This window comes from Aricia agestis, chromosome 19, assembly GCF_905147365.1.
Source record: "Aricia agestis chromosome 19, ilAriAges1.1, whole genome shotgun sequence".
Classification (NCBI taxonomy): domain Eukaryota; kingdom Metazoa; phylum Arthropoda; class Insecta; order Lepidoptera; family Lycaenidae; genus Aricia; species Aricia agestis.
In genome coordinates this window covers 3,515,514-3,659,692 of record NC_056424.1, presented here as the reverse complement: position 1 = coordinate 3,659,692, position 144,179 = coordinate 3,515,514, and the positions used below count along the sequence as shown (strand labels likewise).

The following is a 144,179-nucleotide window of genomic DNA, read 5'->3' as shown; positions in this document are numbered from 1 at the left end:
AGGAGTGCCGGTTTTGGTCCCTTCAAGCGAAGCTGAACCCGGTTAAACCCGAAGTAGAGCTGAAAATCCCGCTCGGAAAGTAGCTTGACCGCAGATTCGTCGAAGGAAAAGGTAAAAGTTTGACCCTTTCCATCGGCTTTCCTGCTGACCACTTTCCAAAGCCGGATTCCCATACCTCCATTCTGCGAGGTCAGTCACTTGATGATTCCTACCTCGTCCACCTCTAGGTCAGGAACCCACGCCGTAGCGTAACGGGGCTTAGGCAGCTCCGCCTCGTCAACGACGCGGAGGGCTGCTCCATCCCAGGGATGGATCATGTCTATCAGCCGCGCCAGCCACTGCTTGGAGGCAGCGTCGACGCAGGTGAAGACAAGTCCACCCGATCTGTGGACGCATCCTATTAGCTTAGGTCCCTCTCCCTCCGGTTGATCGTCGATGACTCGAAGAATGCCCTCAATTTCTTCAACCCCTCGGCGTTCTCCTGTGAGAGAGGTCCCCCAGCATCGAGGATGCCCACACGAATGGCACTCGCCGCCTCACTGAAACTCGGCTTGGGCGCCTGAGCACTGGTGTGCTTGGCTGCCTTCGTCGGTCTTTCCTGTGAGTTGGCGGTGTCAGAGAGCTGCCGTTTGGGGCTCGAACGCTTCTCCAACTCCTCGGCATACTCAGGAAACTCACTGAGTGGTTTCTGACAAAGGGTCTTCGCCTCTTCGAGGCTCTTACCCCTCGCCATCCACCACTCAATGCGTCTCTTGGCTGCCCCACTGAGTTGTCTTCTTCTTCTCTTAGGGGCGTTAGCGGTAGCGCCAGCCCCAACTTCAGAAGAAGAAGGTGCAGAAGCGCTAGATGGTAGAGGGTCGGAAGGGGTACCAGACACAGAAGTGTCCTCTGCCCCGACAGACCCAGACAATAGGTGGTCCTCGGCTACGCCGATTTCCATCGCCTCCGTGGAGCATAAAGCTTCCAGTTCGGCCACAAGACTTTCCTGGTCCTTTTCGATTTCCATTTAAATCCCACGAGTAGCTAGGGAAATAAAAGGTCCACCCCCACAGAGCCCCGCATGCAAGGGTAAGGCTATTTACTCCTCGAGGTCGCCTGGTATCGAGGGCCCTCCGTTCGCGGCTGACTTCCCCCAGCCATGCATCCTTCGGCACGGGTCGGATAACACCGATTGGATTGGGTTTTTGTTGTCGAGTTGAGTTCTGGTCTGGGTTGGGGTTCCAATGCTGTGAGCACTAGAGCCCCAAACCAGACCAGACCTCAACCCAACCCAGACCGACTGATCCCAAATCTGACAGCAACTTGTCGCAACCGTTCGGGGGTAAAGACGCACTCGTCCGCACGCCGAGACCTGGCTGTTTGCACAGCCAAGCCCCGACAGGCCGAGCCGAGTTCGCTCCCTCCCCCAAACGGCGGCAACGCCGCAGTCAGATCCGGGGTCAGCCGGTCCGCCGGTCGATCGGCCGCCCGCTTGCCACATCCGCAGATGTTTCAAGCGAACGTTGCCCAGGGACACCGTCACGATTACTTCACCAGAACCGAGAGAACCGTCGACATACAGATTTAATCCGTTAGTCGGCGGCACCGAAAGACTGGAGAAGTAATCGTGCACACTTGGAGGTAACCGGAAATCGCCCCCATTTTATTTCATACTTTTTAAACTTGTGTTGATTATAGTGCAGAATAATTCCTATCAACAGAATCATATTCTCATGATTACCATCTATCAATGTCCTTTTCGATGAGGCCGTTAATATGAGCCCAGACATGAAACCTCCACTTTGGGTTCATAGGAAGCTCGGTTCCTATAGAATCCAGGTGATGCTGCAGCAGCAGCGGCATGTAAATATTTACTGTTTATGCTTTATCTACTTCTTACTGGTTGTCGCAATTAAAATGAGCCCAAACACGAAACCTCTGCTCTAAGTTGGCGAGGAATTGGATATCCTATTGATTACCAGGTGATGCAGCAGCACCAGGTCAACTTTCCATTATTATGTGTATACGTATATTGTATATTCACAAATGTCACGAACTAGAATGAAATATAAAACCCATCACACGACTACAAGTTGCTAACGGCCTTTCATGAACCAGATAAACCCTGATTGTCCAGCACTGAGGAGGCTGATGATGATGAATTATAGCTAAGAACACTCTCGATCGTGTCAGCTTTCAAACAAAAAAAAACTATATCAAAATCGGTCCACCCGTTTGTATGCTACGATGCCACGGACAGATACACACACAGACAAACAGACAGACAGACACGTCAAACTTATACCACCCCTCTTTTTTGTCAGGGGTTAAAAAGGGGCAACATCGTAGTGTCATCAATCGTGTTCGTTTCGTTTTTCAATGTACATTGCGCATGCGCAAAGTTAAAAATTAGTGTCAGTGTGAGTGTCATGTTCTTAAATCTGACAGAAATTGTTAGAACATGACACTCTATTATGAAGTTGACAGTCAGCTGCCAAACTGCGAAGAAATTAAACAAACACGGCTCCTTTCAAATCAATATGTGAAAAATAGGATGTTGCCACTTTTTAATTCCTTCACTTTCTTGATAGACTATAATTTAGTCTGCGTTTCCACCAGAGATGTGTTGCGACTTGCGAGGAAAGGAAAAAACGGAACCCTTATAGGATCACTTTGTTGTCCGTCTGTCCGTCTGTCAAGACCCTTTTTCTCAGGAACGCGTGGAGGTATGAAGCTGAAATTTATATCAATTACTCAGGTCTACTGTCCCTTGAAGCTGTGAAAAAATCAAACTTCTAAGCCAACGCAATCAAAAGATACAGCCGTTTATGCCGCAAATTTTCGACACTTGCAAGGGAATCAAAACCTACAGGGTGCTTCCCGTGAACTCAGAATCTTGAAATTTGGTACGAAGCAACGTCTTATAGCATAGATAAAGGAAAAATTACGAAAACCATAAATTTTTAGTTACATCACATAATATATTTTTTTTTAATAATTTTAAACTTACTACCCATTTCCTCATAAACGCGTAGAGGTATTAAATTGAAATTCATACCAAATACTCAGGTCTATAATACCTTTAAGCTGTCGGAACCCTCGGTGCGCGAGTCCGACTCGCACTTGGCCGGTTTTTTTTAAGATCCAATAGCATTGCCGCGCTGAGCGATGTCATGGACTATGGCAAGCTCACGTCAATGAAGGGATTTTATTGGTTCTCAAAAGTCAAAAACATTTCTCGCAACACTCGGAAACGGTGGAAACCTTAGTCAGGTAACAGGTTCCCTTCGTTGAACTTGAACTTTGACTGCGTGACCGCTCTCTGTGTGATCTCTCTCCTTTGAATGAAATGTTATGGTATGTAATGCTTTGGAGGTCCCAAGTTCCAAGAGTTAGGACTTAGGATAGTTTTGATATAATCGAATTTTAGCGTAACGAAATTGCAACATCTTGTTCATTATAAAGCTAAGGGCCTATTTCACCACTTCCTGATAAGGCTATCCGCCAATTAACTTGACAGATCAAGTATGGATAATCTGTCAAAAAATTGTGAATAGCATATTAGGCACTTCATCAGAAAGTGGTGAAACAGGCCCTAAGTATTATTTATAAGTAATAATAAAGTGATTAATTTATACAACGGCCGCTATTTTGTACATGATAAATATTACTTAGGAAGGAACCGTAAATTTGCAATATAAATTATCCTATAAGTACCTACATTTTTGTCTTTGCATACCAGCAGATATTTTGAGAAACAAAAATTTCATCAAAATCGGTCCAGTAGTTTAATCGTGAAGAAGAATCAGACAGTCAAACACATATTCGCATTCAATAGCACAGATAATAGTAAAGAAGGGGTATGAGGACAAAAAAAACTAGGTATACGTTACGGCCGGCCTGGGGAAGGGGAGGCATGACGGTGACGCGAGGTAAGATAAGTCACGCAAGATACAAGAAACTAGACTCTTGCAAACAGAAAGCAATAGGCCAATAGGAAGCCATACTCGATCAACCATCAGCGCGACAGAAACAGTGAGTGGAAGTTCACGCGTTTTTTGTTTACAAACGAAAATCACGTTAAACGTTCAGTTTTATATATATTTTTTGAGAAATTATTTTTTTCTATTGGGGTAAGGCGGGATATTGGGTTTTCTGAAATCATCCGAAGGTACTTTGGTAGGCTGTCAGCTTTGTGGACGTTGGGCTCACAATGGTTGTGCTGGTGTGAATGATGAAAACACCCAAGAAATTCATACTTATTTGTATTTATTGTGATTGGATTAGCCTACCCCATCTTGCCCCATTTTCATTACCCCATCTTACCCCATGGTAAGGGGCAAGATGGTTTTTCGAAAGCTCCTATTAAATCATTTATTTTTAAAATATGCTAGGTATATGTTCATCTCCCAAATACTGAACCAAATTGTAGTCAGATCAATAAGACATTGTGGCAAGCATAATAAACGTAATGATTAATACTGTATTTTTGGTATTTTCCTTAGATACCCCATCATCCCCTATTCACTTTGATTAGTGCGGTGCAGGTGATTAATACAAGTTATTAGTGATTAGGAGAAAAAACTTGAGAGGTGTCAAGGGACCCCCGAATGGAACGAACTTATTTAAGAGAACTAAATCTAACGTAAAAATGACGTTTGAAAGTCGCCATATAGGCAATGATTGCAGTAGTGGGAGTTCTTGGAACTAATACTAGTTTCTCAACCATTAGCGATTAAGCGGCTATTTGCAAGTTACGTCAGATTTATTTCTCTTCCCCCGTATTGCGGACGCTGATACCGCTTCAATAGGCACAAAAAACAGTTGGGTATCATATTAAGTCTAGCGTAGGTACTTGTATAATGGAGGTCAGTGACTTGCACTAATCTGTCGCTGACCGCTGTCCACACGTACTTTATTCCTGATTACTAATCACTTGCACTTACCACATGCACTTATCACTAATCAAAGTGAATACAGCCTGCGGCAGGCCTTTACTGCCGCACTCAGAGACTATTAATTATCTACTTCAATGAAAATATGTTAATTTTGACACGTAATAGGGCTTATGTCAAAATCTTCATATTTTAATTTACTTGAATGAACTTCAAATTAGTTTCTGAGTAGGTACGGCACTAATATATTCTGTGGTACGGCAGTTAGATCTCAAACTTTTCAGCCGCTTTATTCTTGTGGCACAAGGGCGTGGAAAGGCAAGGGCCCCTCCCGGTTCCTCAGCCCCTCCCGTCTAAGCTCCGCCCTTCGTGGGCGTCACTACCATCTCGACGAGAACAAATCACTAATCAGTACACGGCTGGATGCTGCGAAGCGATGCGTCAAAAAACTTTTTTTTAATCTTTTTTTTTACTCCGCAGTAAATAATTGTACACAGTGAAGTGCAGTGCTTGTCGTTTTTTGAATAATGTGGTAGAGCTGTTTGAAAATTGTGATGAAAAATTAAGAAATCGGTGAAGGAAATATAAATTTTAATCTAAAGCACAGAATACTCTAAAGGTAAGTTTACTTGGACCTATAATAGGCATGCGCAATAATTTTGTAAAGTCTGATAATTTTTTTAAAAAGGTCATAATATAGATTCATGGTGGACGATATTCAAACTGTTGAGGATATTCTTATTTATTTCTTTTGTATGAAAAATATAAATGCCTGTGACTAAAACACAAATATGCTGTTCTTTTATTGCTATTATTAAATGATTAAAGTATAATCTTATATATTTAAACGAGTCTTATATATTTAAACAATTGGAATCTCGGAATCAGCTCCAACGATTTTCATGAAATTTAGTATATAGGGGGTTTCGGGGGCGATAAATCGATCTAGCTAGGAATAATTTTTAGAAAATGTAATTTTATCCGTGTGTTCGGTATTGAATACCGAGCAAAGCTCGGTCAAACAGCTAGTAAGTATTAATGAGTGCACAATGAGTGTGAACCACGGAGCTAGCTGTGGTCTGTGACAAAACGCGCCTCCTAGCCCTATAGCTAGTATTTTTGCGTTTTGCCACAGTCACTATATCCAAGGGCGTCGCCAAGGAGATTCTATTACCCCCCCCCTGGAGATTCTAAAAAAGTTGCCAAATATAATGCAAACAACGACCACTATAATATTAAAATCTGGTAATAGATGTAAGGCTCGTAGTACAAGTGAAAAGTTTCATGTGCTGTCGACTTTACCTACAATTCATACCTACTTTTCTCATTTATTAGAGAATGAGAAAAGTATGAATTGTAGTAGGTAAAGTCAACTTGCCCCCCCCCCTCCCCCCTGCGCCATCGGCTGGCGAAGAATAGGAAGGGGTAGGTATATTATTAAATTTTATGAAGTAAATACATAAACTATCAGCCTTGAGATTCCAATTATTATCTAGCTGTATAATAGTTATACAATGAACTTTAATTTCTTAGCTTATTTTTTATTCTTTATAAATACCTAGCTTATAAAAAATCTGATTTGCCCCCCCCTGGGCCAGAAACTGGGTACGCCCATGGCTCTATTAATTATATTATAGATTCGATTTGCAAAATGTTCTAATTTCAAAGTAATGAATTTAACCGGAAGAACAAAGTTATCAGAGTAGACAGAATTATAAAGTTACAGCGGCGTTAGTCTGGGACTATACGAGCCGTATCTAACTTCGTTTCTTCTTACCAAAAGTAAAACCTATAGGTAGTACGGGAGACTAATTGTACCTAACAATAATTATTTATTATAAATTATAATAATTAATGAAATGTTAAGGAAGAAGGAGACGTCATCCCGATTTCCGTCATATCTATAAAGTTTATAGACATGGATCTGGATGGATGGATATCCCAGAAGGATAATACATAACTTACTTTCTAATGGATGAAACTATAGGTTCTTAGTAGTGCCTCGTGTACTAAGAATACCTGCGAATTTGTGTAGCTCTACGTGTGACACCTGGTACCTGTACCAGTTGTACCAAAGTGGACTAAAAATTAGTCTTACTTTATCAGGCTCAGGACCGACTTTTTATATGCCCATCCGACGCATGGATCATCTTCTCAGACACGCTAAGACTAATAGGAGCGAAGAAATAGAGGAAAATGTGGAAAAAACGGAGAAATTTTTTTGAAAGGGCTAACTCGAACGCGCTAATCTCAGGAACTACTGGTCCGATTTAAAAAAATCTTTCAGTGTTAGATAGCCCATTTATTGAGGAAGGCTATAGGCTATATTTTATCACGCTAAGACGAATAGTCCTAAAAGTTAATTCTTTCATGGTATTCGAAGTAAATTAAAGCTGTATTAATGTTGGCTTCTGAATCGGGATATACGAGGCATCACATTATTTCACATGTGGGGTCCACGTTCGGGCGCTACAGACTGTGTTTACAATACAACGCGACGTTACAGTTTTTTACATATTTTGTATCACGTAATGACATCAAAACATTGCACAAGCAGAGTTTATAGGCGTCAAAACTGAAAACTGAAAAGGAAAATAATGCATATGCATTGAAATATACGAATAATAAAAATGCAAATCAGTGCATTCCAAACCATAAAGTTAATATACCTAGCGGAATAGAGCAACAATCTCGAGCTGTCAAACGAAACCGAAATTGGTTTTCATCTGTGTGAAAAATATGTGTACGTATACACATGATTTCTATGAGAATAAATTGTTAACGTGCGGCACGTGCCGACTGGACGTCAAAAAAAGAGTGCTGCTGTCAAGTATCACATGTCTCTTTTTACCACGCAGTGTTACTGATAGTGACATCTCTCTTGCTCAGGCCTTTGTTTCTCTATTCCGCTAGCTATATTAACTTTATGTTCCAAACTCGAGTGCATTCTAGTGCCCGTTTACAATATTCCCATAAAGTCAATATACTTACCTAGATATTGAGAGAGAGTTAATAGACTTTATGATTATTCCAGAATCCAGTAGAAACTAGCAACTCAGCGCTGGATTGGATCACTGGATTGGAATAATGTAAACCGGCCATCTAGGCGAAATACCCAAGTCTGTATAATTTATCTTAACATTTTCGAAATTGGTTATGTTCGGGCCACACTAACGTTTAACGTCAATGCCCAACAACGCGACAATTATTGCGATAATTTTAACGCGTTAAAGTGGGTGGCTACACTTGAACGGTCAACGTTTAATGCCCAACGGCGTTGAAAACGGCGTTGATTTTACTTAACCGACTGCAAAAAAAGGAAGTTATCAATTCGACGCGTATGTATGTAATATTCCAGAACTGCCTAATTTTCGTATATCAGCATCTGAACAAATGTGCCAAAATATTTTAAAAGTGTAGGTATGTATGTATGTATGTAAGTATGTATGTAGGTATGTATGTTTTTATGTTTGTATTCGCATATCTCTGGAACTACCATTGCGATTTCAGTTAATCTTTTTTTGTTGTACTAAAACATCAAGTTGCATCAAAATTATTCGTCGTCAAGTATCACTTTGCATTCCACGGTTCTTGTAACTTTTGAGTTTCAGATCCCAAAAACATGGTTCGATTTGCAAAATCTCAAAAAAAGCAATTACTTTCTCGTTTAACTAGAGTGGAGTGAAGACTCCATAACCAAAGTACGTATTTAAATTAAAAAAACGTGCGATTTAAATGCAAACAAGTCTAAGCCAACACTTGTGATCCCGTCGGGCTCTCAACGCACAGTGACGATACGTAGTGTGGCCGCTTCATCGCATTAATTCTCGCGTTAATCTCTTTGATGTACCGCCACTAGAGCTATCGCCAAACGGAAAACGGCATTGTAAACGCCGTTGAAAATTATCGCGTTAAATTGTGGCTACACCTACGGCTAACGTCCAACAACGCGATAATTGACAACATTTCAAAATTTTAACATGGCTTTTTTATTATTTTATATGAAAGTAGACTTAAAATAAGGCGACACGTGTTTCTTGCTTTTTCAAAATTATGTTTTTATGATACCTAAAAAATAGATTTTAATCCTTCGTATTCTAAAGAGACGTAAGCGCCAAGTGACGTCATACTTACGTCTGAACGGTTAATTCCATTACACTTTAACAAAAGAAAAAATCTGTCAATGTAAGTTTGTTACGTTTATTATGACGTCTGTCAATGTCATCGTCAACCTGGAGGATAGGTAACCAATGAGGTAATGTTATTATTTAGAAATGTCAGTGTTGACAGGTGGTTGACAGTGACGTTTTTATTTTTATGCTTCATGTTGTCTTTTTAAAACTATTTTACACCAGGCAAACAAACTGTATGATATTATGCCGTAAGTATGACGTCACAGCGTATTTTTCAGTTTTTATTTATTTTCTCAGTAAATAAGCAATATAAAAATTTTTTGAATATTTTTTTGATATCAGGAGAAGAAACTAAAGAAACGGTATTTTTTATTTTAAGGCTTAAAAATTTTGAAATGTTGTCAATTAACGGCGTTTGACGTTAGTGTGGCCCGAACATTAGAAATATACATTTTAGGAATTTTATAATACAGTGCTAGACGTTCCGCGCGGCTTCGCCCGCGTAAATTAGATATTTCACAGACAAATTAGTCCACAAAAAATAGCCTATGATCCATAAAGTAGTCCACTTCTTATCTGTGCCAAATAACATAAAAAATGCTCCAGTAGTTCGTGAGATAAGCCCTTTCAAATAATTTCCCCCGTTTTTCAATATTTTCCTCTACTTCTTCGCTCTTATTAGTTTCAGCGTGATAAATATAGCCTATAGCCTTCCTCGATAAATGGGCTATCTAACACTGAAACAATTTTTCAAATCGGACCAGTAGTTCCTGAGATTAGCGCGTTCAAATAAGCCCTTTCAAATAATTTCCCCCCGTTTTTTCCACATTTTCCTCTACTTCTTCGCTCCTATTAGTTTCAGCGTGATAAAATATAGCCTATATCCTTGCTAGATAAATGGGCTATCTAACACTGAAATAATTTTTCAAATCGGACCTATAGTTCCTGAGAATTAGCTCGATCAAACAAACAAACAAACTCTTCCGCTTTATAATATTAAAGTATTATGATAGACTAGTATACTGTATCTAATTGTTCCACCCGTTCGGAAACTAACCCGGCGGCGGCGGCCGGAGAAACTCGCACGGGGTCACCAAAAATTGTTGTTTTTTTTGAAGTGTTGCAAATTGCAATAGGCAAATATTACGCAAAAGTCGGAGCAGATGGTGATAAGGAGCACACTTTGAGAATAGCTGGTATAAATAAACAAGTTTTGAGTCACTGTTACTTGACTCAGAGCACTTGACTGCGGTACCTCCAGTTATTTTTAACTGAACTCTTGAACGCATTAACCATAGATAAACGATAGATACGGATCTTGTAAAAGCTACCTGATTGTCAGACAAGTGCAATAGAAATGTTTAAAACGCTCTAAAAAGCTGCACATTGAAAAGCACAGCTCGATGTTTGAGTTTTGTTTTTTTCTGGTTGACGATTTTTATTAATCGGTTATTGACGAAATGTTAGGCCGCGTACCTAGGTACTCCTCCGAAACGGCTTTACTGATTTTAACCAAATTTTATATGCATATTCAGCGGGTCTGAGAATCGGCTACTGGGTACTTATTATATTGATAAGTGCATTTGTTGAATAAATAATAGTAAATTATTATAACTCGAGACTGACGGCGACCATTGTTAGTCGGACGGGATAGCAATGGACATTGTCATGGCATACTTATTTAGTCACTTCATTAAAATAATATGGGTGAAATCTTGATTTATATTAATATGGCAAAGCAACGTCTGTCGGGACAGCTAATTTAATACAGGGTGCAATTAAACCTTCCTGCCAAATTTTTTCCAGGGCTTAGGTATCACTAGGAGAGTCCATTTAACCAAAAAAAATTGGGTGTTATTTTTTTTATTGATATATTTTATCCCATTTGAAATTGTTGCAGAACGGTCACTCGCGGCGCGGGGGAATGATCGGGGGTAACGCGGGGGGAGGCGCGCGCGCGGGGTCACATCACGCGCGGGCGACGCGTCGTGTCCATTAATTGTAGTGTATTTTAGGATAACCTTCGGAAGCTATTTCTCAACATTTTAGTATGAGTGATTATAAAAGAAAAAATACGTGTATTTTTATTTTTAACAAGGATCAATGTAAAAAATTTGGCAGGAAGGTTTAATTGCACCCTGTTTAAACATTACTGCAATATTTCCACCCTAGATGCAGCACCAGCACAGTCGGTAAAAAAATTTTTTTTGGACGTTTGACCAAAATTTATGTCAATATTCTGATTATGATGTGTGCAAGTTGCAAAACAGTGGCGGGGCAAGACGTAAATTTTATGTGGGCAAGATATTTTGCGAGGCCCCCTGATGCATGACGCAAAAGGACGGATTTGTTGAGAGAGGATTTTTTGATATTCTAAGTATTTATAAAACTAATTATTTATGAATATTTGAGCATCACAACTCGTAAAACCTTAAAAAACCTCGTGTTCTAAGGGGCGCGGGGCCCCTTAGACCGCGAGGCCACGCCGCCTCTGGTGCAACATGTCGGATTTTAACCGACTTCCAAAAAGTCGATACCAGCTCCTAAAATTGCTAAAATTTTCGACATAAAACGAAGGCTGTTTACATACGGCGCCGCAGAACCTGCGGTGGGGACACCGGCGCGGGCGGCTGCGGCGCCCGCGATCATGGGTCCGAACTCCGACTAAGTAGTTTATACACTATACAGCTACGTTTGTTGGAAACTGCGGCACCGCTCGCCGGCGCGTTCCCCGCCGCGTGTGAAAAGGGCCCATAGATATACAAGGATGAGTATGCAGCGGCGCCGCCGCGGCGGCGGTGCCGCTGCCGCTGCGGCGCGTGTGTTAAGAGGATACACCAGGGGCGAGAGAAATTTAAAATAGGTATTTGAAAATGTATTGCTGTCTCACCAATCTCAAGTCTCCCACCGCAGAGCGCGATAGAGACAACACGACAAAAGTTCTAATAAAAGAACAGAAAATCTTCGATTCGTTGTCCGCTGATTCCTTCTCCAAAAGTTAACCGATTTAAGTAATTTTTTCATTAAGAATTAAAGCAAGGCTTGAGCTGTGTTCCTGTGTTTTATTTTTTTTGTATATTCTAGCCAGTTTTTTTTCTGGGTGTTTGAACACAGAGGAAAAACTGGCCATTTTTTTTGGGTTTTTGGACGTTCTCATCTTTTTTAATAATAAAATTATGAAAAAAAAGAAAACATAGGGACATGCTAATAGTGGCCATAGATATTCAGGAAAATCATAACTCTACCGGCATTATCCAGGGAGGAAACAGGGGACAGAGTTTGTATGGAAAAACGGCAGTATGGACTCCTCTTAACACGCTTACGCATAAGTTAGCTTGAAAAGTAAAATTGAGTACAGAATACAGCTTTTCTAGGATTAGCCTTAAAGGATCGACTATATATTCTGTATTCTGTACTTACTCAATTTTATATTTAACACTTTTTTGTTTATTCACAGGAATATTAATATTATATATTGTCTTTACTGTAGAAGTCAATTTCAATTTTTGGTATGAAAATAATTTTTTACTGTATGTGCTACTATCGCCCTCTGCTCCGACCTTTGCGTAGTGTTCCTTAGGGTGGGTTGCACCAACTTACTTTAACTATAACTTTTACCATAACAAAATGTCAAATGAATTGTCAAATCCCTAGTTAAAGTTAATATATCTAGCGGAATAGAGCAACAATCTCGAGCTGTCAAACGAAACCAAAATTGGTTTTCATCTGTGTGAATACGTAATACTTATACTTACACAAGCATGATTGAACATGAATTCGACTATGAGATTAAATTGTCAACGTGCGGCACGTGCCGACTGGACGTCAAAAAAGAGTGCTGCTGTCATGTATCACACGTCTCTTTTTACCAAGCAGTGTTACTGATAGTGACATCTCTCTTGCTCAGGCCTTTGTTTCTCAATTCCGCTAGGTATAATAACTTTATGGGTTAAAGTCAATATTGGACTTTTGGACCACTCTAAGAGAGAAAGTCTTGTACATCGCTTGTTATTTCCAGATGTCGAGCTACGGCAGCACGTCGCCGTCGGACGAGGGGTTCGACCGCTACGAACCGCCCTTCTACTGCCCACCGTCACATCAAGGTCATTATTTAACTCTGTACAGAATAGATGAGACTGTCCATATCAAGTCGGTGAAGAAAACACTCCAAATAATTCATACAATGAACCAGACTATTTTTGATGAAACAGATATAAGTATTATTATATCTATAGAAAAAAAAATGCTATAGCCCACGCGGTGATTCCAGGCGCAAGCGGTCATTGACATTGAGAAAACTTTAGGCATTTCATCATCAAGTTTTCTGGAAAACCTACCTAAGCTAAAATTTTCAACCCGCAGTTGACATTGAAAATGTATTTTTAACCCCCGACAAAAAAGAGGGGTGTTATAAGTTTGACGTGTCTATCTGTCGGTCTGTCTGTCTCGCTTTCACGCCAAAACATACAAAAAAAATATACAGACGAACATATAACCTCCTCCTTTTTGGAAGTCGGTTAAAAATGTGTTTCCTATAGGGACGGCTACTGAAAATAGGCACCAACCGTACGGCTCTGTGTAAATGGGAAAATGGGAAAAAATCCATACCAAACGGCTAAAAATTATATTTAGTTTGTAGTCTTTAGTCTTAAATTATAATATACTTACATAATATGATTTCATTTATAACACTGATTGCATCCATGACTGATTGCACAAAATAATTTCTATAGACTTGTCCCGCGTTCCATATTTTAGCTTTAACAATAATCAATACGCCTCTTATTTTGAGCGTTTTGATCGTTTTAACGCTAAATGGAACGCGGGGTCACAAAACCCTCAAAATTGTGCGACTCACGTGACACGTCACGAAAATCGGCGTCTCGTGACGTCACGACGCGATCGCGCGAAAGCGTCTCTTTTAAAGGCGTTAATAGATGTTCGTACGGATGTGTTGTTTTGTCAGGAAGCCCCATGGACGGCGTGTACTGGTCAGCCAACGGCGAGGGCAACGAGTTCGACGCCCAAGACGTGTACCACGATAACAACTACATTGGCAGAGGATACGGTAACTGTTGCATATAAGTTTGTAGAAAAAAAAAACAGACGAACATCCACACTTCAGCGCACACGTCTTGCTAATGCTCCTTCAAGTCAGCGTAATGCAGTTACGTCAGACCATCGTCAAACACGTGTGGATTATATTTCTGAATGTGCGTCAATCAAAATACGAAGCAGCTGTCAATTAAAATGACGTCACCTTTAATTTTGATTTTGGCCCACATTTTGGGTCACAGAAGGGCGAAGGCCACACTGAAACATAACTTGATTTTTTTGCATCATATCGAACAGAAGAGTCGTGAAAAAGCTATCTTTCAAGAGACTTTTTGCAATATGGCAATGTTACTTCTAAATTCTAATATAATATACGTGCATTATACGTGCAGGATTTTAAAAGCTCACCGGTAGTCGTCATTGAATTTCTGTATAACAACAATAATGTTGCAGGCTACGACGAAATGCAGATCTCGAACAACGAACCTTACGACGCGTATAACAACATGCTACATATCAACTATGCACAGAACAGCGCAGGTAACAAACAGGAAGTGTAAACACTTCCTAATAAAACTAAAGTCAATCGCAGTCATAAAGTTAATATACCTAGCGGAATAGATAATCAAAGGCCTGAGCAAGCGAGATGTCACTATCAGTAACACTGCGTGGTAAAAAGAGACGTGTGATACATGACAGCAGCACTCTTTTTTTGACATCCAGTCGGCACGTGCCGCACGTTGACAATTTAATCTCATAGTCGAATTCATGTTCAATCATGCTTGTGTATGTGTATACGTACACATATTTTCCACACATATGAAAAACAATTTTGGTTTCGTTTGACAGCTCGAGATTGTTGCTCTATTCCGCTAGGTATATTAACTTTATGATCGCAATACAGAGTCGAGATTCGTTCATGACCTTTTTGTCTTTTCCATCTATCGCTTGTACCCGAGTACAGTTATGACATGAGTTATGTAGTCAATATTTTCCGGTTACGAAGCGAACTCTCCAGACCTGCGAACACGCATGTCCAGAAAGTCGGAAAGAAACAGGCTGGTTACTCGTATAGCTGGATGAAATTTTTCTCTGTGCTGCAACTGGACTTTGTTTGCCTAGATGCAATATTTTAACCCTTTTTAAGTTTGATTTAGCCTTCAAACTTTCATCCTTTTAAAACAGGTCTAGACTGTGACATGCAGAACATACCGCGATACGAGCGAACACCGCCTGCATTCGTCAGGGTGGTGAAGAGGAGGACCACGGCCAACAAGAAGGAGAGGAGACGGACGCAGAGCATCAACACCGCCTTCACCGATCTCCGGGAGTGCATACCCAATGTGCCTCCTGATACGAAGCTGTCCAAGGTGAGACAATGTTTTTACGCTAGAAGCAGCTTCAGCATAGACAGAAAACAAAAGTTATGTTCGACGTTTGACAACTTTCCCGTCAATGTTCGGATATGACGGGTGCAATCATTTACTTTACGATGTAGGTACAAATGACATATAGGTACAGTGCATCTATATGGGCTATGGCCTTGCTATCAGGCTGCGTTTACTTAAAACGAACTTTTAATGTGTTATCGTTGGAAGGCAGTAATGAACGCATTTTATATGTATAATTTATAAGTACCTACATTATATTTACATATTCGAGGGGCGTTTACTGTAAAATGACGTCACATGTGATAAATGATGAGGAAAACGAGTCTGTCAGGAAAGATAAGTAATTGAATAACATAATATGATTGGACACATGCGTCGGTAAAGACTTGTATGAATAACCTATAGTTAAATATGTGTGCGTATATTATACGCCTACCAATGATAATATAATTTTTCTTCTTTATGTGCCCATCGTCCTTTTACTCGATATTCAAACGATTTTTTTAAAAACTGGGGGTTAAAGGTAGGAGCAATTTCTTGGGTAGGAACTAGGAGCTTCTAAGATGCCCTTACGATAATGAAATACTAGACAAATTCGTCCATGATAATTTATACTAGTAGTGCAAGTAAAGTAAGTAAGTCCTCCGGCAATTCTAGTCATGGTGTCAAAATAAACATACAGTACATAATCTTAAGTCTTAGCGTGAAGGAAGTTGCTGGTAACAGCTTAAAGGCTCCCATATTCAGGGAAGCCGATCGATCCGGCAGGACTGATTGCAGACCGACTTGACTAAGTGAAGGCAGGTAGGCCTGCGATCAGTTCGACCTGATTCTATGGGCGTCTTCATAATATTATATGGGGGTCTTAACAAATTATATTTTGCGGCCAGATGGCGCGCCGTTCGCAGAGCATCAATACAGCATTCTCTAACCTGCGGGACCGTATTCCCAGCGTGCTGCCCGACACCAAGCTAACCAAGGTGCGTGGCGATTGACATTACTAATTTTTTATTTCACTAATACAATTATTGCAAAAGCCGCCTTAACTTTTTTTAAATTTAATGTCAATGTAAAAAAATAATGCAGACTTTCTTGAAATTTTTATTTTCGTTGCTAGTTGTTACCCCAACTTCCTTCTAATTCTATTTCCTTGGGGATAGGTATATTACATTATAATTTCCAAACTTAACGTTCATTAGCTGCAAAGGCGTAGCTGTCCTTTTATGTAGGGCTCGACCGTGAGAGAGACCTATATCAGGCAACAAATCCATGAACCCCAAAAAAAGGTCCAAATTGATTAGATGTAAGCTGATGCATCATCAACAACACTTCAACTTTTTTTCTTTCAGATCAAAACCCTGCGGCTGGCGACGTCGTATATCTCGTACTTGCTGAAGGTGCTGGAGACGGACGGGGAACCAGCGGGGGGGTTCCGTGCCGAGCTCCAGCACGCACCGCCCCGCCGGAGAACTGCTGACTCACAGGTAACTGAACAGCGTTAGGGGAGGATGACGCTGGGCGACCGCCCAGTGCGCCGCTGGCACCCCTTTTATTAGCACTACCAGCACCGTGAGCGCTGCAGAAATCTCACCCAAGGCGCTGGTAGTGCTAAAACCAGCACTCGTAACGGCGTAACCTGAAAATAGCGGTCAATGACCCTATTTTCAGGTTACGGTTCAGGTTATTAATAAATGAGTGGAAAACGATGAAATATAACTTGTCATATTTCATCGTTTTCCACTCATTTTCAATCTGTTACTTCTATTCATTTTCAATCGCAGTTTGCACTGCGATTGAAAATGAATAGAAGTAACAGATATTTCTAGTCTATAATATAATAAACATAATATCTTATTTTGTATAGTCTGTAAAACCGAGTACCCAGTAAATCGTTTTGAACTCATAAAAAGTTGGAGTCTGTTGAAGATTATCGTTCTAACAGTTATTCTAATTATATTTTGAATCTTCATGAGATTTTTTTTAAATAACTGAATAGAGTGCAAGCATTTTCCACATTAATCTTAGACTAGTAAGGTCAATGACCGTTGATGCCAACTTAATTCATTTTGACTATAGCTGCTTTGCCCAACGAGAAATTATGTCAATTATTCCCTTTTACGTAATATGTGCTTTTCTAGAACTTCTTCAGAGCTCAATGTCGAACTTCTACGATTTGAGCGTGAAAAATCTGTGAGACAGACTTTCGTGTTAATGAAATTATCATTCCTTTAATAACTCTTTCAGCGCTGCTACTTTTGCTACTTTTACTGTGAACTCTAAATAAGAACACATAATATTATTATACACACCTAGAGCCTTTAGGGCCTAAAGTATATCATATAGGGCCGGTAACGTCAGCCGCAGCGTCCTCAGCGTCGGTATCAGATTTCGGCTTTCATACAGGGGCGGCGAAAATAAAATGGCCTATACTTATAAAAAATATAAAATCCGGCACTTTTATTAGTCCGTATGTGGTTTGTAGTTCGTGGAGTATTATCTAAACGGGCAGACCGCAGAGTGCAGTGAGATAACAGCGCACTGCGCAACCACTTGAAACGTTCTCATGGCTCGAGTGCATGTGGCGACGCACAGACGCACTCTTTATAGATGTTTGTTACTACATCTGTAGCTCTACCATGAGTATAAAGCTATAGTATGATACTCAATACCGGCTACGTAAATATTTAGTATGGCGATTTTAGTTCCGCAAGTAACCGCTAGAGGCGCTGTTAAATTTGCCGTAGACCGTACTAAAAATTTACGGTAGTCGGTATCGAGCATCTAAATTATATCTAATATTTTTCTGGATTAAAACGAAAAATTTTTAATCTATAGCTTCAAACTCATGGTAGAGCTACTGATACGTAGGTACTGATATTTTAATCACTTCGGTCCGCTGCTCTACTTAAAAACGGAACATTTTTTCAGGATTTTTTAAAATATTTTTCTGGAGTAATAAAAGTATCTCTCACAATTACAAACCGATAATTCTAGCAACAAAGCTGTCATTACAATAATTATTGTTGTTCCAATTGAAAATACCCAATGATATTCTATGTTACTAACGTAACTAGATTGGAAGTTTACGGTAGCAACGCGTTGCCACTTCGAAGATGCCTGCAGGCATATCTCACATACATAATGACATAACGAATATATGACTTGACATTGTCTTTTGAACAAAAAAGTGGTTACGCATTTCTGAGAATCTTTTGTAAGACATTGCTACTCTAGTATTTTAGAAACTCATTGAAAATACCTATCCAACGACATAATTATCTTCAAATTGCTATTGGAGGGTGGTTTCATATATTTTTGCGCATTATCTTTTCGTCAAATAACCTGGATTACAATAACAAGACAAGTTGTAAGTAATACATAACACTCCAAGTAATAATTAAACAAAATGTCTAAACGCATATTTTAAGTAAGTACCTATAACTCACAAGAAATTATTTAGAAAGCCCCTGTTTTTTAAGGTTAAGTAATTAGTAACAGGTAAGTAATATAATTTTCAATAAAATTACGTACAGGAAACAAAAAACATATTTGGATTCAGATAAGTTCTGATATCTGAAATTCTGTTTAATCATAATATTGTGATTGAACACTTTAATCACAAATTGACTGATACTGATCTTATCAGATTCTAGTTTCTACAGAGTCGATTGCTGATAATCGATGGGGAAATAATTCCGATCGCCTCCACTATAACGGGTCTCTACTAGAGAAGAGTAGAAAATGTATACTCAAAATGAAATAAGATGGCACGTCAGCATTGACTTTTCTACAAAGACTTCTATTTAAATAGAATTCTTTGCTTTTCTAGTCTAGGAGCTATGAGAATAAAATTAAATTAAGAAATTTAAAAAAACCCCCGCCAAACTACTTTAACAAGTAATGAAATAATATATTTTACTGACTTTAAGTTTAAATAATTCCTAAGTGTAAAGTGATATTTTAGTCCATAATTGTTGTCACGGTGTGTCGGGGGACCGCCAACAGTGTCTTTTGCATTTTGTATCGCCATGTCACTGATTGTCTCGATTTGGTTCGCTGTGAAGTGTGAACTGACCCCTAAACTATAACGTTATGTGAAATCAAACATCTACATTAGCGGTACAATTGTTGTCAAGGTGTGTCCCCCGACACACCTTGACAACAATTATGGACTAAAATATCACTTTACACTTAGGAATTATTGAAACTTAAAGTCAGTAAAATATATTATTTCATTACTTTTTAAAGTTGTTTGGCGGGGGTTTTTTTAAATTTCTTAATTTAATTTTATTTCATGCTTTTTAAACTTGTGTTGGTTATAGTGCAGAATAATTCCTATCAACAGGATCATATTATATCCCAATGAATACCATCTACGAATGTCCTTTTGGATGAGGCCGTCAATATGAGTCCAAACATGAAACCTCCACTTTGGGTTCATATGGAGCTCGGCTCCTATAGAATCAAGGTGATGCTGCAGCAGCAGCATGCAAAAATTTATTGGTTATCTACGTCTTACTAGTTGGTGCAATTCAAATGAGCCCAAACACGAAACCGTTGCTCTAAGTTGGTGAGGAGTTGGGTATCCTATTGATTACCAGGTGATGGTGCAGCACCAGGTCAACTTTCCATTAATGTGTAAATATTCATAAATGTCACGAACTAGAATGCAATGAAGCCCACCAAACGACTGCAAGTTGCTAATCGGCCCTTCACGAACCAGATGAACCGCGATTTTTCAGCACGCAGGCACGCAGCAGCAGCAGGCTGATGATGATGAACTATAGCTAAGAACACTCTCAATGAAGTCAGCTTTCAAACAAAAAAAACTAGATCAAAATCAGTCCACCCGTTTGGATGCTACGATGCCACAGACAGACAGACCGACAGACAGACAGACCGACAGACAGACACGTCAAACTTATAACACCCCTCTTTTTTGTCGGGGGTTAAAAATACTCGCACTGTATTCTGTTAAACCTCCTATACCGGATGTAACGAAACTTGTTATATGTAATACTTTAGGGTGTGTATGGGTCATCTACATAAAGTTCTCTGTGAAAGTAGCAGCGCTGAAAGAGCAACTTTTATTTACTTTTGAATGGAAAACGTGAAACAGCGCTTGCGCTGTGTTTCGCCGAGTGAGTGAGTTTACCGGAGGCCCAATCCCCTAACCCCTACCCTATTCCATTCCCTACCCTCAACTATTCCCTTCCCTTCCCTACCCTCCCCTATTACCCTATTCCCTCTTAAAAGGCCGGCAACGCACTTGCAGCTCTTCTGATGCTGCGAGTGTCCATGGGCGACCGAAGTTGCTTTCCATCAGGTGACCCGTTTGCTCGTTTGCCCCCTTATTTCATTAAAAAAAAAAAAACATGACGAGGGCGGAGGGGCGCTTGTCCATACAAATCACAAAAAAATGCTGTTTCAGCGTTGCTACCTTGTTGCTACTTTCACGGTGAACACTACATTTAAGGGACACACCCTAAAGCAGGGGTCACCAAATGGCGGACCGCGGTCCGCTTTCGGACTGCCGACCAATAGGGAATAAGCAAAAAAAATAATTCCATCTCAAATATATTTTTCTGTAATCTTTATCATCCTCACATTATAATCAAAACGTATTTTTTTAAATTAGTTATCATTTAAACCCTTGCATTTTAAACCCATAAAATGTTGTTTAAAAAATGAAAATTAATGGAGGGAAATTCAAACTTACTAAACGCGCCACCATTGGTCGAAACGAAATGTGACGTCAGATGTTACATATCGGCGTCGATACTGTGGTTATAGTATTTGTTAGAAAAATTGTTTAAAACTGGTGATTTCTAGTGAATCTATATTTATAGTGAATCTATGAGTATATTAGGTTTTATAAATGAGTATATTAGGTTTTATCAAAGCACAATCGGACTATCTACCGAAAATAGATGCATTTATGATGTTAGAATATTTTGCATCAAATCTTGATTTTACGATTTTATTTTATTAGACTAGCTGACCCGGCAAACGTTGTTTTGCCATATAAATTATTTCTAGTATTAATTTAAAAAGTGAATAAAAACCTATTCTCAGAAGTCAGACCTAACAAATGTATAAGTACTTATACAATCGGCTTAGCCGTTTTGGAGGAGTTCGCGCACAAACAGTGACACGAGAATTTTTATATATTAGATATTCCATTTATTATGAACAATTATTTACGGTGAGTACCGTACGTAAATAGCTACTTGCTTGTTTCAGATCTTCTATTGCAAAATTTACTTGTGACTAAATCGCATGAAGATGTATAACAGTAACTTAAGTATGCTATATTTTACGTAGCATACTTACGTTGAAATGATCATCACACGATAATGGAGATATATTATCACTTTTCATCATCTTACACCATGGTTCTCGTATTTTTACATCGTTTGGAATACGAAAAATACTTTGTCAGATGTGTTTCTAGTAATGCTTTTGTACTTCAGTATCACACAATACTTGTAAGAAGGTTTTTTAGCCTCTTCCATTATCTCCATAGCTAGTAAACCCGAAAATAAGTACGCAGTAACTCACTAAATCACAAAAATCACTAAAGGAAACAAATACGGGACATAACATCTGACGTCATCAACATGGCGCGCTAAATGCCGGCGTTTGAACGGTACAAATTTAATCAATGTTTTGAATTTCAATTTAAAGAATAATTTGAATATTTTGAAGCCTATTTATGTTTTATTCTCATTTATAAAGATATAAAGGACTAATTAAAGTCATAAAAAAAATCATGCATATTCTCTATTGTGTGCGGACCAAGCATGTTCGAAGATGATCTTCGTTCATCTTAGGACTTCAACATCTCCAGGATTTAATGTCAATATCTATATTAGCTTTGGCCAATATTTCACTCCAAATTTCAGAGAGATAATTGTCTACAAAAAGTTACTTTTCTCATTGCAATATCTAAAAAATACCTTTTTAATTTCCGTAATTAGTAATTACCTATGTTTAATAAAAAAAATATGTAAAATGTGTGGACCGCGAAGGTCATTTCATGTCGTAAAACGGACCCTGAGCGAAACTAATTGGTGACCCCTGCCCTAAAGTATCATTTAGTTTTGATAGTTGATAGAGTCACACAGACTATTAAAGTATATACCTACAGTAGGTTAATCGGAAAACCTCTCAGTAACTCTCCAATTTTTTAAAACTTTTCACTTCAATAACATTAAATTTTAAGACAAATTAAGCAACCAATTAAATGGTAATAATAAAAAGTAAAATTTCCAAATGTAATAATAGAGTACGAGTACGATATTCCCCGCACTTTTCCAGCTTGATCTAATTTGGCGGGGCCATGTGGCGATAGCATTAGCGGCAATAAACGTGGCTATTGCTCATTATACGGAGTGTTCTGGCGCGGAATACAGATATTCCGAGATAATAATGACGTTTGATACCACGGTGTAACTTATAAGGTAGGCCGTAGGACGTGTTTCAGAGCCCCTAATAGCCAACATACCTACAGCCAGTTAATATACCTACCTAGCGCTAGGTAATCTAGGTATATTAACTTTATGAACAAAACGAAGTGATACTAGAGTTCACTGGGAAGTGTGAAAATAGCAGCGCGGGAAGATTTTCCATATATTTTTATTTAAATGTGTATTTTGCAAAGCATTTGTGTATATTTACATACTGTATATACGGTTATATACAGTATGTAAATATACACAAATGCTTTGCAAAATACACAAACGCCAATTTCGTAAGGACCTAATATAATTTAAGAGTAACATTGTCCTACAAATAGAACTTAATCCTGGATATTTTAGGACCATCAAATCAAAGTATGAAATCCTTTCTATCTCTGTTCATGGGCGTACCCAGGTTCTGGGCCAGGGGGGGGCAAATCAGATTTTTCATAAGCTAGGTGTTTAAAAAGAATAAAAAATTAATAATTTTTTGTTGTAAAAATATTGTGTTAGTAGGGACGTCAACATGATCCAGGGGGGGCAGCTGCTACAAATTGTTGTTCGTCTTATCAAAATGAAGCTACTCACAAAAACTTAGCTTGATAGTAAGTAATAAAAAAAAATGTTCAAAACCCGGACCTAAATCAACCGCGTGAACCCATGTTTCACTGCTCATTGAGTTTTGTTTACAAAACTTTTTTTACGACAAAAGTAACAAATCGGTTGTAAAACCAAAAATAAACAGAATATTCGCTTGCCACGTGGACGTGGGGGCGGTTTTTGTTCGCCTCATCTGGTGCTGATCACGCGTAAACGATACTTTACCAAATTACCGCCAAACGTTACAATATCTTATCTGTTTAGCGGCTAATTGTAAATTTGTATTCTGTGTGCGCGTTCGGTGTTATGTTACCTTGTCGGATCAAAAAAGCTATGTAACTTGCATATGTATTATTACATACCTACTGCAGCTATCAGAGACGAACATTTTTAAGAGTTTGACAGATGTATGGGGAATATCAAATATGTCAAAATTTTAATTTAATTACAATTGAGTAATTAATATTCGTCTCTGACACCATAGACATAATCTGTCTACTCTGTCTCTGAGTGCGGCAGATAGTCTACTAACGGCCGTTCCCAATATTTGATCTATCTCTGGTTTTGCCTTACTAGAGATAGGAATAGCTCACATTAGACATTAGAGACATTCTAATGTCAATTGTGAGCTATTCTTATCTCTAGTAGGGCAAAACCAGAGATAGATCAAATATTGGGAACGGCAGTAAACTTACAACAAGAGGTTTTCTTTGTAGGCTAGTTGCAAATTGCAATTTTCTGAAATACGCACATTGCACACCTTTGTAGTGCTTGCATAAATTGCAGGGTATCGGAAATATATTTTACTTTTTTTCTGGGGAGTGGGACCTTTCATTTGTTTGCAAACAATAATAAGTATGTGTGGGATATAAATATAAACAATTATTGTGCCCCCATCACCCTAGTCCCTAACCCTTAATGCTATTTAACGATAAATCTTATTATTTGATTATTAAATAATAATGGTGAGGGGTTGCGGTTGTATTATCTGTTTAAAATAATTACATTATAATGTGTTTATTCTTTCTTTTTTGATGGTCAATTATTATTACACATTCATTAAGCTTAATAGCATAAGACTTATGAGTTATACGCCACACTAATATAAATCGTCCATAATGGATGGAAAAGCCTTTATTTTTTTAAGTGATAACTAATTAGGTATTTAGGAACGTTGTGCACTACGTTGTGCAGTATTTTTTGATAACGTCGGGGATAGTGCAAATCCGCGTAACTAGCATTAATATTATAGAATACAGTGTGTTGGGGTAAACACCGTTATCCTTGAAACCATCAAATGAGCCCGTCAAAATGAACAACTTTTTCCATGAGAACAATGCTGGGAACTCAAAAAATCCGTCTTCATACCCATACAAATTGCCGATCCGGGCATCCGTATCCGGGTATGAAGACGGCATTTTTTTTTTTAATTTAGTTTGTTTTTTTTTAGCAATATTCTATGCGTACACTCACTCATTTACTTAAAGGTGGAAGATGTTTTCGCGGAATATTCCAAAAAAAAAAATAACAAACTAAATTTAAACTATGGATTTCCGCAAAGTAACGCCTGATTCCATTAACTATTTTTTTGAGTTCCCAGCATTGTTCTCATAGAAAAAGTTGTTCATTTTGACGGTCTCATTTGATGGTTTCAAGGATAACGGTGTTTACACAAACACACTGTATAGATAATTCCGCTTATCTGTCAGCTACTGACTACAGTGTTAGTTGGTGAGTTTTATTCGACCTAAAAGAATCCAGGGGTGAGCCCAAAATTAGTTGAATAAGAAAATTAAATTTTATCCTTGATCCTTCCCCTGTAAAACCAAAACTATTGCAGATACGCGGACTTTACGTATGGTGGTGAATTCGCGGATTTGCACAATTTGTAAAATAAGAGAAACTCTTGTCTGGGAATCACGACTTAGAATATTCAATATAGTTCTACTTCTTGCAGAACTTTTAAATTCTTATTTTTTTTAAACTTAATAATCATAATTTATAGCTAGTACTTACTTACTTATGTGAATTATTGACGTCAAAAGAAAATTAAATATTGTAAAAGAAGTAGCATTCCAGAGAGACAAAGGTAACATTGACCTTGTAATAAGCCAATAATGTACCAAAAGCAAACACAGACACCAAACTTTCAGTGAATGTAAAAGGCAGACAATAAGAGCTACAGACCAGTGTATTTATTTTACACAGTTTATTTGATGCAAAGAAGTAGCCCCATAGATTGTATTTAAAATATTAATCTTTGACTACTCGGGAGTCAGGGGTTCCCAAAATATGTGTCGCGACCCCTTGAGGCTATATTTCATCGGTACACTTTAGAGACCATAAAGGTGACTTTCCGCGACCGACAAAAATTCAAATAAAATGCCACTTTATGACTTCATTTTCTACCGGCATTGGTCTAGCGATGGGTAGACCAATGCCGGTAGTACCCATGCCCCACTAGAAAGCAGCGGCGGCATGGGTGCCGCCGCTGCTTTCTAGCGGGGAGAGCAAAATAAAAATAAAAATGAGTATATAGATATTAATATCATATATATATATATTTTTCATTTCAGATGAACTCTGACAAAAAGGCAAAGGGGCGAACTGGCTGGCCACAACACGTTTGGGCGTTAGAGTTAAAAAGTGAACAAAACCTGCAGTCATAGAGTAGATATCAGTGTTTTAGAAATTAGAATTTTTTTTAATTCTTAAAATTATGAAGCCAAAGTTGTGCAATTATAGGTTATTATTAAAACTTTTAAAAAATTGTTGTCGCTTTGTAAAGTGTCTCGTTACACAAAGCTGAGACACTTACACAAAAAACATTGTAGGTCTATATTGTATTATATAATACTTCAATATTATAATTTATAAGGAATAGTATTTACTATTTTGTGATATCTTTTTTCAGCTTTATTTCTACACTCTCTTATAGTCTCTATTTTATTAAGGGGCTCCCATAGACCATAGTGGCAGCATTTACGAACCGTTAATTCTATAATATTTTTAAATATAATATTTTTAAATAAAGCACAATTTACACAGGCGCGGAATGGAACGGAATGGAAGCATCAATATCGCCTCATGAGTCATGGCATGACATGACATACCATTGTTTAGTCCGTATATTTTACTTGACTACATAGTACATAGTGATTAATGATTATAATATATTATCCTTGCTTGACTAGTTCGCACCACTTCGCGCGGATTCCACAAATGGCACCGGAGAATTCTCGAGAATTCCGCGGAAGACGCGCGTCCAATTTTTTGGCGCCATTAAACTGTGTTATAAAGTTCATTATGTACAGTTTCGTTGCAAAAATTCGCTTCCATTCCATTCCGCGGCAGTATACAATAAACCTTAGAAATAACATATATTTTTGACATTTTAAATGTTGATGGAAACTTTCCGTAGGGTACATTTAATAAGTTGCAGAGCCTTTATGAATATTATAGAGATAGAAATAGCATTTTGACTTCAACTCAATTTGAATGTTCTTTTTTGTAAGTACTTAGTTATTTAAATTATTTTATTTACGTATATCTATCTAGTTTTAACGTTATCCATAGACAAAGGAAAAGTATGTCTGGTCTCTGCGTTATCTAATGGTTTTCTTATAAATTGATATAAAATTACATGATATTAATATTATGTAGGATGTATTCCTACAATAGAATAAGTAATCTGAATTCATTTCATATATTTTTATATTTTTCAGGGACTATAACTGCTTGAAGGTAGATTTTTGTCCTATTTAAAATTAAAAGAAAATGTTATGTTAAGTACTTAAAGCGTAGGTTTAATAATTATTAGTATAATAATAAAAGTAAGTACAATCTCAAATCTGTATTAGGTATAGGATCATCGCTAAGATTTATGAAAATACCAAATATTAGGTAAGTATATTACTTATATTTTATTTTGTACTGATGAGATTTTTGTGTTGTAGTCAAATAAGTTGGAGATTTTCTAACAAACTTACTTACCTTGTATTACATACATATATAAATTATTGAAACCAAAGATTTAGTTTCGCCCAAAAAGAAAAATGGAAGATATGAATTTTTTTAAATTCCATTGTTATTCAAATATTTAGAGGCATTCTTAGTATAAACTGGTCGAGAAATAACTTGGCCGATGTTATGTGAGAAGATACAAGATACATAATATTAAATGTAAAAGTCTAGTCTTAAGTGTCTTATTAATGAGTTATGCTCGTTTTCATCAACTGCTTTTCATCGCTAAGTCTTTTGAAACGTATAACGTATAACTCAATAAAAAACTGTTTTAACTCTTTATGCACTTAGGCCTAAGCCCTAAGCGCATGGTGATATTATGTAAACGATGAAAACACAAGCCACACTTATGGTCGCTAAGGGACATTAAGTTTAAGGTAAGGTTGGTGAAAACCAATGATATTCTATGTTACTAACGTAACTAGATTGGAAGTTTACGGTAGCAACGCGTTGCCACTTCGAAGATGCCTGCAGGCATATCTCACATACATAATGACATAACGAATATATGACTTGACATTGTCTTTTGAACAAAAAAGTGGTTACGCATTTCTGAGAATCTTTTGTAAGACATTGCTACTCTAGTATTTTAGAAACTCATTGGTGAAAACGGACAGAGTAATATTATACCTACCTATCTAGTAAGTAATTTATTGTTTTACATTATAAAGTATCGAATAAACATTAAATTTTGTTGAAAACGTTTATTTATTTTATTTGCCTGTAGTTTGACTAGAGCTGGGAATAATATTTATCTTAAAATATACTAGTTTTGAAAGTGTAGAATACAGTCTATAATGCCCGAAAACGGCTGAACTGATTTGACTAATTAATTTTAGCCTTGAAATGTTCGTGGAAGTCCAGGGAAGTTTTATAATAGGAGCAAAGTGATATGAAGCTTACCGGTCATAAATATAAAATAACAATTTCTTTAAAATTTCCATACCCTACGACCTACGTAGTACGTAGCTACGTAGGTACCCTTATCGTTCATAATATTATGATTTATGATCAATAGTTTACTTTTATTAAATAGCGTAATTAGCGTATCTACTGCACATTAAGTAGGTAGTGGTATTCCGAAAAAATGTATTTGTTTTGGGGTTCCAACTTCCAATGTCTCAAAAGTTTGGGAGCGTCTGGACTAGGGAACCAAACTAATTCACTCAACACTTTTCGCTTAATTTCATTAACCGAAATGAAATCATAATAGAATTATTGATACAATAGGGAACTATTGTATCAATAATTCTATTAAAGGTCGGAGAAGGCGTTACTATACATATAATATTATCACACAGACGTAATATCGGTGGCCGTGCTACAAACGCCATGGCTTTGAATTTCATTCTAGATTTTCATTCTTTATTTTTTGCCAATAATTTCAATTGTCGTATCTAAATTGTAAGGACATTTGGCCGAAAATTTGTGACTGAATGTAGCTAATGAATTTCACGTTAACCGAATATACCTGTTGATTAACTACAGAGCACGAAATATTTTGCGTTTTTTGGTCGTGTAAACAAATCTATTCCGAGAGTATCAGGTTGTATATTAAATAAAGTTTATCGCTGGTTTCCGCCAGACACCGGGCCATGTGCTCTCCGTAACGTGTGCTGGCTGGGGTGACCGTGCTCGCCCGAACTCGCGGACGACAGGACTGATCGCAGTCGGGTAAAAGTTGATTGTGTTGTAATCCGGACATTTCTTATTTATTCTCATACTTCTTAAAACAAAGTATTAACAGCAGATAGCTTATTATATGCTTATGACTAAAAAAACAACTTTACAAGTGACAACGTATAACACATAACAATAATACACTAAACTTACACTTAAGCACTTTATTTTTTATCAGGGTTTTTGAAATCTAATTTGCAGCTTGATGGAGAAACCGACTGACAAAGAGCCCCGCTTGGTGGAATCGTGTTTTTAAAAACTGACAGAATTTTCCAACAGTTTTCTACCTACCACCTGCCTGTGCACGTTACACATACATACCACCAGGTGGAGCTATGTGTAACGTGTCTTTCTTTCTTCTTCTTCTTTCTTGCTTCGTTTTTTGTGTCAAACAGCTGTCATATCATATAATGTTACAAGTTACAACTTAAACCACAAAACCCTCATTGCCGAAAGAAGCCGAAATATGCCAGGAAATGACAAAGAAATTGTTTGTATTTTGAGATACACGAATTTATGCTAGAAAGGGAAGTTGAGCACTAATATATTGTAAAGTCCTTAAAAAATTTAAAGTCCCACACGTTACGTTTCACAAAAAGTTTGTTTTCCTATTATCTAAATGCACTAGAAAGTGTCCTACGTAAAAGTGAAGCGTGGTCACCCTACTTTGTGTACAAAAATATCTGGATAATTTGTTTTATAGTAAAAATACAAATGTGATGCTGTACCTTTGATGTTTATATTGATAATCAATTGCTAATTAAAATCGAATGCTACTTGCAAGTGTTTGACGACATTTCTATCTAAGTAAATTCATTTCAGTTTGTACCGAAATCATTTATACTTACCATGTTACTTACTTACCTAATATTTATATTAAGTATCCTAAATAGTTTAAGAAGTAACGACCTACTACAGTACCTACTTACCAATGATATTGTACTTATACAGATATGTTACGTCCATACTATTTTCCGGCTTAAATCTCTTCCGAACAATTTTCAAATTCAAAATTGCAGACATTGACAAATTTGACAGATGAGTGAAACAAAAGATACGAAAAACCATTTACGTAAAAGAGACAGTTCTATTTTTAAACGTCGAATCGTATCGCTGTCTCTTTCTTCGCCTAAGCTATGACGAAAATTCGATTTTTTCCAGATTGTTCGAAAAAATAATTGAAAATGTAAATAATCGAGGTATTTATTGCAATCAAGACATGTGGTAAGAGATTCCATGTGTTTTGTTTACTTTCGAGTCATAATTGGTACATTTTCGATTCACGCACGACGTCATTTTCAATTTATTTAGGTAAGACAAGACGCGGCACATTCGTGACTGCGCTCGATGCAGACTAAACAACAGACGGCCCAATTGGGCCGTATTTGAAGCTTCACAGCGCGCGCTGTAGTAACATATCTGGTTTGAGTATTTCATCATTGCTACTTACTCAAATTGCGTTCCTGTCGCCATTACTTCAAAATTGAATTAAAATTCCCTACCTCAAAAACTTGGTAAGTAACCGATTTTGATGAAACTTTGCGCGCGCTACCCCTCCCGCGCGCGGGGTCCATGCGTTGGGTAAATAATTATTTAACTTTAAGTAAACTGTACCTTTAAAAGCTACATTTGCTCAGTGATCAATTGATATTTAAATATTATTTTTTCTAACTAATATAATAGCCAAATATCACGTCCTCGAGTATTGAACATGTCTCACCAGTCATGCTGTGAGTATAGTTAATAGTACTCCGGCTACGCATGAGTATTTATAAAGAGTACAAAAATGTATACGCAAAACCTACGCGCAAAACACAACCACAGACCACAATCTCTGTTCCTTCCTTTAAGAGGAGTCCACACCGCCCTTTTTTCCATACAAACGTTGTCCCCTGTTTCCTCCCTGGATAATGCTAGTAGAGTTATAATTTTTTTTCTGAATATCTACGGCCACTAATACAATGTTTTCTTTTTTTTGATAATTTAATTATTAAGTAAGATATGAACGTTCAAAAACCCAAAAAAATGGCCAGATTTTCCGCTGTGTTCAAACAAACAGATTTGGCTAGATTTTACAAAAAAAAAAACAAAACATAGGAACACATCTCAAGCCTTTCTTTAATCTTTAATGAAAAAAATTACTTAAATCGGTTAAGTTTTGGAGAAGGAATCAGGGGACAACGAATCGTTGAATTTCCTCAGTTGTCTCTATCGCGTTCTGCGGTATAGGCTTGAGGTAAGAGAGACAGCTATAGATATTACACGTACTTTTTTTTCATTTCTCTAGCCCCTGGTGTAGCCTCTTAAGAGGGCTACTAACCCAAAAACTCAAACATCGTCCTTCTCTCTTCACACTCACGCCCGTCTTTCATATGCCAGAACTATAATGATTATGAAAAAACCTATTTTGAGCTTTAGGTTTTATCAATGCCTTATCTAAATATTAAAAAATATTAAAGAAAAGACAGCAAACTTCGAAGATCCAAGCAAAAATGTGTCTAATACAAGGTTTTTTTTAAAAGAAACTATCGAGCATTTTACAGTAATCGTGTTTTCGTCTTGAGCATTTAATGTTCATGAACTGAAGTTACTTGGGAAAAAAAAACAGTTTTTCTAGTCCTAACAGACTTTAAGATCTAGGTTTAAGTATGTAGTCAAGTTAGGGTCAGGTGCATTCTTAATTAATGTCGTGACTATTGAACCCAACGTGCTTATCCAACACATGGATTGTAGAGCCAAAGTTTTCCAAACACGAGCTGTGGGTAAAAAACTTGGATTAAATAAAAAAAATCGGCCAAGAGCGAGTCGGACTCGCGCACGAAGGGTTCCGTACTGTTATAGTGCAAACATAGACCAAAACTTGTGGTTTTGTATGGGAGCCCCCCCTATTTTTATATGTTGTTATAGCGGCAATAGTTAATACACAATCTGTGAAAATTTCAGAATATTATAATACTAGCTATAGCGGTTCCTGAGACAGACAGACGGACAGACAGACATCGAAGTCTCATGAATAGGGTCCCGTTTTCACCCTTTGGGTACGGAACCCTAAAAATATACGTAGGTATACGCAGGCGCGGTCGCAGCCTGAAGTTTTGGAGGGGGTCACTCACTAGTCACTACACAAAAAAAATATTGCTGTTATAGGATAACTAGAAATTTCCTTTTATTATTTGGCAAGATTTTGAGATTTTTCAATTTGACTTTAGGTTTTGGGGGGGGGGTCATGTCCCCTTGTGACCCCCTCCTTCGGACCGCGCCTGGGTATACGGGGTATTACAAAACTAAGTTGACATATATTTTACGTTATCTATGAATAAGACTTTGATAGATGTTACCATGGTAGCATGGTTGTTATTTCACTCTGTAAATATTATGCAAATAAAACTACATGATTTTACATTGTATATTTTAATTCACAATAACTGGCGACGATGTCGACAGCAGAATTAAAGAAATGGAGAAGAATACGCGCTACTACACGCGCTCAACTTACAAAACTAGAAAATTACGTAAACTCGAACGAAAGTCTAACTCACGCGGAAACAAAAACAAGACTGCAGTCCTTACAAGAATGTCTACAGTCATTCAAAGAAATACAACTCAAAATGGAATCGGAAATTGCAGATGACGAATTTGATAACGAAATGGAAATCAGGTACGAAATTGAAGAAAAATTTACACTATTGAAAACTAAATTGCTAAATATGCCTGATCAAAATGAACAAACCCTTACATCAACACAATCAACGTCAAATCCGAAATTAGCTACCAACAGCCCAGCAGAATCCAAACCGAAAATCAACTTTCAAGCGTTACAAGAAAACGAAACTTTCAAGAATTTCACTCAGCGCCTAGCTGTATACTTTTTGTTAAACAATATCACAGATGCAAAATTCAAAGTGTACACATTACTTTCGGCATTACCTCCGATTCTCCACCAGAAACTCTACGACCTATGCTCTCCAGAAGAACCAATCAATATGAACTTCAAGGAACTAACCGACCTATTAGATGAATACCTAGATCCTAAACCGAGTACGTGGGCATTACAACATCGATTTATCTCACGCCAACAACAAGAAAATGAAACCATTGCCATTTACGCTGCGGAATTGAAGAGACTGTCACTAAATTGTGAATTCAAATGTCAAAGTTGCAAGAAATCAACATTAGAAGGATTTCTATCACTGCAGTTCATCCGTGGCTTCAGAGACAGCGATATCAGAACAAAGATACTTCAAGAAAGAGACACGCCACCCTTTGCCAAGCTGATTCAAATTGCCTCGGCAATAGAAATGGGTAAGAGCGAAAATAAAAAGATGTCACAAGACTTGAACACATCATGGAACACAAACGCTATAACGCCTACAAGTAGACAACCTCGGCCAACTACTTCGTCAAAATTGAATGTCAAACGCAGATCATCAATCACAATAAGAGACTTAAGGTGGAAATGCTACCGTTGCGGAAAGGAAGACCACCATTCAAGGGAGTGTCGTGCCCTAAAAGTAATCTGTTCAAAATGCAATAAAACAGGGCATCTGGCACGCGTCTGCCTTCAAAGGAACCCGCTGACAAACCATGTCGAACACAACACAAGTAGTGATGAGAGCCTGGGTGACGTTAACCTTATTAAAAGCGAAATTACCGAAAAATATATAATTCCTATTAAAATTGATAACACACAGGTTAACATGGAATTTGATACGGGAGCTACTCTGTCTTCTATCTCACTCAAGCTTTACAAGGAATTGAACATTAAAACTAGAATTTTCAAAACTGATATGAGACTCAGAACATACACGGGAGAAATTTTCAAGCCGGTTGGAGTAACCTACGTTAAATGCTCCTACAAGAACCAGCATTTTAATGGGAAACTGTACATTATTAATCAAGACGTAGACCCTATTTTCGGGAGAAGCTGGATGAAGGAGGTTTCTATTAATCTGGCAGATATGCGAGTAATACACACGGCCAAACCTAAATTAGATAAACTACTAGAAGAATTTTCGGATACGGTATTCAAATCTGATTTAGGAATGATACCTAACTACAAAGCCCATTTAAATCTGAAGGAAGATGTCCAATCTATTTTCATAAAGCTACGAAGGATCCCTTATGCCTTAAAGGAGAAGGTTGACAAGGAAATAGATCGACTAAGTAGAGAAGGAGTGATCACAAAAATAGACCATTCAGAGTGGGGCACACCAATCGTTCCTATCGTTTAACCAAACGGCAGTATCCGCCTATGTGCCGATTACAAGGTAACCCTAAACAAGGTAATTAAGGACGAACAATACCCTATACCTATAATTGAGAACATATTTGCTGAAATGAACGGAGGTAAATTATTCTGCACTTTAGATATCACCCAAGCCTACTTGAACATGGTGATGGACGATGAAAGCGCTACCCTGCAAACTCTAAGTACACACAGAGGAACTTACAAGGTAAACCGCCTAATGTTTAGAGTTAAGGTCGCAACAAGCCTCTGGCAAAAATTTATGGACCAGCTACTACAAGGATTGGAAGGAGTCAAGTGCTTCTTCGATGACATTATTATACAGGGATCCTCAGAAGAACAACTACTATCACGACTGAATCAAGTCTTACAAAAACTACAAGAAAGCAACCTACGAGTAAACAGAGATAAATGCAAATTTTTAAAAAATAGTATCAACTACCTAGGACACACGATAGACAAAGATGGCTTACATAAAAATAAAGAAAAGGTAAAGGCTATAATTATTAAATACAAAAAGTCCCGAGAACCGAAACGAACTACGAACCTTCCTCGGTATGGCTAATTACTATAATAAATTCATCCCCAATTTGGCAACACTCGCAAACCCACTGAATAGATTACTAAAAAGAGAAAACAAATTCATATGGTCACCAGAATGCGAGACTAGCTTTAATAATATCAGGAAGGAAATCGCCAGCGACAGAGTTCTTGCACATTTCGATCCAAATAAGCAATTAATAATAGCAACTGACGCCTGACCTGTAGGATTAGGAGCAGTACTCTCACACAGACTCGCAGATGGATCAGAAAGACCAGTGGCATTCGCGTCAAGAACGCTAGCAACAAGTGAAAAGAAATACAGCCAAATAGACAAAGAAGCCACAGCCATATACTGGGGTATTAAATTTTTTTTCCCCTACTGCTATGGACAAAAGTTTACACTGGTGACCGACCACAAGCCGCTTACCTCCATCTTCCATCCGCATCAGACACTCCCAGCCCTAAGCACCATGAGGCTCTTTCACTACGCACATTTTCTATCGGGATTCGACTATGAAGTCGAATACAGAGCCGCCGCCAAACATGGCAACGCCGATTACCTGTCAAGATTCCCAGTGGAAAACGTACGTGAAACTTACGAAGACCAACATTGCATCTACCAACGCGCCCAAATCAACGTTCTGCTAACTTTCGTTCTGCTAACAACGTTCTGCTAACGCCAAATCTACATAAACCCAAATATTATTATTCAAGAAACACAGAAAGATGAGGAATTCAATACGTTACGAGAAACCCTACAAAATGGCAGATCATTACGCGCAATAGGCAAACGACAACGAATTCACCATTCAGGACGGCTGTATCCTCAAGGGAACCCGAGTCGTTATACCGCAAAACTTACGAGGGCAGATGCTAGACGAACTCCATGCCGGGCACAGCGGCATAGTCAAAATGAAGGCTCTAGCTCGCAGTCACGTTTACTGGAGAAATATCGATAGGGACATCGAGCAGAAAGTCAAGTCATGTAGAGCGTGCTGTTTACAACAGAACGAACCCCCTAAGGCCCCGCTACATCATTGGGAACAACCGACGGGACCCTGGCAAAGACTGCATGTCGATTTTGCCGGACCGATCCAAGATCAACAGCTTTTGATAATCGTAGACGCATACACAAAATGGGTCGAAATACTACCAACAAAAAATACCACGAGTTCCTGGTGTATTAAGAAACTCAAAGAATTATTCTCCATCTTTGGAATCCCATGCACGCTCGTTTCAGACAACGGGCGCCAGTTCGTGTCAGTAGAATTTACGAGTTTCTTAAGCAAATGCGAAGTAGTACATAGGACGTCGGCTCCATATCACCCAGCTACAAACGGGCAAGCAGAACTAACGTTCTGCTTGCCCGTCCAGACCATCAAAAAGGCAATACGAGCAATGGAGGGGGAGGAAGGTGACCTACTAAGCAAATTAGTAACAGTCAAGACGCGACTGAGACGCACCCCCAACAACGATGGACAAAGTCCGTACCAATTAATGTTTGGTCGCGACATAAGAACATCGCTTCACGCGATGCTTCGCAAAACACCGCCGTCTACAACAAGGGCCAGCACCGAAACACCGCCCGTTAACATGTTCGCGCCAGGCGACCGAGTCCAAGTTAGGGCCTACGGCTCCCAGAGATGGGTATTTGGAACTATTTTACGTCGCCTGGGCCAACTTCACTATGAGGTCCGAACCGATGCAGGGGCAGTCTGGCGCCGGCATCTAGAGCAGCTCTTGCCTGCACCGGGCATTAATCAGGAATAGCGGCGGAGGACTGACATATATTTTACGTTATCTATGAATAAGACTTTGATAGATGTTACCATGGTAGCATGGTTGTTATTTCACTCTGTAAATATTATGCAAATAAAACTACATGATTTTACATTGTATATTTTAATTCACAATATAAGTCATAATACTTAAGGGGGTGTATGTGTTGATACTTGATATTAGGGTATGTTATTCGAATATTCGAATACTCGTTTTATTCGAATATTCGACGATTTTATTATTCGAATATTCGCCAAATTATTTTTCGAATAATTCGAATAGTAAAAATATTTTTTACTTTTGTTTAAAATGCTATCAAACATAAAATTAACATGGAATAAGAACACAATTAAGTTTATTTCAGAAAAATAATTTTATTTATGAATATTCTACATCTTTAATGTTAATATTATAACATATAAATCTGTTTCAGTAGGGGTCGCAATACCGGGTCATTTAAGCAAAACCGGTATTTTCGGTATTGGCTCCAGACCAATACCGGTATACCGGTATTTTCGATATTTCCGGGATTTAAGCTAAAATTTTTAAGATCTCAGATATTTTAAATAACATGAACTGTTATTATAGGTATCCAATAGGTAAAGCAAAGAACTAGAGTTTAATACTTGTTTATAATGTTATTTTATTTCTACAAATACATAATATTTCGATTTTTTATAGACCTTTATTAGATTAAATTAAGGGGGCAAACGAGCAAACGGGTTACCTGGTAAAGCAACTACCGTCGCCCATGGACACTTGCACCATCAGAAGAGCTGAAGGTGCGTTGCCGACCTTTTAAGAGGGAATACGCTCTCTGCTTGAAGGTTTTCAAATCGTCTTGGCCCGGAAATACTGCTAGTGACCTTTCCCTTCAATAGCTTTGGCCAACGACCAGAATGCACGGGTTCCCGAGGGGAGGCACTCGAGTCTCTTACTAATTCTATTGACGTGCTGTTTCTTTGCCCGAGTGATCTCTCTCTTGAGAGATCTAGAGGCAAGGTTGTAATCCATTTTATATGTACTGGTATTTAAATCCCGAGCAGACACTGCATTGGCCCAGGATTGGTAAACCTCCTGCTCGGGGAGCTTTTTTAGGAGGATGAACCAAACCAGGGACGAAATCTGCCACCGGTTGGCACTACAGAGGACGGAATGAAAAGCTCGTCGGGATCATTGGGATGCAAAAAATGACCGCATCCCATCCCAGTCTGCTAACTTGCACACACGACGGTAATTAACAGTACGCTGTCGCAATACCGCCGTAAGTGGCACAGAACTCCTAATAAGGCAATGATCCGATGAACCAAGTGGTGCGGTCATGGATACTAGCCATCAGGATTTGAAGTCAGCAGAAGGTCCAACAGGGAAGGATTCTGACCGTCTACATCTGGGATTCGCGTAGGCGTAGCAACCAGTTGTGTTAAGTCGTTCGCAAGGGCAAAGTCACAGACAGATCTCCCAGCATGATCAGTTTTCAGGAACTGGATCATTTATGTTTTTGGTCGAATATCATTGCTTTTTCGATAGGCGTTTTGAAAAATTGAATCTTTTAAGATAAGCGTTATAAAAATTTTGGCGCTCCTCATATGTATAATAATTGCAAGCATTTGAATTTTATGAGTTCAAGAGTTGTTAATGAATCCGAAGTTATGAACATAGCTCTTGAGGCTTTCGAGATAGACACGAGAAAATTTCGGCATTTGGGGACGTAAAATATGGTGTTTGAAGTAGTATAAAGCTGTGGCTGATAAAAGATCCACTTAATACGAATATTTTTGAAACGTACTTAAGTATTAAGTGGGTACTTATTTAATAATTATGGTTACCTATCACTAAATCACTTGTTTTTCATTTATTTTACTAAAACCGAAAATACCGAATATCCCGGTTTTCGTAAAATGAATACCGGTAATACCTAAATTTGGCCCGGTATCCCGGTATTTTCGAAATTCGGGATCCCGGTTTGCGACCCCTAGTTTTTAGTCTAACTAATGAGTATACGACCATTCATCGTCGCCGTTGACCATGTTTTAGAAACGTCTAATAAATTAATTTGCATGTTTTAGGCAAAATAACGATTTTGCCTAAAGACATGAAAATGAAGATATTATAAACTCCTTTCAGTCATGGATTTCAGTATCGTCAGTAATAGTCGCTAACGATCTGTATCCATTGACTTCTTTCAAGCATAATCACAAGAGAAAAGTAAAAGGTGCTACGATCGAAAACGGTTTACATTTTACAGCCTTTCTTTTATTGCCCAGCTATAGCCTTAAAATATAATTTTTTAAAGTGTTTAACGATAAAAATTAACTATGTCATTTACAAAGATTTATGTTGATAAAAGTAAAAATTAGAATTGCTTACTTCGTAGTAGTAACAAAAAAGGTTGTACATGGTTGTACGAAGTTTTTTGTTACTTTTGTTCAGAGTTTTCAGCATTTTTCAAAATTTTTGAATTATTCGAATAATATTCGAATTATTCGAAAACTTTTGTAAAATATTCGAATTATTCGAATAGTAAATTTGTCGAATAATAACATTCCCTACTTGATATAGAGTAAAAAAATATGGCAACGCTGAAAAAGTATCTTTTATATCATCTTTGTATGGAAAAATTCATGACGTGCAAGCGCTTGTCCATACAGTTCACAAAAAAAATTTGCTCCTTCAGCGCTGCTACTTTCACAGTAAACTCTTATTATCACTTCGTTTTGTTACACCTTGTATATTTATACAGCAGAACGTATAACCTCCTCCGTGTTGGAGGTCGGTTAAAAAAAGGGATGACCATTGACGGCATTGACTAAGGGCTTATAATGTCTGTCTCTCTATTTCTCTGTACTTTGTCTGTTTCCACTTCTTATACCTTTTTTTTAGGAGGGGAAAATACTTTGCGTATCCCCCACCCCCTCGGGGAAAGGGGCGGGGATATGTGGGACTCCCTACAAGAGGTCTACCCACTAAAACCTCCCCAGCCCTCCGTCATGCGCATACTGCGGGAGGGACGGGAACCGCGGAGCGACTACAACTCCGCCAAAGTTAATATACCTAGCGGAATACTTTATGACCACTTCACGCCCAAACCGATTTTGCTGAAATCTGGTATGGAGATACTTTGAGTCCCGAGACAGGACATGGAATACTTTTTATCCCGGAAAAATGTACGGTTCCCGAGCGATACACGAATTTTGACGGAGACGGAGAACGGAATAATTCATAGAGAAAAATAATACAGAATAATTGCAAGCGTCATCTACTAGGCGTCATCTAGAATCAGAATATTGATAGAAACGTCATCAAACGTCGAACACAACTTTTTGTTTATAGTACGCATAAAGTTTAATATACCTAGCGGAATTATAGAGCAACAATCTCGAGCTGTCAAACGAAACCGAAATTGGTTTTCAGCTGCGTGAAAAATATGTGTACGTATACACAAGCATGATTGAACATGAATTCTATGAGATTAAATTGTCAACGTGCGCCACGTGCCGACTGGACGTCAATAAAAGAGTGCTGCTGTCGTGTATCACAATCATAAAGTTAATATACCTAGCGGAATTATAGAGCAACAATCTCGAGCTGTCAAACGAAACCGAAATTGGTTTTCATCTGTATGAAAAATATGTGTACGTATACACTTACACAAGCATGATTGAACATGAATTCTATGAGATTAAATTGTCAACGTGCGGCACGTGCCGACTTGACGTCAAAAAAAGGTGCTGCTGTCATGTATCACAATCATAAAGTTAATATTAAATATACCTAGCGGAATAGAGAAACAAAGGCCTGAGCAAGAGAGATGTCACTATCAGTAACACTGCGTGGTAAAAAGAGACGTGTGATACATGACAGCAGCACTCTTTTCAACTTCAAGTTCAAGTTCAATCATGCTTGTGTAAGTTAACTTTATGATCACAATTCACACGTCTCTTTTTACCACGCAGTGTTACTGATAGTGACATCTCTCTTGCTCAGGCCTTTGTTTCTCTATTCCGCTAGGTATATTAACTTTATGATAGTACGGGAGCCCTAGAACATTTTTTTTTACTATCAAGCAAATTTTTTGTTAGTAGCTTCATTTTGATATTTTGTATATCTGCGAAAAATCTTGAAAGTGGTAGCTAACAGAGATAGAAAGGATTTCATAATTTGCTTTGACGGTACTAAAATATGGATTGTTCTATTTGTAGAACAATGTGACTCTTAAATTATATAACTAATAACCTATCAATATACAAAAAATCAGCTGGTTAGGGTTCCGTTTTAGGGGTTCTGTAATGAACAAAACTTGATTGACTACAGAGCCCTCTATAACGGAAGTCGGAAGTTGCGGCGGATATCGTGCGGCTTTAGTCACCCGTGTAAATCGGCCATTAAGAATACCGATAAGTTACCGTACCTCAGTGCCTACATAGAGTAGGTAAGAAATATACATACATATTTCCATGAATTTATTGATATTTTAAAATAAGTTGTAACGATTAAAATAATTGTGTATTTTTTGTTTGCGTTTACGGTTATTATAGTAAAAACTGTTTTACTATGATAACCGTAACGGAAGTTAAATAATCAGATTAAGACTGGGTTGCACCAGCTAACTTTAACTTTAACTGTAAATTTAACTTTATCTTTAACTACAGTGCAAAATGTCAAATCTTTAGTTAAAGTTAAATATGGCGTCCTTAGTCCTTACCTCCGCTCATACGTGAATTTCTCCGGTTAAAGTTAAGGTTAAAGTTAAAGCTAAAGGACGCCATATTTAACTATAAAAATAACTTTAGTTAAACTTTAACTTTAACCACGCCTCTGGTGCAACCACAGAAATGGATATAGTTAGAACCGCCATGTCGCTCCAATTTGTATGAACACGAGCGTGTCACTTTTTTCATACCTATTGTGACGTCACAAGAGAAGCGACGTCAGAAGAAGGCGCTTTAATGATGGGAATACCATAATATAGTGATGGGAATAATAATATAATAATATGGATGAAAAGAAACGTATCCACTATTTAGACCAACGTTTCTAGTCGAATTTCCACAGCCCAATACGGCACAATTAGACATTTTTAGAATTCCGATTGACGTCCGATTCCGATAACGGTGGAGCGCAGACTAAAGAACAGACTTTCGAAATTTTGACATTGTACAACGTTTGGGAACGCGATGGCACGCGAAGTACATACACATGGCAGTTCTAACTATATCCATTTCTGTGGGTGCAACCCAGTCTAATGTTTTCAGCTATCTTAAAAATTGACCGATTTTATTAAAGCAAGATTGTAAATAATTCTGTTTTATTTATTATTATATATTATTTATTATTATAAAGCTTATTATAGAATTTATATTATTGTATTTGCAATTAAACACTTCTACCATCTTCTACAGAAGTAAATTCCGTAGAAGTTTCTAGAATCACCGAAAATAAATTATAATATATTTTATTCTCGGAGTTTCTTTTTAACCCCCGACAAAAAAGAGGGGTGTTATAAGTTTGACGTGTCTGTCTGTCGGTCTGTCTGTCTGTCTGTCTGTCTGTGGCATCGTAGCATCCAAACGGGTGGACCGATTTTGATCTAGTTTTTTTTGTTTGAAAGCTGACTTAATTGAAAGTGTTCTTAGCTATAGTTCATCATCATCAGCCTGCTCCGTGCTGAAAAATCGCGGTTCACCTGGTTCGTGAAGGGCCGATTTGCAACTTGCAGTCGTTTGGTGGGCTTTATTGCATTCTAGTTCGTGACATTTATGAATGTTTACACATTAATGGAAAGTTGACCTGGTGCTGCAGCATCACCTGGTAATCAATAGGATACCCAACTCCTCACCAACTTAGAGCAATGGTTTCGTGTTTGGGCTCATTTTAATTGCGAAAACTACCTAGACGTAGATAAGCAATACATTTTTGCTTGCTGCTGCTGCAGCATCACCTGGATTCTATAGGAGCCGAGCTCCATATGAACCCAAAGTGGAGGTTTCATGTTTGGACTCATATTGACGGAATTATCTAAAAGGACATTCCTAGATGGTATTCATTGGGATATATAATATGAATAATGATCCTGTTGATAGGAATTATTCTGCACTATAACCAACACAAGTTTAAAAAGCATGAAATAAAATTAAATTAAGAAATTTAAAAAAACCCCCGCCAAACAAGTTTAAAAAGTAATGAAATAATATATTTTACTGACTTTAAGTTTAAATAATTCCTAAGTGTAAAGTGATATTTTAGTCCATAATTGTTGTCAAGGTGTGTCGGGGGACCGCTAATGTAGATGTTTGATATTTTCACATAACATTATAGTTTAAGGGTCAGTTCACAGCGAAACGAATCGAGACAATCAGTGACATGGCGATACAAAATGCAAAAGACACTGTTGGCGGTTCCCCGACACACCGTGACAACAATTATGGACTAAAATATCACTTTACACTTAGGAATTATTTAAACTTAAAGTCAGTAAAATATATTATTTCATTACTTTTTAAAGTTGTTTGGCGGGGGTTTTTTTAAATTTCTTAATTTAATTTCTTCAATAATTGAAATCAATAGCATATTATGCTATTGATTTGCTGATATTGCTGGCTGTGGATTGCATACTCACTGCGGAATTATCAAAACACGTGATTTTAGTGAACTCAGATGAAAAAAGGGGGTTTTTACCAGCACCAGCGCGAGAGCCAATTTCTTGTGTGTATTCACAATGACACCATGATTAATCTTCCAAACTCATGAAAATCAACCTTCCGCATTTGCCACGTGGTCTGATCTGGTCAATTAACTACATGGTTATCTGAAATGAATTCTGTATTTTGTGACTAGAATAAATAAAGACTTTTTGTCGTTGTCGTTTCGTTGTCGCTTTGAGGAATTTTCCAGTAAGTTAGACGACAGAAAAGTTACCTTAATTTGCAAAGATAATTCGGTCTTAAACATAGTAAGCTAGGAAAAAGCTATTTTAGCTCAAAACTATGGCGCTAAACTTCAATTACAGGGACAAAGTAAGCCAAACATCAATTAGGATTAAATACCTATTAATAATATGGCAATCAGCAATAAAAATGTAAAAGATTAAATAAAGGTTTGTTGGCATACGTTTCATAGTAAAGGTTATTCTTCCATTTACTGTCTTTAAAAATTCCTGATTTATTAATATAATATTATGTAATTTGGAGGTGAAGCTAGTTCTAATACTTAGTATTGGCCCGAAAATCTTAATCCCTACCTTTGATAAGATCCAAAATATAGGAGAGGTAAATAGTCGCTTCGATAAAAGTATGATACGGCCGTGCCCGTTCACTCGAGACTTGGTTGGGCACTGCCGTGACCCCACACTATGGTATTTCAATAGTATTTTACTGGAAAGGTGCTGGCAATCGCTGAAAACCATATTTAAAGTATTTTCGCATCGCTAATCTTCGAATTGTAAGAAAACCCGAAAAAACCCGAAAAACCCGGGTACCCGGGTTTTCATTTCACAAAAACCCGAAAACCCGAGTTTTCAAAATTGGGTCCGGGTTTCGATGCCCTAGTCGGAACCCTAGGCCTACGGCGTAGTAGCAGCGTAGACTCTACGCTGCTACTACGAGAGTAAACAGAATTAACTTATAGGGAGGGTAGATGGAGGAGAACTATCTTATATGGGGGATATTTGAAAAAGTGTCCAGCTGTACGCAGTAAATAACAGTTGAAAAATCCTCCAAGAGTGGCGCTAGCTGCAGCAAAGGGTATGGAATGAATGTAGCCGTTGGTGACAAAATATAAATTGAAGTTAACCGAATAGCCGAGTCACAGAATTACTGGGTTAAAACTTAAAACCAATATATTTTGAGAAATGTAACCTAAAATAGCTGAAATAAAAGCTGCTAAATGATTTAAAATTTACCCTGTCGCTACTGTAGCGCCACCCTAATTTAACGCATTTCAGCGGACACTTTTTACATACAGAGATAGTGGCCTGGTTACAAGGAAACCGGCCACCGTCACCGAAACCAGTGTGGGAATTATTATTATTAACAGTGTCTAGCAACAGAACCTTCATTCGTCAGTCGGTTAAACATTTTATTGATATACTGAAACATTTTTATAGAATTCGCAGATGTTTTTTCAGGTGAAATAAAGCAAACTATTTACTTAATTAACAATAATATAATTGTTTGATTAGCCATGTATGTTGTCTTGGATCGGTATATAAGTTACGGCGACGGCTGAACTTCCATCGAGAGCTCAGCATGAAGACTTTGCTGCTTGTTGTGGGGGTCGTGGTAAGTCATCTTCTTTATATTTAATGTTTGAGACATTTCTGCCCTTACAGTCGCACTTAGGCCGGTATAAATAGTCAGTACTCAAGATGCATCTCAGCCTCAAGACGCGGTAGGGCTCTATGATTGGTCCAAATTTTGACAGCCATGAGCCAACCAATCACGTGTCACGGTGTCTTGAGACCGAGATGCATCTTGAGTACTGACTATTTACACCGGTTTCATGAAGCATAAGCGTGGCTAAATAAGACATACTTATTGTTATTTTGAGCCATTTTGAAAATTTCAGGTGCTTATTTACTAGTTTATGGTACACGGTTCTTTTCAAATGCTTGAGATGTTTCTTTGCTAAGAAGTGGAAGTTCTACTGCTTTTGTTTTTTTTTCATTCTTTCAGAATTTAGGGCATATTATAAAATATCTTTTCATAATATATAGTAGGTACTTGTATCAAAATACTCAAAACAAAATTCTGGGATTATGATCTATAATAATTAATTAATATATTCATTTCTAAGGGTGGGTTGCACCTTGCACCACAGGCTTTGATTATCGTCAAATATGGCGTCCATTATTGACTATAGCCAGAGATTTGACAGTTAATTTGACATTTTGTGATAGATATATAGTTGGTACTACTCATTGAGGTACTATAGACTGGAGAGAGCCTTATATCGGTGTATAAACGTCAAAAGCGTGTAATGTTATGTCCTACTTACTAGGACATAACAAAGGAGTCGGTCTGCATATTTTATGTAATAAAAGTGTTAATAAAGGTTTTTAGTGAATATTAAATTGTTCAGTTTTGTGGTTCCGCTAAACAATAAACCATAAGAATGGCCAAAGAATGCCTCAAACACGTGGATTTAACATTAAATACGTAAGTTTTGAACAACGTTTTTTGGACTTTTCAATCGGTATTTTTGTAAGTTAAAAAGATAAATTATAAGTTTATTAATCCCTTATTCGTGCTATATAAGGCATTAGTGCTAAAAATGTCACATCAATTAAGACTTTGGCTATAAAAATTGCATAGCTTTTTACGTGTGTTTACGGATTCTCATCACTTGAACTATAGTTAATCGATATCATGAACTAATTGACTTTCTTTCCTGTATCATAATGTGCTTCGAAATAATCAACAAATAAAAATATTCAAGAAAATAAACGCACACTACTTGTATGAAAATAAGCACAAAATGGCCACGCGATTACGGGCTAAGACTACATCTATAATATAATACTTTATCTATGGTACTACTAATATATATTCTGTGTTTATAGTTAAAACTTAAAGTTATAGTTGTAACTTAAAGCTGTGGTTAAAGTAAGTTGGTACAAACAACTCACCCTTAACTTTTCAAAGTAAATACAGTCCTTATTATTATAATTTATAATATATTATTATGAATGTTTGGTAAAATTAAGTTATTATTTTAACAGGGTCTCGTTGCCGTAAGGGCCACTCCAGGTGAGTTAAATCAAAATTTGTTATGTATATTTAACAAACGCGGTTCCCGTGGTATTTTTAACCAACTTAGAAAAAAGGAGGAACTATCAATTCGACACGTATGTATGTAATATTCCCAAAACTGCCCAGTTTTCGTATATATGATAATTGTTCGTCTATATCAGCGTCTGAACAAATGTGCCAAATGTTAAAAGTGTATGTACTTATATTTTTATGTTTGTGTTCACATATCTTTGGATCTAGTAGTCCGATTTAAGTAATTCTTTTGTTTTGTAATAGTAATGGTTCAACTTAGGAAATACTGCAAGTTTCATCAAAATCGGTTCAGTAGTTTTTGAGATAGAGAATTTTAACTCTCAATTACATACACTTTTGAAGTCTGTTTTATCTTTTTAAAATACCTACTATTATTTAAATTAGAAAATACCGAGGACCCGTTCACTTTCCCCGCGTTCCACTGATGGCGGCTCTCGACATAGGCGAACGCGTTGGCCAACGCGTCTGCAGACGCGTTGGCCCAATGTGTAGAACGGGCGTTCGCGCGTTGGCCAACGTCTAAATACCTACGGCCAACGCGCGAACGCCCGTTCTACACATTGGGCCAACGCGTCTGCAGACGCGTTGGCCAACGCGTTCGCCTAATGGCGGCTCTCGACATAGGCGAACGCGTTGGCCAACGCGTCTGCAGACGCGTTGGCCCAATGTGTAGAACGGGCGTTCGCGCGTTGGCCGTAGGTATTTAGACGTTGGCCAACGCGCGAACGCCCGTTCTACACATTGGGCCAACGCGTCTGCAGACGCGTTGGCCAACGCGTTCGCCTATGTCGAGAGCCGCCATATGTCGAGAGCCGCCATGAGCGTTTAAAAACGACCAAAACGCTCAAAATGCCTCCTATTTTTTAAAACAGTTAAAATATTTTGTAGTAAATTTACTACTTACCTACTAAATATTTAAACACTAAAAAATATAGTAAGTACAATACTAAATAAAAAACCGGCCAAGTGCGAGTCGGACTCGCGCACCGAGGGTTCCGTACAAACCTGCAAGGTTTACAAAGTAACTACTTAAAATTTTAAGCTTTTCGGAATTTTTCTGTTACCTGTGCTGTAAGCTATTGCTTCTTACCAAATTTCGAGATTCTATGTCAACGGGAAGTGGTCTTTAGGTTTTAATTCCCTTGCGTGTAGTTGCGAGTTTCAAAATATGTGGTATCAATGGTTGTACTTTTGCGTTTTGCGTTTTTGCGTTGACTTAGAATTTTTTTTTTTTCACGGGTTAAAGGCAATTAGATCTAAGTATTTGATATGAATTTCAACTTGATAGCTCTACGCGTTCATGAGGAAAAAAGTAATAAGTTTATATTTATTAAAAAATATATATTTTGTAATGTAACTAAAAATTTAAGGTTTTCGGAATTTTTCCTTTATGTGTGCTATAAAACGTTGCTTCATGCCAAATTTCAAGATTCTAGGTCGACTGGAAGTACCCTTTAGGTTTTGATTCCCTTGCGAGTACTTGCGAGTTTCAAAATATGCAGCTTAAATTGCTGTTTCTTTTGATTGCGTTGACATAGAAGTTTGATTTTGTTACAGCTTAAAGGTATTATAGACCTGAGTATTTGGTATGAATTTCAATTTAATACCTCTACGCGTTTATGAGGAAATGGGTAGTAAGTTTAAAATTATTAAAAAAAAATATATTATGTGATGTAACTAAAAATTTATGGTTTTCGTAATTTTTCCTTTATCTATGCTATAAGACGTTGCTTCGTACCAAATTTCAAGATTCTGAGTTCACGGGAAGCACCCTGTAGGTTTTGATTCCCTTGTAAGTGTCGAAAATTTGCGGCATAAACGGCTGTATCTTTTGATTGCGTTGGCTTAGAAGTTTGATTTTTTCACAGCTTCAAGGGACAGTAGACCTGAGTAATTGATATAAATTTCAGCTTCATACCTCCACGCGTTCCTGAGAAAAAGGGTCTTGACAGACGGACGGACGGACAGACGGACAACAAAGTGATCCTATAAGGGTTCCGTTTTTTCCTTTTGAGGTACGGAACCCTAAAAATATATAAATAAATAGTAAATTTACTACAAAATATTTAAATACTAAAAAATTTTAAGTATTTAGAGTTTAAAATATATTTTGTAGTCAATTTACAACTAAATATTTAAACACTAAAAAATAAAGTAAAATCATGATTATGATAATAATATTATGAGCCTGCAACTTATTTTGTAGACTTTTGTTTTGATCTAAATAAATACTACATTCAAAATAGCTAGTAGATTACAAATCATATTATTAGTCACATTTTAATTATTTAAATCATAATTCATAATAGATAATAATATAAATTTCGTAAGATTTTACGAATTGAGTACCTATAGCTGATATAATATGACTGACATGTCGGTTAATAAAAGGTTTCTTTTTTGTTTCAGTGCCTGAACCATGTAAGTCAATAGGTAAAAATTATATTTTAATAAGTACACGAAATACAATAAATATAAACCGAAAAGTAAATTACTTAAATGTTTTATCAAATCACACACATGACACCAATCATGACACAGACATACAGAGCCGTGAAAATTATAATAAGAAATCTCAACAACATAACAAATATGAGAAAGTTCATTTTGACCACGGTCCCTCTCGGCAATAGGTAGGTATTGATATACCTATATTACGTTAAACACAATAAAAAAAATCAAGAGAATATAATAAAAATTGAATCGTACCTAATCCTTTTTTCACATCGAATTCGAAAATAAATTATGATTATGACACAATTTTTGTTACTTACTGATTTAAGATCCAGAGTTATTTAATCTTTTCACTACCCTATTTTTCGATACTTAAAAAAATACAAGAATTAATTTCGAATTTATTTATCGAAATACCATACAACCATGTACTTAAGTATGTTTATTCTAACTTATTATTTAGGTGGGTGCGCTCCAGGAGGACCAGGCACCGGGACTCCAAACAACGGACCAAAAGGATGGCCTTTGGGACCTCCGAATAAAATAGGATGCAAAGGTCCAGGAGGCCCACATAATAACGGAAACAAAGGAAATAACGTTGTCAGTACAACAAGACCTAATAAAAGTGTATCTACCGCAAATAATATTGTAAATGCTGCTAATAATGGAGCAACCAACAACGGTGTGGCCAATTGGAATAGCATTGTGAATCTTGCTAATTTAGGAGGAGCCAATAACGGTGTGGCGGATTCAAATAGCATTGTTAATCTTGCTAATTTAGGAGGAGCCAATAATGGAGTGGCCAGCTCAAATAGCATTGTTAATCTTGCTAATTTAGGAGGAGCCAATAACGGTGTGGCGGATTCAAATAGCATTGTTAATCTTGCTAATTTAGGAGGAGCCAATAATGGAGTGGCCAGCTCAAATAGCATTGTTAATCTTGCTAATTTAGGAGGAGCCAATAATGGAGTGGCCAGCTCAAATAGCATTGTTAATCTTGCTAATTTAGGAGGAGCCAACAATGGTGTTGCCAACTCAAATAGCCTTTTGAATGCTGGTAATTTAGGAGGAGCCAACAACGGTGTGGCCAACTCGAATAGCATCTTAAATCTTGGTAATGTAGCAGGACCCAACAATGGCATATCTAACGTTAATAGTCATACTAATGTTGCCAGTATAACAGGTGCTAACAATAGAATCATAAATGGCGGATCCAAATCAAACATTGTAAAAGTTGTCAAAAAAAACGTCTTCAATGTGGTGGAAGGATTACTGAACGCATTAAACACAAACAACGGTTTTGGAACAAATCAGGGACATACTAGTTCTAGCTCAAATGTAATAACAACTAACAAACCATGGAACAGCGCATCAGGCACTACAACCGGAAACAATGGAGCCCTACACAATAACCCATGGAGCTATGTCACCGGTTCGACAGCAAATAACAATATTAATTCTGGGTCAATTATCAGCAATGGTCAGAATGTAAATAAGAATATTGCAACTTCCGGAATAACAGGCACCACCGTTCAAAGCGGAAATAACAATAACAATGTTGTTGCTACCACCACCAACCAAGGCATAAATAATAATATTGGCACCTCTGGAACAACTGGAACCAACAATCAGAGCGGGAGCAACGGTAACAATGGTGCTGTTGGATCAACTGCCACCACCGTTCAAAGCGGATATAACAATAACAATGTTGTTGCTACCACCACCAACCAAGGCATAAATAATAATATTGGCACCTCTGGAACAACTGGAACCAACAATCAGAGCGGGAGCAACGGTAACAATGGTGCTGTTGGATCAACTGCCACCACCGTTCAAAGCGGATATAACAATAACAATGTTGTTGCTACCACCACCAACCAAGGCATAAATAATAATATTGGCACCTCTGGAACAACTGGAACCAACAATCAGAGCGGGAGCAACGGTAACAATGGTGCTGTTGGATCAACTGCCACCACCGTTCAAAGCGGATATAACAATAACAATGTTGTTGCTACCACCACCAACCAAGGCATAAATAATAATATTGGCACCTCTGGAACAACTGGAACCAACAATCAGAGCGGGAGCAACGGTAACAATGGTACTGTTGGATCAACTGCCACCACCGTTCAAAGCGGAAATAACAATAACAACGTTGTTGCTACCACCACCAACCAAGGCATAAATAATAACCTTGCCAACCCCGGATCAACAGGCGCCATTATTCAAAGCGGAAATAACAGTAACAATGGTATTTCGGGATTAACTACCACCACAAGTCAAAGCATAAATAATAATATTGGCACCTCTGGAACAACTGGAACCAACAATCAGAGCGGGAGCAACGGTAACAATGGTGCTGTTGGATCAACTGCCACCACCGTTCAAAGCGGATATAACAATAACAATGTTGTTGCTACCACCACCAACCAAGGCATAAATAATAATATTGGCACCTCTGGAACAACTGGAACCAACAATCAGAGCGGGAGCAACGGTAACAATGGTGCTGTTGGATCAACTGCCACCACCGTTCAAAGCGGATATAACAATAACAATGTTGTTGCTACCACCACCAACCAAGGCATAAATAATAATATTGGCACCTCTGGAACAACTGGAACCAACAATCAGAGCGGAAGCAACGGTAACAATGGCGCTGTTGGATCAACTGCCACCACCGTTCAAAGCGGAAATAACAATAACAACGTTGTTGCTACCACCACCAACAAAGGCATAAATAATAATATTGGCACCTCTGGAACAACTGGAACCAACAATCAGAGCGGGAGCAACGGTAACAATGGTGCTGTTGGATCAACTGCCACCACCGTTCAAAGCGGATATAACAATAACAATGTTGTTGCTACCACCACCAACCAAGGCATAAATAATAATATTGGCACCTCTGGAACAACTGGAACCAACAATCAGAGCGGAAGCAACGGTAACAATGGCGCTGTTGGATCAACTGCCACCACCGTTCAAAGCGGAAATAACAATAACAACGTTGTTGCTACCACCACCAACCAAGGCATAAATAATAATATTGGCACCTCTGGAACAACTGGAACCAACAATCAGAGCGGGAGCAACGGTAACAATGGTGCTGTTGGATCAACTGCCACCACCGTTCAAAGCGGATATAACAATAACAATGTTGTTGCTACCACCACCAACCAAGGCATAAATAATAATATTGGCACCCCTGGAACAACTGGAACCAACAATCAGAGCGGGAGCAACGGTAACAATGGTACTGTTGGATCAACTGCCACCACCGTTCAAAGCGGAAATAACAATAACAACGTTGTTGCTACCACCACCAACCAAGGCATAAATAATAATATTGGCACCCCTGTAACAACTGGAACCAACAATCAGAGCGGGAGCAACGGTAACAATGGTGCTGTTGGATCAACTGCCACCACCGTTCAAAGCGGATATAACAATAACAATGTTGTTGCTACCACCACCAACCAAGGCATAAATAATAATATTGGCACCTCTGGAACAACTGGAACCAACAATCAGAGCGGGAGCAACGGTAACAATGGTGCTGTTGGATCAACTGCCACCACCGTTCAAAGCGGATATAACAATAACAATGTTGTTGCCACCACCACCAACCAAGGCATAAATAATAATATTGGCACCTCTGGAACAACTGGAACCAACAATCAGAGCGGGAGCAACGGTAACAATGGTGCTGTTGGATCAACTGCCACCACCGTTCAAAGCGGATATAACAATAACAATGTTGTTGCTACCACCACCAACCAAGGCATAAATAATAATATTGGCACCCCTGTAACAACTGGAACCAACAATCAGAGCGGGAGCAACGGTAATAATGGTGCTGTTGGATCAACTGCCACCACCGTTCAAAGCGGAAATAACAATAACAACGTTGTTGCTACCACCACCAACCAAGGCATAAATAATAATATTGGCACCCCTGGAACAACTGGAACCAACAATCAGAGCGGGAGCAACGGTAACAATGGTGCTGTTGGATCAACTGCCACCACCGTTCAAAGCGGATATAACAATAACAATGTTGTTGCTACCACCACCAACCAAGGCATAAATAATAATATTGGCACCTCTGGAACAACTGGAACCAACAATCAGAGCGGGAGCAACGGTAACAATGGTGCTGTTGGATCAACTGCCACCACCGTTCAAAGCGGATATAACAATAACAATGTTGTTGCTACCACCACCAACCAAGGCATAAATAATAATATTGGCACCCCTGGAACAACTGGAACCAACAATCAGAGCGGGAGCAACGGTAACAATGGTACTGTTGGATCAACTGCCACCACCGTTCAAAGCGGAAATAACAATAACAACGTTGTTGCTACCACCACCAACCAAGGCATAAATAATAATATTGGCACCCCTGGAACAACTGGAACCAACAATCAGAGCGGGAGCAACGGTAACAATGGTACTGTCGGATCAACTGCCACCACCGTTCAAAGCGGAAATAACAATAACAACGTTGTTGCTACCACCACCAACCAAGGCATAAATAATAATATTGGCACCCCTGTAACAACTGGAACCAACAATCAGAGCGGGAGCAACGGTAACAATGGTGCTGTTGGATCAACTGCCACCACCGTTCAAAGCGGATATAACAATAACAATGTTGTTGCTACCACCACCAACCAAGGCATAAATAATAATATTGGCACCTCTGGAACAACTGGAACCAACAATCAGAGCGGGAGCAACGGTAACAATGGTGCTGTTGGATCAACTGCCACCACCGTTCAAAGCGGATATAACAATAACAATGTTGTTGCCACCACCACCAACCAAGGCATAAATAATAATATTGGCACCTCTGGAACAACTGGAACCAACAATCAGAGCGGGAGCAACGGTAACAATGGTGCTGTTGGATCAACTGCCACCACCGTTCAAAGCGGATATAACAATAACAATGTTGTTGCTACCACCACCAACCAAGGCATAAATAATAATATTGGCACCTCTGGAACAACTGGAACCAACAATCAGAGCGGGAGCAACGGTAATAATGGTGCTGTTGGATCAACTGCCACCACCGTTCAAAGCGGAAATAACAATAACAACGTTGTTGCTACCACCACCAACCAAGGCATAAATAATAATATTGGCACCCCTGGAACAACTGGAACCAACAATCAGAGCGGGAGCAACGGTAACAATGGTGCTGTTGGATCAACTGCCACCACCGTTCAAAGCGGATATAACAATAACAATGTTGTTGCTACCACCACCAACCAAGGCATAAATAATAATATTGGCACCTCTGGAACAACTGGAACCAACAATCAGAGCGGGAGCAACGGTAACAATGGTGCTGTTGGATCAACTGCCACCACCGTTCAAAGCGGATATAACAATAACAATGTTGTTGCTACCACCACCAACCAAGGCATAAATAATAATATTGGCACCCCTGGAACAACTGGAACCAACAATCAGAGCGGGAGCAACGGTAACAATGGTACTGTTGGATCAACTGCCACCACCGTTCAAAGCGGAAATAACAATAACAACGTTGTTGCTACCACCACCAACCAAGGCATAAATAATAATATTGGCACCCCTGGAACAACTGGAACCAACAATCAGAGCGGGAGCAACGGTAACAATGGTACTGTTGGATCAACTGCCACCACCGTTCAAAGCGGAAATAACAATAACAACGTTGTTGCTACCACCACCAACCAAGGCATAAATAATAATATTGGCACCCCTGGAACAACTGGAACCAACAATCAGAGCGGGAGCAACGGTAACAATGGTGCTGTTGGATCAACTGCCACCACCGTTCAAAGCGGATATAACAATAACAATGTTGTTGCTACCACCACCAACCAAGGCATAAATAATAATATTGGCACCTCTGGAACAACTGGAACCAACAATCAGAGCGGGAGCAACGGTAATAATGGTGCTGTTGGATCAACTGCCACCACCGTTCAAAGCGGATATAACAATAACAATGTTGTTGCTACCACCACCAACCAAGGCATAAATAATAATATTGGCACCTCTGGAACAACTGGAACCAACAATCAGAGCGGGAGCAACGGTAACAATGGTGCTGTTGGATCAACTGCCACCACCGTTCAAAGCGGATATAACAATAACAATGTTGTTGCTACCACCACCAACCAAGGCATAAATAATAATATTGGCACCTCTGGAACAACTGGAACCAACAATCAGAGCGGGAGCAACGGTAACAATGGTGCTGTTGGATCAACTGCCACCACCGTTCAAAGCGGAAATAACAATAACAACGTTGTTGCTACCACCACCAACCAAGGCATAAATAATAATATTGGCACCCCTGGAACAACTGGAACCAACAATCAGAGCGGGAGCAACGGTAACAATGGTGCTGTTGGATCAACTGCCACCACCGTTCAAAGCGGATATAACAATAACAATGTTGTTGCTACCACCACCAACCAAGGCATAAATAATAATATTGTCACCTCTGGAACAACTGGAACCAACAATCAGAGCGGGAGCAACGGTAACAATGGTGCTGTTGGATCAACTGCCACCACCGTTCAAAGCGGATATAACAATAACAATGTTGTTGCTACCACCACCAACCAAGGCATAAATAAATATATTGGCACCTCTGGAACAACTGGAACCAACAATCAGAGCGGGAGCAACGGTAACAATGGTGCTGTTGGATCAACTGCCACCACCGTTCAAAGCGGATATAACAATAACAATGTTGTTGCTACCACCACCAACCAAGGCATAAATAATAATATTGGCACCTCTGGAACAACTGGAACCAACAATCAGAGCGGGAGCAACGGTAACAATGGTGCTGTTGGATCAACTGCCACCACCGTTCAAAGCGGATATAACAATAACAATGTTGTTGCTACCACCACCAACCAAGGCATAAATAATAATATTGGCACCTCTGGAACAACTGGAACCAACAATCAGAGCGGGAGCAACGGTAACAATGGTGCTGTTGGATCAACTGCCACCACCGTTCAAAGCGGAAATAACAATAACAACGTTGTTGCTACCACCACCAACCAAGGCATAAATAATAATATTGGCACCCCTGGAACAACTGGAACCAACAATCAGAGCGGGAGCAACGGTAACAATGGTGCTGTTGGATCAACTGCCACCACCGTTCAAAGCGGATATAACAATAACAATGTTGTTGCTACCACCACCAACCAAGGCATAAATAATAATATTGTCACCTCTGGAACAACTGGAACCAACAATCAGAGCGGGAGCAACGGTAACAATGGTGCTGTTGGATCAACTGCCACCACCGTTCAAAGCGGATATAACAATAACAATGTTGTTGCTACCACCACCAACCAAGGCATAAATAAATATATTGGCACCTCTGGAACAACTGGAACCAACAATCAGAGCGGGAGCAACGGTAACAATGGTGCTGTTGGATCAACTGCCACCACCGTTCAAAGCGGATATAACAATAACAATGTTGTTGCTACCACCACCAACCAAGGCATAAATAATAATATTGGCACCTCTGGAACAACTGGAACCAACAATCAGAGCGGGAGCAACGGTAACAATGGTGCTGTTGGATCAACTGCCACCACCGTTCAAAGCGGATATAACAATAACAATATTGTTGCTACCACCACCAACCAAGGCATAAATAATAATATTGGCACCTCTGGAACAACTGGAACCAACAATCAGAGCGGGAGCAACGGTAACAATGGTACTGTTGGATCAACTGCCACCACCGTTCAAAGCGGAAATAACAATAACAACGTTGTTGCTACCACCACCAACCAAGGCATAAATAATAACCTTGCCAACCCCGGATCAACAGGCGCCATTATTCAAAGCGGAAATAACAGTAACAATGGTATTTCGGGATTAACTACCACCACAAGTCAAAGCATAAATAATAATATTGGCACCTCTGGAACAACTGGAACCAACAATCAGAGCGGAAGCAACGGTAACAATGGCGCTGTTGGATCAACTGCCACCACCGTTCAAAGCGGAAATAACAATAACAACGTTGTTGCTACCACCACCAACCAAGGCATAAATAATAATATTGGCACCTCTGGAACAACTGGAACCAACAATCAGAGCGGAAGCAACGGTAACAATGGCGCTGTTGGATCAACTGCCACCACGGTTCAAAGCGGAAATAACAATAACAACGTTGTTGCTACCACCACCAACCAAGGCATAAATAATAATATTGGCACCTCTGGAACAACTGGAACCAACAATCAGAGCGGGAGCAACGGTAACAATGGTGCTGTTGGATCAACTGCCACCACCGTTCAAAGCGGAAATAACAATAACAACGTTGTTGCTACCACCACCAACCAAGGCATAAATAATAATATTGGCACCTCTGGAACAACTGGAACCAACAATCAGAGAGGGAGCAACGGTAACAATGGTACTGTTGGATCAACTGCCACCACCGTTCAAAGCGGAAATAACAATAACAACGTTGTTGCTACCACCACCAACCAAGGCATAAATAATAATATTGGCACCTCTGGAGCAACTGGAACCAACAATCAGAGCGGAAGCAACGGTAACAATGGCGCTGTTGGATCAACTGCCACCACCGTTCAAAGCGGAAATAACAATAACAACGTTGTTGCTACCACCACCGACCAAGGCATAAATAATATTGGCACCTCTGGAACAACTGGAACCAACAATCAGAGCGGGAGCAACGGTAACAATGGTGCTGTTGGATCAACTGCCACCACCGTTCAAAGCGGATATAACAATAACAATGTTGTTGCTACCACCACCAACCAAGGCATAAATAATAATATTGGCACCTCTGGAACAACTGGAACCAACAATCAGAGCGGGAGCAACGGTAACAATGGTACTGTTGGATCAACTGCCACCACCGTTCAAAGCGGAAATAACAATAACAACGTTGTTGCTACCACCACCAACCAAGGCATAAATAATATTGGCACCTCTGGAACAACTGGAACCAACAATCAGAGCGGGAGCAACGGTAACAATGGTGCTGTTGGATCAACTGCCACCACCGTTCAAAGCGGATATAACAATAACAATGTTGTTGCTACCACCACCAACCAAGACAAAAATAATAATATTGGCACCTCTGATACAACTGGAACCAACAATCAGAGCGGGAGCAACGGTAACAATGGTGCTGTTGGATCAACTGCCACCACCGTTCAAAGCGGATATAACAATAACAATGTTGTTGCTACCACCACCAACCAAGGCATAAATAATAATATTGGCACCTCTGGAACAACTGGAACCAACAATCAGAGCGGGAGCAACGGTAACAGTGGTGCTGTAGGATCAACTGCCAACACCGTTCAAAGCGGAAATAACAATAACAATGTTGTTGCTACCACCACCAACCAAGGCATAAATAATAATATTGGCACCTCTGGAACAACTGGAACCAACAATCAGAGCGGGAGCAACGGTAACAATGGTGCTGTTGGATCAACTGCCACCACCGTTCAAAGCGGATATAACAATAACAATGTTGTTGCTACCACCACCAACCAAGGCATAAATAATAATATTGGCACCTCTGGAACAACTGGAACCAACAATCAGAGCGGGAGCAACGGTAACAATGGTACTGTTGGATCAACTGCCACCACCGTTCAAAGCGGAAATAACAATAACAACGTTGTTGCTACCACCACCAACCAAGGCATAAATAATAATATTGGCACCTCTGGAACAACTGGAACCAACAATCAGAGCGGAAACAACGGTAACAATGGTGCTGTTGGATCAACTGCCACCACCGTTCAAAGCGGATATAACAATAACAATGTTGTTGCTACCACCACCAACCAAGGCATAAATAATTATATTGGCACCTCTGGAACAACTGGAACCAACAATCAGAGCGGGAGCAACGGTAACAGTGGTGCTGTAGGATCAACTGTCAACACCGTTCAAAGCGGAAATAACAATAACAATGTTGTTGCTACCACCACCAACCAAGGCATAAATAATAATATTGGCACCTCTGGAACAACTGGAACCAACAATCAGAACGGAATCAACAACAACAATATTGCTGCTGGTTTAACCAACAATTATGGTTTGGGTAACAACAGAGGTTCTGGAGGACTCTCTTACCCAAACCCTGCCACAACGTACGGCGGTAATGCTTGGAACAGCAATGGAGTTGGAGTGGGCTCCGGTTATTACGGATCAGGAGCACCAGGTGGCCCCAACTATGGATACAACCCTGTATATAGAAACGATGGTTTTGGCACAATTAGTAACGGAAATAGCGGCTTAACTGGCAGTGGTGCATACTTCAGCAATGCAAACGGATATGGTTCGCCAAGCACTGGTGCTGGAAGCACTTCGACAACTTCGTACGGAATCACCAGTAGCCCCGCAATCGGTTACGGAAACGGATATGGATCTGTAGGCGGACCCAGTCCTCCTAGCTACGGATACAACCCAGGATACGGAAGCGGCGGCAATGGATTTGGTTCCTTTAGTGATGGCAGTAGCAGTTCGAGCGTCTCCAGCGGCTACCCCATTCCCAGCGGTTATCCCGACAGCAGTGTCGGTGCCAGCCAATACCCGGTGAACCCCGTGAGGCCGGCGATCCTGCCTCCTCGTTTCGGAATTCCTCCCAACTACGGCAAACCTGCCACCAGATGCTACTGCACTTCAGGTTAGTACTCGTTTTTAACTTGAACAAAATTGTCTGCCTAAACAATTATTACGCTCAATTTATACTGTACTGTATCACAATTACCTTTTGGTGTGTCCACTGTCCAATATCGAAACCACATCGAAACTCACCGTCTAGACTCTAGAGTCTAGACCAGCTATTCCCAACCCGCGGCCCGCCGGGACTTTATTTGTGGCCCGCGTGAGGTTAAACCATTTTGTTTACGACTACTGGCAAAATAATGTAGTCGTCGTGAAAGTCGTAATTTTTTTTTTCACCTTTAAATCCTTAATTTTTACCACGTTTGTGGCCCGCATGAATAAAAGGTTGGAGACCACTGCTCTAGACCTAGAGGTAATTGCCATTTGATAAGCAGTCTCGTGATTAACAACTGTTGTTAACGATGAAGCTCCGCCTCCATGACAAAATATGACAATGTTCTGTAGATCGTTGTTGGTTTGTATTTCTTATCCGATGGTATTCCTATTAACCTACTGTAACCTGTTTTTAAATGACTTTTTTTTCACAGGATTGGGCTTCTATCAAATCCCGAACCCAAGGCGCTCGTGGTACTGAGGACCCATATTCTGTATTTAGATAATACAGTATGTTAATTGTTAAATTTTTTCGAAGAAAATTCTTATACTTACATTAATATACTTTGATTTTGGCGATTTTAATTAGGTACTAATAGATAATAAAATTATTGCATTCCAAAATACTTTTTCTTATCTACCTCCCCTTACTTTTACCAGAATGTAGTTAATTTCAAAGAAATCACAATGTAATAATTTAATAGTACTATCAGAGCAGTTGATTCCTAGTCAGATGGCGGATCTAGTAATTTGGCCGTGTCATCCGACTGATCACAACTAACATTGCAAATCGACATAAGCCGACTACGTGACGTAGGTCCGTCTCCGTCAACTGCCCAGGAATCAATTTCCTCGATGGTACATTATACAGGTGTCAACAGAACAAAGTGATAGTACTTTAGGGCAGGGGTCAGCAATTGGCGGACCGCGGTCCGCATCCGGACCGCCGACCTATTGTGTGCGGACCAAGCATGTTCGAAGATGATCTTCGTTCATCTTAGGACTTCAAAATCTCCAGGATTTAATGTCAATATCAATAGCTTGCACCAATATTTCACTCCAAACTTGAGAGAGATAATTAGCTACAAAAATTGTTACTTTTCTCATTGATATTTAAAAAAAACCGGCCAAGTGCGAGTTGGACTCGCCCATGAAGGGTTCCGCAGCAACAATAAGGTTTTTTTCTATGAAATAAAAAGGTTTTTGATTTATTTTTATATTTCAGTTGATTTAATGAAAGCTAAATTAAGGTTTATCATAATTTATGACGTATAAAAAAACTACTTGCTAGATCTCGTTCAAACCAATTTTCGTTGGTAGTTTTTATAGTAATGTATATCGTATATTTTTTTTAGAATTATCATGCCCCATCTTTAGAAGTTAGAGGGGGGGGGGGGGGACCACACATTTTACCACTTTGGAAGAGTCTCTCTCGCGAACTATTCAGGTTAGAAAAAATGATATTAGAAACCTCAACATGATTTTTGAAGACCTATCCATAGATACCCCACACGCATAGGTTAGATGAAAAATTTTTTTTTGTTTCAGTTGTACCTATGGGGACCTCTAAAATTTTTAATATTTTTTCCATTTTTGTATCAAAATCTTAATGCGGTTCACAGACTACATCTACTTACCAAGTTTCAATAGTATAGCTCTTATAGTTTCGGAGAAAAGTGGCTGTGACATACGGACGGACAGACAGACAGACATGACGAATCTATAAGGGTTCCATTTTTGCCATTTGGCTACGGAACCCCAAAAAGACCTTTGTAATTTCCGTAATTACCTTTTTTTTTTAATAAATAAAATGTATGGACCGCGAAGGTCATTTCATGTCGTAAAACGGACCCCGAGCGAAACTAATTGGTGACCCCTGGTCCCTTATATCTTCAGAGTTCAGTGTGAAAGTAGCAGCGCTGAATTTTGTTTAAGCGTCCGAGGGTCATGAATTTTCCCATAAAGAAATAAAAAAGTTACTCTTTCAGCGCTGATACTTTCACAGCTAACTCTATATTATAATATCCCATGCACACCCTGAAGAAATTTATGTATCACCACGTATCACTTAGTTTTGTTACACACTGTACATAATTATAAGCTACTAGTCTCAGGCCTTATTATAAAGATATCCATGCTGAGTACGAGATCGAAAACGCCCAGTGAGCGGAAAAATACCTCACAAGTCACAACACAGCTTGTAGTACCGACTTCAAAATGATGAAGATTGAGTACAGAAATAGTTGAGTTTTAGCCGAATTCGGAAAAAGGCACTATTAGATAGGAAAAATTAAATAATTTTAATTATAATATGAACTAAAAAGTATTAAATAATACTTTTTAGTTCATATTATAAGGATGTTATTATTGTTTTTACCTTGGAAGTCGGTTTTAATTTTTTGTTAAAAATAATAATTACCACGCACTGATAGTGACATCTCGCTTGCTCAGGCCTTTGTTTCTCTATTCCGCTAGTTAAGTATATTAACTTTATGGTTGAGATTGTAGTAGTGGTGGATCGGAACGATCGTTAGGAAATATGCACCGCCTACGAAAATAAAATACCATTAAAATTATAAAATTATTTCATTTTATTAAAATTTAATTCATTGTATAACACCAGCCACCCTCCATAATAGAACAGAACTTGATTAAAGCAGCCGGAAAAATTGCCGTGTGGTGCTGACTCCTTTCTGAAAAGATAAACAAGTGTTATTAAATACCAACAAAATAAATATTTTCAATTACCTCTATTAGGGCTGCTACTTTCACAGTGCACTCTAAACTATATAATTTAGGGTGTTCCCTTATAAGGGTAGTTACCTTATAAGGGAACACCCTAAATTATCACTTCGTTTTGTTACACCCTGCAGGGTTCACATTAAGTCGCGAGTCGCGCGGCAACCGCGACTTCTATACTAAAACGAGCCGCACGACTGCCGCCTAAAACAAAATATGCTACCCTCTGTATTCCAAATAATAGTGTAGAAAAATACCAATCCTAGTCCACACAAAAGTTTAATAAAAGTTCCTTGCTATTTAGTGGATAAAGAAACCAGCAGACTGATTACTGCCGCGCACTCCCAAGGTCAAAGGAGAGAGAGTACTCCATAGACATTAGACGTGTATAACTTTAGTTTTGTGAGGTAAGTTCTTAATTCTTAAAATTCCCACCAAGATTTTTGTGAAATCGGGGGTTTTTGGCGAATACGCACGAGTCCCTAGAGGTCTATTTATACCGAAACTTGGCTTCACTATAACATTAAAATTTCGCTACACCACTGAACTATGAGTATATTTCGTCTTATATTTTAGAAAAATCGGCCAAGCGAAGCTACCATTCATAAATAAATTAAATAAAAACGATGTCATCTACATCATACAAACAATGTTACAAATCGTTATAAAACTAAGTTACTCAGTTCTTACGCCGACTTTTCTCGAACAAGTAGAACTCGACGTTCAGAAACCAAACACAGTAGCAATTTCGCCGGCAATTAAATCAAGAAATTAAAAAAAACCCCCGCCAAACAACTTTAAAAAGTAATGAAATAATATTTACTGCCTTTTAAGTTCAAATAATTCCTAACTTGTGTAAAGTAATATTTTAGTCCATAATTGATGTCACGGTGTGTCGGGGGACCGCCAAGTAAACTACAACCTACAACCGCCAAGTCGCTGATTATCTCCATTCGGTTCGCTGTGAACTGATCCTTAAACTATAATGTTATGTGAAATCTCAAATCAAACATCTACATTAGCGGTCCCCCGACACACCTTGACAACAGTTATGGACTAAAATATTACTTTACACAAGTTAGGAATTATTTGAACTTAAAGGCTGTAAATATTATTTCATTACTTTTTAAAGTTGTTTGGCGGGTTTTTTTTTTAATTTCTTGATTTAATTTTATTTCATACTTTTTAAACTTGTGTTGGTTATAGTGCAGATTGCAGAATAACTGCTATCAACGTAATTACCATCTATCAATGTCCTTTTCGATGAGGCCGTCAATATGAGCCCAAACATGAAACCTCCACTGGGTTCATACGAAGCATCACCTGGATTCTATAGGAACCCTATAGAATCCAGGTGATGCTGCAGCAGCAGCATGTAAATATTTACTGTCTGTCTACTTCTTACTGGTTGTCGCAATTAAAATGAGCCCAAACACGAAACCTCCTCTCTAAATTGGCGAGGAGTTGGATATCCTATTGATTACCATGTGATACTGCAGCACCTGGTCAACTTTCCATTAATATGTGTATACATATATTGCATATTCACAAATGTCACGAACTAGAATGAAATATAAAACTTATCAAATGAATACAAGTTGCTAACGGCCTTTCATGAACCAGATAAACCCTGATTGTCCAGCACTGAGCAGGCTGATGATGATGAACTTTAGCTAAGAACACTCTCGATCATATCAGCTTTCAAATAAAAAAAAACTAGATCAAAATCGGTCCATCCGTTTGGATGCTGCGATGCCACGGACAGATACACACACACACACAGACAGACAGACAGACAGACAGACAGACACGTCAAACTTATAACACCCCTTTTTTTTTTGTCGGGGGTTAAAAACTCACCTCATTCAGCTGCGGACGTGTCCAAATTGATCACATAACTGGCCCCCATGTTCTCCCTGTGAGTCGGGGACACCACGTGGCGCTTGGCGTTCTCCCCCTCCTCCACGTCCATGTCGCACACACCACACTTCAGCTTCCCGAAGTCGTAGTAGACATACTTGTTGCGGGACAACATGTTTATATTGTGCTTCAGCTCCAAGTAAAACCGGAAGACGTCCTCCGCTAGCGGCTTCGTGGCGAAATGCTCCGAAAACATCAGGTGCATCAACAGCGACCTTATGGAATTGAAGGCGCCCTTGCAGGTCACGCAGGTGAAGGTGGCGCCCTCGCTGTTCAGTATGTAGTTGCCGCGCATGTAGATGCTGATCACGTCGCCCTTGTTCTCCCGCGTCCTCAGGTCTACTATCGCGTTCTGGTGTTTCGTGCTCGACAGCACGTGCATCACAGTTTCGACCATATCTTTGAAAGTCACGTCGCATATTTCGCATTTCATCACATCGGATACGATGATTCTGTTCAAATTCATCAGTTTGCGATCGGGTTCGGGGTGTAGGGCGGACGTGATCAGCTTGGCGATGGTCTCGATGTGCAGATCGCTTTCGAAATGCTCGATGATCGCCCCGAACGAGGGCAGAGCGATGTGCGTGGGGCACAGGGCGCACACGTAGTAGTTCCCGAAGCTGGCGAAGTACTCGGCCGGGCGGCAGTAGTTCTTGTAGAGCAGGGACAGCTTGTGCGGCGCTGCGTTTCTCAAATGTTTCTTTTGACGGATATGATTGAAGAGCACCTGCCTCGGACCTTTTAGCGTCATGTCGCAGCACGAGCAGTAGTTGACGATCTTTCCGGAGGCTTTGATGAAGTTTTCCATGATGACGTGATCTCTATTATTATTAGGCTTGCCGACGCTACCTAAGTACTTAGTCCAGTCGAGAGTTCTTGGTCCCCATTCTTCTGGAATTTGACCGTCCGGATTAGTCGCCTTCATTTTTCTATACATTCTATCGGACAAACGTCCGAGATGATTTTCATCTAAGAGGTGCATGACGAGCACGTCCTTCGAATCGATCTGCGTCTTGCAAAGGTTACAGCTGTACCCATTGTCAGGATTTACTCCATTGTTAATAATCAAAAAATTGTCATTGATTTCTTTGATTTTCTCAACGGTGCATGCGCTGCCGGCGAACGGAATATTCTTGTCGGCTTGCAGGACGCACGAGAGGTTGTGTATATGAGTTTCACTAAATACATGATTTAAAACACTGTCGTAACGAAATCTTAAGGTATAATATTCGCATACCATGCAAAAGAATGCGAGTTTTCTCGTGCGATCATCGACGAGTGATATTATTTTATGAGTGCCTAGAAAATTCAGAATAACACTCTCGATGGGCCCGTAGTATCTATATTTTTTTATTTGATTCTTAGCCGGCTTTTCCGGCGTCTGTTCATTGTCGTCGTTCTCGAAATTTTTATTAGCGTCCGTCGCGAAGTTTTGGTTTACATTGTCTTTAATACTCATAATTATAGGAGCCACGGATTGCGTCTGTGTCGTGAAATCGATGGACGTTATTTCTTGGCAAAGCTGATCGTACGATTTTTGATAAAACTTAACGGCGGCATCGATATTCGCCTCCGAATTATCCGGCAAGTTCCTGACCAGCGACGCCTCTAGTTTGGCTAAAAACTTTTTATCCAAGCACTCGATATTTCTAATAATATTTATGATCTGCTCGAAACCTTGCTGATCGTACTGTCCGGTGTTTTCACCGCTGGCCATGGCGGCGGAGAGTCGCCTGGACATTTTCGGCAAAACGATAGGTTCGGCGACATCTATACTTTCGCGTTTGAGCTTGGGCTGATGCACTTCCAAATTGAAATGTTTCTGAAGGGACTCCATGAGGGGCACGTCGTCATTCAACTCTATCTCGACGTCGCAGTCGGTGCAGATGTGAACTTGCTTGGCGTTTTCGGCGGCTAGAAACTCAGTTTTGATCAGCTCAGGTACCTCGCTTATTGGAAGACTGTTGAAGCGCTGGCGTTGGAGGCTACTCTTCTTTTCTGTCGATAGGATGTATTCGACCTCGACGCCGTCGCGTTTTTGCAGGAAAATATTTTTATTCATTTGATCCATACTTTTTAAATAGCTCATAATTCTAGTCTGGTTCTGTATCGATGGATCGTTGAGGAGCTTTTGAAAGTGCCTCGCCAATTTTTTAACATCGTCTAGTTTTCTGAACGAAAGAACCGTCAGTTCAGATACTCTTTTGCAAATATCACTTATATCTCGATCAGTCATTTTTATGTTTTAAAAAATATTTATACAATGATTATGAAGACCAATCTCGGATTTTAAGCCAAGAATTAAAAGTCAAAGCCCAGCTTCAGGCTGCGGCGTGAAGGAATGGATGCCCGTACTTCAATTTGGAAATGTGTGTTTTGCGATTGCCTGGAGTAGGTGTGATTAATTTTGGTTTGAAGTTTTGATCTAGACTATCACCGCATTTCAAGATCTGAAACAGAAAATAAAATAATAAAAGTATGTATTTTATAATTAACCAAAAATGATTACAGTATATTGTTTGATCTGAGATAATTTTTTAATGATTTTTATTTAAAACTATGTAATATATAATACTATATGGAGTTGAAATATTATTAAATTTAAAAAAAAATATTTAGGTTTTTTTCTCTCCGTAACAACCTTCGTCTGACATTAACAAACAATCAAAAATACAAAATTAACAAAATTAGTTCAGCTGTTTTTGAGCCTACACACACATTTCATTTTTTTATACTATTGATCTACTAGTCATATTATTGAGTGAAAATATATAATTGAATTTTATCATCCTTATCTATTTTCTTATTCCCAAATACACATACTGTAGGTAAAAAATAAAATAACAGCCTCTTTTTATATTGCTCTTATTATATTGACTCATTAATTGTTTAAGTTTATATTATTTTATTTAAATTTAAAATTTTGATGAATAATAATTACATAATATTATTGTTATTAATGCTATGTACACCGTAGTTGTCGTATGCATTAGATATAATACAAATTGTTATTTTAGTTTTAACCCATCGATCGTGGAATAACGAGACACAATAGCTTTTCCATTGTTATCGCGGCCGGATGCGGCCGCTTAGGTCTTCATGAATTAAGTACAAAATGTATGCGATGTGGTTGTACTTTATCAATAAATAAAAATAAAAATAAATTGCTGCGCTTGGAAGCAAGACAGAACAATCTTCATATGAAATAGATCTGGGGACTGCCATAAGCAGCTCTTATACAATCGTGTGCACAGTGCAGCTGATATACAAGTTTTACTTTTTTAAAGACAAGACGTCTTAGATTTCTTTTGCCCTATCATACTAATGTAACTTGACATGAAGCCAATAGGAAGTTCAACAGATACTTTTATAATTTCACACAAGACCAAATGTGACCAAACTTAGAGAAAATTTATGTTGTATTAATATATAATATTCAGTATAGTCTAATAATAATAATAAGTGCAATAGATAATTGATTTGGGTTTCTATTTTTCATTTAAATTTTAGTATATATAGTCAAAGTCAAAAAGATATTTTCTAATACCTATCTTAGCAAGCAGAAAAATGTTGTTGTTGTGATATTTAAGCTAATGTAAACATTTACATAAGTTGACCCTAAATAATCAATTGTGTACAAAACAAAGTCAATAATAATATGTCATGTGAATAAATTTATGCAAATTATGCTAGAAAACACCGCAGCCCCCACCTTGGTTACTTTTTCTTTGTCATACAAAGGTAAGTACATGATTCTATTTAGGCTCTGTATTCTACCATTTTCAGGCATTTTATAGCCATAACCGTTATGCGTAGTTAAATATATTGATATAGTTTTATTCTTTAATTATATGCATAATAACTGGCATTTGCCAGACAACTGCAGCAGTAGCTTTTGCTATTATAGTACCTACATAAAAGAAAGTGAGGTTATAATGATGGTGCAGTTACTAAGGACCTAAGTAACTTCTGTTTGTAGTTGTAGTATACATTTTTATGATGTTTCGGGGTTTAGAGTAATAAAATTTAGTTACCTGAAAGTCTTGAATTTGTGCATGGCAGCTAAAACCGCCTTTTAGATTTGTACGGGCATTTGGTGACAGTCTTTTGGTGACATGATAAGGAAGATCTATAGACATTTTTTTTTAATTCGTCCCTGTCGGTCGGGACAAGCAAAGGGAGCGTTGCACATACAGCCATGATCTATAGACAACAAAAATATTTTTTAATTTTAACTTCTATATGACCGCACTAAGCGACTTTATTATAAGCCCGCTACGAATAATAAAAACTAAGGAAGAGTAACTGCGTCAAAAAAAGTGCACCAAAAGGCTACAAAATGCATAGACTTAATATATACTGTCGTATCTAAGACCACCTGACAACCCGAAAATGCGTGACCATTTTCGATCTGTCAATGTGTGCGTGTGCTAGTGATGTATATTTTACTATCAATAATATAGTATTTTGCTATCGATAGTATAGTCCGTTCGAGTTATTATACCTGAGTTTCTATAAGAAATAAATAATATGCAACTTTGACAGATTTGTATTTGAAATTAGGTATCATAAATTTTAATTGGCAAAAAAAGGTGACGATTGAAAAGTAGATACACATTTTCTTTTGGAATGATTTTTCAATCGTCGGATATGTTATGACATGAGGTTCTTATAGGGGTAAATAATATACACATAACACATTATAAGGTTACTTATTTATTACTCAGGTAAAATCTATCTGGTAAATCAGCCCTTACATTGAAAGTAAACACACATATTATACTCGTGTTTCGTCCTCGAGATTAGTATAATTAGAATATGAACACACAGTAGTAGTAGCTAGTGTCTCCGCTTCAATCACTATGTTTAGAGGTTATAACTCTAAAAAAAAAAAAAAAAAATATTTAAAAAAACTTACAGTTGGTCTCTGGTATATACTCTATGGTTTGCTCGCTTTTCCTGTTCCGGTGGACTCCATTTTCCTCCTTCGGCCAACGGCGTTGATTCGACTTCATAAAGTATTTAGTGCTCGTCCGCTACACTAAATTCCGCGTTCGTGCTAAAATCTGTTAAAAAAATGCCAAAAAGGCGTAACCAAGATAAATTGGATGTAGTTTTTAAAAAATTACGTAAGTTGGAAAAACATTTTAAGCGCGATCGCCATGTTGAACAGGAAGATTCTTCTAGTCAGTGTTCTAGCTCTAGTTCCAGCTCTTCATCTAAATCAGATTCTCCGATGGAAGAAACACCAGGACCACCATATGGTATGCAGATAACTCATAATATTAATAACGTCCCTCGGGACTTCAAATTTTATTCCAGCACCCACGTGTTGCCTCGACACGTGGAAAGTTTTTCAGCATACATAAATATAACAATATATTGGGCATAATTATGAAAGATCCGCCTTCTCGCGTCACAGACGCGGTGATTTATAACGGAGTCTTGCTATGCAGCGCTTTTTAAATGGCATGAAATACAATGGAGCACGTGGTCGGTCTTCCCGACGGCAAAGGCATGCATACGCTATAGCCTTTAACCGGTTTCTCGCGTCACAACAGCTATCGCTTGAGCTGTAGGCGCGGTGTGTCCGTTAACGACGGTTTTCAGATAATAACATGCCTTTAACCGGTTTCTCGCGTCTCAACAATCTTTGCTTATAAAGACGCGGTGATCTTCCGTTCACGACGGGTTTCAGAATATAATATGGCTATAACCGTTTTCTCACGTCACAACAGCTGCATTGGCTTGGATAGACGTGGTGATTTACGACGGTTTGTATCTTATTTCAGGTAATATGGCTAATGAGCCTAGCCAAAATGTGCTTCCCCAGACGTTGTTACGCTGCTGTAGAGCCTCAATTAGAGGTTCAAATCAATTCTGATGTAAATTTGCTTCCAAGTACAAGCAATATTAATGAAACTGGTGAAAACCAGGGCACAAATGATGATTTTTCAGAAATCTTGGGCGAAGATCCGTCTACTTCTGTTGCATATGGCCCAGATATCCACAAAGTAGCTTCTAGATTCACCTACATAGCCACTAAAGGGCTAGATAAAGAAGCACGAAAAAATCTAGTAGAAAAGTTTCAAATACCCAATAATTCTAAATTCATAGCTGCACCAAAGCTTAATGCTGAACTAAAGGCTGCCATAATCGACACGGCTGTAAAACGTGACAAGTCTATTGAAATCAAACAATGCGAGATAGCAGCAGCTATCTCTTCGCTGGGGACTATTATCTCTAATGAAATCAAGTCGGGCTCAGATAAAGAGCTTATACAAAGTCTGATGGACATGGGTCGACTACTATGTGATATTCAATATAACCAGTCCATATGCTGAAGAAGCCTTATTTTAGGTCATGTAAGGAAGGAATTAAGAGACCATCTTTCTTCAACTAATATAGAGGAAAACCTCTTTGGACAAAATTTTATTGAAACTATAAAAACTGCAAAAGCAGTTTCTAAATCAAGCTCTGATCTTAAACCAGAAGCACGTAGGAAATTTTTTTCAGCAAGCTCCTCAAGAGGTAATTTAAACTCCAAGGCGAGGCCCACTACTCGCAGGCAGCAGACGGGCCAAACGCCACGCCAACAACAGCCTGCTGCGGCACGGACCAGACCTGTGACACAGAGAAGGAACGGTCAACCTTACTCGAGGTCATCCAAACAAAACCGCCGTCAGTAGACGAGGTGTGTTACGCAGGTAGACTTTCTTACTTTTATAAACAGTGGAGTTTAATCGCTTCTAGCAGTACTATTTTATCTTGGATAAAAGGCTACAAAATTAAATTAAATAAGTCTATACAACAAAATTTTCCTCAAAGTTCCTCCAATTTATCTATGTTAGATGTAAAGGAATTAGAAGAACATGTTAACAGTCTAATATCAATTGGTATCTGTATCACCATGTACTCCTTGTGTCGATCAATTTGTATCCCGGGTTTTTCTAGTTCCTAAACCAAATGGTAAAAAAAAGATTTATTTTGAACCTAAAAGAATTTAATAAATATGTTAATAAGCAACATTTTAAATTGGAGGATATTCGAACGGTGTTAAATCTCATTACCAAAGATTCTTATCTGGCAACACTCGACTAGGAAATATCTTCGTTTCTATATTGGTCACCAACTGTATGAGTTCAATGTTTTACCATTTGGATTATGTACAGCCCCTTATATTTTCACAAAAATAATGAAGCCAATTGTGAATATCTTAAGATCTAATGGGTTACTGTCTTCAATTTATCTCGATGACTTATTACTGATTGGGGCTAGTTATGATGAATGTGCAAGAAACATAGATATTACGAAAAGGTTACTAGTGAACCTAGGGTTTATTATAAACCAAGAAAAAAGTGTTATGTATCCATCAAAGACAGTAAGATATTTAGGCTATGTTATTGACACACACAATTGGACTATAAGTTTACCATGTGAAAAAAGAATTAAAATTAAAAATGAACTTTTATACATTATGCAATTAAAAAGATGTAGATTAAGAAAATTTGCAAGGTTAATTGGGTTATTAGTTTCAACATGTCCAGCCATAGAATATGGTTGGTTATATTTAAAACAGTTAGAGAGGTGTAAATATCTTAATTTAATGGAAAATAATGATTATAATGAGTACATGACATTACCTAGTTCACTTTTGCCGGATTTGAATTGGTGGCTTAGCTCCATAATGTATTCAAATAACAGTATCAAAGATGACAATAACTATTGTCTAGAAATATTCTCTGACGCCTCAACTACGGGGTGGGGTGCCAGCTGTGGAGACCAAAGGACTAGCGGCAGATGGTCACAAGAGGAAATTCACTTTCATATAAATCAATTGGAACTTCTTGCAGCATATTTTGCCCTAAAGATATTCTCAAAAAATTACAGTAACTGTAATATTTTAATGAGGGTTGATAATACAACAGCTATTAGTTACATCAATCGTATGGGAGGTATACAATATCCTCATCTTTCAAAGGTAGCAAGGGACATTTGGCAGTGGTGTGAAGTACGTAAATTATTTGTTTTTGCTTCATATATTAAGTCCTCTGATAATATTATTGCAGATCAAGAGTCAAGAAGGGCCCATCCAGATGTAGAATGGGAGTTGTCTTTACAAGGCTATGAAATATTACTAAAAAATCTTTCAGTAATACCAGTCATAGATTTATTTGCTACACAAGTAAACAAAAAGTGTGTAAAATTTGTTTCTTGGTTTAATGATCCAGATGCTTTTACAATAGATGCTTTTACATTAGATTGGTCCAAAATTGGTATTTTTTATGTTTCCTCCAGTAGCAATTATTCCTAAAGTATTAAGAAAAATTATTGTAGACAAGGCTGAGGGTATTGTGGTTGTTCCAGTGTGGCCTACACAACCCTGGTACCCTATGTTCTTACGCTTGCTAGCTTCTAAATTAGTATATATTGATTGTAATAACTTCTATATTCCTGATTCTAGCCATCGGAACATCCACAGAAACTTTACCCTGGTTGCAGGGATTTTGTCAGGACAGCGTTGTTACAACGAGAAATCCCAAGTGCTTCAGCTGATATAATTTTAGCTTCTATATCGGAAAGTACCTTAAAACAATATGATGTATGCTACAAAAAATGGTATGATTTTTGTGTTACTAATATGATAAATATGTTTGAACCTTCAGTTCCTATGATTATACAATTTCTTACCAAGATTTTTGTAGATGGTGCCCAATATGGGACTATCAATTCATATAGATCTGCTCTTTCTTTTATCATTAAAAAATTACCTGATGATGATAGGATTTCCAGGTTTTGTAAGGGTGTGTTTAAATTAAGACCGTCATTACCACGTTATAACTTTACTTGGGATGCAGGTGTCACAATTAACTATTTAGCAACATTATTTCCAAATGAAAATTTGACACTTGAACAGTTAACTAAGAAGTGTGTTACTCTGTTGGCCCTAGTCACTGCACACAGAGTGCAAACATTGTCGAAAATTAAATTAAATTAAATAGTCTATTGTAATGATAAAATAATGATTAAAATCTGTGATTTAATCAAAACTTCAAGACCAGGTATGAAACAACCATTATTATACCTACCTTATTATTGTGAACGTCCTGAGATTTGTCCTGCTAGTACATTAAGAGCTTACATAGACAGGTCTAAAGATATTATAAGACCAGAAAATTATCTTTTTGTCAGCTTTAGAAAACCATATAAAAATGTATCTCCTCAGACGCTCTCTCGTTGGATTAAAATTACATTACAGGATAGTGGGATTGACGTTTCCATATTTAAGTCTCACAGTACAAGACATGCAGCAACTTCTATGGCCAAGAAAATGGGCATTAATATAGATAATATCAGACAAGTTGCTGGATGGAGCGGCAATTCCTCTACCTTTGCTAGGTTCTATGATAGACCTATTATTGACAAAGACAACCTGGCTTTGGCAAATACGCTGTGTTCCTTATAAGGTTATACAAATAATAGAAATAAAATTATCTATTTGTTTATGTTCATTTATTACATATTATGTATTACAGTGTTGTTTTATGGTTTTATATATATTTCAAATATAAAGTATTGTACATGATTTGTGATATTTATTACTCTAAACATCTACTGTGTGTTCATATTCTAATTATACTAATCTCGAGGACGAAACACGAGTATAATTAACGATCAAACGAACTTACCTGTACGTGAAGTTCGATCGTAATTATATGAGTGTTTCGTCCGAAGAGATTAGTATATCCCACCCTCCCTAACAGGTGTAGGTACCCATAGATAAAATATCACAAATCTCTCTCAAGAAATGAAGTCGAATCAACGCCGTTGGCCGAAGGAGGAAAATGGAGTCCACCGGAACAGGAAAAGCGAGCAAACCATAGAGTATATACCAGAGACCAACTGTAAGTTTTTTTAAATATTTTTTTTTTTTTTTTTAGAGTTATAACCTCTAAACATAGTGATTGAAGCGGAGACACTAGCTACTACTACTGTGTGTTCATATTCTAATTATACTAATCTCTTCGGACGAAACACTCATATAATTACGATCGAACTTCACGTACAGGTAAGTTCGTTTGATCGTTAAGTATATTATATTTTATTCTTAAATTAAATACATATCATAAAATATCATAATATTTTTTATTACAATTATTTTTAACCGACTTCCAAACAGGAGGAGTCTAGACGTTCGGCTGTGGATATATTTTTTATGTATGTTCAACGATTACTCCGCCGTTTATGAACCGATTTTCAAAATTTTTCTTTTGTTGTACATTGTATTATTCCGAGTAGGTATCATGTTCACAAAAGTGGTGGTCTGGTGATGGAAACCATGAGAAATCGAGGTGACTCCTTGATATTCAAATGGGAACATATGGTCCCAGAAAACGTTCAAAATCTTTCGATTAATAAATTTAAAAAATTAGTCAAAGAACGTTTTGTGCCAAAGCCTATTATAATGTCAATGATTTCATAAACGATGGCACATCTTGGGAGTAGAATGCTGAATGACTGCTTGCAAGGCTACTTCTACAAGACTTACAATTATTATGTATCTATCTATGTTTACATTGTATAATGTTCAGTTACAGCATTGTAAATTTTATTTTAAAAGATTATTTTTTTTCTCACTTTTTTTGGTAAACAGTGGGCCCCGTGCGAATTTCTTACGCCGGTTCTTCTCGTCGGCTTAGTTCCCGAACCGGTGGTAGGCACCATGTATTCTGAAAATATATTTCATTTTAGATTTGTTCAGAAATAAAGCAATTTTGATTTTGATTTTTTAAAACACCAACTGTAAGTATAGATCCCATCAAAAACATCCTGTAAAAAAACCAAGTCTCGCAACTCAGTCTTTATACCGTAAAAATTTATGAGATCCATGCAATACCAAGTCGGTTAATTTATTCAGTTCCTGTATCATATCAATATTAAAAAGCTTTTACGACTTGGACATCGCATGATTAGATTGTTTAGTATAACACTATACAGTATCACCCAGGCCACAGCACTACGGGCCTGCATCAATCGCATGGAGCGCAATAGACTAAACAATCTAATATTATAATAATTATATATAAATTGTAAGATGCATTGGGTTTTCATGACTATACTACTTGCCTTTCATGACTATCCAATATCCATACTAATATTATTATATAAATGCGAAAATGAGTTTGTTTGTTTGTTTGATTGTCCTCGAAGCAACCAATCGACTTGATTTTTGATGTAGACTTAGTTGAAAGGATGAAGAGTAACATAGGCTACTTTTGGTCTTGGAAAAACGTCAGGTTTCCAAAGGAGGTTTACAAGAATATTCGTATTTTATGCCATTTTTTAATTCCACGCGAGCGAAGCCGCGGGCAAAAGCTAGTGCTTCATATATATAGATACCTATCTACAACTATAATTACTCCTTCGAACATTATACGTACGGAAATATCGATGGTACCGGTACAATGATTCATAAATTGCAATTAATGTAACTTTGTAATCTTATACCTACATGTATATGGAATTACAAAGTTATTCACGAAGTTAGAGAAAGAAGAAGAAAACTGGACAGTAATTATGAAATATTTATTAGGTTTTCCCTTAAATAAGACCCTTAACACTAGCTAGATATCTCTCTACCGACGATAAACCGGAGATATTGATGGTACGGGTAAAATTATTCATAAACCGCAAATGTAACTTTGTAATCCTATACATTTATATAGGATTACAAGGTTATTTACGAAGTTAGTGTATCTAGAAAACTGGACAGAAATTTTGAAATATTTGAATTTTTCCTTGATTTAGACACTAAACACTAATTATATTCTAAATTTGAAGGTTCTATGTCTGCTAGAAGTGCCTTAGACTTTTGGTGATCGGTCAGTCAGTCAGTGACAAAATTAAGAAACTTTAACAAGTTACAGTTTTTAAACTACTGGTGCAAATTGAATAAAATTTTAAATATACCATGTTTATACAATGCTTGCTTAACAACTGAAAATTCAGGCTTATTGGTTTATCCACAACGAAGTTATTGGGGGTCAAGAAGAGCCTGAATTGGTTCGAGAAAAGGATAGTACGGTCGTGCCACTTTTTTGCTCGACTTGGAGGGGGCACTGCCGTGCCCCTAGAAAACCTTAAGGACAGCTAAAAAGAGTAAAATTATTATTTTTAAACAAAAAATTAAAACCGACTTCCAAGGTAATGACAATAGTAATATTATACTTAAATGAACTAAAAAGAATTAAATAATTCTTATTCTGTACTCAGTATTAATTCTGTTCTCAATCTTCATTATTTTGCAATTGGTACCAGCTAACCTAATCGCCAGTTCTCTGACAGAATAGGTATATCTGCAACTTATATACTTAGGACTGGTACCGACTTCAAAATTATAAAGATTGAGTACAGAATAAGGATTATTTAAAACTTTTTAGTTCATTTAAGTATAATCCTAAGACCCAATTTCACCAACCTCTGTTTGTTAAATCCTAACAAGGCATTACTTAACGGACCTTGGAAAATTAAACAGACTGTTAAAATACAGAATACTTATGTCCCACAGTAAAAATTTAACAGCGGATTAGTAAATGCAACGTTAAGTGAACAACGAGTGAATAACATTCAATTCGTTCGTTCTTGTTATAAGGCGACAAAATTGCAATGTACAAGTTTAATACGACATGTTGGCTGCAATGTGTCATTTTCACCTTATTCGTATAATACGTCATCTGGTAGATAATGCGACCAAATTAAAATATCACTGATCGCATACATTTGTTACACTACAATAGTTCTTTTTAATTTACCAGGTTAATAATTATGATCTGTCAATGCTGAAAACATGAATCATGATACAAACTTTTATTTACTTATTTCGGCTTGGTAATTTTGATACAAGTCAGTGTATTTGCAATGTCAAGGAAAATCCGAGGGCTGAATTTTTGACAAAATGAAAATAAATAATTATGCATAACATGAAAAATAATAAATAATATGTAAGGATGTGGTGAAACATGGCGGCAACACTCAAAAGTCAAAACAGATTCTTTTATTGATATTGGATATTGTCTTTAAAAAGTTGTTGTTTTGACTATTATAACGGCCTGTTATATATTTAACGGACCTCCCCAGCAGGAATTAAAATTTAACACCGTGTTAGGCGATTTGACATGACATTAGCGTATGGTGGAACGCTCGATAGCTCTAACAGGCCGTTAACTGATTTAACAAGCCGTTATTTATTTAACATTGCTTGATGAAATTGGGTCTAAGAACCATATATATCCAATATCAATAAAAGAATCTGTTTTGACTCTTGAGTGTTGCCGCCATGTTTCGCCACATCCTTACATATTATTTATTATTTTTCATGTTATGCATAATTATTTATTTTCATTTTGTCAAAAATTCAACCCTCGGATTTTCCTTGACATTGCAAATACACTGACTTGTATCAAAATTACCAAGCCGAAATAAGTAAATAAAAGTTTGTATCATGATTCATGTTTTCAGCTTTGACAGATCATAATTATTAACCTGGTAAATTAAAAAGAACTATTGTAGTGTAACAAATATATGCGATCAGTGATATTTTAATTTGGTCGCATTATCTGGACCAGATGACGTATTATACGAATAAGGTGAAAATGACACATTGCAGCCAACATATTGTATTAAACTTGTACATTGCAATTTCGTCGCCTTATAACAAGAACGAACGAATTGAATGTTATTCACTCGTTGTTCACTTAACGTTGCATTTACTAATCCGCTGTTAAATTTTTATTTTTTACTATGGGACATAAGTATTCTGTATTTTAACAGTCTGTTTAATTTTCCAAGGTCCGTTAAGTAATGCCTTGTTAGGATTTAACAAACAGAGGTTGGTGAAATTGGGTCTAAATGAACTAAAAGCAATAATTGCTTATAATTGTTTATTTTTAATAATTGCTTCAGTAACAAGTGCAACAGTTCAGTTCAGTTCATCAGAAATTTCGGATAATGTGCGGCTGGGCTTAAGGTGATAAATATAAAGGTAAATGATTTTTATTTTAATTTTATGTTATTGTAAAATATCGATAAGCATATCGATAAATTTGATTCAAGCACTAACGTATATGTAAAATATTTTGATGAAAAATTTTTCTTCAAACTTTGTGTAATATAAGAACAATAGTACCTTTAGTTACGCAAAATATGAAAGTAAAAGGGAGGATTCACAATATTTTATTTGAAATAGAGAACTAAAGCCAGAATATAGCAAAAATAAACACATCGTAGCAATTAGGACATGAAGATTAATTACCTGTGAAATGTATATTTTTCAGGATTATTCTTATGATTTACACTGCAAACACATACAGCACAAGCCACAATTTTTAAATATAATAATATTTATTAAAAATAACAAACAAATTGAACAATATATTGGAAATACCGAAAGGGCATAAAAACGACTGACGACTTTTGACGACCTGTCAAATAAAAGTGGTTACAATTTTCATTAGACTGCCTCTCTCTTTTCATCTTGTTATAATTCCATAAAGGATTTTCTTCTCCCTCGCACTCTTTGTTAGTCTAGCGTTATAGGTTTATGACTTTATGACAAAATTTGACCCGAATCAAGACCCGAATATTATGCATGTGTATTTATGCATGTGTTCGGTACACATTTTTCGTGTATTTAAACTCGAGTGACATTCAATCAGGTTGACATGACAATTTTGTCAAACTCATTTTACAATTATTTGTTTACATAGGTTTGTTTACTTACTTTTTACGTAGCTTTTTACAATATTTTTGTTGTTGTCGTACAACAACAAAACAACAAACAGACATCGTAGTGTCATTCTTTTCAAATCAATCTAAGAAATAATCGGTCAAGTGCGAGTCGGACTTGCGCACGAAGGGTTCCGTAACGTTATAGAGCAAAAATCAGCCAAAATTGTGTTTTTGTATGGGAGCCCCCCTTAAATTTTTATTTTATTTAAATATTATTAATAATTATTAAATAACACATATAATTATGGCCTTTGCGAAAATTTCAAATGCCTACTTGTTGTCATCATTGTTACCGAGCAAAAAATGTTTGAAAAATTATCGAGTATCGGAGCCCCCCTTAAATATTTAATTTATTTTGTTTTTAGTATTTGTTGTTATAGCGGCAACAGAAATACATAGTCTGTGAAAATTTCAACTCTCTAGCTATTACCGTTCTTGAGTTACAGCCTGTAGACAGACGGACAGAAATCGAATCGGGTTCCGTTTTTACCCTTTGGGTACGGAACCCTAAAAAGAAATGACACTACTATGTTGCCACTTTTTAATTTCTTCACTTTCTTGACGGACTATATAAAAATGCAATAACTCGATTAAACTGTTGAACTGATGTGGCTAATTTTAGTCTTAAAATATTCCTGGAAGTCCAGGGAAGGTTTATAAGTGACACGAAGTTCACCGGAACATCTAGTCACTAGTGCTACATATTATTATGAATTTATAACACCTGTTATTTAAGTACCCTCTCCCTGAGAGCTGCAGAGCTACTTTGATGACCAGTGAGAGCTGAGAGAAGCTCACTCCTTTTTTATTATGGAACTACTTATTTAAGAAAATACTAAAAATAAGTAAGTGAAAAACAGGGTTTTGTTATTTTAATAAAATATGATCATCCAAATAATATTCTACAATGCAGCCGGAAACAGAATCATCGCCACTTTCTAGGTCCATGTACAGCAGTGGTGTCACAGTGAAGAGGCACTTTCATCTTCAATAATCAGCTCTTCAATATTGAATTTAGGATATCCTAATAAAGGGTTAATTCCCACTCCTTGTGTTTATTTTCAGTGTTTCAAAATGATAGCATAAATTCTCCCAGTCATTTCGGTTATTTCGTTAAACGCTTTTTCTGCTACCTGTAAACATAAAACGTAATAATTATATTATATTACGCTGCATCAAAGAGGAGTTAAGCACATACACTGTGAGTTGTGACACGAGAATTTTATATACGGTACTTACGTCTAAGATACATAATTACGCAAAGCACCTAAGTCAAAGTATCAATCGTTGTTAGGCGCGTTATATGATAGATTTCTTTGACAGTTCATTGTTTACGTAAACAAAAGGTCTAAGTAAAATTGTTGTTTTATTATACCACATAATACTTACTCAGGCTACTTAGAATTCCATTATACAATAAAATAAACATATAAAATTGATAAAACAAACGCTTATTTACCTGCTACTATGGCGATTTTGCGATCAGAGTTTCAGTGATATTTTAGCGTATTACTATTTTTCTTCAATGAAAATCTTCAAATTTTCAGCATTATGACACGTCTTTCACTTTAATTATTAATATTAATCACAGTAACATGTAGTTTTCACATTGTAAAACTAAATTTAAGCAAATTGAAAATCTTTGTTTTGTAAATTTTATGTCATAGAGTATTGATACAACAAAGGGACAAATGTCAAAAGAGTGTTGCTATTGCTTAAAAAAAAAGTTTCGCCTCCTAGACATTCTTGACGCACTTATACGTGGCACTTAGCGCAGCGGCGGCGCGACGCAAGCGCGATGCGACACTTTACGTTTCAATACGGTACGGTTTCAATCATAAATAAGAAACCACTTTTGCTCTGTCTACGGTTTCAATCACAGGGTTTCAATTAACAAAAAAACCGGCTACAGTCTACACTCTACACCAGTGGTCACCAACCTTTTTTTCATGTGGGCCACAAACATGTTTTGGCCTTGGTGTCGCGGGCCGCAGCCCGCAACAAACAATTTTAGGTGTAAAAAATAATGTTCTTCAAAATTAACGATTTAAAGGTTTAAAAAAAATCACAACTTTCACGATGATGGTCAGCGCCTGATAAAACTTTAAGGCGGGTGTCAGACATGTGATCAAATACGCAAATTCACCAAGTGTGGCACTGACATTTGCCTATTTGTGCAAATGAATTGCTGGCATTTTCCTATTTGTGCAAAGTTAGCTCAAACTTTGAAGCCCATGTCTGGCGCCGGCTTTAGGCGCTGCACACAGCACAGCACACTGCACTACGACAGTATATATTATAAGTCTATGCACTGCACAGTGCAAAGTGCAGACCACAGCTACCAATTTCATTGGCAGGTATTACACGCAACAATATTATCACGATTTCGTGATAATATTGATGGTGTAATAGGCTGAATCGCAATTCGCAGTATCACAGTATTATATTATAAATGCCTCTATCGTCACGAAGCTTATGCTATGAGACGATACCATTGGACGATGAATGGCAGGTATAAGGTATTACACGCATGACGCATCAGTATTATCATGTTTCTAGTATCACAATTCACACGATTCACAAGTGTTTGAATTTGAAGTGTGTACATAATGATACTGCGATTCGGCCTATTACACCATCAATATTAACAAGGAATCGTGATAATATTGATTCGTGTAATACCTTCCATTGGACGATACACTCTCAAGCGGCTTGAGTGTGCACATACTCTCCATAGATAAAGTACCTCAATGGTACTCTCAAGCGCACATGCGTAGTGCTTCGTGCCTTGAGGCTTGAGTCAAGCCTCTCACTCACAAGTCACAACGCCTTATTTATTCTGTGGTCAATGGCATTTTGGCCAAAGAAGAAGTAAAAAAAATAAATCCAAAATCCAGTTTTCCAAATTATAAATCGAAAAAAGCGCGGGAACTCGCAAAGGGCGGACGCGGTATTTTTTCGGAAATTTTTAAAATTATTTTTATATCTATAATTAGTTAATTAAATAGTGTAGTTTTAGTTTTAATTTTCTTAGTTTTTGTATATATTAATTTTATTTGGTAAGTTTTCATTTATATATCGTAGTTCATAAGAATATTATGGAGGAGCCCGACCCGGGGGGACCTGGTCCCCCCGTTGGTCATTATGTTACTATATCGAACGATTCGAGCATGGACACCGACACCTCATGCTCTGTAAATACCAGAAAACGTCCAGCGATTCCTAGGAAGCGTTGCAAAAAGTGCCAGAAAAAAATAAAAAAAGACCCGAAAAAGGCCAAGCCTGATATCAATTGCATGTGTCTTAGCGATACCGAAAACCACAATATTCCTAAACAAGACATTATCCTTGAAACTCAACCAAATGTGAATACAACTCAAAAATCCCAGGGCTTAGATTCACGGGTCGGTAGGATGCTGTATAAAGATACAGACTCCTCTCCGTATATTGTCCATATACAAAAGGTACCAAAGTCACCTAATGAAAACAAACTTTCACCCTATAGTGTTTGGCCATTACTTGAAAACAAATAACATTAAAAATATTGTAGATGGTAGTATTAAGAAAATAGCCAGAAACCGATTATCTGTAGCCTTTTCTTCATATAATGAAGCCAATAGTTTTATAAGTAACCCTCAATTCAATTCAGAACAATTTAAATCTTTTATTCCATCATTTCAGGTGAGTAGAATAGGATTAGTTAGAGGCATACCTGCTGATTGGTCCGATGATGATGTTATAAATAATATTACTTTACCAATTGGATGTGGTGAAATACTAAAAATTAGGAGGTTAAAGAAAAAAACAATAGTGAATGGAACCACTCAATTTAATAACACCGAATCTGTGGTAATAACATTTGACGGACAGACGCTACCAAAGAGAGTCTTCATGTGCTATAATGCACTTCCTGTAGACTTATATATATTCCCTACAATACAGTGCTTCAATTGCTGTAGATACGGACATGTCAAAAACCAATGTCGGTCAACACCTAGATGCTTTAGGTGTGGCCAAGGGCATGCTGGTGATAGTTGCTCAGTTGAAGAGGAGTCTATTTACTGTTGTATTTGCCACGGTTCGCACATTGCAACTGACAAAAAATGCCCAGAATTCCAACGCCAAAAATCAATTAAGGAGTCAATGGCTCACAATTGTCTATCCTACTCAGAAGCTTCTAAGTTACATCCTCCCATTTCAAAATTATATTCTGACGTGTTAATATCATCTACTTCTTCATCATCATCACCTGTAAATACACAAAAATCATTTTTCAACAACAATAATAATAAACAGAATTTGAATTTAATGCAACGGTCATATAAAAAAACTGTTTTCAAACAACCAAAATTGCCACAGAAACAACAAAATGGGTATGACAGACAAACACATAATAGCTTAATAAAAGATTATAATCCTCCATTAGGAGATAATGGATCTGCATATCCAGCTCCCGGTATTAACATGGATTCGATACAAGAAACAATTTTAGCATTAAACAAACTGATTACATCATTATCATCTTTATCACCGTCCAACGCTGCCATATTCACCACTGAATCACAAATTAATACCACTTCCAACAATGGACAACGTAGTCCAGTGGAATTGCCGCAGTGTGGTTAGTAAAAAACACGAAATTATTTTTTTAATTAATAAATACAAACCTATTGTTCTTTCCTTACAAGAGACATGGCTCAAGCCGGAATCACTTTTCAGGATTTCTGGCTACACTTGTCTCAGGGAAGACAGATCAGATGGGTATGGTGGTACAGCCATGCTCATCAAACACCATCAATCATTTCATCACATTCCTCTTCCATCACATCACTCTGATTTTTCAATCATTGCTGCATCTGTAAATAACATATGTTTTGTTTCACTGTATATACCTCATCCTTCATATTACATCTTCTCTGAAATAAAAAGTATTATTAGCCAATTACCACAACCAGTAGTAATTCTAGGAGACTTCAATGCACAGCATCAGTCATGGGGGAGTCACAAAGACAATCAATGGGGTTACGAAGTTTTAGATTTAATAGATTATAATAAACTGTGTATTCTCAATTCCGGCCAACCTACTCGGCGCACTGCTCCTCATGAAGGTTGTAGTGCACCAGATTTGTCAATATGTTCACCAAATCTATCATCTGTTTTTCATTGGAATGTGTTACAGTCAAGTCATGGAAGTGATCACTTTCCTATAATTCTATCATTTCCAGGTAAAGATAAAAGTAAATTGAATCAGTCTGAATCAATAAAGTATCATATTAACAATAATTCTAACTGGGATAAATTTCAAACTTCACTCAGGAATCAGTTATCTTTTCTTCCTGAAATATCATCAGAAAATGAGTCACTATGTGCTGAGGCTTTGACTGCAGCATTTATAAAAGCTGCTGATGAATCATTTCCAAAAAAAAATACTTCACGTCATCATACACCATCTCCACCTTGGTGGGATCAAGAATGCACAGTTGCCATTAAGAATAGGAAAGAGATTGAAAAACAATATAATACAAATCCAAACATAGCCAACTATCAGCTATATCTTGATTGTGTTAAGGATACTAAGAAATTATTCAGGAAAAAGAAGTTACTTAGTTGGAGAAATTTTTGCTTATCATTAAATCCAGGTATTCATCCTACTATAGTATGGAAAAACATAAGACGGTATAGATCTGCATTCACTACCCCATCTCATCCTATATCTGACTCTTTAGCTTCTGAGTTTCTAGATAATTTAGCTCCTCCCACTATTTCTATTGAACCTCCTCCTCCTTTACAAAATGTAAATTTTGAAGACCTAAATTCGCTTTTTACAAAAGAAGAGTTAAAAGGGGTAGTACAAAACTTAAAAGATTCTTCTCCCGGATTAGATGGCATTCCATATTCTTTCTTTCAACATGCTGATGAGGAAATTTTACAATACTACCTCAAGTTAATAAACCAAATTTTAATAACTGGTAATTTACCCACTTCATGGAGAAAACAAAAAGTTATTCCAGTACCAAAACCCAACAAACCCCCATCTTTGGCTTCATCATATCGCCCCATTGTTCTATCCTCTGTTTTATTAAAGATTGCGGAACATTTAGCGAAAAACAGACTAGAATGGTTTGTAGAAAAACATAACCTCCTTTCCAATACACAGTTTGGATTCCGCAAAGGTAGAGGTACCATAGATAATATTGCCATATTAACCACAGATATACGCACAGCATTCACAGAAAATAAATCTGTTGTTGCATCTTTTTTGGATATAAATTCTGCTTATGATAATATTATTATAAGTATCCTAAAGGAAAAGTTAATTCAATTTGGTTTGCCTTTAATTTTAGTAAATTTCATTATTAATATTTTAATAGAAAGAATAATAATTTTAAATAACTCTTTGGAAACTAGAACTGTTCGAAAAGGCATTCCTCAGGGGTCAGTCTTAAGTCCACTACTTTACGATATATACACATCCGACTTAGAAAATTGTCTAGATTTAAGTATCATAAAATTACTTCAATATGCAGATGACAAGGCTATTTATGTAATCAATAGTTCGATAAATATTGCATGTAGAGATCTTATTAGCGCTTTGAAACAGTTAAAATCTTGGATGGACAAGCATGGCTTAGACTTGTCCATCAATAAAAGTTCCGTCGTTTTATTTACCCGTATGCGTATGCCTCCTCCTATTACTATTATTTATGATGGAGTGCCAATTCCCGTTAAAGACAAAGTCAAATTTTTAGGGCTATATTTAGATGGAAAATTAAATGGCAACGCACACATCGATTACATCTGTTCCAAATGTGAGCGGCTTCTAAATAATATGTTAAGGTGTTTATCTGGTGTCTGGTGGGGATCACATCCATTTACTATGAAATTAATTTATAATGCAATAATTAGGAGTGTCCTAGATTATGGCACTTTTCTTTTGGAGCCGTGTAGCGTAACTGGTTTACAAAAAATGGACAAAATACAAGCGAAAGCCTTGCGTATAATCTGCGGAGCTATGAGATCATCTCCAATAAACGCACTTCAGTTGGAATGTTGCGAACCTCCTCTCCAACTCCGTCGACAATATCTGGCGGATAAATATTTTATTCGTTGTTATCAATTTAAAAATCATCCCTTAATTCCAAAACTTAGAACTTTATTTCAACTGTGTCATAGTAATAATAAATACTGGCATCATAAATCTCACCCCTTACTTCTTACTAGTTATCGTAAATTCTTAGTAATTGACGCCCCCACTTTTCGTTCTCAAACTTTTCCATTATTTGATTCAGTATATGAAGCTCTAACGCTTGTGCCAGATATTAGACTTGACATTGGCATTCAAAAAACAGATACATATTTTGCTAACAATATATTTAAGTACATCACGAATAACAATTGGCAGGGTTACCACCACATGTATACAGATGCATCTAAGGATACTACAGATAGTTGTGTTGGAGTTGGTGTCTACCATTTACAATATAATATTGTACAAAAAGTAAAGTTTCCGCCTGAAACATCTGTTTTTACAGGAGAGTGTTACGGCCTTTTTAAGGCTGTTGAGTATATTTTACTTGGCAGGCTTAAAGAGACACTAATATTTACAGATTCTTTAAGCTCTCTACAATCCCTGATTAAATTTCCTTTTAAATCAAAAAATTGTTATCCAATTATTGTCCAAGTTAGAAACCTTCTATATCAATGTAAACTTCAAGGCTTTTCAATAACTTTTATATGGATACCGAGCCATTGCGGAATTGTTGGCAATGAAATTGCCGACAAATTGGCAAAAGAGGCTGTTTTCAGTGGTGATTTGTTCCCTTTTAATAATTATGCGCATGATTTGGCTGCTCTGGCACGGAGTTCCCTATTGAAATCTTGGAATAAGTTGTGGGCCTTGAGTAGCCAAACAAAAGCTATACAGTATCGTATAATTCAACCAGAGATCCCTACTAAGCCCTGGTTTTCTAAAATATTCCTCTCTAAAAATATAACAACATCAATTATTCGGATGAGACTGGGTCATATGTGCATTCCAACGCATCTTAGGAGAATTGGCGTTAAAGATGATGATTTATGTGACTGTGGAGAAGTAGGTGACTTAAACCACATTATCCTATCGTGTTCCCTCCATGATCATTCCCAACTGTATAATAAACTGTCTTTAATCCCTATTCCATTTCCTACTTCTGTAAATATACTACTTGCTTCCAATGATAAATATGTATATAATTGTATATCTAATTACTTATCATTAAATAATATTAATATTTAGATTAAGTTATATGTCATTTAGTTTATTGTAGAATTTAATTATTTACCACACTGTTTTAATTAACTTTCTTCCAAATTCCGTTTCCTTTTATTCCTTCCGCCGTTCCTTACCTTTTTACCCTGTCTGTGGCACAATACGCATCCTTTGTGTCAAGTTGCCAAAATAGAAGAAAAAAAAAAAAAAAAAAAAAATTATAAATTCTATTTTAGAGTTGTGTGATTATATTATAAAATATTGTTAATGTTTAAAATATACAGAGTTTGAAGCTTTGTGCTGATGGAGGAATGTGAATAACATGGAAAATATGGATAATGTAGAAAGCAATGTAGAATTCTTGGATGACGAAAATACCTGCAGTATTTGTTTTGCCGAGTTTCTAGACACAAGTGACCTCAGTCAACATATCATTCAAATTCATCTTAATGAAGCTACTCTAAACAGGTACTGTTGTGTTTGCCGTAATTTCTTCAAGGACGTCGAAGAATTTGCACTACATCTAAGAACGTATCATATAAAAAGCTTACGTTGGTGTAAATATTGTACTAGAGTGTTTTTCAACAAGGAAGACTTGAGGAGACATGAAAAGAAGCATGGCGAATGGAAATACAAATCATGCTCGCATTGCGACAAAACCTTCCTATTTAAAGACATCCTGGCTGCCCATGAGTACAAAAACCACCGCATTTACAGAGACCCTAGCGAAGGTATAATGTTACAGGAATGTTTTCCCATCCTTTCTTCATTATTACATATGAATATAAAAAAGTTTTTTACGGTTGAATACACACACGAATCATATAAATGTGTAAGCTGCGGCCTTACTACCTCCGATATTGATAAGTTCCTGCAGCATGTAGAAGCTAAGAGTAAAAGGCCATTCGCATGTGATAAATGTTGTCAACTATTCTGCCATAAATATCGACTTAACAATCATTTGAATGGAAAATGTAATAAAAGCATAGAATGGAGTGAATGTGGAATCTGCGAGAAGAGAATTGAAAGCGGAACATCTGAGAACCACGCTAAGCAATGCCATAAAAAAGCATTTAAAAAAGAGACTACGCCTAAAAGTATACCAATTATAAATTGCAAGCTTTGTAAGAAAATGTTTGTTGGTAATGTAGCTCTAAACAAACATATTGATCGGACTCATAAACCAAACTTTCACTTATACAAATACAAGTGTGTCTCATGTGATATTCCGTTCTACCATCCCAAATATCTTTTTGCGCATTATTATACATATCATAGAGACTTGCAGCCGTATACTTGCAAAATTTGTGACAAAAAATACAGAGTACGTAAGTCATTTACTCTCCACATCAAACTAGACCACAAAAGTGTCGGTTTCGTTGAGTTTGATAAGGATTACCAAGTATTTTTCACTGACAAAAAATCTGAGAATCCATTTCAGCCGTATAATATACTATCTGAATATTTGGAAGAAAATCAAATTGTCGATATCAAAGGCACAGAAAATTCAAAAATTTACTCAACAGTTGAAAACTCTGATTTTATAAATGTTACAGAAACAGAGTGTGAAACTGACGTTGATAGAAGGGAGAAAACTCAGTCAAAACCTGCACAAAATTTGGATGACGAAACAGAATGTGAGACTGATATTGACAATAGTGATAAAATTCCATCTCTTTCTCTTGACATAGAAACAGAATGTGAAACTGATGTGGAGGGAAATAAAACTAATCCAGCTGTGACACCTCAAACATATATAGAAATAGAACTAGACTGTGAAAGTAATGCTTATAAAAGTAATACAAAAGCTATTTCAAAACGAAGAAGGTCTATTAAGGAGGAATCTGAAACTGATGTAGATAAAACAACCAAAAAAGGTAAATCCAAGAAGAGGTCTAGAGCATTGAAAGCGAGAAATAAAAGGAAGCAAAATTATAACACTGAAGTGTCGTCGAATGACTCAGATGTTCCATTGATTGAAATGACCAAAAGGGATGTGCACTTACTTGTTAAAAGAAGGGGAAAAAAAAAATTTGTGTGTATAAAATGCAACAAAAACTGTTATACTTATCAGAACTACAACCATCACATGTCTTTGCATGTGGGATTCAAATTGAAAAAATGTATAAAGTGTCAGAAAACATTTAAATCCAGAATGGCACTCGATGAGCACATGAAGAAAAAACATACGAGCTCAAAATTAACTGAAACATTAAAACAAGTTCTGGAACGACGTAAAAACGCAGTACAAGGCACACCCAATCCTGTGGCACTCCGCGAAAACTTCAGAAAAACTATTCATAAAGTCGACATACCAGAAGATGATAGTGCACCGGCCGTGTTGACATTGATCGAAGATGATTTATCAGCTAAATCTTTTATTGAAAGTTTTATGCCGGAAGATAGCTCTAAAGAAATCAAAGTCACCAACAGCATTACAATAAAGGAAACAAGAGGAGGATACAGATCTCCACTAATTAAAATGACTAGATTTAAACCAGAATCACCTATCAAGTCTACTAAGTTGCAGATGCCTGTCAAATTCAAACCTGAAAATGTATCTCACGTGAAAGCAACCATTAAGGTTGTACATAAACCTGTGCATAAGCCGGAAATGGCTTTAAGCCAATTTTCAGTAGAAAATAATGACACATATTATAATGCTTACGATAGTGATAATGTGTTGGTAGATGAGAGGGACGAAATACCAGAAGTAGCAGAGGAGATCATGTTGAATACCGAAGAAAAAGATGATGTTAAAGAAAACAAGAATATTATAGATGCACAAAATAGCATAGTCATTCCCAATTTTCATAATTATGGGGATATTAAAATTGCTCACTTACAATCGGAGGCGCCATTCTACAAGATTATAAGTATGAAGGATATAATGAAGTCAGCACCCAATAAACCTCCTCAAGGCCAACCTCCAGAGGAGTCCTCGGAACCTGTTACTTTACCGGGGGGTATAAAATTGGTATCAGTGAATCCATTGGCCCATCTTCTCGGAACTAAAGACGTAGAGAAATTATTTAAACCAAACAAGCACTATGTGCCAAAAGTTAATGACATAAAGTCGGCTATGGAAAAAGCAATGAATAATGTGTACAAACCAAAAAGACGGCAGAAAATCAGTTAAGAGATAAGAATATTATGTAGTTGTTTTAAATTCTTACTTTTCATAATTCATAATCTTTACTTGCTTGGCTAAGTATGGCTATTTGTATTAACATGAAAATAAAATATTCTGTAATATTGAAGTTCTATACATATTCACATTAAAGACAAAAGCTGAGTTGCATAAATCAAAGATTATCAACCCGGTTCAGTGTCACATATTGAACTCCGATTGCCTTACGCCAGTAACAAGCCCAGAAATATGTGTTACTGTAAAAGTTCATAGATATTAAGCCTATTAATAAAAGTAAAAAATATTACGCGTCTTTTCACGTCATCACATCCTTTAGCCCGACCGCACATTATCCGAAATTTCCTATCAAGCTTAGGGCCTGTTTCACCACTTTCTGATAAAGTGCCTAATAGGCTATTCACAACTTTTTTGACAGATTCTCCATACTTGATCTGTCAAGTTAATTGGTGGATAGCCTTATCAGGAAGTGGTGAAACAGGCCCTTAATCTTGCCTAAATATTCGACCACAGAACCATGTGGCTACTTTTTGTCTGCATAAATCAAGCGTAAATGCTTTCCTTTGGCGAAGCTTTGAACAGGCGCAGCGCAGACTATCCGTGACGCAATTTTTAAGGTCACAGCACGAATATCAACTCGGAAAGGGATCGGCACCGTATCGCCTCGAGCCGTTCAATATTGTTTGTATGAAACTCCCTACTGCAACGCACACTAAGCGAAACCGTAACGTAATCGCCTCGCCTCGGAACAGGCTTCGAACCGAGATGCGACGCGTGGTCAACTAGCAGTCCCCCCACTTACGGCTCGTCGTCCACCCGCCTACGGCTCTCCGTACTTAAGTTTACGTTGCTTCGTCCACCCTTGCCCCTTTCCCCTTGTAAGCGAGGCGTCGCCTACCTGTAGTCGAGTTGACGTGCAGGCGCTACTGACACGCTTCGGTTACGTGCATTCGTTAGGTTGACGCCTGGTTGACGACGAGGCGAAAGGCGATACGGTGACGATCCCTTTCCGAGTTGATATATGTACTGTGACCTTTTTTTTTTATTCTATTTAATTTAAGTATAGGACCTTTATAAGAATACATGTCGGTCTACTGTGACCTTTAGTCTGTGGAAATAGAGGTTCTATTTCCACAGAATAAAGGTCACAGTCGTGTAACACAAAGTAAAGGGCACATCGGTGCGTCGCGGATAGTCTGTCGTCTGCGCTGCGCCGTGTTTGGTAATGACACTGACCTCCATTATACAATGTATAATGGAGATCAGTGGGTAATGAAAACCGCAAAGAAATTAAAATTATTTATTAAAGTTTCAACTTAACAATACAAAATTATTTACTTACAAATCAAATACAAGTTAAATAAGTTTAATCAAAGCGATCACATGTTGACGATTTATAATTTTAAAATTTTATTATACATTGTGATCACGCTTTACAAAATCACTTACATTACAACTTTGGAATTTTTTCAACATAATTATACATTTTATATGTATTTGTATAATATAAAACAGATCCAGCCCAACTAGTAATAGGTAATGTCATAGGATACATATAAACGGTGTTATCATAGTTCGAAAAGACTGACTCACAAGCAAAATCGAAATGTTACATGATAGGTAAACACATTACTGAAAACTATGCCGCTAAAGACCTTATGAGGGAACGCGGGTGCAGTAGAATTTAAACGAAGAAACTATTGCCATTACGCTTCACCCTGCGCCGGCACGCATATTGTGATAGAGACAGATATCTACAGTAAATCGAGATAAGGTAGTCCTCTGCTTCCCCCTTCAAAATAGAGCCTAATCTAATTTTTATTTTTATAAATATCTTCAGGAAGAGTGAGTCTATGCTTCTATGTTTTTATTTTGTCTTAAAGATCTTTCAAATTAGTTTTATGGTCGGTGGATTGGCGGGGTACGGGGCATTCATTTTTTGCGATATTTGAAGGGTCATATTTTTTTATTTATAATAAAAGAAAATTTATAGTAAAAGAAAAAATTGAACGTAGAGGCATAGCTTGAATCCAGATCCCAATATTGTATAACAAAATCATTTGTCTAGACGCATTGTCCAAGGAGTAAATTGGGGAATACGTTTAAGTATGGAAAAACAGTGTTTCCTCTTAATAACTCATAAGGGTAGTCATATTTTTCCATAAAATATAAGACACGCACTATGCACTATTCAAAGGTTTTAATTCGTAACTACTAACTTCTTATGAGTCACAAAATATTTACAATAGTGTCGGTAGTAATAGTACTGTTTTAGCTAAAAATTAATAATGTTACTAAATTAAGGTATATTAAATAATGACTACGATTTTGCCTTCAATTTATGTAAGGCCTTGTCTGATACTTTTATAAAAGGCGCTTGACAGAGACGAAACAAACTATTACATCCATTCATACTCAATGTAGATGTTTTATAAATAAAGGAATAAAAAATTAAACGATTACAATATTCTTGAAATTCTACAAGAAAAAATAGGCATTATGCTCATTTAGTTTTAATTTATACATGTAAAAAGAGTTAATTTTTAATTAAATTTATTATAAACCTAATCTTATAACAATAAACAAATTTCAACAGATTTTTTCCTTTACATTAGATTACTTTTACTTTCATTGTATTTTCATACAGTAATGAGAATAGAATAATTCCATTTAACATTCTACATAATCAATAGATTGTATAGTAAAAATATTGTGTACTAGATGACAAAATTTCGTGAATAAACCGTACATGTATAAAAATTATAGAATAATCCTTTCCCGGGATTAAATCGCCTCGCCTCGGAAAGGGACAGCGGTCGGCGAGCCGTAAGCGAGGCGTCGCCTAGCCGTAGCCGAGTTGACGTGCAGGCGCTAATGATACGCTTTGTTAATACGTGCATACATTAGGTTGACGCCTGGTTGACGGCGAGGCGAAGGCGATACGGTGACGATCCCTTTCCGAGTTGATATGTGTTCTGTGACCATCAGCCGTTTCGGCGTGAAGAGGTAAGAACTAACAGACAGACAGACACACTTTCGCATTTATAATATTAGTAAGGATGTAATACTCCGGTATAAATAGTACTCAAGATGCATCTCCGTCTCAAGACACGGTTCAGGCTCTGTGATTGGTTGGCTGTCAAAATTTGGACCAATCACAGAGCCGAACCGCGTCTTGAGACAGCGTCGCATCTTAAGTACTGACTATTTATACCGGCCTAAGATTTAATTGAGTCCGTACACACATGCCCTCAATGTTGGCTTTGCGTTCGTTGACGCATTCAATTATTGAATACGCCCAAACGAATGTTGAATGAAAGAAGATGACGAAAATTGAAGACGAAAGCGCATAGTGTGGACATAGCTAATAACTCTGTTGCGAAAGTTGCACGTATATAACGTAAAAGTGAAGGATAAAATTGCTGTGGCGTATAGCTGGGTCCACATTTGTGGCATCGTAGCTTTGCTATGTAGCCTTGGCGCGTATCATTTTTCACCAAAGTTTGAACGCAAGAAATTTAATTTTTGCGTCTAAACTAGCGATTTAAATACACACAGAGGCTACGCAAAGGAGATACTACCAAAATGCTACAAAATGGGCCCAAAGAACGCAACATCTTACAGCATATGAATCTCATACATAGTATAAAAATATAATGACTTATACTAGTTAGCTCTCCACCATGTGTGAGGTCGGTGAGGAGGGGGTGGAGTCGACACACAGCTCAGACGCCTGCTCAGCCAGGTCCGATGTTATCTGAAACATGTAAGAAATAATTCACACACGCGCACAAACACCGTGCCGAAGGCTGCCGAACTGAAACGACGTTAGATAATGCACGGCTTAGACTTTCAACGCCGCACCGCTCGAAGTGGTGATTGTGAGGTTATTTTCGTTACGGAATCATCTTTGATTCCAAACTTCTATTCGACTCGCACATTGACCACATAATTAAAAAAGCTCGCAAAGCCTTAGGATTCATATTTAGACTCTCCTCTGATTTTACGCGCATTAAAACAATTAAAATACTTTATTGTGCTTTCGTTCGTAGTCATTTGGAATACTGCTCGCCCGTATGGAACCCCAACTACGCTACCTACATTGATAGAATTGAGAATATTCAAAAAAAGTTTTTAAAATTCATACAGTTCAAGTCAAATACCCACCTACCTAACTATATCGAAAGATGCAAAAAATTTCACATCTTGCCTCTCGCCGAACGAAGAAACATTGCCGACTTGTCGTTGCTCTTTAAAATATTCAGTGGTTCAGTTGATTGCCCGGAACTAGTCAGTAAATTTGAGCTCAAAATACCCACCGGCTCGCTCAGAAGACGTCAACTCCTACACGTTCCATATGCCCCTACCACCTACCGGCAAAATGCGTACATCGTGCGAGCTAGCAAAGCGTACAATACAGCGTCTCAAAGTACTGACGTAGATCTATTTAATACTAACATTAGAAGTCTCAGAAAGTGTTTACAGACCATTTCTTTAATACTTACTGATACAAGCTAATTTAGTTTATGATAATAATTTGCACATTACTGATACTGACGATCCAAGGATATGCTATCATTTTTATTGCTGTCTTTTTTTTTATATATATTTTATACATCACAGTGCGTCAATTTGACGTCAACCAAATTTATGTACAATCTAAACAAAACCTAGTCGCGAAAACTTTTAATTGGCATTTGTATTGTTACTTTTGAATCCTACCTTTGTACTAGCTGTAAGTTTTCCTTTAAAATAAAATAATAAAAACAAATAAATAAATAAAATAAATAGAATCTCTTGATTCAAACAAAAAGTTGTCAAACATCGACATGTTTGACAATGTTTCTGTCAGTAATCTGATATGACGTGCCCGGAGAAAAAGGGGCACTGAAGGCAGAGAAAAGGGAGCGTCGCGGGCGCCCCGTTTTTTCGCACTGCCAGCACCCTGGGCACCGAAAAAGTCTCGCCCAAGGCGCTGGTAGTGCTAAAACCGGCACTGGCAAAGTCACTGTAGTACCTGGTGCAGCGCGCGCGCGGCGCAGTCCGGCGGCAGGCGCAGCGCTTGCAGCAGCGCGGGCAGCCGGCGCGCGCTCTCGCCGCCCGCCAGCGCCAACTGCACCAGCCGCGTGCCCATCTCCGCCCGCGCCGCCAGACCGCGAACGCCCCTGGAATAGACATAATAATATGATTGTTGCTTTTCCCTCTTATACTGTTAAACATGAAAATTCCCTGTCCTACCCTACCCCTACAATTCCTGATCCATTGAAGACCATAATAATTGTTATGATTATGACATTCTTTAATTTTGATAAGATAGGGACGTTCAGGTGCACTCTTAAGATGCACCGGTCTAGTAAAATAATCAATTGTTTAATTGTAATTTTTGTGACGCACGTAACAACGTTATCTAACCTAATAAAAAATAATGTCCCCTAATAAAAAATTCTAATGTCAGATTTTTTACACATTATATTATAATATTTTAAATATTTTTAAAAAGTTGAAACGTCAAAATGACATTTGGCCTATACTCACGTGACTTTTAGTCGTCTCAGGGCGTGGCATGCGGCTGTGAGCTCGGGCCGCAGCGCCTCCAGCCGCCGCGGCACGTCCGCCCGCTCGCCGCCCTCGTCCGCGTCTACCACTAGCGAGCGGATCTGGAATACAGAACATACGTTATTAGTTGTATCTTTACTAGCATTTCTTGCGTTTAAAAATTACCGCCACCACTAACGAGCGGATCTGGAATACGCAATATCTTCCTCTCAAATAATATATTCGTTGACGACGGAACCGCAATATCTTAAAATGTTCAGCAGCACGCGTCATTTCGTCAGGGCGTTTATCATTCCAGTTGATCCTTATTCCAAACACATCTACTTAATTCACTCGATGATTTTTCCTGTCATTACGTTAAGACGTATTTAAGAAACAATATAACAATACCTCATCGCAAACACGCAAGTAGTGGTAGAGCGCCTTCCCGCCGCACTCCCATCCGCTCACCTCGTGCCGCTCAGACGCCGCGTGCATCTTCTCCAGTATGTCCTTGAGGCTTTGAAGATTGTCTACAAACACCAATAAGGGCCTGTTTTACCACTTCCTGATAAGTATAGAGAATCTGTCAAATAAGCTGTGAATAGCCTATTCGACACTTTATCAGAAAGTGGTGAAACAGGCCCTAAGTAATAAAAAATTAAAAAACCTTCATTTGATGCTTTGTTTCTGACTCACACAAATAATTATTATCAGACACTTTACAACTTTCTTAGCGTGTCAAACATGTCGCGGTCGGACTTATTCAGCCCTTTTGGGAAGGGAAGTAGGCGCGACGGCAGACGCGAGAATGTTAAGTCGCTCGCGCTGCCGCTCGTCATGCCGCCGCTGCCGCTGCCCGACGCGTCAAGTATGTGGAGGGCTGAGTGTAAACGCTCACTCGCGTCGTCACTGCCGCAGAAGTATTCAGAGAAGTATTGCCGGCAGCGCGAGTAGCAACGGCCACGGCAGTGGCTGAATGCAAACGGCCCATTAGGCATTTTGATGAGTGCGGACTGCGGCCGTCTTTGATCAATTAGTTTGATGACTCAATGTCACTATAAACTTATATCTCACCCGACAACACGGCCTCTGGTAACAAGTCCTCGATGAGCACGCGGTGCGCCGCGTTCCACTGCTCCGCACCCACCAGATACTGCACTTCTAGCGTTTGTTGGTGCTGAAATCATTTTTATTGTTTACTAGCTGTCGGGCAAACGTTGTTTTGCCGTCTAAAGTGTTTCGCCCAGTGATATTTTATTATTAAGTATAAAAAACATCATTGATTTCGCCCATATTATTTTATTGAAGTGACTAAATGAGTACGTCACCATAGCAACGTCCATAGCTATCCCGTCGCACAAACAATGGTCGCCGTCGGTCTCGAGTTGTAATAATTTACTATTATTTATTCAACAAATGCACTTATCAATATAAAAAGTACCCAGTGGCCGATTCTCAGACCCACTGAATATGCATATAAAATTTGGTAAAAATCAGTAAAGCCGTTTCGGAGGAGTACGGTAACTAACATTGTGACACGGGAATTTTATATATAAGATTAAAATAAACCTATTTTTGTAAATTGGGTATGAAAATAATATTCATAATTATTTCAATAACGGTCCTAGCTCCATGTTTAAGAATGGGCTATCCACAACTTGTCTGACAGATACGCCGTATTGTATCTATCAGATAAGTTGTGGATAGGCTGTCCGGCACTTATCAGGAAGTGGTGAAACATGCCCTTACTCTTTTATATTCTTAAACATGAAGTTAGGGCCATCTTTCATTCTTTGTTCGAGAGACTGCCAACGTAACTTAACTTTCAGTGCCGTAACTTTTATCGCCACATTCCAACTTTTTTTTACTAGTTAAAGCCTCACCTCATACTTGGCGCGGTGCGCCTGCGCCAGTAGCAGCCACTTCTCCGGCACGCGCAGCCGCCGCACCAGCTCGAGCCGCGCCCGCAGCTCCGGCGACTCCGCCCGCGCCGGCGCATGGCGGGATAGCACCTCGCGGATTAGGTAGCAGCGACTGAAATAAAAACCAATAATGAGGGTTTCTGATATTCTATCTGCTACCAGGTGCCGCTATGTAGTCTAAGAGCCAGACCGTTGCGGCGCGTTGCGTCTGCGTTGCGTCGACGCAGCGCGTTGTTTTACATACAAATAACCAAGGTGTTCACACGGCGCGCTGCGTCGTCGCAACGCACTCATGACGGACGGCAGCCCCGTATCGGCTGCTGTTTGACGCATAGCTGGCCACACAGGCGCTGCGTCATCGCAGTGTTATTACGAAGCAGTCTTGATGTCCTCCCGCTTCGTCTCGGGGGCTGCTGTCCGTCATGTGTGAGTTGCGCGCTGCTGTCACGACGCAGCGCTCCGTGTGAACACCTTGGTTATTTGTACGTAAAACAACACAACGGCAGCGCTGCGTCGAAGCAACGCTGACGCAACGCGCCGTTTGGACTGGCTCTTAGGCTGTACTCACGCCGCAGTATCGGGGTGGTAGGCGAGCGCCTGCGCGGCGCGGTGCCAGTCGCCCTGCGCCTCCAGCTGCTGCGCCGCGCCGACCACCGCATGCGCGCTCGCCGTGCCGAACCACGCCTCCAGCAGGAAACTGCAGGCAAAAGAAAGATAAATAATAATTTTCATAGTTTCGTAGTCTCACGTATAATAATCATAGTTTCGTAGTCTCACGTGACGTGATCAACAGTGGTTTGCACCCACTTCTGTAGCGATGCAAACGCGCGACAGTATGAGAGTGCAGCGAACAGAAAACAGAGGGCTAGTTCTCAGGTATTTTTTGTTTTGTATTGCTACAATAAGTCGTCCTGTGCTCTCCCCTCAACGAAAATAAACTATAAATGCACGTTTGTAAGTGCCGTGCCATGACGTCACTTTAAATAGTAGTGTAGCATTTGAATCTAACATTATATTACATATGAACTTGTCACCATAATATTATCCTCAAACTGACCTTAAGCTGTAATCGGTGGGGTCTGGCGTGTACGCAGCGGGTCGCACGCGCGGGCGGGCGTGCAGCGCGCGCGCACGTATTAGCGAGTACCGGAGGTCGAGCACGCGCCTCTTTGCGCCGTCCTGAAATTAGCAAGACATGGGGATATTTATTAACCTTGGTTATTATGTTCCAAAAGTATATATTAAAACGATTTCCAAAAGGAAGAATTTTCCAATTAGTATAACAAATCTACTAAAAGCATCGAGTATAGTTAGACATCATACTACTTAAGGTATAAATTAGCACATATTACTTTTATTTTTGCTCGTGAAAAGATGTGTTTTTATAACATTTTATTAATTTGTACGTTTTGAGATACGGCTGGGCCGACATTGCAGGCAAATCAAAGCAAAAGCAGGCAGTCAAAAAGAAATAGTGCCAATGCCAAAAAGGCTGTCTACCTGTTTTAGCATTTGTGTCTTTATATGTTATAACTCGCGCAAGTACTATAATACTTACATCAGTCTCCGTTACGAACTGTTTGGCATACGGCGGCAGGGGGAACTGCATGCCCATCTCCTGCTCCGGCAGCGCGGCCAGGTCCACCTCCTCATCACCGTCCGCGAAGTAGCCTTCGTACGTCCGAACCACCTGCTCCAGGGACGGCACTTGCGGGCACAGGTATCTGAAAGTCATAGTCCATACTAAGGGCCTGTTTCATCACTTCCTGATAAGTGCTCGATAGGCTTGGATTTGGACGACTTACTATACCTTCTATAATCTGATATTGTGTCATTCATAAAAAAAATGCATAACCTGCAGTACGTTATAAGTTGTAGTTTTTTTAAATACACATTTCTTTTAATGTCATACGTTGCGAACAAATAAGTTCGTACTTAGTGCCTGTCCAGATGAGGCGTTTTACGCGCGAGTCCACACGCCCGTCCACACTCGCACGTACCCGAGATACATAGAGCTACATATATCCCGTCCAGATGCCTACGCGCGTTTCCTTATTCACGCGTAAAACGCGTGCAATGAGTGGGACTCTCGACTCACCCGTTTGACGCGCGAGTCGAGATACTTGGGTGCCATTGCAGTGTGCAGTACTATGCGCGAGTTCGTTGCGAGTGGACCTATTTGATGATTAAAATTCAGCAACTGGCTAGATCCCTCCCAGCTTAGTAACGCGCGTAAAACGCGGTATCTGGATGCAATAGAAATTGAAACGCACGTATGGACTTCGCGCGTAAAACTCCTCTTCGGACTGACACTTATACGCATCTACGCACACACATACGTACCTGGCGGTTGCGTGCAGCGCGCGCGGCCAATCCAGCGGCGCAAGTGCGGGCGGGCGCTCGGCCACGGCGAGCTGCAGGCACGCCAGCCGCGCCGCACACACGTGCGCCGCCGCGCCGCTGTCCCGCCACACGCGGAACTGACGCGACAGGAGCGATTGGAAACCGGGATCGCCTGGTGATAAAAAATATTATATTGCGATTATTCGTGAAACATTACATTACATTTTAGAAAAAGGCTACATAATTTTTCAAGTCGAACAGCAAGCTTTCGTGCAAACTTAACAGATGAGTTTTTATTGCCAAATTATCGGCTTTTTTATGAAGCTGCGCTGCTGCGCTCTGAAGTATCTTACAAACATAAACACACGAATACGTAACAACGTGGACATTTTTGTCTCAAGTGTAATCTAGGGCAAAAATTATTCAACAAAAACAAAAAAATCAACTCTCAATCGCTTTTTACTTTAGGTCTTTCAACATTTTAATCAGTGCTATTTTAAATGACTACAACATTGTGGTAAGCGTTAAACTTACCAGTAGCCTGTGCCAGTAGCACCGCCATGTTGAGATCTCCCTTCTCGCGCGCCAGCTTACACGCCTCCAGCACCCGACCGCCGATTAGCAGACTCCACACCTTAGAGCTGTGACTGTCCGACTCTGTAAATACAATTGGTTTGTCACAGGAAGTTAATGGCAAGTGTAACGTCATAGTTCTCAAGCGCGACTCATATATACAAAGTGTATTTGTCTTACCGCCTACGAATAATAAAAACTACTTACCGCCCATTTGTATATTTACAGAATTTGTCTCTTTTTTAGTATCAAATGGTATACAAATACATGGTATGTATTTTTTTATTATGAGCAAATTCGATTTCTGGCAAGAAAAAAAATATTTCAAAAAACGAATGCAGGTTTAGCTTTTATTCTAATCGATCTTTCAACATATCTTCTATAGTTCCGGATTTTGTCTAAAAATTACCATGTTCTTTTTAAAATTTCATATACCGAGTTACTTAATCTCATATCTTTAAACGAGCAATTCTTGTATAATATACTACTACTAGCTGTTTGACCGAGCTTTGCTTGGTATCCGATGAAAATGACATATATATTATATATATATATACTAATATTATAAAGAGGTAAACTTTGTTTGTTTGTTTGTTTATTTGTAATGAATAGGCTCAAAAACTACTGGACCGATTTTAAAATTCTTTCACCATTAATTTTTACTGGACTACATATAAACGGATTTATTTTACTCATGCTAATAATCCTTATCAAAATAAATTATTTTATCACTAAGTACAGTTTGTGTAGAATATATTTGGTCTTTGAATTATTAAAATTGGACGTTTGGTTTAGAAGTTATGGCGAAATTAAAATATTGCGATGTACGCCCGTTTCGAAGTGGGCGCTACCAAAGCGGCGATGCGCTGCGGGAAGGGTATCACTATACATCGCCCGCGTAATTTAGGAATGTCACGGAAAAACCGTACATTTTTCCGCAAAAAAGAAACCTATGTCCTTTCACCTTTCAGGTCTATTCTTCATGTAAATAATGTACCAAGTATTGTACACATTGAAAAGGTCTACAGAAAACGCGATAGTATATACGTATAAGGATATCCCACAATAACATTTTATTGTCATTTACTTTTAACTTCAAATAATGGATAATTTTCGAAGCGATTTTAACCAATACGGCAATAATCCTTATTCAGTTAAATACTTTTAATACAATTTTGATTATGGCCCTTTACAGTATTTTTTTTTTATGAAATAAGGGGGCAAACGAGCAAACGGGTCACCTGATTGAAAGCAACTTCCGTCGCCCATGGACACTCGCAGCATCAGAAGAGCTGCAGGTGCGTTGCCGGCCTTCTAAGAGGGAATAGGGTAATAGGGGAGGGAAGGGAAGGGAGTAGGGGTGGGTAGGGAATCGAATAGGGTAGGGGATTGGGCCTCCGGTAAACTCACTCACTCGGCGAAACACAGCGCAAGCGCTGCTTCACGTCCGTTTTCTGTGAGAACGTGGTATTTCTCCGGTCGAGCCGGCCCATTCGTGCCGAAGTATGGCTCTCCCACGTATGAAAGCGTATAAAGCATATTATGATTTAAATTTTAAATGAATATTTTCGAAGATATTACAGATTTAAAAATTGCGGGACGTAGCTTTTGCGGTAGTAGGTACCGACCAATGCGGGCCACGGGTAGTAATGAATTTATAAATTATTTATCAAAACTACTGAATCGATTTTAATCATTTTATATATATATATATATATATATATATATATATATATATATATATATATATATATATATATATGTGTGTGTCATTCTCATCGGATACCGAGCAAAGCTCGGTCAAACAGCTAGTAGTATATTATAATATATTGTGTGTGTTATTTAACTTTATGAACCTGTCATCTGTTCTTTTTTAATAAAAATAAAAACGCATCAATCACTTACCGTCCTCCGGCTCAGGTCTGTTGGTCTCCGCTAACTCCTTATCAGTGACTTCGGCGACGCACTCCCGCATCCAGCGCAGCAGCCGCTCGTGCCGATGCACTATTGACTGGTCGTCCGTGCCTGGCACGCCTGTTGAATTAACTTTTTGTTATAACAATCTAAAATAATATTCACTATAGACATTCAGCGAACAGGAAGTTTTTTTTTTTAATGGGCTAGCATTGCTATGGTTGTTGGTATCTTGTTACCGTCCACACGTAGTGTAAGTCAAACACCAACATTCTTATTAATTGTGTTCGTGTGAAAGAGACAGAAACTTAAATAAGTAATATTATTGGTTACATACCATCATTTTCCAAATCTGCTCCCCACAGTGCGTCACATAGTTTCCACACTTGCAGACAGTACGCCGACGAAACGCCAAACTGTATAATAAAATATTCCTCATAATATGTTGTATTGGCCTAACTCATAAGATGTTACAACTTAAAAAAATAAATTAAAGCTGCAACTAATAGTGTTTGCAACACAAATTGTAAAAGTTCAACCAATTATGATTACGCCACTTTCTTTCACGTTGGCGCAGTTAAAAGAATTTTTAACTGCGCCAACGTGAAAAAACTTCATTCCAAAAGGATACCAAAAACTTCATTAGTTTTTGGTATCCTTTAGGCCTACTACGAAACCGAGACTCAAACAATCGGACGAGAATGCCGCGTCCTGCTCTAACAACGTCATTTCACGTTTATTAGAGTAGGACGCGGCATTCTCGTCCGATTGTTTGAGTCTCAAAACTGTTTCGTGGTACAACTCCTTATTACATACATCGTTACATAACTCTTCAACGGTCTAACTGACAAATTTATTTTATATACTCACGTCTGGCGTGTACTCCGTGGCTTTAGCAGCCACGCCCAGCAGCGCCCGCAGCAGCCCTAGGCGGTCTTTGGCCGACTCCTTCACCACCAGTTGCGGGCAGATCTCCCCGCTCTGGAGCTCAGTGGATTTGATCTCAGAGTACTCGAGAAGGCACTCGAGTTGACGCGCTAGGGTGTCCTGTAGATAAAATTATTTATGACGAATATTTAAGACGTCGGTAGACTTCATTGAAACAACAGTTTGTAACAAGCATTGCCACAAAAATAAAAATAAACTTCAAAATTCCCTATCTCAAGAACTACTGAAGCGATTTTGATGATACTTGCAGTATTCCGTAAGTATAACAATACCTAGTACCTACAACAAAAAAAGAATTACTTAAATCGGACTCCGGAGTTTCAAAACATACATAAACTTGCGTGCAAAAAAATCGACCCACCTCTCTCCTTATGATTCAAACGGTAATAACTCAAGAAATATAATTAGTATTAAATAAATGTTGGAATCGTTTTAAAGGTAGTACAATAAGGATTTAATGATTGCTATAGTAATTGTAATGTTCTCCCCATAGGTGCTCAATAGGATTAAGGTTAGGACTCCTTGCTGGCCAGTCCAAACCCGAAATTTCGACGTCGGAGAGATATTGACGAACTTTCGCAGCAACGTGCGGTCGAGCATTGTTCTACATCAATATGAAACCTTCATCAACAAAACCAGCACATGGCACCGCATGTTGTCCTAGTACGCCCTGAATGTATCGATAGGTACTCCAAGTGCCAAGGCGTGGCCCGGTTACGAACTCAAGATTGGTTTATGCATCAAAAGAAATCTCGCCCCATACAGTCCCCGAACACCTACCAAATGGAAGCCTTTCGTCAATGCACGCCTGCGCAAATCATTCTCCTTATCAACGGTATGCTTTTCTGCGACCATCGTTACCATAAAGACTGATTTAGCTTTCATCAGAAAAGAGCACGACCCGCCATTGCTCCAATGAAAAATCAACATGAGAACGTGCGAAACTAAGCAGCGCTTGACTGTGTGCTGGGGCTAATTTTGGACCGTTAGCGAGTTTTTGTGAAGTCAAACAGCTGCCTGCAAGTCTTCGTCGTACAGTCTACTCAATTACTGTAACTCATCCGACTTCTCTTGGCCGTCGTTGCACTTGAACTGAAATGAGATGTCGATTCCGCAAGGACGTTGACACCTTAAAACGGTCATCACGTTCAAATGTAGCCCAATGTCTTCCTGAACATGGTCGCATGGTAAAGTTTAGAGTCTCTAGAATACTTCGGTATACTCTTGTAACCGAAGTTCGACTTAAATTAAGACTTCTAGCCACAACTCGTTGTCTAAATTCAGCTCTTAGCAAAGCCCTTGCTTGAGAGGCTTTATTTGGAGTAATATCCATTTCGCCACAAAGAAATTACGTTTAAAATGAAGTTAAATGAACAATAAATCAATAAAAATCGAGAGAAAACAAAAACAATAAGATTTGACCGATTTTTCATACAGAACAAAACCGTTCAATTAACGATTAAAAAACTGAGTGATGGGGGTGCTTAGTGATTTGTGTCGTTTGTAGTCAAGCATGTTGGAAATGAAAATGTAGAGTAAACGTACACATTCCCTATCATATTAACTCGCATTATTAATAAAAAGAAATAATAAATAACTATAACTTTTTAAGATATAGCGACTTGAATAGAAATGCGCGGGGTGGGTCGATTTTTTTGCACGCAAGTGTATATACTTCGGTTAAAACCATAAGCATATAATATCTAAAATTAAATTTACGATCACAGCATTATTTTACAACAGTTGTCAATGTGACCGCGTATTTACCTGTGCGTGCTGCGAGCTCGGCCGCGCGATCGCCAGCCGCGCCAGCACCGGCTCGCTCCAGTCGTCCGCGCCGCGACCGCGCACGTAATGACCCAGTGCGCTCAGCGCCGCACCTGGCATGTGCAAAAACATTCATTATCACCAAAACATAGTAGATATTGTATAAGAAAGTGATTCATAAATACTTTGTCTACGTCTAATCTTTTATCTCCAAAATGGTGTAACACAAGTCACAATTCCAAGAAAGTTTCGAATGTGTTCTTCACTAGTAATTTATAGTTTACAGAATAAGCTTGTTTTTGATCATCTGTCATTCCCATAAAGTATTTGAGACCAGAGAATATGATAGCCAGATTGTTGAGCACATCGTGATATAGTAGTGTGTAAAGTAAGATGTAAGTCATATAAATGAGAAAACTTTATTTTAATACGGGTCACTTGTTTAGTCGTCAAGTATTTATTTTAACTCACTGAGTCTACTTTCATTAAATACTTACTGGTGGGTAGCTGGCTGACGGAGTCGAAGGAGGTGGGGTATACGAGCGTGGACGCGGGGCCGAACCCGACGCGGGTGTGGCGCGCGCGGCACACGCCCATGTCCGCTATGTGCGCCGCTCCCAGGCGACCTGGTAAAGATGGACAAACATAATCATTTAATCAATCTACAAATAATAAAGGTACACGATAAATAAGCTATACGGTGTTTTGTCCTTGCGTAATATGTTTGAAAAGCCGCTTGAAGGACAAGGATAAAACACAAGCTATTTCTTTTAGATATGTCGCAGGCGTCTGGTTTAATCTGCAATTCGATAGAATAACTAGCGCATTCATTGAATGACATCATTTAGTTAAATGACTAAAGGACAACTCGTCAAGACGTCATTTGCACGTCAGCAAATAAATAAAATATATTGATGTACCTGCGATAGTTTCCTTGAAGGGCGGCACCTTCTTGTGATATTTGAGTACGACGGTGTGCGGGTGTACCACCAGCGGCCTCATTATTACTTCTGTTTACAAGAAATATATAAGTTGGAGAATGGAGACATGTCTAGCATAATAGTAACTTATTTAACGATTCTTACTTTTAAGATGGTCATTTCTAGTAGATCAGATATTTAATGTGAGACCGCACTATGCGACACTACGCGGCAAAGTTGCGTCATCGTGTCGCTTTAATGCGGTCTCGCCTTTATAAAGCGCTTAAAACTATTTTCATAAAGCAATTTTTATGCACGGACCTAATAATCATTTCTAAAATTAAGACACAGCTTCATTTCAGCTTTAAGCTTGAAATGCGTGAATTATTATTTATCAAGACCATAATATCAAATTATATCATATTGCTTTCAAATGAAAGTGAGCCAAATAAGGCAATACGCAAAGCCCCCTATTAAGTATTATAGTCCGGTCAAGAAAAGTAACAGGCAACAGCATAGAAATTCGCATATATAGCCATCGCTTCTTTTCGCTTTCACTCACCTATAAAAATATTACATAGCGCGTTTCCGTAAAAACAAACAATTTTTAGCACATACCTTCAGTCACCTGCGGCGCGTCCTCATGCATGGTCTCCACGACGCTGACGGCCTCCCGCGGCGGCGGCAGCGACAGCAGGCTCGTCACCGCCGTCTGAGGTACTTGCTGGTCGCCCGTCGATATCGACACGTCGTCCTCCATTTCTGAGATAGACAGAAACGTTGAATAACTACTAACTAAATGTTCCATGCACATCCTTCCGCGTAAATAAGGAATTCCACGGAAACCGTTCATTTTCCCGAAATAAATGTATTCCGCGTGGTCTACTCCTTATTTGTGCTTAATATAAAAATCGGTACCAAAAGTAGTTTGTTAGATCGAGAACAAACTCGTCACCATTACAATATTAAGGGCCTGTCTCACCACTTCCTGATAAAGTGCCGGATAGGCTACTATCTGTCAAGTTAAGTGGTGGATAGCCTATCCGGCACTTATTAGGAAGTGGTGAAACAGGCCCCAAGTAAATCTTATCTTATCATCATACCTTCTCTTTAATATACGCACGACGAATAGGAAAGATAACAAAGATAACAGCTATATCTTGCATCTAATAAGTTACCATTGTTTACTACTAGGGGCGCTGTTTCGTTGCGCTTTTTACTTCCCTGGCTACTCGACACTTCTTGTATGCACTAAATGTGAAACCGCACAAGGCCACACTAAATAATAATAGCTCCCACACCGGTTTCGGTGACGGTGGCCGATTTCATTAAAACCAGGCCAACTACGCAGGAGTAATTTTATAGTGCCCAAGTGTGTGCGCAGTACACAAGAGCACTCTCTATTCCTTTACTCTCATAACCCAGTGGGACGGACGACCGACACGACTGGCGAGAGATCAGGCGCAGGACCGACTTTTTACATGCCCATCCGACGCATGGATCATCTTACTTGTCAGACAATCAGGTGATCAGCCTGCATTGTCCTAACCAAACTCGGAAATAACATGTTTCCAACGCGGGAATCGGACCCACGACCTCCGAGTCTAGAGCCGCGCTCTATACCACTAGACCACGGAGGCGTCGGCGTAGGGCACACTAAAGCAGAGCGACGCAACACGTCACGGCCAAAATACACGACACAAAAATGTCAGTACTCTCAACTATGAAACGTGAAGTTTCGCATCGCTCCGCCGCAGCCTGCAGCGTAGTGTCGCTTAGTGCGGTCTCACCTTTCTCAACATTGGCTAACTATAGTTTGTGCGTTTTATGATGATATGCGTGACACATTATAATTGACAATAGTAGGGAAGTTACCCTATGATATTCTATTATAAAAAAAAGGTAGATATCGCACTAGCGCGTACAGTCTGATACGGCCAAATGAAGGTAAGTCCCTTCTTTTGAATTAGTTGCATGTTGGCAGCGAGTGAGCGATGAGGTGTCACGTTAGAATATCATTGTGTCACGTTTTTGACTTAAAATGCCATGCTGCGTTTTTAGGAAATGCAAAAATTATAGTTATAAGGTAAAGAAGTTTGAAAAAGTTACGTACCACAAGTAAGTACATGAAAACATCTAGTAATTAATTTTTATTTGGATATTTTCCAACATTATCGTCAAATTATTTAATGCAAAAAATTAAACTATAAAAGGACAGAAAATACGGACGACAACTGCAGCGTGATAAGGACAGATAATCGTGTGACAGAATAATCGCGCATGCGTGCCGATGTGCAACTCAAAATATATAGCAATCCTTTTCTATATCATTGGTAACGTATTATCTGTCGCATTCATTATTGTAATTTATACCAAAGGTATTTATATGTCGTACAGGAACAAATTCTGAGGACCGCTTTGAATGAGCATACGCCATCTTTAATAAAACATCATTGAAGTTACCTAACAAAAATTCATCGATAGTTTAAAAATATCGAATCACTTCGTAAAGGAATTGCAATCGAAATTATCGATTTCGTACTGACATTTCAGTGGTGCCAGCGATTTAAGATGACCGCCCTTTTTTATCGATTTAATTTCGATTCAACTGAGTCAATATCTATTGACATAAGTTCCGTTTCATGTTTCGTTCCGTTTTTCAAATGTTTTCGTAACAATAATTTATTCTCCTATTTCACAGTTAATATTTATAATTTTTATTAATAAGTTAGCATTTAGCATCTTTTCATTTTTATTAATTTACAATTATAGAAAATATTTGTTTTTGTAGATGGAATATAATTTATTACATTTTGATTTTTTTTGTTTTCTTGTAAAAAAAAAAACCCGTAGCAAGGAACATGAAAACTGTCACCCATATCATCTTAGAACGCACAAACTATAGAGACCCCTCTTAAAGCAACCTTCTAGAAAAATCTTGTACCTGTATCGGCGTACAACGAGGCCTTCATGAGCTGGACGTCGTGGCTGTGTCGGTGCTCCAGCCTCGCCAGCTCGCTGGTCGGACTCTTCACACCATACGCTGGAACACATAGTATTTTAGAATATAAAAGACAAATATACAGTCTGTAGTTCTATATCTAGACTGTAAACTGTAGTATACAACTATGTGTATGTTATGTAGACTATAGAATAATAATTACAGCTGACTCCATTTATATGCATCCGCGCGAACCTCGCACATTCGTCCGCACCGTACGCGCCTCATTTCGTGTACTATGCGGTTCGTTTGATGCGTACGGCGCGTACGGTGCTGACAAATGTGCGATCAGCTATTTAAATATAGCACGGTATTTATCTATTCGTCTTTTTTTATTCAGAAAATTATTACAATAAGCGGTGCCTATTTCTGCCAATACTTTATTTGCTACTCTGAGCTTTACAGCACCCGTGACAAGTTGCAGCGTCGAAGCGATGCTGTAGGCTTACTACGAAACCGTTTTGAGACTCAAACAATCGGACGAGAATGCCGCGTCCTGCTCTAGCAACGTTATTTCACGTTTGTTAGAGTAGGACGCAACATTCTCGTACGATTTTTTGAATCTCAAAACCGTTTCGTGGTACGGGCCCAGATTTAGTATACAATGTCGTTGCAGCCTCGAAACAACGCAGATGTGACATATAATGCGTTATTCCGTTGTTACGACGCGCAAAGCAATGCATCTGGACAGTGTGGCCTCGCCTTTAAAGTTTATTACTTAAGTGGTTCAATACATTCTGAGTTCTATATTAGTTTTATTATGATTCCGAGTTATAGCTTTTAATAACGGTGTCCCAAGAAGAACTTATACTTGAACTTTTTCATTTAATTTATGTATGCTTTTCAATTTAATTATGATTAACCTTCAATAAAATGAAGGTTAATCATAAGCAAATGTCTCTGAGTACGGTGGTAAGTGTGTATAGTTCTTGCAATCTACGAGCGCGCGTAGCCTTTATTTGTAGTTGTAATTGTGAATAGACATTTTCGTTAGTGTGCGTACCTGACGGAGCAGTCAGTAGCGAGCGAGCCATGTACGCGTGTATAGATATGGTCACTCACACAACTAAGGGTGTAACACTCGTAGATTGCAAGAGCTATATCATTCCTACATAGTTTCTATGTGGCATCATCTTAATTAGCCATTCCATTCCATTTCGCATATTCTTTCCCCCTTACTAATAGAATATTTTATAATGCGTTAGCTATTTTGTCTTTATTAACTTGAGACATTTCACATTACATACTTACACACGTACCGTGTGTTAGGTCGACAACGTTCTATTTCAAAGGCATTTTTTTCCTCCCTATACTAAAAATGGTCTGTAGATAGAGTAGAATCTCGCTTCAGTTTATCAAGCCAATTTTCTAAGGCCAGACAAGGACCACATAATTGAAGACCTAAGTAAATAAAGTGGGTAACTAAAAATTAAAAAAATGACCATTTTTTGCATAAATGGAGGCTTTAGGATCGAGAAAATGATTGATATTAAAAAATATATTTAATGTATATAGCCAGATATATTAGCTGCATGATGAAGTCGACAATTTACAAGGTTTGTTGAAGTTTTTAGGAAAATATTGAGTAATTGCTCTTATTTTGTAAAATACTTGTCCACTTCCCTCAACTAAATTCATAATTCATTTATTTGCTCAGAATATGGTACAAAAAGGTGTTACAATTTTTCTGTTTGGACTTAAGCATATTCTACTATTTACATAGTGTGCAAATATCATTAACTTTGATTCATTTAAACATTACTGTATATATTTAAGATTAATTTACTTATAAATAATAATAATATATTTTAGCATATTATTTTAACATAGGCTGGACAAAGTATAATACAATTCTTTCTTTATTTTTATTTTAGTAAGTTCCATTACAACATTTAAAATCAATTTCAAAGTAACAGCTTACATGATTAATTAATTAATAATAATAGGTTTATAATATTTCATTTATTTATAATATAATATTAACAATAGATTTATCATAATATATAGATACGAATATCAATTAATTAAAATAATATTATGTTTTCTTATTTTGTCAGTGTATTCAGTAACTGCTTCCACATTTTTTTTTCTTTACATCTCATGATATTTTTACTAAAGGTATAAATTTACTTAGTTACTAATAAACAAATTTCGTTATAATATATTTAAAAGGCCTGTAACCCAAATTCTTTTAATGAGTTGCAGTTCTCTTTGCATTTCTCTACTAACCATCTTTTTAGACAGGGCTTAAAGTTTTTAATCGGTGTCTCTCTAATAGTTTTTGGTAACTTATTGTAAATTAATATAGCACTCATAAGTCAGTTCTTTTGATGTAGAGTACTTCGTATTCGTATTCGTACTATCTTGGTACGTTTAATTTGGTAGGGTCTCGCTTGCAGTATCTACTATCTTGCTTCGTGAATTTATTAAATACGTGAGGATGATTTTTCACAAACACCCCTATTCCGAGGATATACATTGAAATGACTGTAAGTATTTGTAATTTTTTAAATAATGGCCTACATGACGTCATAGAATTAACGGCGCATATAGCGCGTACACACTTCTTTTGAGCTAAGAGTATTTTATTTATGTGTGTTGAGTTTCCCCAGAGTATAATGCCGTATCTCAGAATGGACTCAACATATCCATAGTAAGCCGTGATAGCTATAGATTCTCCGGCGGTGTATCTTAGTGTTCTGATCGCATGTACGAATCTGTTTATTTTTGTACACGTAATATCTACTTTCTTCGGTTCGCACTCCTAGAGGGTGCAGGTTCGAACCCGGGTAGAGGCGTGTACCTATGAGACATTTTCTGATCTCAAATACATAATACGGACGCTCATACGGTGAAGGAAAACATCGTGAGGAAACCCGCACATAGTTGGTCCCAGACGTATTGACTAGTTCTTTCCTCTGGACTAGGCCGACTATGATGCGAGAATGCCGTATGCGCTTGGGCAACCATACGGACATTTAAAAATCTTGTCCCAGGCACTATAGTATTTGAGGAGTGGTTACTTCGCTCTGAAAATACTGTATAAATCATCCACAACGGATGTAAAGGCCTAGTTTTTAATATCTACTTGTATTTCCCAGTTGCATAAAGTCTTCAATTATGTATAACTATTCACTATGTAACTCAGTGTAGCTCTTGTAATCAGTAAAGGGGTAAACTTGTAATTAAAGTAGTAACACAAGCCGGTGGTAAACATTTATTGTAATTATTACATGAATGAATTGCATAAGTACATTATAAAAATGGAAAATAACAAAATACAAAAGTAGTATAAGAAAGGCAAATACAGGTAACAAAACATATAAATGATAAAATATTTTATTGAAATGTAAAAACATGCAATTTATTATAATAATATTTTCTACAATATAAAATTACACTGATAATATCATAATCCATTTCATTAAAGATTTAAGTGTAAGACCTGTTTTAATTTTTTTTTAGTTTTCTCATCACCTTCATTTCCATCGCTTCAAAGTTTTAAGCAATTATTACAATTTTGTCTTAGCTTACAAACAAACAAACAGTAACTTTCAATTTTCGTAAGAAAGGACGTGCATACGCATTGCGCGCACGATTGAGTGCCGCTGCTAAGAGACATACGTCAAGGGGCAACTTAGTGCCGCTGCTAAGAGACATACGTCAAGGGGCAACTTAGTGCCGCTGCTAAGAGACATACGTCAAGGGGCAACTTAGTGCCGCTGCTAAGAGACATACGTCAAGGGGCAACTTAGTGCCGCTGCTAAGAGACATACGTCAAGGGGCAACTTAGTGCCGCTGCTAAGAGACATACGTCAAGGGGCAACTTAGTGCCGCTGCTAAGAGACATACGTCAAGGGGCAACTTAGTGCCGCTGCTAAGAGACATACGTCAAGGGGCAACTTAGTGCCGCTGCTAAGAGACATACGTCAAGGGGCAACTTAGTGCCGCTGCTAAGAGACATACGTCAATGGGCAACATAGTGCCGCTGCTAAGAGACATACGTCAAGGGGCAACTTAGTGCCGCTGCTAAGAGACATACGTCAAGGGGCAACTTAGTGCCGCTGCTAAGAGACATACGTCAAGGGGCAACTTTTTTTAAATTGTATTGCCAGTACATTATTTTGTAAAGCGTGCAAGTTGTATTTTTCAATTATTTTCACCAATTTTTTATGTTCATTTTTCTTCTAAACATGACTGCAGTCTCTCAACAACTAGTGACACTAACATCGCATGCAGAAAAATCACCCCATACTGTGGATGCATACTGAAATGTCCCGGACTCCAAAACTCCTTGTCGTTGACGATTTTTCTGATCAATCTGGTTACTGGAGTCACAATTTCATATTTACTCTCAATTTCCCAGCCGCCATTTTGTTTTCTAGAATATTTTTGACATTTCAACTTTTTTATAAACGATTTAAAGTCTTCGAATTCCATTTTGAACACCATCAATTCCATGAGTAGATTCTTGATGAAACTCCAGCATTCTTGTATATTTTGGACTCCAAAATTAGAAACATTTAGGTTGATTTTTTCTGGAACATTCTTGTGATAGTTACGATGACAAGTACACACATTTAGACGGTTCATGGCAGCCGCTGGAATAAATTGTTGTCCTCAAAATAACTGCTCATCATATCATTTAAATCATAAAACATCCTGAATCAAATGTCCGAAATATTATAACTTAGAACTCATTTTCTAGAATGCTCAAAAGATACATTGAACTGATTGTGTGTGTGAACAGCAAAATGATATAAAGTAATAAAATGTTTTTGTCGAATGTTTTTGTCATAAATCGTTTATCGGCTGAAAATTAAATCCTTCAATTTAGTTTATATAAAAGTAATATCATCAACTAGGACCTAGGTGTTCACTGTTCGGTTACCGGGATATAGTGCAACGTAGTAATTTATCATAGACTAGATGATGCCCGCAACTCCGTTGCGCAAAAATTCGTTTATCGCGCGGGAACCGTACATTTTTTCGAAATAAAAAGTAGCTACGTCCTTTCCTGAAACTCAAAGGTTCCCCATATCAATTATCAAATTTCAGCGAAATCGGTTCAGCGGTTTTGGCGTGAAGAGGTAACAAACAGACAGACAGACACACTATCGCATTTATAATATTAAAGTAGGGAAGTATGGATACTGTCATTATTAACATAATATGTTTTTAGAACGTAGTAAAATAGCCATAATATAGGAAGTACGCAAAGTGTAGATTCCGAAAAAATTTACATTGCAATAAATATAACTCTGTCTTTACTAACGTCCTAATACATAAAAGAGGTGAACTAAATAAAATTTCCATTACGTGACATTTTTATTTGAATAATGATGCGTAAATGTAAGAGCGAGGCCACATTGCTGGGTTGCGTTGCTTTTTCGTGGCGAAGTTGTAGTTATTGCGTCGCGTCGTCGAACGCGTGTTTTGATAGCAGACGAACGAGTCGGGTGCAATTAAACCTTCCGGCCAAATTTCGATATATTGATCCTTATTAAAAATAAACATGCACGTATTTTCTCTTATTCACTGAGTACTAAATTGTTGAGATATAGCCTCCGTTATCGTAAATAAAAAACACCACAATGGACACTGCGTCGCCGGCGCGTGCGGGAGGCGCCACCCCCCACGCACCCCCGCTCTACCCACCGCCGCGAAGTGACCGTTCTGCAACGCTTCTAAGTGGGATAAAATATGTTATTGTAAAAAAATTAACACCCTATTTTTTTTTGGTTAAATGGACTCCCCTAATGATACCTAAGCCCTTAGAAAATTTGGCCGGTAGGTTTAATTTTACCCTGTATAGTTGGAGTAATAATAGTTTAAATGTAACGTTTTCATCACGTGTTGAAATTATAATTACCTCTGTTGTCCGAATATAGGCTCGGCGCTTCTGTCTGATCTTCTGTCACGTCCATGTCGAAAGCTGAAATCGACAGATACATTAATTTGACATAAGGTTACATAGAGTGTATAATAACGTAAATACTTATAATGCTTTATAATAATAATCTACTGTTTACGTAGTAGAACTAGTAATAAAGTTTTCGTGTATTTAAACTAACCAAGCTCACCCTTAGAACTTCCATTGAGTAAGTTGAGTGAGGTCTGCTGCATAGCATATAAATCCTCTGAGGACAGCAGGCCGCCGCTCGAGTTGAAGCCCAGGCCACTGAGGCCAGGTCCGCTAAGGCCAGATCCAGCTAGGCCAGAGCCCATCAGGCCAACTCCGGACAAGCCAGCTAAGCCAGGGCCCATCAGGCCGGGGCTGGATATAGGCGGCCCCGCGAGTCCCTGGCCTGATAGTAGCCCAACGGCGAGTCCAGGACTGCCTAGTCCACCGAGGCCAGCCATGGGCTGAGGTTTTGCTGTAATACAAAAAATATATTACTTATTGTTTATTGTATATTTTTTGGTATCTAGAGAGCAACTGTGTTGGGCCATAAGTTTTTTGCTTATGGCGCAGCGCAGACGACAGACTACGAGGGCTGCTATTTATGTATCCGGAATTAAAAAAAGAAACAAACATATATCATTTAATATGGTTTTATTGCTTTTCAAAATATTCGCCGCGATGATCGACACACTTTTGCATACGCTGGAACCAATTTTCATAGCACTTTTTCCATTCTGATTGAGGTATCTCCAAAACGTGCATTTTGAACGCATCAACAGCCTCTTCGCGGCTCGAAAAACGTTGACCACGTAATTTGTTCTTCGCGTATGGAAATAAAAAGAAATCGTTAGGTGCCAAATCAGGGCTGTACGGCGGATGACCAGTCAATTCGATCTTTTGACCCTCCAAAACCTGAGTTGTTTCAGCTGAGGTGTGACAGCTAGCATTGTCGTGATGTAATATGATTCTGCGTTGTCGGTTGTCCTTTCTTATTTCTTCAAAGACTTCTGGTAAACAAATGGTCGTATACCATTCAGAATTAACCGTTTTACGATTCTCTAATGGCACTGTAGCCACATGTCCATTAATTCCAAAAAAACAGGCGACCATTTGCTTCAAAGTACTTTTTGCACGAGTAACTTTTGTTGGTTTCGGCTCATCTTGGAACACCCACATCGTTGACTGTTGTTTAGTTTCGGGGTCATATGCATAGATCCAAGATTCATCACCTGTGTAGATATTATAAACGGCTTTTGACGTACCACGGTTGTATTTTTTTATCATTTTTTTGCACCAATCGACACGAGCCCGTTTTTGATCGATTGTCAAGTTGTGCGGAATCCAACGCGAACATATTTTTTTTACAGCCAAATGTTCGTGTAATATCTTATGTATGCTCGTCATACTTATGCCTAAGGACGCCTCTATCTCGCGATATGTAACATGACGATCACGCATTATTAGTTCCCGCACAGCATCTATATTTTGTGGGACAACAGCTGTTTTTGGGCGACCTTCTTTATTTTCATCCGTGAGCATAGACCGCCCACGATTAAACTCACTGTACCAGTGATAAACAGTGGTTTTTGATGGTGCTTCATCTCCAAAAGTTGCGGTGAGTTGAATAAAGCACTGTTGTTGATTTAGCCCACGCCGAAAATCGTAGTACGAGGGCTGCTATTTATGTATCCGGAACTGGCCACTTACAAGAACAATATTTAAAAAGTAATTACAACATTTGAAAATAGAACTCTTTGGTTGAAGAATACATTTTGTTTCATGTGACTGTCAATTATTTTTCCATTGTGGCGTCATTTTGAAAATTGCGTGTCTTCATTTGCCATGGATTTAACGCGTGAACATTTTCGTGCAATGATTTACTACGATTTTCGGCGTGGGCTAAATCAACAACAGTGCTTTATTCAACTCACCGCAACTTTTGGAGATGAAGCACCATCAAAAACCACTGTTTATCACTGGTACAGTGAGTTTAATCGTGGGCGGTCTATGCTCACGGATGAAAATAAAGAAGGTCGCCCAAAAACAGCTGTTGTCCCACAAAATATAGATGCTGTGCGGGAACTAATAATGCGTGATCGTCATGTTACATATCGCGAGATAGAGGCGTCCTTAGGCATAAGTATGACGAGCATACATAAGATATTACACGAACATTTGGCTGTAAAAAAAATATGTTCGCGTTGGATTCCGCACAACTTGACAATCGATCAAAAACGGGCTCGTGTCGATTGGTGCAAAAAAATGATAAAAAAATACAACCGTGGTAAGTCAAAAGCCGTTTATAATATCTACACAGGTGATGAATCTTGGATCTATGCATATGACCCCGAAACTAAACAACAGTCAACGGTGTGGGTGTTCCAAGATGAGCCGAAACCAACAAAAGTTACTCGTGCAAAAAGTACTTTGAAGCAAATGGTCGCCTGTTTTTTTGGAATTAATGGACATGTGGCTACAGTGCCATTAGAGAATCGTAAAACGGTTAATTCTGAATGGTATAGGACCATTTGTTTACCAGAAGTCTTTGAAGAAATAAGAAAGGACAACCGACAACGCAGAATCATATTACATCACGTCAATGCTAGCTGTCACACCTCAGCTGAAACAACTCAGTTTTTGGAGGGTCAAAAGATCGAATTGACTGGTCATCCGCCGTACAGCCCTGATTTGGCACCTAACGATTTCTTTTTATTTCCATACGCGAAGAACAAATTACGTGGCCAACGTTTTTCGAGCCGCGAAGAGGCTGTTGATGCGTTCAAAATGTACGTTTTGGAGATACCTCAATCAGAATGGAAAAAGTGCTATGAAAATTGGTTCCAGCGTATGCAAAAGTGTGTCGATACTCGATCATCGCGGCGAATATTTTGAAAAGCAATAAAACCATATTAAATGATATATGTTTGTTTCTTTTTTTAATTCCAGATACATAAATAGCAGCCCTCGTAAATCATTGCACGAAAATGTTCACGCGTTAAATCCATGGCAAATGAAGACACGCAATTTTCAAAATGACGCCACAATGGAAAAATAATTGACAGTCACATGAAACAAAATGTATTCTTCAACCAAAGAGTTCTATTTTCAAATGTTGTAATTACTTTTTAAATATTGTTCTTGTAAGTGGCCAGTTCCGGATACATAAATAGCAGCCCTCGTATCCTTGACGCACTTTTTAGTATAAATAAAAAGTGCGTCACGGATAGTCTGTCGTCTGCGCTGCGCCTATGTCTTACTTAATGTCATTAAAATCTAAAATCGGTTAGAGACCGACAGAGAGACAGTAAAACTTTTGTATTTATAACATTAGTATGGATATGCATTATGTTACGATTAGTGTTCTAAATAAAATTACAGTTGTCCTTTATCACTTGGTCGACTGCTCCTCAGCCACTCACTGCTTAATGTTAGTTAAAAAACGGAACTATTTTATTGAAATAAATCACACCGAAGGCTAAGACTTGGGATCCCCCTGGCTGGGAGCTTCTGCTCTAACTGCATAACATCTCCTTGGTTGGAAACCCCTGATGTTACTGTATAACATATTCCTGGTTGGGACCCACTGATTTTATTGCATAAGTCATAACATCTTCCTGGTTTCGAGTCCCTGATGTTACTGTATAACATCTCCCTGGCTGGAATCCCTGATCTTACAGCACGTACGTACCTGGAGCAGCAGACTGCTGCAACTGCTGGTCGGCGAGCTGCCGCTTGAGCACGTCGGGTGCGGGCTCGTCCTCCTCGTCGGAGTCCGTTAGACCGTACTTGCTGAAGTGTTCCACCTGGGACAACAAGTTTAACAATATCACCTACGTTCTGTGTTGATATTCCTTGGACGTGTTGTAGCGATCAGTTGAATTGGCCTGAACAGCTCATGAATTTCATACCAAATAATAAAATTACGTTAAAAACAATCCAGAACCACTAAAAAAATTCATACTAACGATCAAGAGCTATCATCATTAATCCATCAATATTAAACGCCAGAACTTTAAGTTTTTTTAACGATGGATTAATTTTAACGACGGACAGCAGCTCTAGTGGAAGGGTAGATGACGCGCTGTGCTTTCAACATCTCTTAGAGCCAGTCCACACGGCGCGTTGTGTCGACGCAGCGCTGCCGTTTGACGCATAGCCGGCCACACGGGCGCTGCGTCATCGCAGCGTTATTAGTTATTACGAAGCAGTCTTAACATCAACACCCCCTCCCGCTTCGTCTCGGAGGTTGCTGTCCGTCATGTGTGCGACGACGCAACGCGCCGTGTGAACACCTTGGATATTTGTATGTAAAACAACGTAACGGCAGCGTATGGACTGGCTCTTATTGTGTTTTCTCACGTCGTCGCAATGCAAATGTCACTAGAATGCAACTCTGCGAGGCTGTGCTCTTATTTTTACATCTAATTAGCTTAATAGATAGTTTGAACTCACCCTGAACACCCAGCTGCCAGTCTGCGGTCTGTACTCTATGAACTTGGTGTCGTACTTGTCGCACACGCGCCGCAGTTTACCCTCGTAGTCCATTTTCAACAGCCTGTTTAAAAATCAACCATATTGCTACATAATCTATTGTGTTATCTCTTACGGAAATCAAATGAAGTTAAATAAACCAAAGTCATTTACGTTACAACTCGATTTGCGGTAAATAAGTTTAGCTGCTGCGTCTTGTCGCATGCCACCATTGTTAGTTTAATCTGGATCCCATATTTAGACATACTCGTACAAGCACGTAAACACGCAAAGATGCACGCACGTACGCACACACGCACGCAGTTACTTCACCTGTCAGGATCTGTGATGGGTCGTCGTAGAGTCTTGTCGCGCGGCCAAACACGGTCGAGTGTGACCACCGCACGTCGATTCAGCCCGGAACCCACTGGAGGCTTGTCTGAGTCTTCAGGGTACACTATCACCTCCTTGTTTAGGAAATGCACTGTAAAAATATCATACAAATTAATATGGGGTTGCAGATTTTCATTGAGTCTTTTATACTACACACGTTTATTTTACACAACATAAACTTCCTTTACTTTTTTATTTACTTGTAAGAAAGATTGAAAATTTAGTCTAAGATGTGTCATACATATTTTGTTAAGACGCTAAAACTTTCACTAAGCCTTAATGCCCTTTATATCTATCTCGCATTTATTGTGAGTGTTTTTCGTCTATGGTTGCATAATCTGACAAACAAAAATCTCCACCAATTTATAGTTTTTGAATAAAAATGCATGTTCTATAGTCTCAAGCTCAAGCAGTATTATATTATCACAATAATTAATATTATTATACACTATTGTCTATAGTATACTAACCCAACGCGTCTAGATCCATGTTAGCGACGTCGATCTCGCAGTCGTAGAACACGTTGCCGTAGTTGCGGCGGCCGACGGTCAGGTGCGGCACCACGCACGTCCCGTCCGCACGCATGTACGCTGGAACAATAATTAAATATACTATTCTGCAGTTTTACACCCACACATGGCTGACACTCGTTTAACAGCTGTTTCTTTTCCAAATGAAATAAAAAGACTCGCTCTTAGGTTCCGGTTAAAAAAATACAGGTGTAGTATACACGCACATAGACGTGTGGAATACACGCACTTAGGTGTTTATCATTAAAGTGGTTAGTTTTTGAAGAGCTGTTCCGGAAAATATTGAATTTTATATACATATTTTCCATATTTTTATAACATTATACACACATTTAATAAATAATTAGAAAATTAAAAACGTTTTGTATTATGAGTCGACTTACTATCAGTAGTAAGTCGACTCATAATACAAAACGTTTTTAATTACTTACAGAGCTTGTGAAACGATTAACAGTTTTTTTTAAACTATAGTTAATATGTAGGTAACTCTTGGTAAAAAATCAGTCCACCATTTGGCATACTCAGTAGGAAGTCGACGCACAAGATAAAATGTTTTAAAAAAGAAACCGGGCAATATTGAGATACTTACTGATCATCTCATCTAGCGATGGTATGGTGTAGTAGCCGGGGCGCGTGAGCTTCACGCCGGCGGGGTGCGGCGGCGCGTCGCGGCACGGCACGTGCTCATCCTCAGATACTATCAACAAAGATAATGTATTTTATAGACTCGCGTAACATACACAGAGAATACAGGATCAGTCAGGGTGTGACAAAACTAAGTGATAATACTTGAGGTGTGTATGGGTCTCGAGTTCACTGTGAAAGTAGCAGCGCTGAAAAAAACTTTTTTTTTTCACTTTTTGTATGAATATAATTAATGACGCTGGGGCGCTTGCCCATACAAATCACAAAAAAAACTCTTTCAGCGCTGCTACTTTAGTGAACTCTATATAAGTGACACATACACACCCTAAATTATTATGACTTAGTTTTATTACACATTGCATTGTATAGTCTGTTAGATCCACGCAGTGTACACAGTCGAGGAGTAGACGACCTTGTCTATCAAACGACTTTTCTTCCCCCTTACTAATAAACGCTGTATAAGCTTTGAATAGTTATACAGTGTTTTGTCTTCTTTAATCCAATTAAAAATGTCACTTGTGTGACAGGAACAAAACACTGTATGACTATTCAAAGCTTATACAACGTTTATTATAGTTTGTGCGTTTTAAGATGATATGGGTGACACATTATAATTGACAATAGTAGGGAAGTTACCTAAGAAAATGAATCGATAATTTAAAATATCGAATCACTTCGTAAAGGAATTGGAAATTATCGATTTCGTACTGACTTTTCAGAATAGCGCCGGCGATTTAAAATGGCCGCCCTTTTTATCGCTTTGATTTCGATTCAACAGTGTCAATCTCTATTGGCATAAGTTCCATTTCATGCATCTGACATTTTTCAAATATTTTCGTAACAATAATTTTCACAGTTAAAATTTATAATTTTATATTAATAAGTTAGCATTTAGCAACTTTTCATTTTATTCATTTACAATTATAGGAAACATTTGTTTTTGTAGATGGAATATAATTTATTACATTTTGATTTTGTTTGTTTTCTTGTAAAAAAAACCCGTAGCAAGGAATATGAGAAGTGTCACCCATATCATCTTAAAACGCACAAACTATAGTAAGGGGGTTTGTGAATAAATCTGTGAGACTGTAAAATAAAATAAGTATGTAGATAAGAAATAGGATCCGAAGCTACAGGGTTCTTGATGAAAAAGATGGGCATGGATGGGACAAGCTACAAGGACATAAGCTACTTTTTACCATCGCGGTAAAATGCAAAGTTCCAGCTTCCAACGAACAAGCATTTTTTCCAGAGTACTACTACTACTAGTACGATACTAGATGTAGTGTATAAATGATAAATAAAGATGGACACGCCTACTAGGTAGTGGGGATAGTTGGGAGTGGTCGCCCGACTTCAGAATGACTTCACTTCTTCATCAGCCGCCGCCAGAGTATTAGTGTTTACTAAACACTGTTTAGTTATACAGTATCTTTAATTTACTCGCCCAGCCATTGTATGTAGTACATACTATACACTAGATACTAGGCCCTTATAAAAGATCAAGCCATAGACATAGACAAGAACCGTAAACTCCTTTGATCTGGTGTCGGATCTTCTCGCAGACGGAGCGGCAGCGGTGTGGCCCGTGCCGGTGCCGGCAGAACTGCAGACCTTGGGATGGGAGCAAGGGATGAGAACTGGAATACTTGGGAGCATGGATGTTGGTCGGTGTTATTGTATTTACAGGAAATTTCAAGTCGAGGAAAAGGTCATCAGCGGATAAGATTGCGATGGTCGGTTCTTTAAGCAAATTAATTTGCATGTTTCGTTGCAAAGATTCGTTATCTCTTTCACACAGCAAATTAACAGATTATGTTTTCTTCTTAAACCTTTCACACGCAAGCGAATTTATCATTGCTATCGTCTTTATAGTCTGTCAAAAAAGTGAAGAAATTAAAAAGTGGCAGCATCGTAGTGTCATCCCTTTTTTCTTAGATTGATTTGAAAGGGACACTACGATGTTGCCACTTTTTAATTTCTTTACTTTTTTGACGGCCTATACATGAGTACGTAATAGAAGTACATGTATGAATTTTCGTGCGCGAGTGAATAGACAAACCTCTATAGGAATAACGTTAACAATATTTCTGTGCATGCAACAGGAGAATGAGAATATATTCGCGTAGAAAAGAAACAACTAGCCAAAGATATTCGTATCTTTGATCTTTATCTAATTTTTAGGGTTCCGTATCCAAAGGGTAAAATGTGACCCTGTTACTTAGACTTCGATGTCTGTCCGTCTGTCTGTCTGGCGCCAGGCTGTATCTCAAGAACCGCTATAGCTAACACTTCTGAAATTTACAAAAAACACAATTTTTTGCCTACTTTCGCTTTATAACGGTACGGAACACTTCGTGCGCGAGTCCGACTCGCACTTGGCCGATTTTTTTCATACTTCGAATGCATACCTGACAGACTATCATTGTTCTCTTTATCTACGGATGAGCGGTCCGCGCGGACGCCGAGCTCGCGTACGGAGTTCTCCGCCAACTCCGGGTTGGACGACAGTGGTTTCCGAAGCGGTTTCGTTGTTAACCTGAAAATTGTCAAGAGTTGCAACTTAAAACTGCATGAGAAAGAGAATTGTAAGCCTATGTTACTCGCGCTATTGTAAGTTTTTACGCATTTATTTACACTTTATTAATAATTATAATCAGAACATTCATTGCTTTCAAGTGAATTTTAAATCCTTTTAACTTTACTTTAATCGGTAATGAATAACAAAACGCATTCGTAATTTAATTTTAATTTTTTTGCATAAGAAAAGGAAGGGGTGAAATATTTTTTGTGCATGGTAATGTTTTTAATACTCACCAACTGGCTCTCCTTTCCGATGTCTGCTCGCACTCTCCCCGCATTTCTCTTTCTGCATAAATAAACACGTATTGAAAAAGTATCTCATTAATAGATATAGCAAGCATTTAAGCCATTTATTACCGGATACCAGTAAAAACAATATTTTAATTAGCTTACCTAAACTTGGATATAATCTAGGTGTGTCATTGTCTAAAGATTTCTCCTTGTCGTTCCATGGCAATTTACCCGAGCCCAGCCTGTAAGTCAAAATTATATGAATATTTACAGGTCCAATTTTAAAAGATATTGTGTAATGCACGTATTCAAATGCACTTACCAACTTCCATTTTTATCTCCATTGGTCTCTACATCTGTAACAAAAAAAATGTTTAGATTTGACAAAGTTATATATACGAAAGGGAACAATGCTTAATAATTATTATCCGATCGCGAGGGCGATTCGATACATGAGAATTGGGCCACAATCTCAGGCTATCTCACACGTACGTGTGACACTATACCTACTACTTCAATCGACAAAGCGACATTCTAAGTACAATACATAGATATATTGAGAATCTGACCTTTCGTTAAAGAGTAACTTACTATGATTATTGTTCTCCTCTAAACTCTTTCTCTCTGTAGATGTGACAAACTCCTCTATACGGCGTACAGCAGGCTGCTCGCGCGGTACCGGTGCGTTATCTGTATTCGGTCGACTTGGCTCTTCCAACGATCTGAAATAAAATTATATATTAATTTAGAAAGTTGCATAAACATTATTGTATATTTACGTTACAACTTTGGCGCTTAGGATTTTATGTTTGTATTACGTGAAGTTTTGTAAATAAGAATACTAATCCATAAAATTTGTAACTATAAAACAGGACCAGATATCGGGATTAATTCAGTTTTAATAGCGACGATATAGCCAGTTGCGAGGAAGTAAAATTTCTTACATTCATTCCTATTGCTTCTTTTACTCGCACACATATTGCTATCGCGCTTCGATCCGACCCTATACAATGTTTTTATACTTTATATTTAATGTAATTTTTTGTGGAATAGTCGCTTCAAAAACAAGGACAAAACATTATACACCTTATCCATAGTGTTACAAAATTACTAAGGTAAATCTTCAATAAACCTGTTATCAGTCTGGTCGACGGAGTCATTAACATCATCGTTGCTGTTCTTCGGCCGCAGCACCAACCGCTTGCGGCTCGGCTTGAGGCTCAACTTGTCCTCTAGACTCGCGTCCGACTCCTCTAGACCGTCGAATAGGGATTTCTGTAAAAATATAAGGGTTTGTACTAACTGTGATATCGTGCGAAAGGGATAGCAAGATGGGGTTAGAGATTATTATTACGAGAATTAGAGGAGTGAGTGTAATATACAAAATTAAATCGATGAAGATGGGCGGCTAATGCAAATCTTGTGGTAAGTATATTGTAGCATACTCGACACGTATAATTACGGTTACGTGCAGAATTTTACGGTCGGATCCAATAATAGTATTGGATCCGACCGTAAAATTCTGCATGAATCGTTTTTTTCGGTCAAATATATTTTAAAATAATCTTTAGAATGTATAGAATGGATCAATGTTGGGTTGCCTTGTCAAAAGTAGCCGCTACTACCTCTAATTAAGTTTAATGTTCATGAGATAAATGCATAATTTGTATGAATATTTTTTTCAGTAAATTTTACATAATTTGAAAGAAAATGACGAGACAAAATAAGGTATAAATGGTTGCCAGCTCTAAGTCGGCCGCAACCTAGGGTTGCCAGCCCGTAAACAGACGTAGTTCTTCATCAAAATTGAAGCATTGATTTTTTTATAATTTTGATACAAAATTAAAGTTTTATGCATTTTGTGCATGAATATCCATGGTTGCCAGTTGCACGATAGCCGCAAACTGGGGTTGCCATCAATTTTGTTTAAGACAAATGTTCAGGCCTACAATTATTATGCCTGGCAGAATTTGAGGACATCGAGAAGACGCAAGATTGCAATTTTTATTTAACAGGCGTTTTTATTTTTATGCGTGTCCTGTCATTCCTCAATGTCATTCCTTCATAGTTCTTATTTTGCTATTGAATACACGCAAGTTTGTATTACGGGCTTTCATTTTGCTCAATTAGAGGTACTTGGGGCTACTTTTAACAAGGCAACCCAACATTAATCCATTCTATACGTTCTAAAGATTATTTTAAAATATATTTGATCGAGGAAACGATTCATGCAGGATTTTACGGTCGGATCTTTGGATATAAGTTTTGACAAATTGTAAGAAATGTTTTGCGAGAAGAGTGCGGGTAAATGATAAATATGTCATACTCTAGCTTCTCGGTCTTCGGTTTCTCGCGTCTTGCGCGCTGTTTTTGTTAATACAAAAGCGCTAATGCACTGAGCCACATACTTTGATTTTTTCAGGAAAGTTGCCATGCATTAGGCAGATGGCGGACCTATGTAATTTGTCATATGACAAACCCAGCGGATAGATCACGATTAACATTGAATTAACATAACCCGACCCAATGACGTATGTATGGCATCTACTTATAAATCAATTTCTACAATCAGAGCGAGCGAAGCGAGCCCTAGGATATCCCACAACCTTTACATATGTGTAGTACACTTTACGGAAAAACTATCACGCCTAATGATTTGTGCTTTGGCATGGTAATTTTTATTTATATGTTGATGTGTTATCAGTTATCACCAGTCAAAGTCAAGGTATGACGACGCGAGCCCTCACAAAGCTCCGCTTTTAGCTAGTAATAAGTACGGTCTAAGAACTTACCCTGTCAGTGAGTGCGGCGCGTGGCGTGACGTGCACGCGCGGGGAGGCGGGCGACAGGCGGTAGGCGGAGCTGTCCAACACCGCGCGCACCGCCGCCGGGTTCGTCGGCTTTAGGGCTTCGTCTGCGTTCGCCGCTACAAAAAGTGGTAAAATAAGTAAATGTAATTATAAAATGAAAAAAGGTAATCCACTGACCAAGCATGAGCTTCGTTGAATGTTAACGAAACAACTCACTCATTGCTACTAGATGCGCGAGTGAAAGAGAGATATATATTTCAGTTGCGCATCTAAAGATTGTTATCACGCACTCTTACACGTACTTGTTCAAACGAGATAGCAAGCTACTGCGTTCCTAACGCGTGCCCAAATGTCAGTCAGCGATGGGTGAACGTGTAAGAACGTCTACGTGCTCTACGGCCGACAACAAAATATTTTCTTTCGATTTTATTATTCTTAGATAATTCAAATGTCCGTGTTCAAAATCATATAATACTTACAGCTATCCGGCAGCAGGTCCTTGAATAGCGGCGAGTCGCCGTACGGGCGCGCCGCCAGCGTGAGGATCTGTTCGTGCACGTTGCCGCCCGCTGACGCACCCACACCGCCCCTACACATATTATATTAAAATTAAAAATGCGAAAGTGTGTCTGCAGGTTTGTATATTACCTCTCAACGCTTAAACTATTAAATCGATAAAGTCTCGTAACAAAGATGAGTGACGGGAAAGGACGTGATAATTTCTACGGTTTTTTATTAATAAAAGCAGGCCTTAGATAATATTTGGCTATGATGGATAATCGCAGCATGCGCCAACATTGTCACCACGATTGGGCTGCTGCTGTCAACACTAAAACGCGATGGTCATGGACACTCATGACATAAGTTTAGAGGCCATAATAGTTGCTATAATATATTTTTAAATATGTGTGTAAAAAATAACAATTTTACCAAACCAAGAGAGAATATAGATCTTAAGCTAAGACAATTTATCATTAACATAAGCAATGTAAAACTTACCCTAACATGCTTGTGTTTGTGTTATTCATTCCAAGACCGAACGTGTTTCCTCCGAGTGTCGATGTGTTACCGAACATACCTCCCCCTCCCAACCCACTGTCCAAACCTGCAAAATAACATCTTTTGTTCGTAAATACCCTTTAGTTTGTCAGAAAACACTTAAAGAGCTTCTTAATCTGTATTGTAGTTTTGAGATTACGAATGTTTCTTTAATTTTTTAAATAACTTCGCCGTTTTTTATATAAAAAAATTAAATCCTTATTTTGTTGTCACTGGCTCACTTCTATATTGGTCCCATTAAGAAAAATTAGTGAATGAGTTAGGGATCCATGAGAATATCAACTAGAAAAATAACTGAATCTGAGAAAAGAATATATACTTCAAAGGCAAAATATTTATATTAAGATTAATTTTAATCCCTTGGTATGAACAATTTTATTAAAGAGATAAAAAATGTATACGGCGAAAAGCCTAAGTACACGAAAGAAATCTGTATTAAATAAAAAATATACTGAATCCACAATTAACACAGTTAATAGCTATTGATTGTGCACGTTCTATCTGCTGTCTTTTAAATTGTATCTCTTCGTAGGGCTGCTGTAAGAGATTTCTTTTAGAAATAAGCAGTTCCTTTGTGTCGTATTTCTGTGTTAATTATATCTTTATATGTGTATAAATAAATAAATAAATTAACTTTAACCATTGCCCAAAGCAGCTGGCAAAGGTAGCCTTATTATTTGGTAATACGTACCAGTTTTGAATGTGTTCTGCGCGGGTTGCTGGAACATCGAGGTGCCGGTGCCGAGGTTACCGAACGCGGGCGCCGCGGGCTTCGCCTGGAACGAGTTGTTCAGCCCCATGCCTAGACCTGTGCCTGTGAATAAATATTGCAGCATTATATACGATATTTTCGTAAAGAACCAAACACATAACCAGTAAGGATCAAACATTGTTTTTTTTATGATTACCAGGCTGTATCTCATGAAATATATAAATAGCTGTTGTTCTTCAATATTATAATATAACTATTCAAGAATCAATCAAGTTGTAGCGGTAATAAACACATAAATTGTTACGGACTTACGACATATAGTTCCATCTAGCGTCAAACCGGAGAAACTTATCGAGGGAACACAGACAACATAAATCCCCTACTCGATACTAAATGGTGTTAGGTGTATGAAATCCATGTTTACGCGAATCAGAAACTAATTCTCTGGAATATTCTGGCACTCGCCACAGCCCATATAAATAGCCGCAGTCAGGCGAGCCAGTGAATCAGTTCAGTTCGAACGACCGTCAAGGCGACTTCGAAGTGAAAACAAGTGATCAATAGTGAGTGAACCAGTAAAACCTACGACCTAGGACAGTGATAGTGCTTAGTGTTTTGGACCTAGTGTTTTGTGTTAGTCATTAGACCTATTGCTAGTGAATAAAGTCTTCAAGAGAGTCAGCAGGTCCAAATTCCTCAAACCCTAGCAGGCTAGCACATAACAATATTATATTAAGTCTCCCTCATAACAGTTGGGGACTTTTTTAGCCGTTTTGTGCTGTAGCTCTCGCTCAAGTCCATATGAGTTCTGCCATTATAGTCTTATAAGTTCTAGAATCGTACTCACCGAGTGTGGGCTGCGTGTTGCCAAAACCAAATGTTGGTTGTGTGGTGGCGGGCTTGCCGAACGTGTTGTTGCCGAACAGCCCACCGCTAGTCGACGTGTTCGTGCCGAACGCGCCCGCCGTCGTTCCGAACGCTACAAGTAACATAGTTATTACATAAAGATGAGTGTTGACATGAAATCTTCCAGTTTTGTTTTGTTAATTAATCCAAACTTTTGAAGGAATATTTTACCTAGACCAAATTAGCCATTTTATCAATATCGCCAAAAAGGAACGAACGCATAATATCTGCCATATCAACTTTAAAAAAAGATATTTTAAAAGTTTTATGTCAAAAATTAGTGTCTATTATACTGCTCGAAGTTAAAAATCTTTGTACTCACCCGGGGCAGCGGCGCCGAATGTGGGGGCGGCGGTGGACTTCATGCCGAACAGGCCTCCGCCCTGAAAGCTGCCGAAGCCCGAGGTCGCCGGCGCGCCGAAGCCCGTCGTCGCCGGCTTGGCGCCGAACAGTCCGCCAGACTGAAAAATAAAATATTAAAAAACTATGCAAGAGACGTTGCACGGAAAATTAAAATCGGCCAAGTGCGAGACTCGCGCACGAAGGGATACCATGAATAATTTTTAATCCCATCTTCTACAGTGTGTAACAAAACTAAGTGCAAATACTTTAAGACCCAATTTCACCAACCTCTGTTTGTTAAATCCTAACAAGGCATTACTTAACGGACCTTAGAAAATTAAACAGACTGTTAGAATACTTATGTCCCACAGTAAAAATTTAAGTGAACAACGAGTGAATAACATTCAATTCGTTCGTTCTTGTTATAAGGCGACGAAATTGCAATGTACAAGTTTAATACATGTTGGCTGCAAATTGCAATGTGTCATTTTCACCTTATTCGTGTAATACGTCATCTGGTAGATAATGCGACCAAATTAAAATATCACTGATCGCATACATTTGTTACACTACAATAGTTCTTTTTAATTTACCAGGTTAATAATTATGATCTGTCAAAGCTGAAAACATGAATCATGATACAAACTTTTATTTACTTACTAGCTGTCCCGGTGAACTTCGTGTCACTTTAAAACCTTCCCTGGACTTCTACGAATATTTAAAGACTAAAATCAGCCCAATCCGTTCAGCCGTTTTCGAGTTTTAGCGCGACTAACACATTTGGAAATCCATTTTTATATATAAGATTTCGGTTTGGTAATTTTGATACAAGTCAGTGTATTTGCAATGTCAAGGAAAATCCGAGGGCTGAATTATTGACAAAATGAAAATAAATAATTATGCATAAAATGAAAAATAATAAATAGTATGTAAGGATGTTATTTTATTGATATTGGATATTGTCTTTGACAGCTGTTGTTGTTTTGATTATTATAACGGCCTGTTAAATATTTAACGGACCTCCCCAGCAGGAATTAAAATTTAACACCGTGTTAGGCGATTTGACATGACATTAGCGTATGGTGGAACGCTCGATAGCTCTAACAGGCCGTTAACTAATTTAACAAGCCATTATTTATTTAACATAGCTTGATGAAACTGTGTCTTATACTCATACACACCTAGAGTTCCCTGCCTGCCTAGCATACGCCAACGAGATATCTCACTCTACATGTTTTCTCGTCGTTTGATGGTTTGTCTCTTCATCTCTATTGACCCTAGCATGACAAACATTTGTTCTCGCTTAGATCTATCATCGAAATAACACATTTTTATGCTAAATACTCACATACGGTTTTGCTCGATAGTTTTACTCCGAATCGGAGGAAATGACATATTTGACATATTTAATTCCATCGAGCCAGCTCGATGCAAGCCTGTGAGCTGTTAGCACAATAGAGATAACGACCAGTAGTTCGACTGCAAAGAAACGGACAGGTTTCAATATCTGTCAAATTCGTCGGGTTTCACAAGGATTATGAACGGAATGTGCCTCGCGCTGGCTGATATAATTTATTTTAAAATATTTAAAATAAAGATTTCAAAATTGGATTCTGTCAATTTTAATCGCATGTGCCAAAACACAAACAACAATACGACCAAAGAGGAACACGTCCAGCGAATATTTCATAGTTTTAAATTCGTAGGTAACAAGTTAACAACCCGATTTTCGCCATAATACGTCAAATTTAAAAATTTCAACATCAGTTCTAAGTCGGCGTACTCTATAATTCTCTCTACTCTGCTGTTAGTTTTACGGTCCACAACCGTGTGGACCGCAAAACTGTCGATAGTTTTACTCCAAATCGAGCAATAACCACCGGGTTATTGCTCGATTTTGAGTAAAACTATCGAGCAAAACCGTATGTGAGTACTTAGCAATATAGAGTTTTGTCGAGATTTTGACATTATGAGACGAGTAGTTTTTAATTAAGTATCTCGAGAGTGAGATATCTCGTTGGCGTATGCTAGGCAGGCTGTATCAAAATTGAAAGTTTACTATTGAACGAGTAACTATTTTTTAACTTTTGTATGGAAAATTACTGACACTCGGGCGCTTGCCCATATAAAACACAAAAAAATAGCTTTTTATCGCTGCTACTTTCACAGTCTTAGTTTTGTTACACGTTGTATAAGTTAGTTTTTGATTGTACGAGTACTTATATTAGATATTTAATGCGTCAATGTAAACTTCCATGCCTCTTCTCACTTTTTTGACTGTAGCAATAAAATAGTACCTGCTGCTGCTGTGTGTTGGCGCCGAAGCCGAAGGTGTTGGTGGTGCCGAACGCCGGCGCCTGCGTCGTCGCCGTGTTCGCGAACAGCCCCGTACCTGTTCGCAAACATACAATAACTGACCAAATAGTAATAGCACAGACACTTGAAAAAATATATTGAATAAAAAAAATTAACTAGGGAGATCGAATACGATTGAATATCAGTCGAATTCAACTTATGAACAAAGCAACGTACAACTTAGGGCGTTCGCTGCGTTGAGCGTGTGCCCGTCGCTGGCGCCCGCACCGTGCGCTCGCCATAGTAATCGTGTCAGCCGTCGCACGTTGAGAGGGTCAGCCTTCGCACGATTACTATGGCGAGCGCACGCCCTTAGAGTAATGTCACACTACTTTGGTGCGTTGCGTCAACACAATACAAGTCGGTTACGGCGCAACGCTTCACTTCTCCCACTTCATCTCCTGTTTATTGTTTCTGTTAGAAAGTCCTGCGTCTTGTGTAACGTACCGCAACGCACTAGTGTTTTTTTTTTTTAAAGAAGGCAGGTCGCTGTAGCCCTGACGTCACTGCGACCCATGAGGATCTATTGTGACTCCTTCGCACTAGAGTATCATCCCCAACCCAATACTGCTCATAAATTGAACAATATGGTTGGGGTTGGTGCCATGAATTTCCTCTGTGGACGAGTATTCGTGGCGACCAAGGTGCCTGTTCCTGCTCTGTAGTAGAGCAGGGCAGTCGAGGAGAAGGTGAATAGGTGTTTCATCCTCCTCCTCACAGAATCTGCAAGTCGTTATGCTACAAATACCCATTCTGTGTAGATGTTTGTTGAGCTTGCAGTGCCCAGTTAGGCTTCTGGTAAGGATTCTTAATTAGTACCCAAGGTGAGCACTAATTCTGATTGTTTCTTGTTGAAGTCAGGAGTTAGTGCCTTGGAGTGTTCAAGGCCTAAAGTAGTGTGGTCTCGCTCTTAAGATTCTAAATTCCATCGCAATGCTATGAGTGAAGTCGGTATGTAGTGCGGTTTATTGACCTTGAAAAGGTAGCAGCACTTACCAGTAGGAGCCGCGGCACCGAATGCGGGCTTGTTGCCGAACAGACCGCCCGTTGTGTTGGTGTTGGTCTGAGCCGCGCCGCCGAACGAAAATGTGTCTGAAAACAGTACATACATCAGAAACCTGTACTAAAATTAGAATAATTATAAGCTATACTTAGTAATTCTTTAAAAAAATCCGATACGTCTGGAGCGGTCCAACATAGAAATGCAGCTAGATTCAATTATTTATAGCATGTGGTAACAAATATCAGTTTCGTACTACAAAACGGAATACCAAAAAAACCTGCAAAGAGTTGAAAGCGGAAACTGAGCGTTTCTACAAGGTCAATGATTTCATAAACGATGGCACATCTTGGGAGTAGGAATGCTCCTTGCAAGGCTACTTCTACATTATTATATTATGACTTACAATTATGTATGGATGTTGACATTGTATAATCTTAAGTTACAATTGTAAATTTTATTTTAAAAAAGTATAATTTTTTTCTCACTTTTTTGGTAAAAAGTGGGACCCCGTGCGAGTTTCTTACGCCGGTTCTTCTCGTCGGGATAGTTCCCGAACCGGTGGTAGGCACCATTAGCATCAACGTTCTGAAAGTATTTGTTACAAATCTATTCGGAAATAAAACATTTTTTATTTATTATTTATTATCAACAAATAATATTGTGAGCTAGGAATACTCACTTGTCTGGCCGAAGCCGCTCGTGTTACCCATACTGCCGCCGCCGAACAGACTCGGAGCGCTGGTGGTGGCCGGCTGCCCAAAAGCCGCTGCAAAATTTATTTATTATAACTTAAGAGAATTTCATTTAGTATAAGGATACACGCACATTACAACTAGGAGCGGGCCGCATTTTACATAGTTTTAAGACCTATCGACATGTATGCGTCCCACGCCGCTGCGCTCCGTCGTAAACGCGTGAGGCTACGGCCTGAGCGAGCATAAGGGCCTGTACATACGGCGCGTTGTATCAGCGTTGCGTCGTTAAATTTGTACTGAATTGATAGATTTCAATTGCGTGAGACGTCTTGCAAATCTGCCAAATCCATACAAAGGGGTATGAAGATTTTGGCCGACCTACTGTCCGCTATAGTGTTTTTTCGCGTTCATGAATATTTTTTTTTCAAAAATGGATAGCTAACATCAATACAAACAAAAAATAATCTTGGACAAAACCGCGTAAAGTGTCACATTTCGAAGATTTGAGCTGCCAAAGTTGCGAAACTTGGGCAGCATATCTTCGTGAACGCGGAAAAAACACAATGGCGGACAGTAGGTCGGCCAGGCTCCATATAATAATCTTCATACCCCTTTAGAAATTCATCTACGACGCAACGCGCCGCGTTGACTGGCCGTAATACCACGCTCGGACGGAAGATCTTCCTTTGCGGCCACCACGCAATATTCCCACATTGGTGACCGCGACGTGTACTTCGTAATAACTCACGTGTAGCACCGAACAGCGGTTTAGCCTCCTGCTGCTGCTGGAAGCCGCCGAACATGCCGCCCGCCGCCGCGCCCTTGCGCCCCGCGGTGTAGTCCTCCAACCGCAGCTCCTCCAGTGATTTGCCTTCGTATTCCTGAAGAAAATTTAATTCTTAAATATTACAATAATCTTAAAAACAAAATTAAGGGCCCATCCACACGACGTTTTTTTACGACGTCCACACACAAGGCAAGGGGTCGGCGGTCCGCCATTTGGTGACCCCTGCTCTATGTCATAACTTTTTTACAGCTGCTGTTGACTGCGGGGACGTTACTGGAGCACAAAAGTAATCACATACCTTCATACAAGTGATGCAGTGGTGTTTAATGTTGACGTTCTGCGAGGTGCCGGCCTTCATCACGACGTCGGTGCCCACCACCGGCGAGTACTTGACGTGCGCCGTACCCGCAGCGGTCTGCTGCCCGAAAGCACCTAGACAACAATGTGTATTATGTTTAAAAAAAAAATTAACGGGCTTTGGCCCACCACACATTTCCACCGCTGGATACAGCGCTGTCGATCCTGGCGACACAGGGGATATCCTGTGTCGCCAGGATCGACAGCGGTATCCAACCACGAAAACCCTTTGATATGATCTCAGGGAGCACGAGGGACATGCTAAATCTGTCTTGGGACTTATAGTAGTAAGCTACCTACTTAATGAGACGCATGTGTATACAGACTCTACAATAATAACAACTAGTCAATATTGACAGCTGTAGTATCCCCCTATTTAATGTTAGGATGTACTTAATAAACATTATTTGCGAGTACAACACTGTTTTATTAAACTCCCTCAAGCCTATACATTGCACGACAAAATCTTTACCCATTTTAGTAATCTCCAATCAAAATATCACTTACCAGTACTCCCGGAGAACAGTCCCCCACCAATGGAGGTGTTCTGCTGGCCGAACATGCCGGTGCTGGTGGAGGGCTGGGAGCCGAACAGCCCGCCTGTCGTGCCCGTTGTAGCCGTACTGCCGAAGCCGAAACCTGGAGTAACAATTTGACATTTCTTAAACTATGTAGTGTGTAATATTAATGGACTATAAGAAAAGTTGGCTGGTATAAAACCTGCCTTGTTTTTATAATAAGCCAGCTATTTCTAATAATTTAAATATGAATAAAAATAATAAAACCGATTCTTTATTTGCAAAAATATTTTAGATACAACTAGGGAAGGCTTCGCAAGGGTATAAAATATATAGCCATGTCACTCACTAAAAAAATTATTCATATCACGCGGCGGCAAAAAACGCTGCCGCTGCGGCGCCGTGTGTAAACACACTCATATCTTCGAAAATATTCATTTAAATCATAATATGATGTAAAGGGCCATATAGATCTATATTAAATCAATAATGTATTTAAACTTTAAAGTATTTAATTGAATAAGGATTAATGCTGTATCGATTGATAAATTCGCTTCGAAAATTAATCATTATTTGTAGTTAAAAGTAAATGACAAAATATGTTATTGTGAGATATCCTTATGGATATCCTACATTACAGAGATAGACATATTCCATCGCGAAGTTTTCTGTAGATCTTTTCTTCGTGTACAATACTTAATACGTTATTTTGATGAATCTCGCAGGGTTCAGCCTACATTTGAAATGTAAGCGGAAATAAATGTATGTAATTATCACATTAGAAACCCCAACAATACAGTATTTCTCCACTATTTAATTAATGTTATTATACTTATAAACCTTCCTCTTTAATCACTCTATCTATTAAAGAAAACCGCATCAAAATCCATTGCGTAGTTTTAAAGATTAATAAAGAAAACAAAGGGACATAGGGGAAAAAAGCGACTTTGTTTTATACTTTTTGACGACGACTTTGTTTTATATTTTTTGGTTTGACGACCTCTGTGGCTCAGTGGTGAGCGCGGCGGTAGCTCAAGCCGGGGGTCGCGGGTTCGAATCCCGCCGACGGAACAAAAAGTTTTCAATGCTCCCGGGTCTGGATGTGTAATAAATATGTGTATGATATAATAAAAATCTTAAATATATGTATAGTATAATAGTATTAAATATAATTCCGTTGTCTTGTACCTGTAATACAAGTCCTTCAGGTACTTATCACGGGGCCAGACTGACGTGGTGTAAAGCGTCCATAGATATTATACTATGTAGTGATGAGATGAAACAATATAAAATTACCATCCTTTTAAAGAAAGCAAACGTCAAAACAAATAACATGTCATAGCTACCACCTGGTCGACGGTCATACTTGAACGTGGGCGGCGTGGGTCGCGCCCGGGCATACCCACTAAAACCCCAACGAGTGTTCCTACTTTCCGCTTTAGGCAGACGGTCATACTTGAACCTTGTGGCGGTACCCACAATTCGCCTAACATTCCTGCATCGCGCTATCGAAGTTTCGGAGAACGGCAAGATATATACAACGTCTGAAATGACGTCAGTGGGCTACGGCCTGACCGAGCATGCTATCTCGCTCGGTCAGGGAAGATCTTCCTTTTCGGCCGCCACTAACAACGTTAAAATCTTGTTGATAACAAGGCAGTCAATCTTTTGTTAGTTTAAAAAGCCTTGCCAAGTTTAAAAAACTTATTATTTATCTGTTAAACTTATTTTCTATCTATTAAGATAGTAGTAGTAGTAGTAGAAGTAATCCTTTTCCCCCCCCGAGGCTTTCAAAATTCATGATCTACGTACCATCAGCCCATTATTCTATTATTATATTAGGAACTCACCAGCAGGTTTAGCGCCGAAAGCCGAAGTGTTCTGATTGGCGCCGAACAGCCCTGTGGACTGGTTGTTGCCGAACAGCCCGCCGCCGGTGTTGGTGGAGCCGAAGCCGCCGAAGCCGCTAGTCGCGCCGAATGCCGGCGCCTGCGCGGGAGTTGCGGTGCTCCCGAACAAACCCCCGCTAGTGTTTGACGAACCGAATAGCCCTGAATAAATTTTCAACTTGTTAAATCTTCAGGGAAATGCGAGGCAAAATCTTAACGCAGGGCCACACCTTACCACATATATAATTAAGTAACATAGAATTTAGATTTTGAATCCCCTATGTCCACACTAAAGTTAATATACCTAGCGGAATAGAGAATCAAAGGCCTGAGCAAGAGAGATGTCACTATCAGTAATTAGTTATCTTTGGGGGCGCTGATTCCGCTTCAAATAGGCACAAAAACCAGCAGTCATTTCAAAGGGTATCCTAAGTCCAGCGTACTTGTATAATGGAGGCCAGTGCCTATGTCACACTTTTTTTAATACATTTAAGATGTCACATTTGTCATTTGTGTTACATACAACAATAAATCATTAATGTAGGCCAATGTGTAGCAGCATGTATGTATTAGGGTTGTTGAGGAAGTGATTATGAGGAAGAGGAGGAGGAAGAGGAATTTTCACGCGCAAATTTAGAGGATGCGGATGAGGAAGAGGATAATTTTTGAGGAAGAGGATGCGGATGAGGAAGCGGAAGAGGAAGCGGATGAGGAAGAGGATGATAGGAAATTATAAATACTAGCGGACCCAACCCAAAAGACTTTGTCCTGTCTGTACATAACTAGGTACATAGGTACATTACACAAAAATTAATTAAAAGGGCATTTTCCAGTGGACCAAACTATGAATCTAAATCATTCTCAAAACACACACACTAAAGAATCATCAAAATCCGTCCCACAATTAAGGAGGAGTTCAGTAACTAGTCTACTAGTCTAAGAAAATTAGTTTCAAAATCGACGATCAGACCGAATAATTCGTCTAGTTTTGAAAGTTGGTACAGTTGTTCCTAAAGGTGTCCAGATGAATATACTAAAAGTCCCCGAGGGTGGGACAAGAGCCGGCGGTGGGGAAGGGGGGGAAAGGTCTCTTTTTCAAGATGTTTGCTTGTGACTCGAAAATTATTTAAAATATCTCTTTAGTGACTTCTACCTTAATTATCTACATTACTATAAATTACGTCCAAACTGTACGATCAAACGATCATTACTTTAGGAAATACAGAGTATTAAAAGGGTACGCTCGCACTGTTTTTCCATACAAACGTATTCCCCAATTTACTCCCTGGACAGTGCGTTTAGACAAATGATTTTTATACAATAAGTACTATGATCTGTTAAAGCTACGTTAGATTTTTTCTAAATTTACTAATTAATAAAAAATAATGCCCCGTACCCCGCCAATCGACCGATCATAAAATAAATTTGAAAGATGTTTACGATAAAATAAAAACGTAGTGGTATACCTAGACTCATTCTTCCTGAAGATATTTAAAAAGAATAAATTTAGATAGGATCAACTTTGAAGGAGGAATACGTGACCTCGATTAACTGTACCTAGAGACAGATACAGTAAATCGGCGTAACGTAGTCCCCTGATTCCACCGCGCGCCGGCTCTTGTCCCACCCTCGGAGACTTTTAGTATATTCATCTGGACACCTTTAGGGACAACTGTACCAACTTTCAAAACTACACGAATTATTCGGTCTGAATTCCTTAATTTTCCCAGGCTAGACATACACAACAACGCACACAAAAAAAAGATGAGTGAATGATACAATTCTCTGGCTCTGGCGTGTGCGTTGCCATGATTGGATTCGCGACGCGCATGCGCAGTGAAATTCCTCATAAATTCCTCTTAAATTTTGAGGAAGCGATAGCGGAAGAGGATTTTTTAATTTTTATTTATGAGGATGCGGTAGCGGTTGAGGAACCCAAAATATTGCGGAACTTCCTCATTATGAGGAAGCGGAAGAGGAATCCTCAGCAACCCTAGTATGTATAAGTAAATTGCTATTATTTTAGCCAATTACAATCTTATGTACCATACAATAACTTGATTTGCTATCTGAAAATGAAGTGTAATGAAGTTTTTTTTTTAATATATTCTGAATAAAGCTTACCTCCCCCAGTAGTGGGCTGTGAGGTGGACGCAGCACCAAATGTGGGTGGTGCACCAAATGCACTAGTGCCAGTGGTTGGCTTGAACCCGCTAAACGATGAGGATGTACTGGCCCCAGCATTGAAGGACCCTGGGTAGAATATAAAATGCTTTAGCTATAGTAATCATAGAAGAAATATATATTTACAAATATTAAGATCATCCGAAATTTTTTAATAATAACCTATTCTCTTAGGTGTTACTGGATTCCATAAGCTATGTACTAAAACAGGTTTCCAGCATTACAGATTATTATTAACCTTGTCAATCTTCTCTGACTCTAATGAAATAAAAAGGAATTGTATTCCTTAAAATGACCCTGCATAATTTATTATTGTTCAGAGATGAAGGCTTCTATTGCAAAAAGTGGCAAAATACACAGATAAAGTGAGGCCAATCTTTATAGGTTCATGTCATAAAAATATGATTTGTTTATTACCAAATCCTGTGCTGGTGTTGCCGAAAGTTTGTTTCTGATACATGTTGATGTGTCCCAGATGTCTTTGTACTGAATCAAAATACAGAGGTCAAAGCTTGACCATGATCACTGAAACAAAAAAAACTTGAGTTTTGGATGACCACAATGTCACTTAAAAAAGAAATTCAACATCAAATAAATATAAAATAAAATAATCCATGTCCTTCTCTTCTTCCAAATTTAAAACTTCTGCATGTATATGTAGAAAAACCTTCTACAACATACATACATTTCTGGAATATTGAATGAGGGTTCAAAAAAACTAAGAAACACTGAGAAAAGGTAGCTGGTGCCCTTGCGCTTCTCTTGGCTCGTTTTGGCCTCCCCCAGATACAGACAAGCAAATATTTATTTTTATTATACCAATGTTAGATAAATTGTACTGAGTTTGTAAGTGAATTTTATTGTTAATTCAGTATGCAATTATTATTTGGCTAATTGCCATTACACAACAACTGATGCTTTCTTATCTGCACACTGTTGTATTTTACAAGTTTATAACTGTGCAGATTATATGAACAGTCTTTCATTATCTAACCTACGGGAAACGGTACAGTTTCATTACAGTTGTTATTTGTAGTTTATTCTAGATGCACAATTTAAGTGTATCTAAGTATTCATACTTTGAATGAAAAAAAAAACTATTTCATGATCTTTTTCTTTTTTAAGAAAAAGTAAGTACTGTATAATACAATTTTACATGAAATGCAATGGTACATATTTTGCATTATAAGTTATCTCTTTATACATTTCAACAAAAAATATTGAATGAATAAATTTTATTGCATTCAATATTAGATTTATGCATTGCATTCAATATTAGAAGAATTACAATAACAACATGCTAAGCTTATGATTGTTTTAAAGTACAATTTATAAGCAATGCTCAACATCAATACATACAATTTTAACTTGTAAATCGTTACAGATTGTGGTAAAAATCTTTCAAATAGAAAATGATACCAATAGGTTTTCTACAATGTAAATTTTAGAAAAGCTAAAACGCAAAGTCCTGTGGCTCAGGAAATACGTAAGTATTTTTCGTTTGCGTTAACACTTTTTTGTGATTTCAAATACAAAAGCCAATCAAATATAACAATCAAAACGAGATACAAGTGTCTGGGTAAGTACAACTTACATTAACAGCGTCATAATGTACCAACACTATGTAATTCAATACGGTCCTATCACCTGAACTAACGATATTTGTAGCGTAAAACCTCAATAAAACTTATAATTTCGGTGAAATATATGAAATAAACAGTTATCCCTCTGCATAGAGGTTAGCTATTATATATAATTTTAAAACTTACCCCCTGCTACTCGGAAAGTTACTTTCAATTGACTTACCAAAGAAAATGATGCCACACAATAAAGTGTTTGTATTCCTTGTACAAATAAGTCTTACACAAATTATTTAGTAGGTACACAATAACAAAATATCGAAATACACTGAAATATACGGTCCAAGCTGCGAAATGATTCAAAAATGTATGTCGCGTCTATGGTCAGGGCTTGACATTTATACTTTTTAAATTTTATAATGACAATATGCACAAATTCTGCGCAGTCGCCAGTTCGTGTTTTTTCATCATTCCTTTTTTATCTTTGCAAATTAAGTTTAAGGTAGGGCATTGTGGGGCAATGCCAAGGGCGTCGCCAAGGGGGGGGCAGGGAGGGGCAGCTGCCCCCCCCCCCCTAGAGACTCTAAAAAAGTTGCCAAATATAATGCAAACAACGACTACTATAATATTAAAATCTAGTAATAAATGTAAGGCTCGGAGTACAAGTGAAAAGCTTCATGTGCTGTCGACTTTACCTACAATTCATACCTACTTTTCTCATTTATAGAGAGTGAGTAAAGTATGAATTGTAGACTGTAGTAGGTAAAGTGAACTTGCCCCCCCCCTCCCCCCCCTGCGCCATCGGCTGGCGACGCCCTTGGGCAATGCCCTACCTTAAAATCATAATGCCCTACCATAACAATACCAAAACCCAAGAAAATCAATCAATTATGTTTTTTTTAACTTCCGCCCTACCTGTAGGCTGTAACCAATGCTGCTCTACCTCAAATCTGACTCTAGCTAAAGCCCTGATTGCCGTGCCGCTGCGGCGCCGTGTGTAAGGGTCACTGATAATTTGGCTGCAGCCAATGATATTCTACTTATACAGATATGTTACGTCCATACTATTTTCCGGCTTAAATCTCTTCCGAACAATTTTCAAATTCAAAATTGCAGACATTGACAAATTTGACAGATAAGTGAAACAAAAGATACGAAAAACCATTTACATAAAAGAGACAGTTCTATTTTTAAACGTCGAATCGTATCGCTGTTTCTTTCTTCGCCTGAGCTATGACGAAAATTCGATTGATCGAAATCGAATCGAGATGAAATGTAAATAATCGAGGTATTTATTGCAATCAAGACATGTGGTAAGAGATTCCATGTGTTTTGTTTACTTTCGAGTCATAATTGGTACATTTTCGAAACACGCACGATGTCATTTTCAATTTATTTAGGTAAGACAAGACGCGGCACGTTCGTGACTGCGCTCGATGCAGACTAAACAAGACGGCCCAATTGGGCCGTATTTGAAGCTTCACAACGCGCGCGGTGGTAACATATCTGGTTTGAGTATTTTATCAGTGGCTGCAGCGATATCGATATTTCTCAACAATTAAGCAAAGAAATCAAAGTTCATTGTCAGTATTCATTATATCTTTATTTTTGAATTAACCATAGCATAGCAAGATTGGTCAACTTTTATAACACAAAATAATTAATGAAAAATATACCTTTATAAAAGCAGGGATTCTAATTTTGCCAACAGATGAGATAGCCTAGTAAACGAATGATTCTGCTTGGAAAAGTCGAAAGCAAAAATTTTGACTTTGGTACCTTGTTTAGACTAGTTATTTATTTATTTATTTATCACAAATCACAACTATCATTACAGGTTAAAACCTAATACAATAGAGCGTTACTATTACTTTTAGGAGATAAACATACAAAAAGTCCTGACCCCTCCGAGGTGAGCCCGATTCGGGGGGCAAAGAAGGTCCCGTTTTTTTTGCTTACTCATCATAAACGGTGCTTCGTACGAAATTCTCTTGTACTACATAATAAAAGCTAATTAAATTCTTTACAACTTTGTCCTTTACACTTTGTATCTATCTCCAATCATTGCCTCGCTATGAGCTTCTAAAATTGGCATTGGCCAAAAAAACATTTCTGCTTTCGACTTTTCCAAGCAGACCCCCATTTTGGGCATTCGTTTACTAGGTTGAGTGATTTAAGCTTCCAAAATTTGTACCTATAATTTGGCCATAGCTTACCTATAATATGAAATATATTTATGGTTTTTAAATTACGCGACAAAAACCATTTTGTCGCTTACGCCCTTTCCATTTCTTGTTTTCAATCTAAAACATATTCCAACACGGTTTTTTACTTTAACGCGGCGTCACCTTAATGGTATTCTTAACAATGGTAACAAAATGGTAATATACGGCGATACTGCATCGATGACTGCAAATAAAACTGTACAGATAAAAAATTACAATAACTTGTGCAATACAAATCAAACACTGTACATTTTAATTGCGCAGTTTCTTTCCATGATTTACGCCTTTCGGAGGCTTTTCGTTGAAATTTCTTTATGAGTCATCAAGTCTAAAATTAGCACATATGTACCTACCAGTTACCACTTTTACGGCGGACATTCGTAGCCAGTTCG

The 144,179-nt window shown here is 38.3% G+C and overlaps 4 protein-coding genes and 1 long non-coding RNA gene across 9 annotated transcripts; 2 read left to right on the top strand and 3 right to left on the bottom strand.

Moving 5' to 3' along the window:
* Positions 1-5,294: 5,294 nt before the first annotated feature.
* Positions 5,295-27,062, top strand: LOC121736784 (heart- and neural crest derivatives-expressed protein 2). Of its 3 annotated transcripts, none has more exons than XM_042128166.1 (8): positions 5,295-5,493; positions 13,026-13,110; positions 13,974-14,075; positions 14,516-14,602; positions 15,248-15,432; positions 16,344-16,433; positions 16,803-16,937; positions 26,090-27,062. In XM_042128166.1, the coding sequence occupies exons 2-8, from the start codon at positions 13,026-13,028 to the stop codon at positions 26,180-26,182; spliced, it is 777 nt and encodes a 258-aa protein (XP_041984100.1). In that variant the 5' UTR covers positions 5,295-5,493; the 3' UTR covers positions 26,183-27,062. The 3 variants fall into 3 exon arrangements, with proteins under 3 accessions (XP_041984100.1, XP_041984102.1, XP_041984101.1); XM_042128167.1 differs by lacking the exon at positions 5,295-5,493 and adding an exon at positions 7,976-7,993; XM_042128168.1 differs by lacking the exon at positions 16,344-16,433 and having other exon boundaries at positions 26,090-27,060.
* Positions 27,063-62,407: 35,345 nt separating this feature from the next.
* On the bottom strand, positions 62,408-68,649 carry LOC121736429. The gene is made up of 3 exons (XM_042127620.1): positions 68,534-68,649; positions 64,440-66,949; positions 62,408-62,535 (listed from the first exon to the last, which is right to left on the bottom strand). Exon 2 carries the CDS (start codon positions 66,733-66,735, stop codon positions 64,441-64,443), a length of 2,295 nt encoding a protein of 764 aa, XP_041983554.1. The 5' UTR covers positions 66,736-66,949; positions 68,534-68,649; the 3' UTR covers positions 62,408-62,535; position 64,440.
* Positions 68,650-83,096: 14,447 nt separating this feature from the next.
* On the bottom strand, positions 83,097-85,571 carry LOC121736496. The gene is made up of 2 exons (XR_006037030.1): positions 83,954-85,571; positions 83,097-83,535 (listed from the first exon to the last, which is right to left on the bottom strand). It is a non-coding gene; the product is annotated as an uncharacterized LOC121736496 (long non-coding RNA).
* Positions 85,572-87,764: 2,193 nt separating this feature from the next.
* On the top strand, positions 87,765-90,999 carry LOC121736495 (zinc finger protein 62 homolog). 2 transcript variants are annotated; one of them, XM_042127719.1, is made up of 2 exons: positions 87,765-89,105; positions 89,178-90,999. In XM_042127719.1, the coding sequence occupies exons 1-2, from the start codon at positions 87,857-87,859 to the stop codon at positions 90,671-90,673; spliced, it is 2,745 nt and encodes a 914-aa protein (XP_041983653.1). In that variant the 5' UTR covers positions 87,765-87,856; the 3' UTR covers positions 90,674-90,999. The 2 variants fall into 2 exon arrangements, with proteins under 2 accessions (XP_041983653.1, XP_041983652.1); XM_042127718.1 differs by having other exon boundaries at positions 87,765-90,999.
* Positions 91,000-91,931: 932 nt separating this feature from the next.
* Positions 91,932-141,932, bottom strand: LOC121736316 (nuclear pore complex protein Nup98-Nup96). 2 transcript variants are annotated; one of them, XM_042127411.1, is made up of 49 exons: positions 141,789-141,932; positions 140,400-140,507; positions 139,923-140,051; positions 137,760-137,960; positions 135,899-136,030; positions 135,333-135,466; positions 134,996-135,128; positions 134,232-134,318; positions 133,546-133,641; positions 132,492-132,586; positions 130,175-130,313; positions 129,794-129,925; positions 128,926-129,048; positions 128,175-128,280; positions 127,655-127,764; positions 127,158-127,291; positions 125,498-125,640; positions 124,957-125,087; positions 124,688-124,721; positions 124,528-124,607; positions 124,369-124,420; positions 123,963-124,090; positions 121,496-121,603; positions 120,847-120,966; positions 120,317-120,467; positions 119,966-120,068; positions 119,202-119,316; positions 115,683-115,985; positions 115,481-115,543; positions 109,552-109,650; positions 107,226-107,369; positions 106,608-106,697; positions 106,185-106,313; positions 105,688-105,800; positions 103,843-104,019; positions 103,310-103,388; positions 102,964-103,092; positions 101,020-101,142; positions 100,486-100,657; positions 99,701-99,866; positions 99,200-99,321; positions 98,711-98,839; positions 98,104-98,254; positions 97,295-97,397; positions 96,629-96,750; positions 96,218-96,339; positions 95,700-95,847; positions 94,337-94,439; positions 91,932-91,951 (listed from the first exon to the last, which is right to left on the bottom strand). In XM_042127411.1, the coding sequence occupies exons 2-48, from the start codon at positions 140,440-140,442 to the stop codon at positions 94,353-94,355; spliced, it is 5,730 nt and encodes a 1,909-aa protein (XP_041983345.1). In that variant the 5' UTR covers positions 140,443-140,507; positions 141,789-141,932; the 3' UTR covers positions 91,932-91,951; positions 94,337-94,352. The 2 variants fall into 2 exon arrangements, with proteins under 2 accessions (XP_041983345.1, XP_041983346.1); XM_042127412.1 differs by lacking the exon at positions 91,932-91,951 and having other exon boundaries at positions 94,004-94,439; positions 115,692-115,985.
* Positions 141,933-144,179: the final 2,247 nt, after the last annotated feature.

What these genes read in the sequence shown, in the direction of transcription:
- LOC121736495 (XM_042127718.1), top strand. Translation starts at nt 87,857, where the DNA reads ATGGAAAATATGGATAATGTAGAAAGCAATGTAGAATTCTTGGATGAC.
- LOC121736429 (XM_042127620.1), bottom strand. Translation starts at nt 66,735, where the DNA reads ATGACTGATCGAGATATAAGTGATATTTGCAAAAGAGTATCTGAACTG.
- LOC121736784 (XM_042128166.1), top strand. Translation starts at nt 13,026, where the DNA reads ATGTCGAGCTACGGCAGCACGTCGCCGTCGGACGAGGGGTTCGACCGC. An exon ending in CTACATTGGCAGAGGATACG is followed by an intron (nt 14,076 to 14,515) that starts GTAACTGTTGCA and finishes ATAATGTTGCAG; the next exon opens with GCTACGACGAAATGCAGATC. An exon ending in GGAGAACTGCTGACTCACAG is followed by an intron (nt 16,938 to 26,089) that starts GTAACTGAACAG and finishes TTTTCATTTCAG; the next exon opens with ATGAACTCTGACAAAAAGGC.
- LOC121736316 (XM_042127411.1), bottom strand. Translation starts at nt 140,442, where the DNA reads ATGTATCAGAAACAAACTTTCGGCAACACCAGCACAGGATTTG. An exon ending in CCAACACACAGCAGCAGCAG is followed by an intron (nt 130,314 to 132,491) that starts GTACTATTTTAT and finishes TTTATTTTTCAG; the next exon opens with TCTGGCGGACTGTTCGGCGC. An exon ending in AAGTTCTAAGGGTGAGCTTG is followed by an intron (nt 115,544 to 115,682) that starts GTTAGTTTAAAT and finishes TGTCGATTTCAG; the next exon opens with CTTTCGACATGGACGTGACA.